The sequence below is a fragment of the Anabas testudineus genome, chromosome 16, assembly GCF_900324465.2.
Source record: "Anabas testudineus chromosome 16, fAnaTes1.2, whole genome shotgun sequence".
NCBI classification, from domain to species: Eukaryota; Metazoa; Chordata; class Actinopteri; order Anabantiformes; family Anabantidae; genus Anabas; species Anabas testudineus.
Genome location: NC_046625.1, coordinates 14952198 through 15096376, shown reverse-complemented (window position 1 = coordinate 15096376; position 144179 = coordinate 14952198). Strand labels below are relative to the sequence as shown.

Here is a 144179-nt window from a genome sequence, read left to right as displayed (position 1 = left end):
TGACTGAACAATTACCACGACTGGTCACTAATCCTAGGCTAAAAGAGCACCTTGAAGTGTCTCATTTGAGGTGAGGTTTTCATCAATCCCCTTTAGAAGATATTGTTTTAACAGACTATGTTTTGACACATCCTCAGGGCCCAAACACTTCCAAAAGAGAATGCCTCACATCCTGGGGGGCTTGGAAGGGGTGCTATGCCAAATGGCTGCCTCGCATGTGTACGGGGAATCACAGGCTTCCATGATGGTCGTCTGCTTAAGGTGTTAAGGAGACTCAAGCAGGCTGGTGTCACATTAAAAAGAGAGAAATCTGAATATGGATTCTTATAATGTTTTGAACAATTCCTTCCAGATAATTGATTCTAAAGTAGTCAGACAAATGGAAAGTATTCACGTATTCAAGTCATGAAGTTCAAGGATCTCTCTGTAGACCTCCTCAGTAACATTTTTATGGTGAGGGATAGATTGAGGACATGGTCAAAAACAAAGCATTGAGTGTTTCCAGGAGCACAATGACCTGAACAAATGTGAAATGTAACAAATATGAAATTGCCAGGAGTCATTTAAGTCCTAGTTGGCCACATGGCCAACCTGAGAAAGCAGAGCAGAAGGACCTTTCTCAGGGAGGAAACCAAGGACCAGAGAAAGAGATGCTCATTTGGAATGAATGTTGTTTGCATTCGTACAAGTTTTCTTTTAATGGTACTTCCACTAGAGACATCTCAGATCAAAGCAAAGACAAAAGAAGACGTACAACACACTTAGACTTTAATACGAAAAAAAAGATGAATATGAATATACTGGATACTACTTCAAAAGTGAAAGTAGATGGCAAAGAAACAGTACGTATTTAAAAAAGTTATTAAAATAAAAATGCAAATCCTTATTACTGGTTTGGTAATTATTAAAATGTACATGCACATCTTAAAGCAAGGCAGAAGGCAGCAGCACATCATGACATACAAATCATGTATGGCATCTTGCATACAAGTCTGAATTTCTACTTGAGTCATGATGATGCAGGTACTTCCCTTCCTCCTCCTCTTCTCTTGCTCTTTGGGAACTCACAGATGAAAAACATGGCCACTTCACACTCCACATGACCCCATATTCCAGTGCTGAGCAGCTCCGCACAGCTGGAGTTTGTGGTGGAAGATATTGTGGAATTTAGTTCCTCCTCTTGACTCCAGGCTGCGAATCCCCGAAGAGGGTTCGAGTCCGCATACACATAACTGCGCGTTCCATCCTGATGACAACAACAGCAGAAAAGAGAGAAAAATAATATTATTTGGCCTCAGATGCTTGTTCTCCTTTAGAAAACACCGGAAAGAGAACATTTTCCTCACTATTTTAACTCCTAAAACAGGCCACATGAATTCAGTGGGAGCTGTAGTTTGCAATATGATCGCAAGCTATGTGTTTCTACATCCCCAGAGGAATATTTTAGGAATATTTTATTGCTCAAACCTTGCTCTTCAGATTTTCATTACATTCTCATTTTGTGAATGTAATGAATTGGGAAGTATAATAGTGTTTACATAGAACCACACTTTGTTCTTTAGCTCTGGAATTTATTTTCTTCCCCTAAAGAGAAATAAGGAGCCATTTACATTGTGTCTTCCATACATCTCCTGTGAATTTTTGAAAACACATCAGAAACAGAAACATAACAGACAAAGTAGAAACTGAAACCAATCACAACTTTGTCTCTAAGCATTAGAAGAACAGTAAAGTTCTCCTTTGGGTTAGGACTGACGCTCCACCCTGCATTGTCTTCAGAATGAAACCACTTACTGTTTCCTTGCTGCCAGTCTGCACTCCTATATAAACCCTAGTCAGTCCTGCCTGACTGACATAATCTGCCATTAGATGGTTGATGTCGCTGGTTTTTGGCATGGCCAGAATTCCTCCTCGTAGTTTGCAATTCATTGAAGCCTCTCTGTACCTCTTAGCCTCCTTCACTAGCAGGTAGTACCTCTCTTCTGTTTCCTTCAGCCCTAGAATGACTGCATTGGATAGAGTTAAAGGGTAAAGGTCAAAGGGAGTTAGTTTCTTGCATGACAATTTTCTTAGCTTTTTTTTTTTTTCGATCAAATTAGCTTTCAGTTGCACATAGTGTGACTTCAAACCTTTTGTAGACCTAAACCCTACATCAAGTTCTGTGTCATGATCTTTAATGTATATACAATAGTTAACAATTTCCCTATCCTTGTGTGACATAACAGGAAAACATCATGGAATGTCGAGAGAAAATATGTGTCTTGCTTTCTGCCAACATCAAATTACATGCGTGGAGTAGGCGCCTGATCATCCTGAAAGCATTTGTTTATCTTTAGAGATGCACATTATTGCTTACTGCCACTTTAACTACATACACTACTGTGTATCTTTAAGGACTCACCATTTTTCACAAACCTAACAGCGCTCCTCAGCTTGCCTGTATTGATTTCCAGCTGTCCAACCACCTTCCTGTACCTGCCACAGTCACATGTGGAGCCTGCAAGCATAAGCACAGGATCTGACAGGATGGAATCAACTTCCTGCACTGGTAACAAATCTATTACCAAAAGATATACGTAAAGCTAAAAGCCAATCACTTAAACCTCATGTTCAGAAGATGTTGTATTGTATTTATGGCAGCAAGTTACTTGAATCCAGGCAGTTTAAGCACAATGGGCACTGTGAGTTTACCCACCTGGTTTTCCTTTTAGACCAGAGGGCCCGTCCACGCCTGCGTCACCTTTGTCACCTAAAACAAACAGATATCACAAAAAAGTTCACGATTGATTAAAAAAATCAGTTTTTGCATTGTGTTTCTTCTGTTTTGAAGGTTATGGTGCTGCAGTTACAAATGAATACAGCTAGATGGCTGCATCTTACCTAAAACATTCTTAATGTGGCTGCACACATGTTGGGATTTACCAAGGTTAAAGTTTAACCTACAGTGACCTGGATTTAATGAGGAGAGCATATTCTGAAATGTAGAAACTGAGTAAATAGTAGCTTTTGTGTATAGATGTAGATGAGCTGGAGCTCAGTCTTAGCTGTTTTGTGTAAAGTAACCTAGCTGGCAGTTACAAATTTTGGGGAAGTGGGCTGCAGTACAAACATGACAATAGGCTTGTGTTGTTGGTATATGAGGAAGAGACACACCAGTGTCATGCTGTACTTGCACAATCTGACCAGTCTGAGGGGTTTCTGTGATTACTTACACTTTGAGCAACCTGACACAAATGTGAAATTGTGAAAAGCAAACATTTCTGGCTTAACAACACTTGTTTTTCCAGTATTGTAGCTTCACAGTCACTGAATAAAGTGTGTTCAGATATAGAAACAATAAGAATCAGCGAGCATGAACCTGCTGTAGTTGGTTGGTTGTTTTTCCATGTAGACTCACTAATTAGACATATTCACTCTTTGGTTTTGTATGGTTCTTTTTCCCCAAATAAAAGCTCTGATCGATAATAACAAGCACACCCATAGTTATAGAACAAATGTCTGCTTGTGTATCAGAGTAATCTTATGGATTTTGTTTGCTATTATCCTGAAGCCAATATTAACCTGGAAACAAGCTTTTTCCAGGTGTTTTATGAGCTACAGGCTCCCAGGATCAAGGAAAATCCAAACCTGTGACTTCACTCCTTAGCCCGAGATGGATGATGCACAGTCATTTTCCTGTAAGTGTATTAAACCTAATGAATACTGAGAAAAGCGAATGCCTAGAAAGGCAAGGGAACAAAACTGCTCATAAAAATAAAAGCAAAGATAGAAATTATTTCAGCCACCCTGGGCAAAGCAACCCTATGACATCATGGTGTAGGATTATGTTTTCTTCTATCTTTGGATGTGATAACTTAAAACATGAAAGAAATTGGAAAATACTGACTCGTTAATAAAACCACAATTAGCTTGAAGCAATTCCTCCTCGTGCGTAGTAGTCTTGGGACTAATTAACTTTATTGATTTACGTAGAAACGAAACCTCACAGCGACATTTTGGGTTGAAAACAGTTCCTGGCACCGAAAGAAAGACAAACATATTCACATGACAGTTATAAAGTCTATAAATCTTTCTGGCTTTGTGGAAAAAAATGTTTTAACAGGACACTGAGGACTGAAAGTCTTCCTCTTGATGCCCTTTCTCATTTGGTTATACAGTGACAAGAAAAACTATGTGAACCTTTAGGAATTTCATGGCTTTCTGTATTAATTTGTCTTAAAATCTAATCTGATCTTTATTTAAGTCAAATGTAGTAGTATAACAAGTATAATATATAACACACAAAGAAATCCGATCTTTCATGTCTTTATGAGAAGAACCATAAAAACCTCACAGTGCGAGTGCAGAAAGTATGTGGACCCTTTAAAAAAAACAAATTGGAGTCAGGTGTTAAGACAATTAGTTTGGAAGTGTAGACTTGAGCTACTTTGACTGACAAAAAACACTCTAACCACTCCGCACAAGAAGAATGACATCTGTGTTCATAAGTCTACAGTAGGTAAAACATTGAACAAGCAGGGTGTCTATGGCAGGACACCATGAAGGAAGTTGCTGCTTGCTAAAAAGAACATTGCTGGTCACTGCATATCGTCATAAAAATCATCCCAAGGTGGAGGAAACATCATGATTTGGGCCTGTTTTGCTGCATCAGGGCCTGGCCAGCTTACAGTGATTGAGGGGAAGGTGAATTCTCGAGTGGATCAAAACATCCTTCAGGATGACAACTTGAAGAGAGCCACACATGAGCTGTCCAAAGAGCATGACAGAGCTAAAACAGCTCTGCAGTAAGAATGGGCTAAAATTCCTCCTGAACAACGTACAGGTCTGAGCCACAGCTACAGAAAGCACCTAGTTGACAAGAGGGGGTCAACCAGTTATTAATTTTAAGGGTTCACATACCACTACCACTATGAGGTTTTTATGGTTGTTCTCAATAAAGACATGAACCGATCTGAAAATGAAACATGATCTGAAATGTTTGTGTTATTACTTCAGGTACATTATATTTATTAATACTCTTGACTTAGATGAAGATCAGATCAGATTTAAGACAAATTAATGCAGAAGATCATGACATTCTTTCACATACTTACACACGATAGTATAGAGTTATTTAGATAGAAAGGGACAAATATTATGCAGACATGAGGACAGAAAAGGAAAACTACATACAGAATCATAGACTTAACATTAAAATGACATGCTTTGTTGTACCTTTGTCCCCAGCAGGGCCCATCTTTCCTGTGTGGCCCATCTCTCCTTTAAGCCCTGTTTCTCCTGCCACCCCTGGGGAAGAAGAGAACACAATAAAGGAGCAAAGAGTATTTGAGACATGGTAAAGAAATCGTCTCATCTAATTTTTCATCTAGTCTTTCAGTTCTGTTTTTCATGGCTTTCGTCATTTTATTTTCAATTACTTTGTTGTTTTCAAGATTAATCAGTGTAATTGCATCCCATCTCATCTTTTAGCAATTATCTCTGTGTGCCCAGAGCCTCTACATAGTTTGGTTTTCTAACTGATGCTGTGACTGTTATGATTACAGTATTATGCCTGTAAATAAATGCAGATTTATTGTGAGCATTGACTGAATTCATTTGTATCGAGATGCTTTTTGTGCACCAAACTGTGATCAGTACATTATTCTGTTCCGCCACACCAAGCACCACTTGAGGAGTTGTTCTTCTGTTTAATGTACTGATCTACTGTATATCTCCCTATTTGATCAGATTTTTGTATTACAAGTTGTATATTATGATGAAAGTAACTGATTGCAGCCCACCCCTGTAATCTAATCATTGATTACTCTCTGGCTGCTTTAGGTCAGCGCTAGAATAGCTGAATTAAGGAGAAGCCATGTAAGTATTGATGTTACGTTTGAAAAGTGTAGGATGGAGAATATCAGAGCGAGCGAGAGGGAGATTGTGTGTGTCTCTGTGTGAGTGTGTGTATGGGAAAACTACAGAGCAGACTGCGGCCGTCTGCCAGCACTTGAATGAGTGTTTCCTCAGGAAACTATTCAACTGGATATTGATGGCATTTGAAATACTAAGTGACGCAGTGAAGAGGCCTATTGCTATTAGAGGGATTTGCCACATACACACACAGCCAGCTATTTGCTACTATTTCCCATTTCTCCCTTTCTCCCGTTGATTTTCTACTTGATTCTACTTGGCAGACGGTGTGAGGTCTTATGGATTGTGTGAGGTCTAGTAGACTCTGCAAAGCTCTGGCCTGTGGGAAATTCCAGTATTTCACTATAATAATCTGCATGCAATTTTTGCATAATATTCTGTATAAATGTCTAAGAAGCACAATCACAAAGTAAATATTTTGTCACTACCAACCTGAGACCTTCTCATGAATAGTGATTATATCTGCCTCGTGAAGACCTTTATTCTGGTGGGGTTTTGCTACTCCTTCTGTGCCTATAAAAGTTGATTAATGTTGTTTTCTCAGTGCTTATGCTTGCCAGTTAAACCGTCTACCTAAACGTCCAGATAACAGTCCTTCCTATCACTGCAGTCAGTCTTTATAATAGCCAACCCCACCAACTGGTTTAACGTCTGGATTCTCCAGCAGCTGGAGGATAAAGGAGGTGAAGGCCACCTTTTAGCTTTAAGCTCGGGGGCTAAAGCCACACTTTAAAAAACCTTAAGGCAACTTCAAAAATGTTTGCACTGGCTTCAGTGGCCTACATGTTTTCAGTGCTTACTAAAACACAAACCGTTAAAATGCTAAGAAGGCCTTCAGTTGTTTGCTCAATAATAAAGAGCATAGGGAATGGTAGGAGGAGAGTTGGGTCACATGAAATAAAGCCCTAGAGCTATTTGTTTTGCATATTATCATTATTATATCATTGCAAGCTGTCCCACTAGATTTAATAACATAACATAAACCCTACTCTGTATAACAAACTGAAAACCTCACCTGAACAACAGTATAAGGTAGAGGCGCGATAAACAGTTGTAAAAATCTGTTCAGCTGTTTGTTGACACTAATGAGTTTGGAGCAACAAACCGTTTTTGTTTCCCACTCCGGCTCTAACACTCATGTATTCCCTTTTAACATTCCAAAATTAAGAAACTTTCCTGTAAAACAGCCTAAATGAAGAGGCGACGGGGAATATATGCGTCATCTGTTGAGCTCCCCACTGCATTCACGCAGGAAGCAGTGCTCCCAAAGCATCCTGCCATTTGTCCCTCACTCAGTCAGGTGAGAGAAGTGGGTGCAGTGGTTGTTGCCACATGTGTGCACATTATGTGTTCACGTGTGTGTGTGTGAGACAGATCCTCTGTGTGAAGTCTGCATCTGCAGATGAGAAGAGGGCAGCCAGAAACCACTGGTAACAGACATACACGTGTCTGTTCCTGCAGTTATGTTTTGAGCGCTTTTATATAAGTGTACATGTCAGATCTGCTTCCTGCGTCTATATGCTTGCATGCTTGTGCACGCAAAGTACATTGTACTGTATGTTTACCTCATTATGTGAGTATCTATGTGTATGTGTAGACATATGTGCATACTGCTCAGTTGGTTGGCCAGCTAGTCTGCCAGGCCGATTGAAGCACATATGGTGAAGTGGGACACCACTGCGTTCCTCAGAGGAAATTAACATGTCTCTTCCCTTCATAGACATACCACAGTGCAAAACTGCCTGTCTGTCAGTCACAGACCAAAACAGGCCTCTGTATACACTGCTCAGTAAAGGAAAGCCAATTGTCTAAAGCAGGGAAAAGCTAAAGCTGCTGCCAGAGCAAAAATCATGCAAGATGTCCAAATAGGGACTTGATTTGTCTGTGTTGCACCGGCAATGCAAATAATATTTTAGAATCAGAGAGGGATGAAGTGAGATTTTACATTTCTGTGTGAATATAAAGATGTATTCCCGCTCATCAGTTCCCCCTCCAGTTGTCTTGAGGCCTTGGTGGAAACATGCTAATGAAGAGAACAAGTGTGGGGATTTCTGTGTTACGTTTGCATTTATTCAAAATGAAATGCTTTTTAAACTGGGAAGTGATTTGCAAGAGCTATTTCTGTAGTATGTACATGTACAGCAGTGTTGTGGAAAAGAGCCTAAAAAGGTGCAACCAAAAAAATTGCCCCTCCCCATGTGACTGGTTATAAATATATATACAGTTACATTTAAAATGTTTTAAAAAAAGATCATGTACATTTTTTAAAAGTTGTGTGACTCTGATTCTACAATTCCCACCAATAAACTGTATACACATGGATGGATGCTCGATACCTGGAAGTCCTGGTGGTCCATTCTTCCCCATTTTCCCCTGATCTCCCTCCTCTCCAATCTGCCCTAGATCTCCTGGATTAAAAAGGAAACACAAAAATATTATTTTAAAATGGAATTCGTCCAAATCTGTGATGTTATGCAAAATGTTTTCTTGTCATGTTTTGCGCACAGCTCAGAGTACGTCAGAGCATGTGCAGCAGTTTGTTGTCTGTGCTTGTGTTCCCAGTTTGGCAGTGGTTGAATCTGCATGTTCCCATGGAATATTAAAACCATCAGTTGGCCATCTACTTCGTAGAGTAGCTGTGTATGCGTTCCAGCGAAGGTGAGGTTGTATTACTGTGTCATTTTTAAAAGCACCAGCTCAACAGAAGTAGCACTGCGCATACTTTAAAAGCACAATTGAGGTGTTTGAGAAATATCTCTGGCGTGTCCAAAAAGCTCTTGGCAAGAAGTCTTCAGAGGTTTCTTAGTGTCTCTTAGAATTCTAATTTTCCTCGGCTGTTGATGCCAACAGCACTTTATAACTTTTAAAGTGGGGTTTGAAACGGGGAATTATAACAAACTCTCTTCAATAGCCTCGAAGAGTACTTTAGGAAAATTGATTATTCAGTTTTGCAGGCTGACATTTAGTCTATTTTCCAAATACAAGTGTTTACAGAGCTAATTCGAACTTTACTGGCATCAAATATTTCTTAAACAAATGGAAGCAAATTGGGCCACATTCTTACAGGTTCTCCTCCAAAAAAAAAGAGAAAAAGACAAAGAAAAAATGCTGGTAAATCTCTGAAAAAACGCTGAAGTCAAAGTACCAGTAAATGCAGTAAAAGAATGTTTGTTTAAAATGTTGGGTGGACATTTTCTTTCGGCGTATGAAACCGAAAAATGCACTTCAGACACCCACTCAGATACCCGAGAATACAAACACTCTGACTCTGACTGACTCTACGGTCAGTAATATCTAGGATGAGTACAAATAATCATTTCAGTTTAGTGGCAGCTGTATAAACATGCCCTGTCACAATGGGACATTGTATTGTACTCATACAGAAAGTTCAGTGAAAAGCTAAAGCTGAATCTCCAAATGGTTCAGACACATACTCACTTCCTAGTGAGCGTTAGTGTGGACGTTTCTTTGAACATCCTACTCACATCACAATGGACTTCACATCTCTGTAACTACTGTTGTAAAATATTTGTTCTAGAGAGACAAATGAACATACACCAAATCTTTCTTTATAGAATCATCACAGAACTGCATGTCATCTATCAACTATCCCTAAAGCCAGAAGTAGAAGCCATGCTTTTCAGCTGGAAGAATGGAGCTGAAACAACGGAGCTTGACTGTGCATTTTATTAGGGCTGTCTGAATCAGCAGGGGAACAAGCTACTGAATGTCGTAAAATACTCAACACACACAAAGAGGCATCCCCTCCAAAGGACTATGGGATAGCAGACTGCCAGCTAATGAACTACAGGATATTAAATGTACGTGCTTGGTACCTTTATCATCAGCTCTGTAAACCCTGATGGGGTCTCCCCACGATTTTCGAAGAAGTCTCTTTTGTTTGACACAAACACAGACTTTCACATAGTAGGGATATATCTATAGCACCCATATAGTTTTATGCTAAGGTCACAACCTTACAGGTTTTAACAATATGAACAAACAACAAAAATTGCTGCAGTACCGAAGAAAGTATAGGCAGATGTACTGTAATATATATGCACACATTATACATTATAAGTCCTTGTTGCATACAAACATAACTTTTGATCATTGTATCATATAGGGAACTGTGTTACCTTTAGCTCCGGGCAGTAGGGAGTTGGTGCAGACCTCTGGAGAAGCAAAGATGTAGTTGACCACGGTCATAAATACACAGAGCTCAAACAGTCCTGTACTGTATTGTCTTCCCATCATCTCTCAGTCATCACAGAACAGTGAAGAAGATCCTAACGCAGGGGCCGTGCATCTCGTGCTGTAGCTGCGGATCAGTGCTGCACTAATGAGCAGACATACCGAGTAGACTGTGCTGTGTTGATAGAACACACACACACACACACACACACACACACACACACACACACACACACACACACACACACACACACACACACACACACACACACACACACACACACACACTTGTTTACTGAGACTTATCAGTTACTTGTCATAATGTCAAACAACACTTGGCAGAGTGCTGCATTCCTCTAGATGTCTTGCACTTTGGAATTTCACTTCATCATTTTAGTTACATGGAAACACATAGATACGTTATTGGGAGACAGAAGGAAGGAACGACGTGGCCTAATCTTTATTTTGAATTATGCCACGATGATGGCAGTGACTGTCCCGTTCTACCTTTGTACGTGCAACTTACACAAATTAACAATTTCAGATAAATCTCCTGAAAAATAGAATCAATATTTGGGCTAAATGGACCTCTAACACGTCTGAGTCAGAAGAGTCCTTTCTTATCAACAACAAGGGAGTAGCACCTCGGAGCCTGCAAACGTTTTCTTCTGCTCTCGTCCTCATGTTGTTTACAGTTCTTCCCTGACTGCAAATCATTTGAAGGGAGAGGTTTATTTCTGCACACACACACACACACAGGCACATGCACAGACAGTTACATTATGACATGCACAAAAGTCAAAAAGGACATGCCCACAAAGACACAAAAAATGTTTATGCACGCGAACAAAAATGTTCTGCGCACACAGATTCTTGCACAAATGCAACCTCTGGTTTGTCACTATGTTAGGAAAACATACAGGGGTTAGAGGGTTTGGAGGCCTCGAAGGGACACAGAGAAAGAGAGGAGGGAGAATGGGTGGCGAGAGATAATGGGGAAATGAGAAATGATTAGAGAAGAAGACATATGAAGACATAGAGATAGAGCGAGGAGCAAGGAAAATAACAAGCAAGGAAAAAAGCGTGGCCAGTGCTGCATGTTTTGGCAAAAAGAGGGATTTCCTTAATCAAGAGTTACACTTCCTTGGACGTCTTAAGCTGTCCATCAGTAAGGCAAGTCATCAGGGACATTAGTGTGCTCTGCTCTTTGAAGTACAGGGAGGGGCTGATGTTATTCAGAGACTAATAACTGAAAAGACAAAAGAGGGTGATTCTTAATCAGACGTGTGGGACTGAGTCGGCCAGTCATCACTTTGAAAAGCAGACATTTTGAGGAGACAATTTAAATGTTTTGTTGCTATAATTGTAGCTGGCTTGTTGTATTTACAGACAGAAGTATTTCAAATACACCCAGATTGGCTGGGAAATTACAGAACATTCTTCAGCTTACAGCTTACAAGTTGCAAATTATTTCAACTGGGGCAATAACAGTTGCTCTTCAAAGAAATAATAATACAGGCCTGTCGCGGCACGGTCATTAATCAGTTCTTGTTGCTGGTTGTAATGTTTGTTTCTTTTGGGCTGCTTTTGAAAAGCATTTTCAATCACACAACACAGGCTTTAAATGTATTTCAGGCCTCACATTCGATATCAGTGACAGATGCTTTGGCTTCTCGCACTGTGCGCTTTAAGCTTCAAAGTCTACATCGGCCCTGCTAAGGAATTTGTTGAAGTCGAGAGCTGTAGATTTTAGTGCGAGAGCATTGTTAGGACTCTGGCTTTTGGTGGTGCTGACAGTAACTGGCTAGCTGTTGTGGCTTGTTCTGTGAAAGTATAAAAAAAACAACAACCAGACATTTGTGCGGCCATCATTGTAAATATAATTCATATGTGCTGGCTAGCTGTGACAAGCGCAGCCATTAACACATACGGGATCTGATGTAACACAGAAAAGAGGAGAAATGCTGTACCCTGAATGACTTTGAACTTTTCACTGCTCATCAGCGTTGCCGTTGAAAATAACGTTTCTGGTTATTTGTTAGTGTATGGTTATCTATTTGCACGTCCAGTAGATAAAGGTTTTGGACAGAACTAAAGCATTCATTTTTAAATTCCCATGTCAGATGATGGTTAACACAAATGCAACATAATGGTTAACGGCACTGCAATAATATGAAGGGCTCGTACGTACAGTAGTAGAAAGTGTTTATTACGTTTGTGTGTGTACCATTTGTTACTCGTCATCCTTTTAATTTTCCAGACTTTCGCTGTTTGAGTCTGTAAAAGTGCAGCATTCCTGCTCTGATTGTGCACCACACACACACACACATACACACACACACACACACACACACACGTACGTAGAGACAACCCCTGAACCCTGAAGGCTAATTGTTTACATGTGGTTTACATTATGTTCTCTCATTAAGAATGTGATTCACACTCCTGGATTGAGGGTTGACTCCACAGCGGTGACTACACCACAAAACAGCCTCATTCTCTCGGCTGTTTTAAAACCTATTCACAACACTGCAAGTACCATTCAGATTTTAAAATAGGAGAAGTAACATAAACTGCCCACATGTGGGTCAATGACAAATCCATCAACAGCAACTTCAGCATATAAAATATTTACTTAACTTCTGCCCTGAACCACATTCATTTACTGAGCTTGAGTGTCATAATTGCTGCAGTAACCGTTGTGGAAGTGGCTGCGCTGCCTGTGTTTCCTGCTATTTACTGGAGATTCGGGTACACACAAAGCTCTTTCCTGGGAAAGCAGTGAGGCACATAACAACCAGTGGCCAGACCCTATGTGATGTTTCACTTTGTTTTCACGATTTCGATTTTCAGTGGAAGTGAGTCACTATCAGTGAATGATCATCACCAGGAATCAATTAAAGCCCTGTTTCAGTTCTTAATCTGCTGACTTCCAAAGTGTTCAACCATGAGCACTGGTGGTCTTGGTAATCAGTTGTGCTGCCTCTGAAAAGCCTCAAATGAGAAGTTTAAATGAAGTTCTGTCATTCCTGTCTCTTTTTTTAAGCTGACAAGTACATTGACAGGCAAAATACTTGGCTAGTACTGGAAATTGATTTGTGGGTAACTGTTGACTCAACATGGTACTCATTTTTTTCCTGACAAGCGGTGGCCCCGCTGCATGCAAAGAGCGGTTTCTTACTTACTTTATTATGTGTCTTTGCATTTGAATGTTTAACCAGACACCAACAGGGAGTCAAGATTAACAAGGATAGACTCATCTGTAGCCTCTTTTACACAGACCATTCAAGGCAGGTTCACTGTAACAACATGACGTCTTACAGTTCTGTTTGAAAGGTACCGTAATGTTGTGGGGGGGTCCATGTTGACTCTCCTCCTCGCCTCCAGGCGAACAGTCAGAGGCAGGGTGGTTTTACTGCAGCATTTGTGTAAAATACTTAAGGCAGCGTCAGATTTTGGAGAAAAGGGCTGATGTTGTACACGTTGTCATGTTTTGAGTCCAATTCTCAATGTCTCAAATGTGCAAAACAAGCAAAAGGAACATTACGTAATGTGCTAAAGAGATGTATATCTGACGGTGTGTTATATGTCACGTTGAACGACACGTGGCTAATACTCTGCCGGGTGCTGATACCTTTGTAAAAGGAGAACTGAGTGCGTCTATGGCATCTTTTAAGTTCAGTCCAAGTAGTCAAGGGCCTTTTAAAGAAGAGGTCATCGTCTCACCAATGGCGGGGTTTCTGTGTAAAGAGGGCTTGTGGTTTGTAAAGTATTACTGATGTAATGTAAGATGGATTTTTCCCTAAAATGAATTTATAGCATCCTATGACATTCTGTGTGCCAGAATTTAAGACGCTTTTGCTTCCAAGCATCTGTATAAATCACATTTCAAACAGATACGGAAAATAATCTTAGAGGCAAGGGTAATAGTCTTCCAAGATACAGTGTGTAGCTGTAGCCCCATAACTAGGCCTTGGGCCAGACTGCCACGCTGGCCTCTTCTACTAACCAATGGTGGAAAGACCATATCAATGTGGTCAACAACACATTCACTTCCCACCTTCCATCACAGTGAAAAGTCATATCTTTGTATTTTCCCATGAAGCACTCCTCCCACAGGATGATTTAACCTTTTTACTCATGGTGATCGCACACACCATCTGTAAAATGAGCCAATGCACAGATTATTTGTTGTTGCTGACACCAGTGGAACTGCATGCCTGGGCTGGTGCGAACCGCATCGCTGACACATACGTCCAAACCAAATCTTAATTCCTTTCTATAGTTGGGCACTTTGCAGCCCTACAATTTAACAGGCCACCACTTGTAAATATACAACTGCTTCCTTCTTTCATTTCAACCCTACTATAAGAAACTATTGTAGAAGGACAAAAGCCATGTATGCAGGGCCCTGCACATTATTTGCAAACTGTGTAGTCCTGCATTCCTGCTTGACGTGAAGGGTTAAATCACAAAGAAGCACGCTGGCATGAAAGAGAAAGATCTTAGCTTTTACCAGAGACACTGGACATTAGCATGATGTCCATCCTGTGTAATAGTTTTAGTTGATTATGGACGCATAGAGCAAAGCGGTCTTATTCTGCATACACATGAAAAGATCAGTATCGCACCAGTGGCTGTACATGAATGTAGTGCTGTGTTGCCTGACAGAAAGTCATTTTGGCAAGACTGCTGCAGAGACAATGTTCCAACAATTCGTTTCACTTGTTTGGCTTTTCTAAAAAACAAAAACAAAATCATAATGAGATAGGGATTTTAAAACTATCTCTTCTACAAATCATTGACTGACAAGTCCATGCCACCCAGAAAGCAACTGTGTGGAGCAACTTAATGAGATAAAGTTAGAAATGATCTTCAGCGGTAAAAGTAAGCATGACTGACAGAATACGTTCCTCGTGTTGCATACTTACAATTGTGCACTAATTGCAAATCTTTTTGGCCTTCTGTGGGACTGGGACAATTTGTGCAACCATCCAAAACCAACAGTCTCACATTCACTGCCGGTCAGCTGTGTAGAGTTGAGAAAACAGCCGGGGTTTGAACTTTTTGCTCTCTACCTTAAATCTGACGTGTAAAAGTTGTTGTTTAAATAAATGGTGGAGCTGCTCATGTACGTCTTCTACTATGTTTCACTGTTAATGGTGCAATTTTGAAAACAGTTACACTTTTCATGTTCAACAATTTCAGAGACAAATGTCATCAAAAACAAATCTAGGTTTCCGTTCCACTAAGATACACAGGTAACGACTCCGTACAACCGCAGATGTCTGAAATTTCACTTTGACACAGATTCTGAACTATACAGTGTTGGTCTAGGCTCTCGTATCATTTATTCAGCATTGGTGCAAAATGAGCTGGGTCCTCTGAAATTATCTTTTAAAAACTGTGTGGTACCTGCATGAAAGCTAAGAGACACATTTCTCATCCCCGTGAAAAGATAATATTTCTTCAACAAAATCAGCCCTTTGTTTAACATGGAAACAGTACAATAGAAAGTAATGGTGCTGTGGTTGTGGTGATGGATGGCTGTTTACATCTGCCCTCAACCCTGCTGAGTTTGATTCAACATACTGCTCTTCCAGGAAGTATTTTACTTAGAGGACGTCACATCTTTAGGCGTTAAAACGTTAAAGCTGCAAAACTTTACTACTTCATCCGTTTCTTTACCTTAACAGGTTAACACTGTTCCACCTGTGTGTCATCTGCAGTACGTGATACTCAAGGGAAGGATTCTGTCTTGTAATCGGCACGTTCACAGTTCACATGCTTATGCTGTGAAATTTAATGGGACTGTGTCGAACAGACTCTCTTCAGTTGATCAAATGTCAGTTTTGTTGTCATAGTGGTAAAATGTTAACCAGCTAGTCAAATAAGGGGGGGGGAGAAAAAGTCAGAAGCATTTTGCTCTTATTATGAGTTCAAAAAATAAAGCATTTGCACTAAATAAACCACTGAAACTCAATACTGATTATTTTCTAACTCTTAAGAAATACTCTTTTTTTTTCTCAGCAGCTTGTCCTAGATTTAAAAAGAAAATCTGTCGCAGCCACAAAACAAGCTTTGTTTGCTTAACAAAGCTTTTATATCCATCGTACTGTCTGCATTTCTCTTCAGCCTTTTTCTCCGTGGCACTTGATCAAACCAAGGTCCTGGACGCAGTTTTACCCACTGGACAAAACATTTACACTCGAGGAAAAGTACAAGCAGCAGCAAAACTGGTGATTTGTCATGTCTAGAAAAACAGCTTTTATTTAATTGTGTGTGCATGTCATGCTACTACTTATATCCTTACAGTGCAACACAGCATTTTCTCACTTCTACCATGATGCCAGGTGGATTTGAGCCTTAATACTGTTTGGTTGCACCATCCAAGACATGCAGCTGGTACTCCTGTGTGCCAGAAACAGTAAATGTAAATATAAAGTTAAATATGTGCCCTGTGTGTACTTATGTTAGTGTCTCGCTCTGCATCTATTCGTGCAAATGCTGTTAATGTATGTAGCATACTGCGCTGATGTGAGGCCTGATTTGCTGTCATTTGCATCGTTTGAGCCACAGCTTCCCGGAGAAAGTCCCCAGGGAAAGTTTGATCAGCTTCCCTTAACCCTATAAATGGCTGCAAAGTAATTTATTGTGTTTTTTTTTTTGAGAATTTAAAAGTACCATCCAGTTTTAGTAGGGAGTGGGCACGCACCAGTCTCACTCTTTTTTTTTCTGTCAAGAGAAGAGGTTATTATGAGTCAGATTGCACATTTATGGTAGGCAGACAGACACAGACTGGAAAGCAATCAGACATTCAGGTAGACAGATAAATATGTTGGAGACAGTCATTCGCGGGAGAAGATTAACACACTCAGCGTCTAGAAGGAGTTAGGGAGCACGTGCGGTACTGAATGCTAAAGTAAATCTTCATTATTATCTTGGAGCGATTAGACTTGGCAGTGATATCACCGGTGTTTGCACTATAACTGATTTAAAACCAACCTTTTCGGGAATATTTAGACAATTACTTTGATCTAACACCTAACTTCAGACTGTTGGATATTTGTTGAGAAACGTCCTGAGGTCTCCTTTTAATGCTAAAAATAACCAAATACCACAAATGAACCCATAATTGTTTTGAGGAATATTAATATTGGAGGTACAGTGAAGGCACGGCCAGCATAAGAACCTATTCCAGTAACAAATAAAAGATATCAAAGATCATTTTCTCCTCCTTGACAACAAACAGTGTGGCAACTCTGTCTGATGCTATCACCACACACAGACACTGCCACATTTATCCCTCTAAGAAATGTAGAAATCTTTTAATCAAATCAGATATCACAGAGATTACAAAGCCTTCATAATGTAACCTCGAAGGCTTTAAGGCGCTATTTTGATTGTGCAAACGCCTTTATCTCACTCTCGATTAAATGTTGCATTAGATAGGGAGGCTGTAAGCCGCAAATTGTCGCGTGCAAGAAGCTGGTAATATTAAATAATGTGAGTCAGATGGGTGTTGAGAAAACCACCTCTAGAGTACTCACCGGTTCTCACGACTCCACCTTACAGCTTTGGATGTCACACTGTTTTCATAGTATACTCTCATCCAGACCTGTGGTTATACTTCAATATTAAAAATCTTTCCTTTTCTCAATGATTGACGGGAGCCTAAATTCCTCTCTCTCTCTGTGTGTGTGTGTGTGTGTGTGTGTTTCTGTCTGTCAGCTACACCTAAAAGTTCATATCTGCAGAAAAACAACAAAACACAACCCATTGTAATACTTAATAGATATAAATGACCAGAATAAACAAACTACTTTACAATACAATTACAAATGCTTTATTTTCCTGTGAGGTCTACAGCATGTGCTTGAATGTGGACATTGTGTATTGCTAACCACTGGTGTTTACTTAACATGTTTTACACACCAGACAAACGACGCTGCCAGAGACACAGACAGATTTAGGTGCTAATCCACTTCTCAATTGCCAGATTAGGTGATTAAATGAACAAACTGTGTCTTTCCTCCTAGTCAGATTGTCTTGTGCAGGCATGTGTTTAGCATCTTTGTGGTGTGTTGCTATAGCAATATAGTATTTTATATAATAAATATATGTATATCTACTCATTCACTGTATTTGTATCCAGTTTGTTGTTTAGAAAATCTCTTCATTGTTTGATTCAGTCAATTAGTCATGCCCACAGACATGCAATGGGTTCAACAGAAAATAAAATGATGGAAAAGCTTTAATGGTACTACCATGTCACTGTGGACAAATTAGTCTTTTGTAGAATTCCCCTTGCTCCCTTGAGCACATTGTAAAAGTGGTTTGGTTGCAGTTTAAAAGTTTCTCGGACTTCTACATCAGTGTCTTGGCAGCATGGCCTGTTTGTCTCATGTTGAGTGTTTTGGAGGGTGACTGAATGACTGACATCAATGTCTCACACATACACACACACACACACACACACACACACACACACACACACACACACACACACACACACACACACGTACAGTAAATATAAATATATAAACAGTTCTCACAGTTATACTGCAAGATGACCTCAGTTCACCCTGAGATTTTATGTACATGTATTCTGTGTGTTGCCAGAGAAAAGTAAAATATGTTTTCATTTTGTAAAAGTTACAGTCAGTACGTCAGTACATTGAGATACAGTGGCAAGAAAAAGTATGTATGTACCTTTTGGAATTGCATGGTTTTCTGAAATCTGAACTGATCTTTACTCAGTCAAGAGTATTGACAACAAATTGTGTGCCTAAAACAACATGTTTCATGTCTTTATTGAGAACAATTATGAAAACCTCACAGTGCAAGTGGTAATAGTATGTGAACCATTTGAATTAATGACCTCAAAAAAGCTAACTGAAGTCAGGTGTTAGCACACTCAAAATCTTGTTAGGAAAAATAGTTTGGAGGTGTGGACTAGAGCTACTTTGACAAAAACTACTACTAGAAGAATACCCTTATGTGAGCCATAAGTTAGGCAAACAACCCCAAGAGCACAACAAACACACATCATTGAGGTAAAGAAACAACCCAGAGAGATAGCGAAAGAATTGAAGGCATCATTGGAAGTGGCTAATCTGTGTTCATAAGTGTACAGTAGGTAAAACATTGAACAAGCAGGGTGTCGATGGCAGGACACCACAAAGGAAGCAGCTACTTACTCAAAAGAACATTGCTGCACGCCTGAAGTTTGCCAAAGAGCACATTGACACTCCACAGCGGTATTGGCACAATGTTTTGTGGACTGACAAAACTAAGATTGAACTATTTGAAAGGAGCCCACAACACTACATCTGGCATAAAAAGCGCACTGCTTATCATCATGAATTATCACAATTGTGAAGTATAGTGGAGGAAACATCATGATTTGGGCCTGTTTTGCTGCATCAGGGCCTGGCCAGCTTGCAGTGATTGAGGGGAAAATGAAATACCACGTGTATCAAAAAATTATTCAGCATAATGTAAGAATGTCTGTACATCAGCTGAAACAGGACAATGACCCAAAACACACAACAGAATGACTACAGAAAAACAAAATTGACCTTTTGGAGAGAGCCCAGACCTCAAACCAATAGAGATGCTATGGAATGACTTGGAGAGAGTCACACAGATGAGACATGACAGAGCTAAACCAACCATTTATTAATCCACGGGTTCACACACTTTCTCTACGAGCACTATGATGTTTTTATGGTTGTTTTCAATAAAGACATGAAAGATCAGAATTTTTGTTATATGTTTATATATATTATTTTAATCACATTATATTTGTTAATACTCTTGACTTATTTGAAGATCAGATCACATTTTATGACAAATTAATGCAGAAAACCATGCAATTCCAAAAGGTTCACATACTTTTTCTTGCTCTTAGCATGCCACACAATCACAGTGTATTCCTACTCAGAACAGTTGCTGACATTTTGAGCTATAACGCTGGATTTTGTATTTTTCTTTCCTTTCAATGTTGTTGGTGATGTTTTTATAACATGATTAATGAGGTTCTACCTTGCTTGCTTGTCCCCACTAGACATGACTATAAAGGTCATAACTATCAAAATGATAGCTATGATCCAGATAAAAAAAACAAAAATTCAATTCAAATTCAATAATTTAAAAAGGTAACATAGGAGGAAAACACTAACTAACTACTAGCTGTTTTAAAAACAACAACAACTTTATAATAAACTACAAGTGGTTGTACTAAGACAAAGATTTCTATTTTTGATGGCTTTTTTCTTCACAGCATAAATCAAAGCCACAGAAAATTTAATTTGTGATGGATGACAACAGAAGACTGGGGCGGATTTTGAAGTCTGAGCCACTACTGTTGCTTTAGGCACAACTAGTCCTGTGTGTGTGTGTTTTTTTTTTCTGGTAAAATGTGTGTATGTGTACATTTAGTGAGGATTTGATATTCTCTGTCTGGATTCAGAGTCACAGTCGCAGCCGTCACTGTTTTCATCCACACAGTGCAGATTGGTTGACCTCGCTCAATGATCACAATAATAAACAATTTAACACAACTTCCTGGGGACTGACTGCAGCATCAGTTTTCTGTAGCACAATGAGCTGCAGTATATCTGCACGGGCCCGGCACGCAGTAGACTGCGTTACCGTTTGTGCTGCGATGTGTGGGCTGAGATCATGATGTGTGGTTTGAAAAGGCTGCTTGAAATACGAGCCCATGTTGGTGACAGTTTGTGAGAGAGCCCCCGTCTACGCTTTGCTCTAACATTCACCTTATAAATCTTAGCCACGGTTGAATAGTTAAACTGTAACAAGCGGAGGGGTGGAGAGGCATATTTTTGACAGTGTGTAGCTGCAACTGATTAATTCCACTTTAGTTTTTTTCTATTTTAAAGACATTGATTCAAGTGACACAGACACACACCAGCTTTGTTAAATAGTGATGAATACAAGTTTCTCTAAAGGGCTAAAAGTTGCAATGTTGTTTGTCACTTCTTGTGATTAAAAAAAGGTACATACACACGGCACACACTGCTGTGAGGTTGGTAAAACTAGTTTTCGTTTTAGATTGTTTTTACGTGATAGTCTTGATAAACATAGCATTTTTCTTCTTAAATTATTAGGAAACCTAGATTTATTTGAATAACTATTTGAATAATTATTTGACTTTTCAAATCATCTGTCTTTAGACATTTTATTTTGGGAACAGTTTTGCGTGTGTGTGTGTGTGTGTGTGTGTGTGTGTGCATTTTTCCATGACCATGATTTTCGACCACGATTGCCATAAAGCCTTTTAAAAACCGTTAAGATTTAGAGATTACGTCGTAAAAAAAAAATTTTATTTCTCCAAAAGAAAATAACTCTCTCAAACTCGCATGAAAAAAAAAAAAACATTAAGAAACGTTAATTTTGTTTTCTTTTTGGTTTGGACGACTTTCTGTCCATTACATTTAAGGCTCAGTAAATCTATGTCTGCTTCTATTCTGGACAACAGAGAGATTTTTTTTAAAGACTTTCACTTTAAATTCTCTTTGATTAATCCTTTCTTTTCTTTTCTTCACGTGCCAGCGTGAGCGCCACAACAGACACGTACGGATGTGATTGTGCACACGCTATTTATGCACGTTTATTTGTTTGTTTGTTTGTTTTTTACTCCTAAGATTAGCTCACATTTGTTAGATCTACCACTCTGAATGAACCTTTCTCAAAATAGCTTCACTCATATTTAAAACACAGCTTGCTTTGAAGTTGCAGTTCCTTTAAGAACTTGACAAAACCAATCACAGGCAAAATCATCTGCGCCCATCATGTGATGAGCATCCAGTGAACGCATCATGTTTTCCAGTGCTCCTTTGCTCTTCTTTTGCCACTGTTTCCGATTACTGGTCTGGTAAAATTTCACAAAATGAGCCTGTTGACAAAAAATTCAAATCCACGCTTTATTCACAGGAAGTGAGAAATTAAAAAAAAAATTCCAGACACTCAAGGACACTTAAGGATTATGTGAAACTGACACAACTGGAAGCAGCTGTAGTTTCGAATGATGCGATGGAAAGTACTTTAAGTGTGTGCGCATGAATTAACCTCTGTCGGTTCAGTGTCAACTCTGTGTCCAGGCTAAGGACAGTCTTTTTTTTACTCTGAATACGTGTAGTTTTCCTTTATTAGGAGTGTTATTTGGACATGAAAATGAAAATTTCATGTGAAACCTTCACCGTTTTCTTTTATTTTCTGCAATAACCATCTTTTTGTCATAAAGAAAGTTTGCTGTCTCTAGCTGCGACCACCACAACAGTGGTTTTGACTTTCTGTTAAACACCGCACTACACTCTGTCTCTGTGCCTCCATGAGCTCCCTGCCCCAGCGCTTCATCTGACAGTGTCTCTCTGTTGTTCCAATTCCCTGGCTCAGGGTTATGGTGGTGAATTAACTCTTCTCCGAAGAATTACTGGGCTTGGTAGGTCATCACAAACTGCTTGGGTAATTATCGTGATGTGCTCATCACATCTGTGTTCTTTGCTGTCTTCTTTCCATCACTTCGCTGGCTCACAGCTCAGATTCCCACTCCTGGCTTTGCCTTCAGTGCCTTCAAATGTGTCACAGTAACACTCCGAAGGCCAGCTCATTCCATGAGGCCACAGCACCCACCCACCAATACCTAAAACCACCAGAAGTAATTCAACTCGCAGAACGTCTTCTGTTCATAGTTATTTACCAATTAAAGGAACTCATTGTATGTGATAAGTAGTGATTAAATTGTACATTCAAGGAAAATATCACCCTAAATTAGCTGTCACACAAACTCTATAGCTGTACCATATCATTACCTGCCTATTCCACCCTCGATGTGTTTCCCACCATAGAAACAGATGTGATATCTAAGACTACATCTTCATCTTTCTGTCCTCCTTATTCGCTCCCTCTCCCTCCACCCAAACGGTGATGACAGCATGTCACTTACGGATGAAAGTTTGCGTATATTCTCTCTCCCCAGGGAATATGCTGGAACATATGATATGCTGAATAGGAGGAAGGGAGGGGTAAGACAGGAAAGACAAAAAGTGCACTCAGATGGATGATTGATTTTATGGAACATTGGAGCTACAATATAAATGTTCATTCATGCTGTCAGATCTGGGGTTGGGATTATACCGCTGTCTTTTAGGATCCTGGGCCATTTTTCACTCCTGGAATAGTTACTGTTTCTCTGAAACGATCATTAAAAACAGGATCCTGGTCACCAGCTTTCCTTATTTTCCTTGGCGCTTTTTACGTGGAAATCAAAACTTGGGTGGGAGAAAATGTTCTCGAAATCTGTTTTATTATCACTATCGTGAAGAATATTTCTAATTGATGGATAAAAAGTGCACGGAGCTGCAGAGATTTTATATCCTCAAATGGATGTGTTATATTTTATACATAGGCGTGTGCTGTTTGGAATAGAAACCTCTTGTGGTATTTCTTGCCACTATATTTGGTATTGTGACTTTTGTATATAAAATTTCATCACATGCTGCGCTGAAGGTTCTCATCACTGGTCCAGGTTTAAAAGCAAAGCCAAGCCTGATTTTGGCTCCACGTCTTAGAAAATATTCCACATGACTGATCTTTGCAGAGATTGAATTTACATTAGATTACATGATACTGTTTAACAGCTGGCTTCTCTTTGTTCCCCAGAGTTTAATTGTGGATGTTTTGAAATTTTGATAAAAGTCAAAGCTGGAAAAGAACGTTCACTGAACATGAACATCTATTGTGAATCTATGCTCCAGTTCATTTTACAGCCCAATTTACTCATCATGAAATTTGAATACTCAATTTATGGTAATGTTTTCTTCACTTCTTCAGGAGCAGCAAGTTTTCCTCCATTTGTTATTTCTTTCTCTTCAGTCGTACCATCTCCCCACTTTCTTCCTGTACCACACGGGCACTTATTTTCATTTCTCCTGCCAGTCAGTCTCTCTTCTTGTCTGATGGGCTAAATATGTCAGTGCCCTGTTTGAGAAATAAACAGAGCGCCAAAGTAAAAGCGGGAGGACAGAGAGCGACTGTGTTCTGGTCTCACTGGTTCTGATGAGAGGAGCAGACAGAGCTCTGGCAACACTACAGTGAGGCTGTCTGGGAGAAAGGGGCCCTTAGGAAGAAAACATTACGTTGTCAAAGCAGACCAAAAAGGTCACTCAAGATGCACCCGTAGTGCTGCAGGGACAAACACAGCCTTGCTCCAATGAAATGACACGCAGAAGGGTTTGAAAGTTCTCCACGTCCGATCAACTAGTTGCGGATCAATTGTTCAGTGGAGCGGAGTTGTCCATCCAAGACTCGTGCTAACTCGAAACTTTAATTGTGCAGCCTTTGTTTTTGAGCAAGGAAACTCAGTTGCTTTGATAAAAATTCTCCACGCCACCCACAAAACAACTTCAAATGTTAGCGGTGATTCCCATCAGGCATTATATTTCATACGTGTGATTTAAAGTCCAGCTGGGTTATTGTCTCTCTCTGTCTTCCATGGAAGCATTTGTTGAATACATTTAGTGCAATGGCAGAATTTGCAGTACTGTTGCAAAGACAAATCCCTGACTATTACCAGTATCTGGCTAATGGAGTGATTTTATAAACAAATCTAGGGAGACGGTTTGCCGAACGATTTCATGTATTTAGTTCCAGCAGATTGATAAATTCTGGTGACACTACTGGAACAAATAAAGTCATGGATTGCAACAACTGAACCAGGTTTTGGTCATTAGTGGTAGGATCAAAGCCTGTCCAGATTCATGGTCTTTATTTAGAAGAAGCACCATCCCTTCGAGGCAGAAGTCACAGTGGTAATATTTAGCCGCAATACATCATATTTGACTGGGGTTTAAGGGTTTCTGCCTGTCTTAGCATGTTAATCTGGGTAGCCACAGTAGCCTGGAAGCCTGCTGATTTTTAGTCACGGTCGTGTGTCTGGAGGTTGAGGAGATTGCCACTTGTCGGTGGGTGTGAGTCACCAAATGGACCGTAGGTTGATGATGTTCTGGGTCAGAAATGATCCATGGCATGAGAGTGGGGACATCTGGCAGGGGGAACGACAAGCTCTTGTGAATCACGCAGCTTATATGAAATGAGTGTTTATATTGTATTAGTGCAACATCCTGGGGGGAGAGAGCATGGCGCGTTGCACACGGCGTGTGTTTGTTGGACGGCGCAGTTGCGAGAGAAAGGATCAAAATACTCTCTACCTGGTAAAACATATTTTGCATCAAAGAGAAATAGAGGGCACACATGTTCGAGGTGACCGCACATGCACACATTTTCGGACACACAGTGACCCATTCATCAGGGTCTGTGGAGTCTGGAAACTCCCCTGTCACAGCCAAACACACAGACTGAGACACAGACGCCGAAACACTGTAGAAACACAAACAGTTTCAGTGCTGGACCCATGTGTCACATTTTATATACTTAAAGAAATTGGCGACTTCAATAAATCTATTTGGTTGAAGTTGTCTGACATGTCACGCTTCATATAACATCATGGTTTGTTTTCACGCCATTTAAATCACTGCGGCCTGGGATTGCTTTGACTAATTGTTATGTTGTATGTTTCTGTATTTTTGGCTGAATTTGATTTATTCATGGGTGTGGTAGGCTTTTGCACTTAGCGAACACTATGTAAAGGAAAGCTAAGCACATGCCATGAACCCTCAATGGAAATATACAAATCATCCATCACGACTACATAGGTAGATTTTTAATTATAGGTCCGTTTGTGCTCAGAAGTGTGTGTTAATTTTGTTTTGTTTCATATTAGCTGAAAAGCCGCATTTAGTTTTGGCCTCAAATGTGCTGCTAAAGTTTCAGTGTTGGGAAGTTGGAAGGAAAACAGCAATGACAGCGAGAATATCCAGCCTCTGTGCATATTTCTATTTAGCCCTTAATAAGAGGTCTTTTTTTTTTTTTTTTTGCTTACCATCTGTCTATTCTGCTGTCCAAAGCAGCAAGAATGACATAAATTAAACCCAGCACTGATAAAATAAACATAAGTTACCATAAATAGAAAAAGAATACGTATGCTGCATTCAACTATACAGTGAGCAGTGAATAGGCTCTTATATTGTGCTTCAAGCAGTTTTGTTGCACAAAACCACAGACGTACAAAGGAAATAGCAGCAGATCATTATCACCATCATATCATCATTATCGTCATCGTAGAAAATCTAAACCTCCGATATCTGCCTCAGTTTCCCCCAATTTTATTTCTTTTTCATTCTAGATTCTTAAATCAATTTTCACTCCCGCTGTGGGCTGGTAGGTTAGTCATCTACAAACCTCAGGGTTGGTTGTTATGTTCCCAATTTCCTGGCCACATGTCAAAGTGGACAAGACACTGAACCCCAAACTCTTGGCTCTTTAAACATCTGCCTATCGACAAGAATTCCTATCAAATAATTATATAAAGTAAAGAATAAAGTAGCAATAATTATTATTAAGACAATTTATCATCTTACTTATGAGCATGTTCTTGGGCAGTACCTTTCTACTGTGTGTTACTGCAGTTCTGCCTTTACATACGGTAAATGCCAGTTCTCGTACAGCCCGAACTTTCCCTGAAATGATTTGAGCAAAACAACTCCGCTTCTCTTCCAAGTTACCCAATGAAACTGGACTTGTTGTATGATTAGTGATTTGACTTCGGACATCTAATTTGGTGGCTCCTTGATGTGATGGCAGAATAAATACTGTGAGAGAAAAGAAAAGGAGAGGAGAGCAAAAAAAGTGAAGAGGAGGAAATTGGAACATTGTGTGACCACAGAAAGACCGTAGACAGTTATATGCCCCACTAAAAAGAAGGGGAAAGCCAGAAAAACAAAAGGGGTTTTCGGCAGTGCCTCTTTCGTAAGCAACCTGGCCAGCTGCTCAGGCAGGGTGCAGGGTGGGTGTGGTGTGTCACACACATGGAGGCTGCAGGAATGTGATTTCCCGCTCGCTTTCTGCTTTCCTCCTTTGCCATCAACTTTCACTCTCCAAGTCTCGGGATCTGTTTCTCATGTTATCGAATCATGAGCGCCTCTCCTGAGGAATTCAAAGAATGACTATTGTTGCATTTTTAAAATTGTCTCCACTATCTTATTACGACTTTACAGCGATCACAAGCAGGACGTTCAGTTTCACAGTTCACCTATCCAGGACACCATCAGCCTACAGTCATAAATAAAAGCTGAACTGTTGCTCCACGCTGAAGGAAAATGCTTCGAAAATGCGAACATGTGAGCTGTAATGAGGTGGTAGCGCTAATGTGGTGACTGCTTAATGTGCCCAATTTGTCCCAAAGCTATATGGTCTGGTTACTACAGTGACATATTAAAAAGCCATGACGGATCAGAAAACCACTTCAACCATATTAACTTCCGAGAGCATAAATATTTTTCTCTTTTCTTAAGCTATTTTGGACATATGACTCTGCCTTGGAGGTATAGAGTAAATGACTTAAACAGAGACTTGGAAAGAAACTACCAAGTGGCAGGAATCAGGGACATCTAAAGCTTAATTTTAGGAGGGACGGGGATCTACTGGAAAGCAGATACCCAAACACACAGTAGCCTACATACATGCAGACATACAGAAACACACATGGAGACCATGACATCTGCAGAAAATCCCAATATATAAACACACATGGTGCTCACATGACATGAACATGGGAACACATTTACTGAACACATGGGAATGTGCATGTACAGGCACTGGCATGTTCCGGGACGTGTGGCTCCTACGTTTACCAGAAACTGTATTAACATTAAGGAGTCCAACGAGATGATTATACGATTATTACTGTCTTGGCCAGAGAGAGAGTTTAAATTGAAGAAAGCGCAGTGGTGGTCAGAAGGAGAATAACATGAAAGGCTCAGGGAGGAGTTCTGGATGACCTTGAAGGGTTTTTCAAATTATCTTTAAATTTCAAGGATTTTTTTTTTTTTTGATCTTTAAAGACAGGCTTGAAATTATACAAGAGACACAGACTAGTATCAGCCAGTGTTTACTGGTAATGTCCCCATCATAAAAGCAGGCTTCTTTTTTTTTTGAATACTGTGGAATATGTGCTTTTGGTGACCCCGGTTCAAACACAGCTCCCGACTTAAAAGTCTTCCTTTCTCTGTTTTCTGTTGAAACCATGAAAATAGAAAATACCTCTTAAAAATAAAAGTCTTCATTTCTATTATCTTGCCTTTCTTTTCTCTTATAGTAGTCGTAGAAACTCATTGTTTCATTGTTTCATTCACAACACAAGAACTGATAGAAGATTTAAGGGCATCATTGAGTATTTGAACCCATGTACAAATGCAGACCCACTTTCCAGATGGTCATTGATAAACTATGGACCCAATCTGACCAATCCACTCATGCTGGACCACAATACTCAGCCATCTGAATAGGAGCTTTATGGAGTGGCCTTCTCCCCAAACCTCACCGCTGCTTTGAACCTCCTGAAGGTTTTGAGTGAGACTTAGGAGCTCAGCTCATAATATGGTTACTGGTTAGCCACTTGTGACCACACTTTACTCTCTGATGTTGCCTTCAGAGGCCCAGTGCAGCTGGCTGATGGTCGAGGCTTGGCTCAGCAGAGCTCTTTGTAGTGTGGCAGGTTGCAGAAAAGCAGGGAATGCCCCTTCGTTGGATTCCTGCCCACATAAAGCTTGTTTCTTATCAAGAAGTGGAAACAATTGTAACTTTAAACAAAGGAACCGTGACTCACCAAGTTAGACTGTTTTCTCAGAAAAAAAAAAAAAACGTTTCAGAGGTTTCTGAAATGTCAAATGGTCACTCAAGGTGGATCATAGGTTGAAGACTTCTCTGGTCCTACTTCACTTGTGCAATAACAATGTAAAGTATTGGAAGTGATTTTGCTTAAACTCTTGCATACAGCTTTTAGCAAGAAATACATCCAAGTGTTTCTGTGGAAACTCGTGTTTGAAATATAGATATGGAAATGGAAATAGATAATAAAAATATCAGCTAGTTAACAACAAGTCAAGTTTTAATATGCTGTTATCAACTTCCAACAACAGAATGTATTGTAATTTTCTAAACAATGGGGTAAAACCAAGTAGACCTTAAGAGACTGGAGTCTACCTGCACAACGCCACGCTGGAGATAAAAGACAAAAGCAAAGGATTTTTTTTATAAGTGTGTGTCATAATCCGTTGCATTGCAGTTTGAAACTGAACACTGCTTTTACATACCGTCCACCACATTGGTATGTTAACACTTTAAATTGCCCATATGTGTTAATGTATTTTCCGGTTAATGTAGTGACAGACTGGGAAACTGTCCAGGGTGTTTTCCTGCTTGGCCTCTCACTGACCACCTAAATTGATGACCTTTGTAATGTGGTGTGGAATACATCTATTCACTTGTTTTTTACAGACACTGAAATGAGACGTCAACACCACTTTTATGTCTGTGAATTAAGCATGACGGCAGAGCCATGAGGCTGTAAGCCACGAGGGGAAGATGGGGGATACAGCACATACTATTTTAAAATATTTGCATTAAAATAGTACAACGTAGTAAAGTCGATTTAGTAAACTCTAGTCACAGTTATTCATCTGTACGTGGTGCCCCTGTAGATGGACAGCGCCCCATTTGTATTTGCGTACATATCCTATGCCCAGGGCTTTAGAGATGCTGGCTGACAGGTTTCTGAACAGCAGATCACCTGATGCTCCTCTTTTTCCAGCCATCAAACTAAGCTAGGCTAAGAGTCCCCATTCATCTTTATTTCACATTTCGACATGACTCTTGTATTAGCCTTGTCATGTCACTGAGAAATAAACCACACATTTCCCAAAATGTCAAAGTGTTTGTTTTAATGAGATTGGTAGACCCTAAATGAGCTGAAGAAATGTTGTGAAATTGTGCTGTGCTAAAGAAAACTAAAAATAACAAAATCTAAATGAGCTGGGCTCAGTTGGATTTTGGGTCTGGGCCTGGGAAATACAACGAGACCAGGGATCAATTAACATCAAAGTGTGAATCGGCTCAGTCACAGCAAAAACCATGAATCAGACAATAAATATGTGGCTTGGTCTAGTCACACACCAGTGACATCCTGCTTGGTCTGATTAGACAGAACAAGACACTTTCACATAAGTGGGTTTTGTGTCCATGAATCATGCCACTTAGTTAGCTTGTGCTTTCACACCCTGACCCACACCCTAACACATCCCGAAAGCTTTTCTGAACTGTATTACTATGCTCATTTTGGGTTCTGTAGACAGACTTACCACTCCCTTTGATTTCATAACCTTCAGAAAATATTTCAGTGGTGAGTCTTGTGTTTGTCACAGCAGAGATGTTCTTGTTAAAGCTTGACAAGATATAAATACACTTCGTGGGGCATTCCTCATGGTGCTGTTTCCTTTTAGGCTACAGAGATGTGAGTTCTCCCACCTCAGTGAAAGCAGACTGCTGCTACTCACTCTGTTTCTCCGTGGCGCTATACTATCCACACCTGCTCTGACTTTTGCATACTATACATAATAAGAATGGTTTTCAGGCACTCAGGAACAGTAGGCATAATGAGGGGGTTGATAAGCACAGCTTCAGTGTGTAGACTACCACGTGCAATTTGGCAAGTGTTTACAGAAAAATACTAGTGATGTAACTTTATTAATAAATTAGCCGAGTTGAGTCAGATCTCATGTCTTGGGGCTGTCAAGTCTGCAAGTCATTGGGAAGAGACACGTGTGTTTCAGGACACCACATAGACAGCGTGTCACATCCATTAGAAGCCAATTTTCAGATTCCATAATAAAAAACTAAATACTTAAGTTCCTCTGCTAAAGGCTTTTGATGTAGTGCTTTTGTCAGGTATAAAAAAAAAGCATGTTTGTTCTTTTTTGTTCAACATGAAAGTCATACAAGATGTACAATAGTGTTACTTCAAATAGAGCCAATTTTGCTTGGGTGTTCAAAAGGTACAGGAGAAGGATGAAATCCACTCAATCTGTAGGCTTGAGTTTTAGTAGTGTCTTCTGGAATCAGCACCCCTATGACAACAGGTGTCCTGAACCTTCATCATTACGGTAACCAAAATAAACATTAGCAAAGTACCAGCGGTGGCTTACTGGATATGAGTCGTTACGATTACTGTAATAAACATAATGATGCACGTTGGCTATGGTTATGGAACGGTTAGGTTAGGTTACATTTAGGCACAAAAACAACGTGGTTATGTTTAGAGAAAGGTCGTGGCTTGGCTTTGAATAAATACTTTATTAAACTACAACAAACTGAAACTGTATGTGCTAGATCTACATATGTGTACACTGTATACTGGGGCTTCCCCAAATTCAGGATTTTCAGGTCAACTCGCTGTCTGCACTTTTAACGATGCACTGACTGATTGAAGTTTTTTCTTATGTACATATTTTCCTTTTTATAAACACAACAACATTACTGCCGCTGTCTTTTATTCAGTACCTCTTGTAAATAAATATGATAAATGTATTTTTTGTCTCCTCTGACCAGTTAGTGCTGACTCATTTCACCTAGTAAATTTCTGTATCAGCCTACACAAGTGTCATGTTTTACCTGTAAGACCCACATTTAATGCCTACATCACCTATGATGTGAAAACATCATATTTCCACACAGTCAGAGAAATTTAGTCTCTCCCACTGGACTACTGGCAATGTTGTTGTTGTGTTATTAGCACTTGTGATGTTCATGAGAAAGGATGTGTTAAGAGTATTTGCAGTAGATAGTAATTAGACCATCACCTGTGAATGGCATAATTTCATGGTTTTCTGCATTAATTTGTCATAAAATGTGATCTGATCCTCATCTAAGTCAAGAGTATTAACAAATATAATGTGCCGAAAATCTTTATTGGGAACAACTATAGAAACCTTACAGTGCGAGTCCATACTTTAGGATTAACATGATGTTTTCATGATGATATGCAGTGCCCTTTTCACACCAGATGTAGTGCTGTGTGTTCTTTCCAAATAGTTCAATCTTAGTTTCAGGCCACAAAACATTTTGCCAAACCCCGCTGTGGAGGGTCAAGGTGTTTATTATGCTCTTGGGGTCATTTTAACTGGCCTCCCACTTCTTGGTAGAGTAGCCACAGACCCAAAGTGTCTCCATTTGTAGATTGTTTGCCTGACTGTAGACTGGTGAATTTCTAAAGACATCACTTTGTAAACCTTTCCTGCTTTATGTAAATCAACAATTGTTGATCGTCAATTCTCTGATAAACTCCTATTTGTGAGGCATGTCACATTCTTCTTTTGCTAGTCAAATTAGTCCACACCTCCAAACTAACTGTCTTAACTTATGCTGAACTTAATAAAATGTGTTAATACTCTTGACTTAGATGAAGATCAGATCACATTTTATGACTAATTATTGCAGAAAAACATGAAATACCAAAAGGTTGACATACTTTTTCTTGCCTCTACAGTTCTGCAGCTAACAGCGTTATTTCCTACATTCAGCAATTGATTAAGCTCTTGGCTTACTAGTACACACAATTGCTCAATTCCATGATACCACATGATCATATTTGACAGTCAATGCATTTTGTTGTGAATGACAAACTTAAAGTAGGTATAAATTCAGACTAATACCTTAAATGAAAGGCTGCACTATACTATGCATCATCTCTGCCTTGGTATTTGGGCTGTTGTGGTGTGAGTCAGGCTTCCCTTGGCCGGAGGTAAACCGTAGAGGGATCTTATGTGTGACAGTATCCAACGTCTTCGTAAAACTAAGTGGGAACAGTAACTGTGTTTGCTGGAATTAGCAGCATAAACACATCTCGCCTGTTAAAATTAGCAAAACTCACCCAGCCATGTTTACGACAGAGCATGGAAAATTCTGATGGTTTCCTAAACCAGAGCCTAAAATCATGCAGTATACAAACATGACAATAACTGAAATAGTATGAAATAAAAATCCAGTGACTCAAATTGTGAAGCTTTACAGAGCAGGACTGTGTGTGGGAAAAGGACGCATATGCTTGGTAGGAGAGAGAAGTAGTATAAGCAGGGTATTGCATGAGACCATGATATGGCCACATACTTAATCATTTATCAAAGATTTCATAAGAGCCAGCCACTCCAGAGGATGGCACATAAGAATATTATGCACACTGACTGCATTTAGCTATAAATTAACTAGAAATCCAGTAACTATACTGAAGAGCACATTGAAGAAGTGAAAGATAAGCTTGTAACTGCTCTATGCTGATCTAAAAGACATGTGGAAATAGAGTTCAACTCATCTCACTGTACAGCAACATACTTTCCAACTGTATGTAGAGAAAAAAAAACTTTCCTGGGAGAATAATTTTCCTTAAACAAACCCTAACCTTTTTTTAAAGGCACAGGTTTTATCATTTGAACTCCTGTCACTTTTGATAACATTCTGCAATTCGCTGCCTCTCCTGACGATGAAATTTGAATAATACCAATATTTCACACCAGGCCTCTATTTAACTTACAGTACACACCATTTTACAGCATTGAAGTGCTTCATAACTCACATAGTGTTGGTTACTGCTGGAGGCTTAGGCGTCTCGGTCGAAAGCAGTTTGACGTTGGTTCTTCAGGGACAGAGACATTTGTTAATTTAGCTTTCCCACCCAGATTTTTTTGCCTTGTACTGAGATTAGATCTGTTAGCAGTACAGTCACCACCCTGTTGTCTACGCCAAAAACTGGTCTCCATCTGTTGCATCTGTTCACCATGAGTCTAATTTTGCAGAGACCATCCTCGGCTTAATCAAGCACGCCGTGCTCTGGAAAATGTCTTGAAAGAACAGCAAAAACTCTTGAAAACTTCAAGATTTAGTCAAAGGAATTGTTTTAAAGGGCTTTTCCTAGGAAACTACACCTTCAGTTTCTGCCAGTATACAAATTAGTGTTCTGCGGTGTATTTTATTGGTTTGCAGCACTGCATGACACATGAAGCAGCCATTATTCAGGCCATACATCTCTGCCAGCTTTTACAGTAGGAAACTCACCCATTACACCAGATAACTACCACTGTTAATGTAAGTTATACCAGTTATCATGCCCACAGAGTGGACACCAACTGGCTTAAATAGCTTATTATTACGTGTAGTGTAGCTGTTCATTTAGGTCTCATAGGCTATTATTTTACTTGAAATTATAATGTGCTATGGCTGTATATTTAAAAATGCCTGTTCTGCCTCAGTAACCTCTGTCAGGTATGTCTTGCTTAAAAAATAGAGAAAGAATATTTCAGGTGAAACAGGGACAAAGATACTGCTTTGCTAAGCACGTTCTGAGGTTGCTGGTAAGCATGGTAGGACTTTGAGCTAATGTCAAACTACAAATAACTAATGTCAGTTCACACTTATCTCTTGAGCACCTAGCAAATATAACAACAACCCAATAATAACCATAATATGTGAAAATTACACTACAATAACTATATTTGAAACGACAGGTATGAATATATTGTAATTACACTGAGATACTGACTTAACACACAGGGAGTCATGTTGTCATCAATGAACCAGAGCAGGCAGCTACTGTTACGGTGAGAGTCAGTTAACGTGGCACACCATGCCAAAAGTTGCCTCTTTGCACTAGAATTAGACATTTCTGGCCAAATGTTGGGCCATAAAAGAATTAATAGCCACTTACTGTGGTTATTCACTTCTCAGTCTTACACACTGGATGATGCATTACAGCTAATAAAGGTGATTCCAACTGGGGTAACGTCTGCCAACCATTACAACAGAAGACCTTACTGTTTATTCACCCCTAACACATTACGAGCTCTCCGCCACTCCACCACCTATTGCTATTAGCATTACCAGCAGAGGCAGTGGTTGGCCCACACACACAATTCAGCACCAGTCTTTTCTCCTGGCTGGCCCACACTGGCTTCCCAGCACTGAGCCACTGTGTGATTCCACTGGGGAACATTCATTTATGTTTCCTATTGCCTTTGAATGTGGAAATAAATAGTTTCTGACCATGCAGCAATCACTGGTTTAAGAAGTGTCATCAGAGCATTGCTGATTATGGACTGACACAGGAGCACAGCATAGCACAGACATATAATAAATCCTGATGGAAAGTTCTTCATGGGCCTCGTCTGGGCATCATTTGTGAGCAACAAAGAGGAAAAAACTAATGTGCTTTATTACAAATCTATCCATACAGTCTAACGCATACAGTAAATTCATGACATGAGTGAAAAGGAATGTCATAACTAGATCATGTAGCACTTACATTTGTGATAGTATGTATTTTCCCCACATCATCCTTATTCTTTGTGCTGTTCCGGGAGATGAAAAGTAAAATGATGAAACAATAAGTTTACACTGAATATCGCAATAGGAATGCAACCTCAAACTGTCCCTGGATTCTATAAAGTGTCCGACTGTATGTTGAGTAAGGATGGAGTTTTTCTGGAGCACAAAGTTTAACTGGTCATACTTGGTCAGACCAAAAAAGCAAATTTAGGGAAATACCCACAATTAATGTTTGTAGTGCAAGGTCTTTTTAATCATTCCAACCTGGAGAGAGAAGAGAACTGTTGTTTGATTGGGGTGGAGAAACCCAGATACAAAACTTTTAAAAAATAAAATAAAACAACACCTGTGAATTAAATTTTAGATACATAGTTGATTTAGAACAACAAGGACATACAGGATGACATATAAGCACTGGATGGATTCAAATATAAACACAATGGTATCTTCAGGATACAGTATGGACATGTTTTACTTTCACAACCAAACAAAAGAAACTATAGCAAGAAGAACAATTAAACTAGATCTAATTAAAACCATGATATCTAGATAAGCCTAAGTGTTGGCAGAATAAATATTTCTGACAGCGAAGCCTTTAGGTTTGTTGATGCACAATGCAAAATGCATATTTTGGGGGTATTTTGAGGATTAGTTTTTATTTGGGCACATGGTTTTGATTCAGTCATAGCCACTTTCTTGACAGAAATCATTTAATTTATTAGTTGTACTCACATTTGAGACATTTGTTTATTTTCAGTCAACAAAAACTAAGGACACTAAGTTTCACTTAATGAACGCAGTTCTCTTTTATTACCGTGCTTTTCAAACATTCTTTCAGTGTGACAGTAATCCAGCATGCCATGCACAGTGGCCCTGAAACTGGAGGCTCTAAATAGCTAGTTTCATCAGTTTTTCCTAGTGTGATATGTCATAATGTCTGAAAAAATGGTTAATACAGTTGGTTTATGACGGCACAGCAGGTAAATGTATGTTTACCCGGTTGTTTAGTATTGATAGAGGAGTGATTATTGAGAGTCAGTGCTGTAAGACTACAGTGCCTTCATTCATTTCACACATGCATTTCAAATTACCTCTAGTATTAAGCATGTGACAAATAATCTGAAACACATGTTCTAAAATAAATGATGCATTCAAGTCTGTCTGGAAGTTTTGAAACAAACAACACTGAAAATATTGCTTTGACTAAACGAAAATAAATGACACTGCTCTTCAGTTTAAAACACAACTGAACCACATTTACAACAGTAATGACTCTTGTTTGTCACAAAATCAAAGACCGGTTCACCATTCATAACCTGCTCCAAGATGACCATTTCAGACATCTAAAGGAATGTGAGATATCAAGTCTGACTTCATCCAGTCATATGCTCGAAGGAAAACATTTGGTACTGTGTCACGGGGTAGAAATAGTCTACCTGATTTTGTCCGGATATTAATACAGGTTGATGTGAGTCATTCCTTTGTGCCTCCTTCCAAAAGATCCACACGAAAGCAGGTGGAGTGCACATGTGAGAGCCATTAAGCTCATTAATAAGAGAACGCAAAATCATTTGAGTAAATAACAGCAATCAGACATGCAACTGACACATTTTCAACCCGGACACGAGGTCACGAGGACATCTTCTTTCTTTTTCTTCCTCCCTCGCTTTCACACATGTACGCACGGTGGTGATACTATTCCTGGCAGGCAGCTGTTCTGGTGATGATTCCCATCCCACCTTTTCCTGCTGCCGTCATTTGTCCGCTCAGGTTTTGTGTATGCGTGTGTGTGTGTGTGTGTTAGTGTAAATGTTTCCTGCCTGCCTGCCTGCCCTGCATGCGCACATGCCTCACACAGATCCTCCTCGTCTTTTAACAGTACGATATGGTATTCCCTCATCCCACTTCATGTGGTTGTGATGACGCTTCCAAGAAAGTCGAGCGGCTCGAGAGTTTGGCCGCAGCGTGACCGTCAGCAGACCACTGCTGTGGTCAGAGGGGGAGACCTTGTTGAAAAGAAAACCTCCCGTGGATGAATGGGGATGAAGGTTAACATAATTCTCCTCCTGACAGGCTCTGTTAAACAAATACAGCACGATGTGGTGAAAGCCCAAAGGAACACATTCATTAATATTTATATACTCCCTGTCTCCACTGATCTCTTTTTCTGTATTTGTCATCTTTGAATTGAGATCTATAGATCAGATTAACCTTTCTTGTATTTATTTTCCTCCTCTAATTTCTCTACTATCTCCTTTTTCCCCTTTCTCTCGAGCTCATTTTGTGGCATTTTTCTATCGGTGCACCTATCAATTTCTCCCCCCCTGAAGGATTCGACTGTTTCCTCGGTGCCATTTCCAGTCAGTCAGACCCCAGCTCAGACAAATATAGTTTTGAACCCTTCGTTTACTGGCAGTGAACCCATCAGTGGATTTAGCGCTTACTCCTTGCTGACTGGTAATTTAACATGTACAAAAAAGTGTCTGTGACTACGTTTCAGTATAATGTAGCAGTCAAGTACATCTTGTTACAAAAGCAAACAAGTATAATTGGTTGTAATTGAAGGAGAAAAGTTGACTGGAAGTGCTGTGTCTTCCCCTGGGCCTCCTACAGTACATGCTGGTATGAATAAGGACGTGAAATCAGGACGGCCACATCATTTTTTACGACCTGGGTTTTGATAATTCTTTACTCACCAACTTAACTGCTGAGATTTGGGGGAAGGTGACGACATTGCTGGAAGATACAAGCGCCACGGGCAGTCAGACAATGAAACAGGCTGAATACAACCCCTCTGTTGTGCTTACTTTGGAGGGAAAAGCAAAGTCAGTTTATTTCCCAAATTGGCCATTGTAAACCAGGCTATTATTCGTTGTCGATTGCGGTCGTCACAAAAGATCCATCTCATCTCCACCATGCCAACTTTCTTCCTCCTATTTCTTTCTCTCTTCTGGTGGTTTGGTAATAACATGTATAGTCATGCATTTTGACCAACAAAGGCATTTATCAAGAGTCAGGTGATTCCTACTGTATGAAGTCAACAGAATTACTTCAAAGTGGTTTAATTTTCCACAGTTTTTTTTTTATTGGCGTGTGACTCATAATAATGAAACTGTGCATGTATTGTGTTGCTTGTTGGAATTCCTGTTGCAATATCTGACACCTAATTTTTCCATGAAATGTCTCGTGTTATTAGCTCAGAAAAGGCTGACTCTGTTGCCAAGAATCAGTTGAAGTTTCTTCCATTTATGTTGTTGCCTTCTTCAGTAAAGCATAATCGATGCTTTTTTTTTTTTAGTAGTAGTGTGTTTCTGGTTGCCAAAAGAAATTCCTGATTTGTATCCTGCATACTTTTGCATTCATAGTAATAGTGATTATAAGAATATTAAACCTGGGACTGCTGTCAGCATTATGCTGTAATGTTTATACAGGGATTATAAAAAAATCTGTCTAAATGCAGAAATATGTGCTCAGTGACTCAGACCAGTATGTTAACGTATGATGTATCTGACAGTAAAATGGGAAGAAATACTGGGCAAAAGCTAAATATCTTCATGAATATTTACACAAAATGTTCCCTGGTCCTACTCCAAACACACTATCACTGTGCATCCACACACTCACCTTCTGTAGTAATTGTTTTAATAGCCGCTCGCCCACTGATGTCATGCACACCACTTACGCCCACCCACACACTCCTCGACACACACTTGAATGCAGACAAGCAGGCACACCATTTCTTTTTTTTTTTTTTTTGAGTTGAGCATAAGTGCTCGATGCTGGGAAAGCCTGGTGGCCTGCATGCCAGCGGCATCCCGGGGAGAGAGCAGGAAAACATGCTGTTATTTCAGAGGCTACTTGCTCTTTGTCATCTTTTCCAAGGTAACCAGACACTGCAGGAGACAGAAAATACCCACAGAGATAATGATGGAAAAAGACATCTGCAAGTCAAGTGGAAACCCCATTGACAATTCCTGATTATGCAATTACTGAATGAACATACTTTGCATTATATGTAAAAAAAAAAAAGCAAGTTACAGAATTGGATTTAAATTACACGAGTTACATGAATATTAATATACAGGTATTTGTGTTTGTAGGATTTGCCAGTATGTGAACATGGTATTGTTTTAACCATGTTTATCCCTCCACTTGATTGTTGTTTTGAATGCTTGCTGCTTTCACTTCAGCGCCTCGTAATCTTGTTAGGAAATGTGTTACTGTACCAGATCTTGTCACTTAGTTGATCATCCTGTACAAACTCTGTGATTTCTTGTCTGCCCTGGGGAAAATCTGTTCTTGGTTGTGGGGAGTAATAAATATTTCTTAATGAAACAGACATATTCCAAAATTATGTGTGAGATTGGAGGATTGCAGCCAAAATCGACTTCCTCTTTGCTTATGGCATGTGTTTTATTTTTACTCTGGTTGCTTTATAGAGGTGTTACTGAGGTCACCAGGGTTGAGGCCTTGTGCTGTACAGTGTAAAGTACAGTAGCTGCACAGTAAATCCATCTTTACTTTGGGTGTGCGCCACTGTATATTGTGGCTGGTGACTAAGAACTTTGCCTTTGCCATGTGCTCATTTTGGACAGTAAACATTAGACACAAATACACACATTCAGAGCTTCTCACATGAAACGAATTGGACAAACAGGGAAGCAGGCTGTTGCCTCTTGTCTGTTGACTTTCCCTGACCCTCACTTTTCCCCCGCTGGTGGCAAAATTATTAAAAAACTGTAAAATACATCCTTGTAGTAGCAACTGAGAGTTTCTTTTACAGTGTCCAGCAGTTTCCCAGCAAAGAATTGTCAGTGAAAAAGCTCCTCTCTACCGTACACCTGACTGTATGGAGCTCAGAAATATCACTACTTCTAACCTGAATCTAAATTCCTATCTGTGCATAATCCACGGTCTGGTTCACAGGAATGTTTTAATGACCAGTAGCTACAATAGCACCATGATTTAAAAAGCATATTGCAGTGACAACCAACTCCTTCTGCTTTATGAAACAATTTCATTCTCTCTATCTGAAGTTTTGCTTTACAAAACTTGGCATTCAAATTGTTTAATCAATTCCAATGCCAGTTATTAGCTTGCCAACCAGGGGCAGGAAGGTGAAGTAGTTCATATTTTGTACGCTGGTGCTTCACTAAGGAAGTTCAAGGTCAAGTAAAAATTGTGGACATGGTCATATCATATACTATAACAATACAATACTCGCCTTGATATAAATCTGACAAACACATTACAACAACTCCTGGACATTTGATACGAGGACGCAGCATTGCAGTTCACTCTTAATAATGGAGATGGGACCTATTATTATGTGACTTCTTTCTGCAGAATGGATGAATGAAATCCAAGAACTACACCAACGTGCTGTCACACAACCTTCCATGCCAAGTGAAATACTCATATATCTCATATACTACTGACATATTCAACAGAAAATACTTAGATAAACCTCACAATAGACTAGAGTTATATCAATTACTAATTAAATGGATCCTGAGAGTACTCTGAAAACTCTCCCTGCAAACATCTCCTGAGAATGAACCTTGCTGCATGCGTCACTCTCAACACCACGCAGTTCATAAGCCTAGAAGAGTTTCCCTTAAATCATTTTCAGAAACCTCACCAGAGAAAACAAGGTGACCACATCAGCTGCCGTGGAAGTCCAGGGATCCCTCTGCTGTTATTTCTTCACTCAAGGTCACAAGTGACTCACTGCTTTGACTGGCAAGACTTCCAACACTGGGCGCAAGGTCTGCTAGAACCCTCATCCTTTTTTCAAGCCTTGCCCACCGTTTCTCTGTTCTACTGCCTCCCTGGATAGTCCACACAGTCTCTCACTGAATTACTCAGGCCTTCATCACATCCTCTCATCCTCACTTCCCTTTTCTTCTACACCTTCATTCTAATCTGCCTCACCCCTCCATGTGTCCATGTTTTCTCTATATCTTTGCCCCACAGTCGTCATTTCATTATCCTGTTGAGGCTTTTTTCATCAGTTAGTAAAATAAAGACTTGTCCACTGTGATTTCCATCTGAGGGGCCCGAGCAGTGAAAAATATCCTGAAACAAGAACTCTGAGGTGGACCGCAGGAAGGCGGAGAGGCGAATATGAGAAGGTCAAGAACCCTAACAAGGCAACATGCTTCTTCTACATCTGTACAACACAGATTAAAGTGGTGTGGCCTGGGTTTCCTGAAAACGTTTTGCACTAAGGTCACCTTACTTCACAGACTTACAGTAGAACTATTAAAATAATGAAGTACTGGCCTTTGAGATAATTAGGCACAGTACAGATTCAATTACATTTAGTTTACCTATTTTTGTCGGTGAAGATTCTCAGTCATCCAGGTGAGGTTAACTAGAAGTTGCGTCATGGCAATTGGACTTCTTTGTTGTTAGGTCACATTTCACTACTCATCCAAATAGTTCTTTCAGTATGAGGAAAGTTGTCAGGTGATGTCAAATTAATACTCTAGGCCTGGTCTGAAAGCACAACTGGAGCAATATCTGATACATGATTTAATACAGTGAGGAGTTTTCAGAAGTCTATATTGGAGAAGCTGAACAGCCATTGAACAGAAGGACAGCCCAAAACACAGGAGGGGGCCACACCTCTGGATCAGAATCAGGTATGTACCTTTATTTGAGGCACAAAGGATTTGATGACAACGACGTGCACATTTTGGAAAGAGAAGATAGGTGATAGAAAAAATGATGCTGCCCTTTGATCCATCCACAGAAAATCAAGACCACTTCACCCATCCACCAGGAAGGCCACAGTTAACTACCCAAGCTAATGGGGGTAAGAGAGCTTGTGTGAATATTGCATCTACTCACACACCCCTTTCATTTTTCCACATAACAAGCCTTTTCAGGCCAAGTGGAACCAACAACTGGTGTTGTTGTTTGTTGTGTGTTGTAAGAGATAAATAATGTCAGCCATCACATCAATATAAGGATGGACTGTACTGAACAGTAGCAGTAGAACAGCTGGTAATGTTACGAACGGACCAACGGGTACCAACAAAAGTATATTTATTAACAAGAGGGCAGGGGACACAGGGAACCAACACACACCAACAAAGTATCAAAAAAAAGAGACCCGAAAACACGGTGGTGAAGTACAAACAAAACCCTAAACAAACATACAAAGTGACAACTGAAAACTACGTACTGACGTGGACAAGAACTATCAGACAAACTAGATGAACAAAGTAACAAACAAAATTCACTGCTGAAGGCAGGCGATGCGGGAACAAACAGACAAAGCTAACAAGACAAAGTGACAACGGAAAATGCACTGCAAAAGGCAGACAACATACAAACTCACAAACAAAAACAATGTCCAACAAACTGAAGTGTAGTCCAGGGGGATCCGAAAAAGCTGAGTGACAAACTGACAAAGGAGTGGCGTGGAAGTTTTCAGCACGAGTGAGCAATGAATGAATGTCAATGAGCATGAATGAAGCAACAAACCAGCACTGACCTGAGGACTGAGGGGTTCTTATAAAATGGAGCGATGTACAGGTGAACTGAATGAGTCAATTAGTCCAATGTGTTGAGAGTGGGGGAAGAGGAAGTCCATATGTGGGTGTGTGGCAGGAGGATGAGACACAGAACAAAACAAAACATAACAAACAGACAGGGCCAGAGGGAGGAATTGTAACAGATAAGGTGGGAGACAGACAGCCTGACTGACAATGTTTGCATTGTCTAACCACAGAAAGAGAAATTATGTACATGAGAACAGCTATAAAATCTGCTGTATTTATACACAACATAAGTGACGACAGAGAGCAGGAGGAAACTGAACTGAGATTTATGATGATATCACTTGATCAAAGCTGACTGCATGTGCACTGTAAATGTATTCTGATGTACAATGATGGGAACATGAAATAATGATGCTGTGATACAGTTTCGTTGTTTGGAAATTTGTAGTCTTTTTACTAGACGGAGTAGATGCAAATATTCCCATGTTTTGAAATTTTATTTTAGTTTAATGTAGATGTGCCTTAACATATCCACTTAGACAAGAGTGAAATCTAATTTAGTTTAGTTTTCGAGGATATTTATAGGACAATATATTAAAAATATTTTTAAAAACATAACATACTGTATCTTTAATCAAACAAGGCACGCAGAGCATGGTACCTGAATCAGAAATACTCAAATGTGCATTACAGGGTTTTTATGGGTTCTTTTTCTGTTTGTAACATTATGGGTTCTTTGTCTCTTTGAAAATGACCTACAAGTGTGCCTTATTTGCATAAATGAGTAGAAGCCTTTGTTCAAAAAGTTCAAAAACACATCTCTGTGTCTTTCAACTTTCAGAGTCTGTGGTTACCATCAACACAACAGTTATCAGTTCCCTTTTCCATTCATTCATTTATGATTTCTGTTATGGAAATGAGTGGATCTCATGGATATGATACTGGTTAACACACACACACATACTGGTAATACGCTAAGTGCTTGCACATGCAACCTTGGTTACCATGCAAGCAGACAAAAACCAGTGTACACACACATATAGAAGACTCACACGGATCTGAAAAGGCGGTGACAGTGAGAAATCTGCTATTTGCCTGCATGCAAAAAAGATGGCAAAGGCGCTACTACACACTACTAATCTCAGCATTTTTTCGTTGATTTTACATCAGGAATTGTTTATCTCCCTTTTTATGCTTACCTTCGGCGTCACGTTACGGTGACCAGGTCAAATTCATGTCGTCAGTGGAATATTGTGCTTAGACTGAGACGACACAACTTAAAGACATTTTGACAGGGTGCTCAAATTAAATCAGAATTTAGCACAACTGCTGACAGACCAAAACCAGCCAATGATTTATGGACATAAGTCAGCCAGTTGCTTTATATTGATTTAAATGCTTGCTTCTGTGTGTTTGTGTGTGTGTGTGTGTTTCTGTCTGTGTGTGTGTGTGAAGGAGAGAGGGGTGGGGGTCATACTGTTGCCGTATTTGGTTCACCACCTAACACCCACGTTCACCCAGCTGTACACTACAGACCTCACCACCGACACGTCAGGTAGCCTTGTCGTGAGTGTGTGTTTCACGTGTTACTTTTTGTGCGTTTGAGCGGGTAGATGTCCAGCTTTCATCCCACCATTGTTGTGGTGTATTCTGACCTCGATGCTAAAAGGATCTGTGTGTGCGCGTGTGTATTCTTCCGTACTTTTGTATTTGCGCCTGTGTGTGTGTATTCAGTCATCCTGTGGTGAACTGTGACCTCACCACTACGATTTCTATTGTATGCCCCAGAGACTTGTAGGTGGAGTGAGTGTGTATTTTCTCTGATTACGCGGAGACCTTTTTCTTCTACGTCATGTCTCTCTATGAGCTGGACAGTGAGCAACTGTTTATAGGACCGTTGACATCAGAGATCTTGTATCCACACCATACATGGACATCACACTGTAGAAGTGTCGTTTTGAGTTAACTCTGAGTTTTCCAGTACCCATTATGCATATTGACCTCTACGTAGGAGTTCTCTTTTTGGATGAAACCTCAATTAAATAATTTAAGTATTTTGGATAGTACATAAGTCATTGAAATGTTTTTCAAACTGTTATAATTAAGATGCAAAACAGATGACTTGAGAGAAAGAAGTTTGGACAAGCTTCAGATCCAATATGTCACTGTTAAATGTCACTTTATTGGTCCATTGGCCTTTAGTAAGCATAAATCAGTGTGTGCTTTTTTTTTACAGAAACTGGAAAATTTTATTTTGATTGACTTGTTGATACCCAGAGTGCCCATATTTTTTCAATTTGTTCGGCTAATATTTGAGAAATTCCCTGGAACAAGGAAACATTTGTGAAATTGATGTTTTTCTAAACCTCTCAACAAGAACAATGAGTGTGAAAGTTCATTCTTGATCGGAGGAAAAAAAATAACAACACGTAAGCGCCCTATTTCTGGAGTTTTGAACCACATCTCACAGTCTTCATTACAGAGGGAACTTGTTTTGGAACGTTGGTCATACAATAACAAAAACAGAAATAAAATGCTAGTATGTAGTTAAGAAGTTATAAATTAAAAACCTGATGAAAACAGGCAATGAATCAGTTGGTGACATGTGCAACAAGGAAACATGCAGTAGCATCTGTGGTGAAATATTGTAAAAATCATCTGGAGTCTACAGAGCAAATACTTGAATAGAAATAGATTCAATTCAGTTCATTTATCCAGCATTTTATCAAGGTATTTAACATTGTTAGGTTTAAGATCTGACAGGATTACATGGCAAACATATGCAAGAACATAGAATTACATAGGAAAAACACAACCCCCCCCTTGTGAAAGCAGTAGGTGAAACTGTAAAAATCACGGGCAGAATCAGGTTCAGGGTGGACGGGCATCTGCCACCACTGGTCAGGGTGAGTGGAGGAGCAGAGAAAAGAAGAAGACCAATAAGATGCAGCAAACAGGTTGGCGGCGCCAATCACAGAAGATCAAATCTGCAGGAGATTGAATCAACTACACTTGCAGATCATCTAACAACTTTATTAATAATAATAATAATAATAATAATAATAATAATAATAGTCACATAGTTGTTGATGAAGACCTTGGTAGTAGGTGAAGATGTGCCAGGAATAAAAAAAAAAATAAGGAAAATCTATGCCTGGAAAGTGGGGCTGGATTTGCACAAGCCATTCCTCCACAATGAGCCATTCTCATTAGGACATTTTAAGGCAATATAGCTTTAAAAGGTCGAGTCTACCCAAATCTTTTTATGAATGAATCCACAAGGATTTTATCCTTGGATGCTGCTTTACAGACCGACTTTTGTTTCCCTTTGATGTTGTCCACACCAGCACAGCAACAGACAGAGAGAAAAGTGGGTGGGATCTCTCTCGCTGTATAAGAACACATTTGTGATGGAGACACACAGCAGTGATCTTTTACGCAGTGGAGATGAGCGCTCGGATAGCGAAATCCAACCCGGCCATGAAACTGATAGTGGTGAGTAACCAGCGTGTTTGCAGCCGCTGCGCTCCTCTTGGGCTCAGTGGCACCTCTTAGTGAAGAAATAACGATTTATATACTTGTTTTTTTTTTACTTTTCGGTGGAATTAGTGCACGACACGGGATATTAGTGGCTAAACTGCAGTCAATAATGATCTAGAAACGGATTTCATTATTGGCGTTTCAAAAAAAAAAAAAAAAAAAAAAAAGGGAACATCTTGATCCCTCTTCTTAGTCCATGAAGCGCAGAATAGAAAAGGCACAGTGCTCAATGCTGAAGTGGACAACATGCAGGTATATTTATGATGAGCCAATAATGATGTCCTCTGAAATGTTGCCAGCTTTGGAGATGTGAAGCTTCACAGACAGCTGACATCAGGATCGTTTTAGGTCTAGACTGGTTTTGAGCCTAGAAAAGAAAGAGCCCTTATAGGTTTAGACCTGCTGGATAATACTAGTGTGGTTCATAGTACCTGTTGCATCCACATAGAACTTGTGTCACATTCAAAAGGTCATAAAAAAAAATCCTCCACTATATTAAGCTACAGCATTTGTATAGTGTATTTGCATGGTGTTTTTTCATTATAGCTGCTCAGTAGGGTGGATTTCCTGTTGTGAAATGCCAGCAGGTAGCGGAGGGCAAATACACCTAAACTTAAATAATCATCATGAACAGGGTGTGGGCAAAATAACAGACACACATGACGATATCGTGGTCAGGAGCTTGAACTGTACAGGTCAAGTGTTTGTCGAGGTTTGTTTCGTGATTGTAGTAGTTTTTACATGAAGCTGTAAAATATATAACGTGTTTGTTTCCAGCTTTTACTGTACAAATTACAGCAAACACAGGGTAGTCCCGTAACTTAGATTTTTTTTTTTTTTGCAGGAATATCCAAGAAAGCGATACTGTCTTTGGACGTAAATTCTACTTTGTTTATACTGGACATTGTTTGTCTTTGATGATGAATGGAGCTCTTGCTTTGCCCACCTTTTTTTTTTTATTCACAGCTGTGAATACTCACTGTCCACAGCGTGGACCAAAACAAGACGTGTAATTTTAATCAATGAATGAAAGTTTACACTGGGTTACATTTCATTACTTTTACTATAATGAATAAAACATATTGCTCTCAGTATAGTCATGTGGTGTGTGGCCGGCAGGTAGGTAGTGTTCTCTGTCTGACTAATTTGTTCTACAGCGTTTCTTAAGGGGATTTAAATCTATGACTGCCGGCTAAGAGTAGTCTCTGGTGCGTTTTGCATGCTGTGCTGCGTTGGGACCTTTGCAGGTTTTGCATATGTCCATGTACAGATGTGTATCAGGGGCAAAAACAGATCATATATTGTCGCTGCAAAACACTGGATGCTCTATTGTGGGCTGCAATGGTGTTTGTGTACATGAAAGGGAGAGACACTCCTCTGTGCTGTTATGTGTAGTTAGTAATTGTGGATGTGTACTTAAGGCCTCCATTTAATGTGATATCATCCATACAGAGTATTTCCTCTACCTCAGTGGAGTCAGCGCTCTACAATTGACCTAAAATAGGCAAATACTTTGCTTTAACAATGTCTGATGTGGTGTTTACCCATCATTCAGTTATTCAGCTAGTCATTTAGACCTTAGTCCAAGCAGACGAATATCTATTTAGCGAGCTAATGAGTCAGTCTTCCAACCATTCAGTCAGTCTAGACTGTCAACATCCAGCCAGCAAGCAAATGTGCACCCCTGCGGATTTCCGATACCTTTCTGTCTGCACATCTGCTCAACAAACAACCGGCCCCGTGGTCTGTTTGTAATCCTACGTCAAAGACAGGCCTCTGTGTTGAGGGATGCACCGTTTGTCCAAAACGTTGTTTGGATTCAGGAGTCCAGCGAAAAATGCACCCCCTAATGCTGTGCGCTCTTCCTGTTCCCCTGCATGCTCCTTACGTGCGTGGTAGTGTTCCATCTCCTGAAAAACACTCACTTTTTGTTGGGTCGCTGCCCGAGATGATGTCAGTGGAACAGACCTCTAAACTGGAGTTAATGATGTCTGTTGTTGTGTTTTCGTGAAGACATGCTTCACGTGATTTTTTTTTTTTTAAATGTGAAACAAAGAGGTTCTGTGGAGCTTGTGTTTTGTATTTGTCTGCTTATCTCAGCCAATCAAACCGTTATAGCTAGAGCCTGCGTGTCTTACTGTATAATCCAGCCACTAATCCCCTGTACACCTCCCGACCCCCGACCCCACCCAACCATTATTATCTGGGCTCTCTTTATCTTTACACCTCCTCTCTTTTGCGCTCTGTTGTGGCCGTTGACATTAGCCACTTACTTCCCTAAACTCAGCAGCAGGCTCACACGCAGACAGCGGTCAACATGATTTCTTTTTCTTTTTTTTTTTTTTTAGACAAACACTGGAGAAAAGGTAGGGAAGTGAGGGAGACATGTAGTGGGTGTGTAAAGTTACAGGATCAAAATGTTCTAAACAAACAAACACAAACGTTTCAGAAAGCAACGATTACCTCTGGAAGTTGCTTCTCTACACCTAACTTCCCTTTTTCCATCAACAGTAGTACTGATAGCAGAAGTCTGTGTGGGTGTGTATGTGTGTTATTAATCCAGAGTGTGTGTGTGGGGCTGCACGGGTCACAATGACCAGTAGGCAAAAGAGATGCAGCTGTTGCAGTGATGTCATGGTCACACTCAGGCTTTCATCTTTGTTTTATCTTACTACTGTGCGAGTCATATTAAAAACAGTATGACCGATGTGATGCAAATTTCTGCAGCAAAAGTTTTAATATGGGTAGAACATGAAGAGTTTGATTCATCTCGATTCATCATCAATGTGTAATGTCCTCAAATGAAATGAAGCTATTTGTATTTCCATATTCATATCAGGAGTTCTATCAGCTTTAAGATGTTGTGCTGTACATGGTAGTGGAAGAATTACACAGCACCTTATGTAAAAGTAATAATATTCCATTAGTCCTGCAGCGGGGTTGTAGCGTCTGTAAAATACTTTACCTAGAGTGTTTATTAGAGCAGCCGTTCCCAAACTAGGGGTTTGAACCGTTGCCAGCAGGTCCCAAGATAAATGTGAACGGATGTGATTGATTCATTCTGTCACAGCAATTCATGTTCAATTTTGGACATCTGTGCACTTTATCAATCTAAATTTAACCATTTAAGATGTTTAAATAACAAAATCACTCGTTGGCTGAGCTGGTGAAACTCAGTGATGTCTGGGCCGCAACGAAACAGTGTTTCATTGTAAGAGAACTCAAGTGTATTAATAAGCTTATTTTTAAAGCAACTAGTCAAACACACTAGTTGTCAAATGAATATAGTGGGTGGGAAAGTGCAACATCTTCCTGTGCTGTGTAGTGAATGAAAAACTAATAATTCAATGAGCTTCAACTATCAGCATTATTGATTACTGATCTGGAGTTAACAATCTTCTGGTTAGTTACTTAATCTAGTCTTAATTATTTACTGACCAGTTTCTTCAGCTCTGCATTTTGTGACATATGCATTCATAGATCTTGCTTAGTTTACAGTCAGTGCAACAGCAAACATGTACTCACACACACACACACACACACACACACCTCTGCTGTTAGGTGGTGGGTAGTGAATGCATCACTTGCATCGAAGAAATTGTGAATTCTATCAAAGATTATGACTAACAGAGTGATGATAACAGCGTGTCCCAATGCCACTGAATGAGACCGTATTCACATAAACCAACACACACACACACACACACACACACACACACCACTTCCAAGAGCTGGAATCCCCCCTCAGACCACCTGCGTTCTACAGTTAACTGAAGCCATGTGCCTGGTGGATAAGCTGGTGTAGTGTTTGGTCCCTTTGTGCCATGGCTCTTGAATGTCTCCTTGTGAATTTAAAGCTGACCTGGGGCTGACCTCCTTCTCCTCTTTCTTTACATTTCAGCTTGCTCCACATTTAATGTAACCATTAACTCAGTTGAGAGTTAGTTAAATAGTGTGGCCAATTCGTCATGGAGCATTTAGATATTTCCACTAACATTACTAAACAAACAAGGGAGGTTTGCTGTTTCAAAATGTTATAGTCATTTAATGAATCACAAGAACTTGGTCTTTTGTTGGCCTTTTATTTTGTAAATGCAGCTTTTACATATGTAAAGAGCATCACACATGTATGATCTAGTTGCTTAGCCTATGCCTTGTTGCACAGTGTTTAGTCACTGCACTTGAACTCCCATTTACATGTATTAGTTTATTCAACTGTGTTGTTTTTTTACCCATGTGTATAATTAATAAGCCCATCACTGCATATATTTAGATGTCTCTCTCTCTTACAAGCTCATCTGGCAAGCATGTGTGATAATGTTAAGGCTGTTTCTGTCAGGTGTTTGAACTCTGTAGTTATGCTGCTACAGCCCATCTGTCATGCATTGCTCAAATGTAGTTGATCCTGTTTCACCAAAGTCATATGTCATCTTTATACATTACTTTGCATATTATTTTGACAACAGACAAGTGCTAGAAGAAACAAAAAAAAAAACCCTTTAAGCTTATAAAACCTACCCAGCAGTGGAGAGGGATTTTATGGTTAATAGATTTATTGAAAAAATCCAGAAAATGAAATATGACGCTGGTCATTTAGGTAATGATAGCTGCACAGTCAGTACAACGTCTCGCTGCCAGTAAACATCTGACTGGATTTCTTGTGTTGCCTCTTGTGGGAAGCGTGAGAATCACCACACTTACAGACTGCAATACACTTGTGTCATTCAAAAGGATGTAATCTGTTAAATCCCAAATGCTTTCTGTTGAATTGAATTGGTGAGGATTGTTTTTGCTCTGCATAAACATAAGGTTTTCTCTGAGCTCGGTTCAAATGGGATTTACGGGCATAGGCGACGTAAGCAAACACTGTATCAGACGAAGCCAATTTAGGCCGAAGTATAAATTTGTAGTGTTTCTCTCCAACAAAAGGTTTGCTACAAATCTGGAGCTTCGCCTTTGCCAACAAGCAGCTTCAGATACTGTCATCAGTTACAGTCATTACACAGCAGCAGCCCTGTCTTGCTCAAGGGCATCCACGGTAGTTGCTTAAGAAAGGTTGAACATTGTCATTACTTTCATCCACCCTTTCCTCTCAGCTGGCTGTGCTCTTGCTGAGCTTCACTCTGATGATGCTTACAGTATAATTATGGCTGTCAGTATCCCCTGGCTCCTGTGTAATTTGGGTTTCGAGCACTCGTCCATGATGTCGTCAGATTGTGGCTTCTAAGGTGACAAGGAGGGTGAAAAGTTCAATATCTCTCTCAGCTGCTGATAGATGGTCTCACACACACCACAGGGCCTTGTCCCAATATGTTAATTCTTAAAAGCTTCTTCATTTCTTCAGAAGCAGAAAGCTACTGTACTGGCCGATGTGGAATAGTGTGGACCTGCCAAAATGACATGTATGTCATAAAGTCTTAGATGTAAAACCAGCCTGACTTGTCTTTAACTCAGTGACCCAGTGTGGACAGCAGATCAGACACTATAAGACAGAGCCACTTGCTTGTCTTTTCTAGAAATGGCTTGTTACTCACTACATCATGTCCGTTGAACGTGTACAATAAAAGGAGCTTATTAATGCCAGATACTATGCTACTATTGTATTCAGTGAATTTGTGAACAACACTGCGTTTCAGTAGTGACAACCAATATTAGTTACATTTCTTTTTAGTAGTTCACCACATTTGCTTCGTTGGTACAGGTGGAATGGCAAGAGTACAGGAAAGGCTGTGCACTGGAAGTACAATGTGTGAGTGTGTGTTAAACTATTGAGCCATTATGTGTTTTTAATGGTTTCAAAGGGATTTCTTAGACTGTGAACATGTACTACGCGTGTTCATGATTTTGATTTGCCTAATTCATTACTGTACTGTATTTTGGAGCTGGAGCCAACTATTGTGGTGTATGAAGGATTTTTAAAACAGTACGCGCCCGACCACTTCCACATGTGCTCAGACATTGACTCTGATGACAGAGGATAGTCCAGTTCTGCCAGTAAACTCATTCTGACTCAAACCCAAGATTAAACTTGAGGCAACAAGTGTAACCATGCCCAGATTGCAAAAACCCAGGTGACCTTCTGTCCGTCCCTTAATACACTCCACCCTGCTGCTGTTTCTAAATTGATTGGATGTAGTCTTATGGCTTAATATGTGTATATACACTTCTTAATTTGAAGAGCAAGACTATGATTATGGGTTTGATTCCCTCTGGGGCCACCCATGGTACAAACAAACACATGCAGTCATGGTAATGCTCAGCAAGTCGCTGTGGATGAAAGCCTTACAGTGAATGTCGTCCTCAGAGGTTGATAGGTTTTGCCCGGAAAACCGCTGCGCTCCCAACGCTGTTTGAAGCTTGGGTTTTTATTATGGTGTGTAAAACCATTTCATCTATTTATACTATTCTTTCAATGAACTCTATTGCAAAACTGGACAGAAATAGACACGCGTGAAGTAAACCTACACATTTTTTTTCTCTTCTGTGTAATGCATCATTTCATGTTGGTGACTCCTCAGAAATGAACAATAATAAATATACAGTGTAATCACAAAGACACCACATGACAGTGACAGACATACATGAATAATAGATAATATGGCAAATGGTGAAGGCATAATTGTACTTCACACTACAGAAGACACCCCCCACCAACAAAATTCAGCACACTGGCAAATATTTCAGAGTAAATGTAAGGTTCACAAGCTCACATGCAGCATGCATGCACACACACAAGCCTACACTCAAAACAACACTGTTGTTCAGATGCATTATTTCTCTTTTATTTTAAACTCTTATACACATAGTGTAGTAAATAGTGTTTTATAGTTGCAAGTCATGTATTAAATTTAATGGGATAAGCACAAATACACACAATCAGGAAGGAAATCAATGGTGTGCAGCAAGTAAACTGTAGAACAGAGTGGGTTAGTGTTTTGTATTCTGGTGGTGAATGGGGAAAGCCCAGTAACCTCCAACAGTTCCCTTTATGAACAGCAGTCAGGAGAGGACACCGCAGAGCACACAGACCAACACTGGCGACGATAATAACAAACACGCACACACTCAGGCAGCAAGACACTCATTGCTGCGTGTGTGTGCACGTCTGCACGCGAATCCACGAATACTTTGTAGTTTGCTGTACGAATTCATTCATTTCTGAACAGGCACACAACAAACGTGGTGGAAAGCAGAAAAGCCACATTCTGTAATACACACACACACACAACACAATGCAAGGACAGCCTATTGTTAGTTTGTCCAAGCAGTGAGGATGTATTCTGGCCAACGGGAAAGTCCACAGAGCCAATGGTTGAGGGCCTATTGGGGCAGAAGGAGGCTGTTGTGTGACATCTGGTCTGCATGTGGCCCCAACCAGCTGCATAGCTGCATGTCAAACAAGCTCCTCAACTGATATCTTGGATTTTAGGTTTGGCTGAAGCGTTTCAGTTTCTCGCACACACGATGATACATGGGCTTGTTTTTGAGGCAGTCTAGATATGTCTGTGTCAGAGGCAAACACCAGCTTTACATGTGTTCATAAGGACGGGTTGCTTTAAGGGGGGCAATAGATGTATGGGTGTGGTGTGCTCTCACCCTAGAGCATTATTAAATAGTTGTAGATCTCCCCAAATCACATTACATCAATGCTTTTCAGCTACAAAGTAGCCTATCTTGCACATCTGCTGACATGAGGAGATCTCTTGTGAGGTCAGAGATGACAGGACTTGACTATTAATGTCAACTGCTGTTCTCATTATCTTAATGTAACATGTACACAATGCTGCCTTGAATTAAATATCTGGATTTATTTAAAAGCTACAGTGTTGAAAACAGTTGCAATGTTTGGAAAAGATGCCAGATGCTCACAGCATTTAGCAAAAATAATGACCATGATGTAAGGCGATATAAAGGGACCACATTGCCTCCTGCAAACACGCAGAGATTGAAATCGTGCTGTCACAGTTTGAAAAGTAGTCCCCGAGCTGCAATCTTCTGTATGTGCATGAATTTTCGACTCCCTCTACATCACTCTGTAAAGCATCATTTAAAGACTGCATGTCCACCAGGAGCTTCAACTTTACAGCTGTGACCTTTTTTTCAACTCTTACTTACTGGAAGCTTTGGCTTGGCAAGTACTCCAATATACAAAAATATTTCAACCTTTAGCCAAAGAGGAGCTGTGCATGAGATGGGTTTCATTAGAGACCTTGTCACTGCTGTTGACTCAGAACTAAACCTACTTTCCTTTTCTTGCAGCTCTTTACAGCTTCTCTTTCCTGGGCCTTCCAGCAGCAGGCTGAACCACCAAAGTACCAATATCGCGACCCTGTGACAGCTGACCTCCTACTGTGTGACCAGTGCCCTCCTGGCACAGCCGTAAAACGACACTGCACCGCCAACATGCCTACTGAATGCCAGCCCTGTCCTGAGAGGCATTTTGCTGAGAACTGGCACTGGGGGGATACATGTCAATACTGCACCTCGGTATGTACGAGCTCAAAATGTCAATATTTCTTAGTCTTTGCTGTTTCCATTCATAAGAAACACCCATTTTTGTATGTACAGCAAGAAATATGTCCTTTGTCTAAATCATCCAAAGCTGAATTTACAGTTCACTATATCCTAGTGAGGATTTCTGCTTCGGTTCGATAGCCTTTTAATGTTTTTACCCTACGGCCTGTCCTTTATGTTACTCTTTCGTGGTTTTCCTGGTGTCTTTTCCGTAGATGCATGACCATACTGTTTGTTTACATTCTGGCACAGAATCTGTCATTTCTTGAAACCAGTGTTTCCACTTCAGTTGTTGTTACTAAAAATGAAAGTCTGGCTGCGCTCATTGTGGTAGAATGATCTTCCCCCAGAGTTTAGATGTTTTCCTCTTTCCCACTCTGGATAAATTATGTAATGTGACCAGTGGCAGGCTTTATATAGTGTTTTGTTCCCATTGAGGTGTTTCCATATTGCTATAGTTGTGTGTTTTATGTTGTATTTTTATTTCATATTTTCAAAGGTAAGTTAAGAGACAGAGTTTATGGATAAACACAATACTCATCATGACCTCCTTTTGTTTTGTTTTTACAAATCACCTGTATATTTATGATAATATTGTGATGTGCTTTATGTTATTGTGTGCATAAAGCAACATCCTTCGCTGCCTCAATATGTCTGTAGTGTGTTACGGTGCTCATGTGTTCGTTATGTTTAGGTGTGCAAGGAGAGACAGCTTGTGAAGCAGCAGTGTAACAGCACTCACGACCAGTTGTGTGAGTGTGCTCCAGGTTTCCACCTAGTGGTGGAGTTCTGCATCACACACAGTACCTGTAAACCTGGCCATGGAGTGACATCTTTAGGTAAGACACAGATTTACATGAGTATTTAGACAAGAGGTGCCTATCCTACAGGAGAAAATGAGAAATTCACTCAGATGTTTGTTTATGTGGAAGTGTGTGTATGAATGTTTGTTACTATGTGAACATGAGTATTCAGTTCAGTATGCATGTGTTTTCAGTGGTTTGAGTAGAAACCCATTGCTATATATTTTATCTTTCCTTTTATTATTTTTATGTCTGCTGTACTCATCCACTGTGCTTCCAAATATGCTGTACTGGCATGTTAACAGGGAACACTTACGCTGCCAAAGCAAAGACAAACATTAGTTACAGATGTCCTGTCCCTTGTATCACTGGAAGCCCTTCAGTCTTATTCATCTCCCACTAATTTTGTGAATCAGACCTGATTCATTCGCAGAACCAACTGGCTCTTTCTTGTAGGAGTTTGTCACACATACCGGCTCTGTGCAGATCGAGGTTTTACAGATCATGCTTTTAGACTTTTTGGAAAAAAGACAAATGTCAAATCCAATAGTTCAAATTATTATTTTTTGCCCTCTTCACATCACATCCAACATTCTGCATTTACAGGCAGACCAATGATGCATGGATACATGTGACAAACATGCAGGCTTGCTTTGTTGCATTTCCACACCTGGCCTTCTTTGCCATGGGCCAGTGTTGCTTCAAACATCAGAACGTGACATGATCAGTGTTTTCAAGTTCTACACAAGTACTTCAGGCATGTAGTAATGAAGTACCCACTGTCTGTATAGAAAACTGAAGTACAGCTGATAGATATCTCTCTGTTTTTTAATATCCAGTCATCCAACTCATTGCTTGACTTGTAATACTATGTTTTTATGTTGGATGTATCTGCATAAACTTAGTTGTTGCAATGCAGTATCACCTAATTCCACTGACGTAGATACTCCACTGCTGTATCAACCATGTGATAGGTATCCATCAGAGATGATTCACTGTCTTGTAATGCATTCTGTCATAGCCCCTCACACTGACGGTGTACCTGCTGACGTCACATAGGATTAATATTTCATTTATCTTATCTGTGCGTAATGTGTGTCAAACCAAACGGAAGAACTGTCTCTATTGTTCCTTTATTCCAAGCCTTACTTCCTCATAGGACTGAATGTACGTGGGCTTGCCCGTCAGTTTAATTTTCATTGAATCATCTTGTGTTTAATTTAGGATGTGTGGGCAGTCAATGTATCTGAGTAGAGGAAACTGTCTTACTCATTAGTTTTGTTTTTAATGGGAGCTTTACATAATCTTCAAGGTATTAGTAGTGAGAGTTTCATTCACAAATTTGTGTTCAAATGTAAAAATGTTTTGGTATAAGTTAACCTTATCTTTAAACGTCAAGCTCAGTTTCGTTGAACTCTCGGGTTTGTGTCAGAAGTGGTATGATTCATTTCCATTTTATGTATGGCAAATACATTTTATTTGGCTGTAATGCCATATATATAGAAGCAGTAAATTACCTTTCCCCTGCATTCCTGAAGCTGTACTTGCTCATAGATTTCATACATTGTCTAGTATGAAGATTGGGTTGTTGATATGTGATGGCTAAAGTGCTGCTGATAGAGTCTTTGAAAAGGACAAAGATAGAAACAGTGACAAGAAAAACAAACCACTTTAAGAATACCTGGGTTTCTGTATTCATTTCTCAATGAAAGTCATCGGATTCTTCGAGACAGTCACACAGTGCAAAGTTCAAACACACCCAATAATTGCATTTTGTGTTTTTACTCAAGTAAGATCAAATGTCTCCTGAGGTCATTTCATAGAATCTCTGTAGGTTTTAAGTTTTGGCTCATTGTCTTTCTGCATCATCCAACGTCTACTAAACTTCAGATTCAGCCTCCCAGACTTTATCTAAAGACACCTTTAGAGACTCTGGGATTCCTTTTCCACTTGATGATGACAGCCTGTCCAGGCCGAGAGGCCACAAAGCAGCTCCAGATCAGGTTCCCCTCAAGCCATACAGTGGGATGATTCAGGCTTTCACACTGGCATGCCGTGCTGTTTTTACACCACACGTTCTGCATGTTCTGTCTAAACACGTTCATCAGTCTGATTTAGTTTCAAGCCTTTAGCTTTTATTCTGGGCATCGAGCTCTGCCTTTGGAGTCATATTAAGTGGAAGTGTATTTGAGAGCAACCACAGTACTAATACTTGTCCATTTATAGACACTTTGTCAGTGACTGATGAATATCTAAAATCTCAGAGATTAGTGCAAATCAACAACTCTTCTGAAATCTCTATTTTGTAAGGCATTGGTTCACAGCAGATGTCAAAGAGACAAGGAAGGGCTCTGGAATCACAGTCTCCCAAACCTTTTGTTGAAACACGGTATTAAATGCAATAATGGCTTGAGCCAGATACAAATAATATCTGTTATGATTATACCATTATCATACTGGATATCTGATCTGATGTTCTTCACCATTACTGATTGTGGGCAATATAAAGAGAGACCATTGTTAAATTCCAGTAGAGACCTGATATTTCTACTGAAAACCACAGAACAAACTGGCACCACACTTCTCATGACTTCATCTTAGACCATGAATGAGTTGCTGCATACTTGAAACAATATGTTTCCATGGATTATGGTTACATTTTGACCCCTGCAGTGCTGACACTGCTAAAAAATTCCTCTAACATGGATGGATACAATCCAACTTGATAGGCTAATGAAACTCAGACATGAGGCAGCAATTCATGGGATTCCCCTCCCTGAGAGTGAAGGACTTATTATGTAATGTCTTGAGTTGTGGTTTAGACCTTCAAACCACAGGATGTTAGAAAATCCATGGTTCACTCTCCCAACAACACATTGTTTCTCCTTTGATCTCCTGATTGGTCTGTTTCTAATTATGTTCTGTCTCCGTCTGTGGTTTACAAAATACTATCAATTTTATTTCATTCTGTTCATTTTATTCTAGTTGAACTAGAAAATACACATTGACACACATAACATAAAAAAAACAACAACAAGTTAATCAATTAAAAAATACAAGTAGGTAGCATATCTTTGTGATGGGGCTGCAAATATTATTTTCATTCCAATATATTATAAACTCAGGGCAGGTACTGATAGGTAATTTGCTCAATGAATGCATCGATCCAAACATATTTTATTTATTGGCATTTATTTAGGTGAGTAAGTTCCAAAAGGTTGAAAAAGGTTGTTTTGCAGGGAGGCCTGATCAAGATGGCAGCATCAAAAGTTGCAGACAACAGTTAAGTTAGGTTAAAAACACATTATACTACAAAAATAAGTTTGATTTACTTACAGCAAAGAGAAGCTGAAACTAAGGGATTTTTTTATGTTATTTTGCTTCAAGCAGTTATTACTCAACTCCATCAACCGGATGTACAGCTCTTCTTTAACATTATGATCAATTGTATACATATAGTTTAGTTATTTATACTGTATGTCTTATTGTGTGGACTGCAGAGAAGGTATTTCTGCTTTAAATCTAGAGCGGGTCTTTATAGTAAAGCATTAGCTTTCTGACAGGAAATCCCAGAAAGAAAGATAGAAAAAATCTAAAATGTCAGCATATGAAACCACATTACAGGTAAGCTGACAAATTCACAGGCCTATGCTGTAAAAGTTTTGTCATCAGTCATTCAGGAAACAGCACTTTGATGTTTTCACATATGCTGGTGGTGTCATATTTTTATGCTAAATGGTAAAAAAAAAGTACTCAGTGTGCCATGTTTGCAGGATTAAAGGTCAAATCAGATAAAAGCATGGCACGTCCTCCCACATGCTTTCACTTCTACACTATAGACATTAAAATAAAATGAGGATGTGATTACAGCAATAGTTCCACTACATGGGTCAATTTGTCATGTGTGCTGCCGAATGTGTACGAGAAGCTGTAGTTATGGTAACCACTATATCATGTTGTAATTTGTGGAGACGTCATGTAGTATCGCTGCTAATATGTAACTGGGTTGAGCCAGATTATTGCTGTACATAAAAGTCATCAGAAGGGCAACATTTTCTAGAGAGGAAATAATAACACGAACAATCCTGAGACTATAACATTTTCATAGCACTTAACTTGTTCCACATTTTGTTATGTTACAGCCTTATTGCAAAATGGATTGAATTTATTACTTTCCTCAAAATTCTACCAACACTACCCCATGATGACACGGTGAAAGACGTTTGTCTGAAAGCAAATTTTTTAATATTAAAAAATGAAAAGAATCACATTATATAAGTATTCACAGCTTTTGCCATGACACTCAAAATTGAGTTTTGGTGCATCCTGTTTCTACAACGTATTTCGAGTCCACCTGTGGGAAATTCAGTTGATTGGACATGATTTGAAAAGACGTACACCTGTCTATATAAGGTCTCACAGTTAACAGTGCAGGTCAGAGCAGAAACCAAACCATGTAGTCCAAGGAATTATCTGTAGACCTCCGAGACAAGAGAGGCACAGATTTGTGGAAGGGTACAGAAAAACTTCTGCAGTATTAATGATCCTAATGAGCCTCTATCATCCGTAAATAAAAGAAGTTTGGAACCAGGCACAGGTGATGAGTAATCAGTAGTGAGGCAGGGAGGGGAAAAACCAGAAACAGACAGGAGTACGCTGGAATCATGATAACAAAGGAGTGCAAATCACATGTGCACCGACGATCACCATCCAACCTGATGGAGCTTGAGAGGTGCTGCAAAGAAGAACGAGAGAAACTGCTCAAAAACAGGTGCCGAGCTCGTAGCATCATACTCAAAAAGACTTGAGGCTGTAATTTATTGAGCAAAGACTGTGAATACTTACGTACATTAGATTTGTTTCTATTAAAATGTTTAATAAATTTACTAAAATAAAATAAAAATCCCTTACATTATTACATTATGGAATATTATATTGAGGAAAATGATGAATTAAATTCATTTTAAAATAAAGCTGAAACATAACAAAATGTGGAAAAAGTTGAGTGCTGTAAAAACGTTCTGGATGCACTGTATACATATATATGTCATTATATTGTGGTGATGTGATGCCGATTATTTACAGTAAGATGTTTTAATTAATTAAATGTCCATTGAACAATAAGTTAAAACATTTAGTCATTTTATTTTTCATAATGTTTCATAAAGTGAATACAATGAACAGTGTTCAGAAAGTGAAAGTGTCTGATAATGTAGTATTTTTTATATTAGTACATAATAATAGAGCTAATACCCTCAGATGTGATAACACCTCTATTCCTTTTAAAAAGAAACTTATTGAAAACATCTCTTTTTTTTTTCTTTTTTTTTTAATTCTGAGTTGATTTTCCCGTCAGTCAATTGGAGAAATCAACCGACAAACTAACTTCCCATGTGGTTTAAATCGCATGCTGTCATAGTAATAAAACTTATCTGGTGTTCTACATCAAGAAGGTTAGATGGTTTCAAATCATGATATACAGTAGAAACTAAGGCGGTGTTGTAGTGAGTAAGACTAATGTGACTCATTCTGAGACTCACACAGTCATCTGTCGTCCTGATGGGTTGTCACATGTCACTGTGGTTTGAGTTCTTGGAATCCCTACAGCTACACTGTACAGGTCATGTTTGCACACTGAGAGCGGCTTAGATGTATAAGATGATGATGATGTATTATTGTGCATGTAACACATGTGATAAAAATCTGTATGGTTAGATGTTCTGTAATAGTTTAACATTTGACACACAGTGGATTTTACTGTACATTACTAAACCGTCTCATCCTGTGTGTGTCTCTCTTACAGGAACACCTGTGAGCGACACTGTGTGTGAGCGCTGTCCTGCTGGTCATTTCTCCGCGGGCGGCTCGTCCACTGAGCCGTGTCAGCGCCACAGAAACTGCTCCGATTCGGGCCTGAAGACGCTGCGATGGGGCACGTCCACTACAGACAGCCTCTGCGGCACTCAGGACAAGGCGGCAGCGGCGGAGTGCTCTCCGCATCACACTTTGTGCCACACGGGTGAGAACAGGCGCCGTACTGTGCAAGACACTAATACAGTAGGACCCATATGGAAGGTTTCAGAGTGGAACTCATTTGTACAGCATATACACAACACACACCCATGTGATAATGTTTTTGTATAAACCTCAATTGTCAACAACTTAAAACTCAGTCAGAACTGAATTATTTCAGACATGTGGCCATTTTCATTCCTGAAGGCAGGGGATTTCCTCGGTCAGGTCCTTTTTCCAGAATCCATTCTTTTCCAAATTCTTGCGTGCCTGAAAACCAACACAAGAGAGAAAAGCAAAGGCTCGAAAGGGATGTTTGTAGCACCGCTGTCATAATGACCCATGATGGATCAATTACTCCTTTAGCTGTCACATCCTCAAACTACAATAACAGAGGAAACCGAGTCAAAGAGAAATGAGAGAAGAGGCGAACTGGTTAGTCTTTGTTACTCAGACGTTAACTATGACAGATGCTCACAATTAATGTTAGAGGAGAGACCTCAAATATGACACTGAATTCCCAGAGCCTGAGAAACCGCAGTAACTGAAGAACACACACGTTCAGATGTATGTGCTGCAGAGACCCTGGCACACTCATGCACACTGTGCCACAAGATTCATTCACAAATTGCCTTCCTGTGGACTACACAACCACAGATTGTCTGCAGCAAATCCTGGAACAGTGGAGCAAATTTTTTAACAAACATGTGAAATTGAAAGCAGTTGGGATTCCCAAAGTTGCTCCATTATTTGAAGAAACCACTCGGATGTCAGTGTCAATTACGGAGAAATCCACTCTCACAGCATTCAGACGTTATCGAAAAAAAAACTACAAACTAATGGTGAAGACGATTTAACTAAGCTTTTTTTTGTATTTAACATTTACTTATGTGACGTGTGTGTGTAAGCAGTGTGGCTCAACAGAAAAAGTGCGGCATGTATCGGCACAGCACATTTCGAGTTGCTTCAGTTCAACGCGCAGCTCTGAACACTTGCAAATTGCAAAGAAACGCAGATGCACTCAGTCTGGTTTGGCTAGTAAGACTGATCATGTCAATAGTGGTTCTGTGCTGTCAATGGGGAACAGAAAGAGAGAAACCCCTTGTTTCTGCTGTGGTCACATTACAAGCTCTGAATACACACACGAACACATGCACAACACATCCAGACATGTCCTACACTGATGGCCACACTACAAAACATCACCTACATCCCATGATTCACACCTGAGTGAAGGATACACTATGATCTACTCTAATTGGTCCGACAGCATAATGAGCCCGGGGCTATTATTATTCTCAAGCTTACACTAGCTGGAAGATACAGCAAAAGCTTGTTTACATTTTCCTCCGTGCCTCCCACTCATCCTCGTGTACTTACAGACCACAGTCAGAAATGTTCAGAATACGCAGCTTTTTCTGTACAGCAGTCACTGTGGCCACAAGTGACAAATGCTGGATAGTGGTGAAGTGAAAGTGACTCAGTATTGTCAGCTTCAAAGCAATATTTATTTAAAGTTTGATATTGTTAGCTAACATTCGCCACCGCAGGCTACTGGTCGCACCACACCGAGTAAGGCTGGTGCCGTAAAACCGCTGAACTTGCTGAGCCGACCCAGGAATGCGTGCTACTGCTTTGAATTTCACTTTTCATTTCGAAGAGAACAAAATGTTATTGGTTCCTCTTTTGAGCTGTCAGGTGTTCACCTTGACATAGTTTCAACCTTTTAATGTAATTAAATAAATACTTTTTCTTGTGCTTTCTGTTTTTGATTTCCAGATGTGACCCTTTGTGAGGAGGCAATCTTCCAGTCTCTAGCCTCGCTGCCTCTGGAGCGGCTGTTGGATACTCTTCCAGGGCGGAGGGTGGATCGTAAGAGCATGGAGAGACTGAAGAAGACCTGTTCTCCTCAGCAGCAGGTCCTTCAGCTGCTGCGACTGTGGAGGGAGCAGAACAAGGACCAGGACAAGTTGTATGGCATCATACAAGGTACCACAAGACATGTACTGGTACTGCAGCGTCATCCAGTTCATATTCAAGACCTGCATTTGGCTAATGATCTTATCCGTCCAGGTGTGAACCACTGTGAGAGGAAGGTCTCCCGATGCAACGTCCTGAAGAATGTGACACTAGATGACCTCCTGATGGTCACCGACAGTCTGCCGGGAGTCAAAGTTCGGCAGGAGGATATCCAGGCTGTGGTCTCTACCTGTCTGCCCAGGCAGTACATCCTGCAGCTCCTCCACCTCTGGAAGACGGCGAACTACAACCGGGATTTAGCCAAGGGTCTGTCCCACAGCCTGCGGGTGCTGCGAAGCCAGGGCGCACCGCGCTATCTGCTGAAGGGCCTGAAGAAGATCAGCCGCATCATAGGAACCGTTTCCACACACAAGATGTATGAGAAAATATTTGTCACTATGCTTGAGGATGAGTCATGTTTTAAGGCCCATAAGCCACTAAATGAATAAGAACATGGGCGGTACAAAAGGGAAAATCTACAGTTAACATTAACATATTGACCAACAGGGAACATAAAAACAAAACAGAAAGAAACACAATTGGGAGGGAGGGGGAGCGTGACCATAACAGACGAGGGTCACATGATGATGACAGCATCACCAAATGAAATCAAGCTATGCACATACAGTAGAGGTGCTTTGTCATAGGGGCAAGATGGGAAGGTAAAGTCTTCTGTCTTTCATTTTCTATTCCAAAATGAAGAGGTTTTGGTTAAATATGGGGCAACAAGGGAGCTACTAACTTCGCAGTATCTGTCTGCAGTAGTAAGTCTTTACAAAGTACACATGTCGATGTACTCCAGTACTCCAGGCAGATCGGAATAAGAGGATTATACGAAATTCCCTGGGAACATTTTGACCGAAGCCTGTGAAAAAACGAGAAAAATATTTAAGATGTAAATATATGGGCTGGCAGATGTTTTATTGTTGCTTTTTCTCGCTGTTTGAGAGGAAGGATTTGTTTTCATAATGAAATATTTGTATTTTCTACAGTTTTCCTTTGTTTGTTGGTTTGTTCTGGACTGCTGGCAAGTAAAGCTCAACTTTTTTTTTATTTTTATTTTTAATTGTCAGCTTTATGAATGTACAAAGGAGTGCAATTGTTTTCTATTTAAAAACAATTTTACTTTCTGAATATGTAAAGGCTTGTTTTTATTACTTTATCAGAAATACTGGATTTTTAAATGCTGCAAGTTCATGAAGTGATATTTGTGTTATATTTTGTTTTATCACTTTTATATTATTAAATGTATGATCCTTATTGTATATATGCCTGACTGTTCCTCTTTAGGTTTGTGTAACTTGTGAACACTAATGTTAAATGATATGATTAAAAACAGATTGTAAAAATACATTTTCTTCATAAATAAGCAACAGGAGGATGAATGGTTGACTTGGGTTTGTCATACTGTGATTCCAGATGGGTTGTGATATGAAAATATGATGTGAAAACTCCACGTTTTAAAGTAAGGCACTTCTGTTTTTTATGAATATTTAACCACACAGGTTTCTATTTGCCTTCAACCTCTGACACATAATACAAATACTTTCTAATCCATTTAAGCCAGTATTCTGTTTCTCAATATTTACTGGAAAAACGGTCTCTCTAAAGTGACAGCTGAGACATCCAGGTTTTTCCCTGTCATCATCCGGTCTTCGCTCTGACCCACTTTCAACGATACCACTTTATCAGAATTTCAGTGTATCATCCTTTTACACATAATTGTGATGAATCACTCCCAGGCTCATAAGCCACAGTTCTGTAACTGGTGCTGTCAAAGCAGAAGTTCGTTCTCGACCTAGTGCAGCACATTTCGATGGAAATTTGACCGTGCTTTTACTCACCACATATGATACACCCATTTTTACGCCCTCGTGCACAAGCGTAACGTTAGCAGAAGCAACTCATTCAGCAGCTTACAAGTATGAGTACAGCAAATATCCATGTGAATGAGAAACACGCAGACGTGACTTTATTATACATATTGTGAAAAACCAATAGTAGATGACTGACACATAATGTAGATAATTGTCTGTCTCATCAGTTATTCAACTACCCAAGCTCATTTTGCTTTATCAGCAAACTGTCATACTTACTCAAAGGGGAAACGTCGTAGGAAAAAAATCTGCACGCTGACGCATATTTTAGGCTTAAGAGGGGGAAATCTTCAAAAACCATACTTTGGGCTTTACTCATATATAAAAGATTGTAACATGACGTCACATACAAATTTAAATGTCAGTAAAAAAAAGGGGTTCGGTGGGAAATTTTAGAATGAGATGTTTTTCAGTTGTGTGCTGTTGTGCAAAAACAGATTTTTTGCTAAAATACATTTTTTGCACAGTTTCAAAAGTTCAGCCATGACTTCTAATACATTACTGCAGGTTTGAAATATGGCTCTACATTACGTTAAAACCTCTTCACCAGAAGAAAACTGATCAACGTGAGCACATTGATGATTTTAGCTCACATATCTTCTTAAGTATTTTGTAGGGGAATTTTTAATTTTCATTTCCTTAGTGGAATATGGTGGAAAATATCAGGAATATCTGCAAAGGTGAGGACATGTGATGCAGGTTATCTTCACAGTACACCAGGACAGTTGTGTGTCAGATTTGATGTGCTCACAATTATATTCCAGTAAATGACTACTAGTTCTTGTGGACTGGAAATATGAGTTTCTTTTCAGTGATAAGAAACAAATGGAACCAGATTACCTCATTCTTTGAATCCAGGAAGCTGATTTGTTACTTTTCAGCTTCCGTATGCAGAAGTTGGAAGTAGTCTGACCTTTAACAGATAAGTTTGACAAGTCACTATACACAACCACACACACCCACACAAAAAATGGTTCCGTTTTGATGGCTATAAAAATGAACCTGGTCCATTTGACAAACCCTCTTCAATTGATGAGAGGAAATGCACATCATCACAATGGTAAGTGTAACAATATTATGTTGACAGAGAAAGAGATTTAGTGATGCTGTAGATAATTGATAACAAAATAATATATATATATATATATATAAATGGGGAATTAGCTATATTCTAATCAAATTAAAGATCTGTCATTCAGTTTTATTTTTTATCAAGGTTGACATTTTTAATAAATCTAACTTAAGGTCAGCATGTTGTTCACTATAAGAAAATAGTTAAAGAATATGGTTTAAAAATTAACTATATTAACTATATTTATACTATAGAAAATAGAATATGTGGCTTTATATTTGAAAACTGCTGTGTTTTTAAAGTATTTTACAATCATTCAGGTTCATCACTGCACAGCCATTGTAGGAGTAAGAAACCATGTGGCAGACAAACATTTAAAAGCTGCTGTCAAATTCTGTATGTAGCGTGTATTGAGGTAATCTATTACAGTGGTGGAGAAAGTAAAGACTTTTCTAGGTCACTGATTATGTATTTGAATTTTATTACTGTGACTAGTGAAAAGTGAAAATAAAAAAAACAACAACACTACAGCATAAGACGTTGTGGTACTCACTGTAGCTGTTTTGATTGTTGTGGTAACAGTAACCTGGTTTCTGTCCTCAGCTCTTCGTACCGGTGCTGTTCCTGCTCTCTGGTGTCCTCTGTGCTTCCTTGGTGGTTGACTCCGTTCCCACATATGAGCACACGAACCGGATCACCGGACAGGTCCTCACCTGCGACATGTGTCCGCCAGGTACGCACATGACCGCGCACTGCACCGCCACTACGCCCACCCAGTGCGCGCCGTGCAGAAGAGACCACTACACCGAGCTGTGGAACTACCTGCCCAGGTGTCTGTACTGCAGCACCTTCTGCACGGAAAACCAGGAGGTGGTGAAAGAGTGCTCAGCAGTCAGCGAAAGAGTCTGTCAGTGCAAAGAGGGCTTTTACTGGAACGACGATTTCTGTGCCAGGCACTCCGAGTGCGGGCCCGGACACGGTGTCCAAAAGAAAGGTATCAGGAAAGATCATTTCTTATTGTGCTTATTATAATGTTTCTAAAAGAGTGATCATTTATTTTTCTCACTGATTAAATGTTTTTATTTTGATGTAGGAATATTGTTTACATTTACGTTTTTGGATTTAAGGCTAAATCCAAAAACTCCACTCTGGATGTCAGTGGTCATTTAAAAACTCTGTAATAACCCCGATTGCTTTTCTGTCTCGTCTTAGGGACTTCGCAAACGAACACGGTTTGTGAAAAGTGCCCCGATGGTTTCTTCTCCAACTCATCTTCTGCGCTGGAACCGTGCGTAAAACACCAGGAATGCGCTGCTGTAGCAGGATGCACCTGCAAACAGACTGAGCTCCTCCCAGGCTCAGTTTACCACGACACGGTGTGTGGCTCCTGTGAGGATCTTGCAAAAGGAGGTGAGTACTCAGCAAAGTAGATTTTAACCTAACGCTCAATAACATCAATTAGCACATTTGAATTTTGAAGGTTTTTCAAACTCACACGTTTTAACTTTGTTCTTCAGGTGAGACTCTCAGGACTTTCCTCTCTGGCTTCTTCAGCATGCACAGGATGCGTGTGACAAAAATGAAGAAATTCGTCACCAGGTGAGCCTACACTCTGTGATTCCCTCTGTGATTCCTCCGAAAGTCGCTCCCTCATTAGTTCTCTGCTTCCTTCTTTCTTTTACCTATTTTCTATTCCTTCATACTGCAACACACAGTAACCAACCTTCTCCATCCCACAGGTACATACATAAGTCAGTTCCCAAACAGAGAGGCCCTCTCATGGATGAGATCAGAGATTGGCTGGCCCAGGCTCCAGAGGAGGAGCTGTGGAAAGTGCCAGAGATGCTGAAGGCTTCAACTCTCAGCTCCATGGCTGAAAAACTAGAGAAGAGATTCAACGAGATTCAGGAGCAGAGCACCAACTGTAGCTTCAATGTGTGATGTACTCTGAAAGATTGACTGAGATCATTGGCCTACATGTAGGAGAAGAACATACCTCTTGCTAGATATATTTTTTATGTGGTACAGCAACAATTGTTTTAAAGGATATTTGCCAATTTGAAGTATTTTTCCTATTCACCTCTTATTGAGTGTGTGCACTGCCTCACATGTTGACCTGGTGACATTTAAAAATTATAAGTTTATTTTTTACTAATGTGTAGAAGTAGTAAAATGTTATAGGAGAGACACAAGCACCACGATGATGGACAGTTTCCTTTAAGCAGGAATAAGTCAAGAACTGAAATATACAAATGAATTTAATACAAAAGAACAATTTGTCCATCTTATAAACTGACACTCTCTGTTACCTCTGTGTTATTTGCATATATTGGACTTTGGTTTAAGACTTAAAATAAATGTTATTTTAAAAATGTACCAAGTTCTGTGACGTTGTGTGATGTCAAACTGAAAACTTGCACCTGTCATGTAAAGCAGTAAAAGTAAAGTAACGTAAAGTAACGTGATCTGACAACGATAAGAAAACAAGTGGAGGGGACTCGAGCTTGGCTGTCATATAACCAAGTCACCACAAGGTGTCGCCATCCTTCTGAGTCACCATTAGACTTCTTTTAATAAACACTTTTCTAGCCCTTCTGTTATGTTCGGGTCAAATCTGACCGATTTACAAATTTAAACTCTCATAAATATTGTGTTTTACATCTGGTTGTCACAAGGCCTTATGATATCCTCCACACTATGCGCTGGAACATATAAAAGTGATGATCACCTCTGTTCCCAGTTTTACCCTGAGCCCAATAAGTAGCCGATTGACCAAGCAGTTCTCTGACAAAGGTTTTCCGACATGATGAAGAGGGCACTGAAATTGTACCAAAGATAGAGGAGGACGTCTCGGAAGTGGAAGACAACACAGATTTTGATCCAGAAGTTGAGGAGACTGACCAGTCAACAGGTGGAGAGAGAGAGGGATCTGAAGAACAGGCACCTGAGGAGACATTCCAGTCCAAGAGTGGACACTTGCGCTGGTCTTAATCCCCCCAGGACAGAGGAAGTAAAGCGAGAGTTGAAAACATCATCAAGATGATGCCAGGGCCGACACGGTATGCAACATCTCGTGTGGATGACATCAAGTCCAGCTTCCAACTCTTTTTACCAGAGTCCATTGAGGGAAATATACTGGAGATGAAGAAACCTGGAGGGGAAGTGTGTGTTTGGGGACACCTGGAGGGAAATGGACCTGGTAGACCCCCAAGCCTACATAGGTCTGTTGATTTTAGCAGGAGTACGTACTGTATATCACTCAAACAATGAGGCTACAAAAAGTCTGTGGGATACAGAGTCTGGCCGGCCTATATTCCGAGCAACAGTGTTTTTTTTCAACAGTTTCATGATGAGTGCCTGGTTCCTGTCAGAGGTCGCTGTTCCTTCAAGGTGTACATTCCCAGCAAAGCAGGGAAATATGGAATAAAGATCTGGGCAGCATGTGACAACAGGAGCAGCCATGCTTGGAATATGTAGGTATACATGGGGAAACCCAGGACTGGAAGGGCCGAAAAAAACCAGGGCATGCGTGTTGTGCTGGACATGACAACCGGTCTCCAAGGGCATAATATCACACGTGACAACTTTACATCATATGCTTTGGGTCAGGAGCTGCTAAAAACAAAGCTCGCCATGGTAGGGACAGTGGGGAAGAACAAGCCTAAACTTCCCCCTGCACTGGTATCGACCAGAAGAAGAGTCATGACTCATCAAAATTTGCTTTCACTGACACACACACTCGTGTGTCATATATTCCCAAGAAGAATAGAAATGTCATCCTGATGGCATGCTTGTTGAGTTTGGTCTTTGGTTGTCCATTTATTTTTAACATTACATTTTCGGTGCCTATTTGTATTTTGATTGCAGTTATTTTATGTCTAATTCTATAAATTCATGTTAAACACTACTTCGAGACATTGTTCACAGCTAAAGAATGTTGAATAAAAATTTGGTTGTGAAAAATGCTTTTTGTGCTAATTTAAGAGCAGTTAAAACAGACCGGTCAATTTTAACCGGGAACACTAAAGTAAGGGGCGGGAGATGAACACGACCAGAGGGCTAGTGAACAGTGAAGTGTGTTTGTGGGCAGTTGGCACAGTTATCATCAATTATTCATATCGTACGTTGTGACTATATTATATCCACTGAGCACCTCTTGGCAGTGACTTTGGACACATACTGCCTTCTCCATAATAAGCTTATCGCTATAAAAACTAACCTGGTCCTTTTGACAAACCCTCTTCAATTGATGAGACGAAACGCACATCATCACGATGGTAAGTGTTACAGCACATGACAGCATCCCACTGTTATGTGCTGGATTGTTTCAGGGGCATCTTTGCACAGCCTGCACCTGGGGTCCTGCCTGGTATGGTAGATCTATCGATCTTCTATCCAGAGCCTGCTCCTGTGCTGCTAGGATTAGTGCCTCTGTGCTGTCTTTCAGTCCAGCTTTGTCTACCCACTGGTAAAATTTGTCGACGTTGTACATACCGTGCAAGGGTTTGTCCTTCCATGAGGGTTCCTCCTCTTCCTTCCCTTGCTCCTCTGGAACCTGCTGCCTGAGGTATTCACTAAGCACGCCATCAGTTGGGGCCGTCTTCATGGAGCTTAGTTGTTTCATCCTGGATAGCATACAGCATACAGTCTCACCTTGATGATGGGTGTCGAAGTATCCATAGTTCCCACATCCTCTTCATGTAGGGTTACTTGTGTAGTGGCATTCCAATAGTTCCCTGTTCTCATCTCTTGTCCATGAATGTCTTATTCTTGTTCCAGTAGCCCACTTCTCATCAGGTTGCCCGGGTTCCCTAACACCTGACGTGGACCTTGTTAACCCAGGCGACGTCCGAGCCAGTTTGACTGTTGTGTTTGTAACTCTCATTATATACATTATATATGTATATATATATATATATATATATATATATATATATATATATATATATATATATACTCTTATTATACGAGGTGGACAGGTAGCATTAAGGGCCTTGTCTAAGGGTCCACACTGGATATTGTCCTAACCAGGAATTGAACCCGCCCCCTACCGGGGGCACCCCCTACCGTAAGACTTCAAATAAATGTTATTTTAAAAAATGTACCAAGTTCGTAACGTAAAGTAGTAATATGACAATGATAAGAAAACAAGTGGAGGGGACTCGAGCCTGGCTGTAATACAACCAAGTCACCACAAGGTGTCGCCATCCTTCTGAGTCACCATTAAACGTCTTTCAATAAACCCTCTTCTAGTGAACAGTGAAGTGTGTTTGTGATCAGTTGTCACAACTATCATAAATTATTCATATCTGTGACTATATTATCCACACGTTAATAACGCTATACTCACTCATCAGTTTGGATGAAACATCTGCTATCCGCCGCCTGTCCCAATGTCAGGTGGGAATCACTTGTTACAACCTTGTGACCCAGAACCCATCTCCTACCCATGTCCTGTCTATGAACCCTTGTTCTGTTTAGTATCTCTTATCATCTTTCATACTGAAGTTGCACTTTTCTCCTACTTGGGAAAGTCCACAGAGTCAATGGTTTAGGGCCTTTTGGGGCGGAAGGAGGCTGTTGTGTGACATCTGGTCTGCATGTGGTTCCCAACCAGCTCTTCAACTGAGCATTATTAAATAGTTGTAGATCTCCCCAAATCACATTACATCAATGCTTTTCAGCTACAAAGTAGCCTATCTTGCACATCTGCTGACATGAGGAGATCTCTTGTGAGGTCAGAGATGACAGGACTTGACTATTAATGTCAACCGCTGTTCTCATTATCTTAATATAACATGTACACAATGCTGCCTTGAATTAAATATCTGGATTTATTTAAAAGCTAAAGTGTTGAAAACAGTTGCAATGTTTGGAAAAGATGCCAGACGCTCACAGCATTTAGCAAAAAAAATGACCATGATGTAAGGCGATATAAAGGGACCACATTGCCTCCTGCAAACACGCAAAGATTGAAATCGTGCTGTCACAGTTTGAAAAGTAGTCCCCGAGCTGCAATCTTCTGTATGTGCATGAATTCCTACTTTACTTTACTTTTTTCAACTCTTACTTACTGGAAGCTTTGGCTTGTCAAGTACTCCAATATATAAAAATGTTTATATGCACGCTTGTATGGTTGTTTAGACAGTTTGCCTTCCACACATGCCTCACAGAAAGAAAGTCCACTTCGTTCACCAGATCTTTCAGTTCTTTTAGCTTGGTAGTGTGACCCAGCCGCTGGTACCATAAGCTGGTTGCTACTGATGCACTATGACAAACAGGTAAGTAAGTCCTTTTTTACATCCAGCTGATGAAGTTCATCAGCTCTCTGTGTTCCCATTCCTTGAAGGGTTCGATATTTTCCAAGTATGTAACAGTGAGACTTTCTGAACTGCACTGTTTTGCCTTTCTTGATAGCTGCTGGCACTGAAAATAAATTCTTTGGAACATACAGCAAATCATACATTGTGGCATTTTTCACATCACTAATTTTGAAAGTCATCTTTAAGTTGACGTTTCCCATTCCTGTGATAGAGTCTTTGAAAAGGACAAAGATAGATACAGTGACAAGAAAAATAATAAAAACAAACCACTTTCAGAATACCTGGGGTCTGTATTCATTTCTCAATGAAAGTCATCGGATTCTTCGAGACAGTCACACAGTGCAAAGTTCAAACACACAAATATAAAAACACAAGCAAATCCAATTATCGCATTTTGTGTTTTTACTCAAGTAAGATGTGAAAATGTCTCTTGAGGTCATTTGATAGAATCCCTGTAGGTTTAACGTTTTGGCTCACTGTATCATCCAGCGTCTACTAAACGTCAGATTCAGCCTCTCAGACCTTATCTAAAGACACCTTTTGAGACTCTGGGATTCATTTTCCACTTGATGATGACAGCCTGTCCAGGCCAAGAGGCCACAAAGCAGCTCCAGATCAGGTTCCCCTCAAGCCATACAGTGGGATGATTCAGGCTTTCACACTGGCATGCCGTGCTGTTTTTACACCACACGTTCTGCATGTTCTTTCTAAACACGTTCATCAGTCTGATTTAGTTTTAAGCCTTTAGCTTTTATTCTGGGCATCGAGCTCTGCCTTTGGAGTCATATTAAGTGGAAGTCTATTTGAGAGCAACCACAGTACTAATACTTCTCCATTTATAGACACTTTGCCAGTGACTGATGAATAAAAGTAGCAACAATTTTTAAATAAGGGTGTAACAACAAAATGTGGAAATAATTAAGGGCTATGAAAACTTTCCAGACACACATATATAATAATATAGGTAATGATTTAATAATGTGACAAACACTAAAACAATTGAGATGAATTTTCTGTAATATCTGTAATTTTATATTCTCAGGATTGCTTGTGTTATTAAATGTTGCCCTTCTGATGACTTTTATGTACAGTAATAATCTGGCTTATTCAAATCAGTTACATTTTACCAGCGATATTACATGACGTCTCCACAAAGTACAACATGATATACCGTGGTAAGAAAAAGTATGTAAACCCTTCGGGATTACGTTTTTTTACGAGTTTTGCATGAATTGGTCATAAAACGCCAGTCACAACAATATAAAAACACAGTCTGCTTAAAATAATACCACACAAACATATGTTTTCATGTTTTTATTGAACATAACATGTAAACATTCACAGTGCAGGATGGAAAATGTATGTGAACCTACTGTTGGGATTCTAGTTAGATGAAGATCGGAGCATTTTATGACCAATTCATGCAAAACTCCACTTAATCCCAAAGGATTCACATACCTTTTCTTGCCACTGTAGTGGTTACCATAACGACAGCTTCTCGTACACATTCGGCAGCATACATGACAATTTGACCCATGTAGTGGAACTACTGCTGTAATCACATCCTCATTTTATTTTAATGTCTATAGTGTAGAAGTGAAAGCATGTGGAAGGACGTGCCATGCTTTTATGTGACCTTTAATGCTGCAAACATGGCACACTGAGTACTTTTCTACTTCTACTTCATCTACAATAGTAGATGACTGACACATAATGTAGATACTTGTCTGTCTCATCAGTTATTCAACTACCCAAGCTCATTTTGCTTTATCAGCAAACTGTCATGCTTACTCAAAGGGGAAACGTCGTAGGAAAAAAAATCTGCACACTGACGCATATTTTAGGCTCAAGAGGGGGAAATCTTCAAAAACCATACTTTGGGCTTTACACAAATATAAAAGATTGTAACATGACGTCACATACAAATGCAAATGTCAGTAAAAAAGGGGTTCAGTGAGAAATGTTAGAATGAGATGTTTTTCAGTTGTGTGCTCTTGTGCAAATACAGATTTTTTGCTAAAATACATTTTTTGCACAGTTTCAAAAGTTCAGCCATGACTTCTAATACATTACTGCAGGTTTGAAATACTGTACAGGTCTATGTTACTTTAAAACCTCACATGGTGGAAAAGTACTAACAAAACCATAAACAGAACAAAGTAACAACTGAAAACGCTGCAGTAATGCAGGCAAAAAATGAATAAACTAAACACACAAAGAACCAACTAACTTAACAAAAGGAGTATACGTCACAAACTACTAACCTACAGAATAAGAAAGACGAAGTAGCAAACAAAAATCACTGCCGATGGCAGGCAAAACATGAACAAAGACACAAACAAAACAATACAAAGTAACATTGGAAAACCACTGCAGTCGAAGGCAAAATAAAAAATCCAACAGTCCAACACACAAACTCGAAGAGACTTGACAGACAGATGAACCAAAGTCATGTAGGCGCACAACAAACATGTGGCGGGCACAACACATCACAATACAATGAACCACTGAACAGAGGACTGAGGGGAGCTGAAATGAGTCAGTCAATTAGGAGTCCAGTGAGTGGAGACTGAAGGAAAACACCAGGGGGAGACAAAAAAACATCAACAGAACAGGGATGAGGCCAGAACCATGACAAGATTACCTCATTCTTTGAATCCGGGAAGCTGATTTGTTGCTTTTCAGCTTCCGTATGCAGAAGTTGGAAGTAGTCTGACCTTTAACAGATAAGTTTGACAAGTCACTATAAACAACCACATACACCCAAACAAAGAAAACAGTTCCGTTTTGATGGCTATAAAAATGAACCTGGTCCCTTTGACAAACCCTCTTCAATTGATGTGAGGAAATGCACATCATCACAATGGTAAGTGTAACAATATTATGTTGACTTTTAACAAAGACAGTGTTAGAGAATCAGTGATGCTGTAGATACCTGATAACAAAATAAAAAATATATATATAAATGGGGAAATAGCTATATTCTAATCTAATTAATTAATAAATTCAAGATCTGCCATTTTATTTTTTATCAGAGTTTCAATTTTAACATTTATTAACAAATCAAACTTAAGATCACCACGTTGTTCACTGTAAGAAAATAATTAAAGAATATGTTGCTTTATATTTCAAAATTGCTGTGTTGGGAAATTAAATGACAACTTTGTTATACTAATGAGTGTGTTTTTAAAATATTATGGTGGGGGGGGTGGGCGGCATTAGACATTGCGGTATTCAATGGTAGCTGTTTTGATTGTTGTGGTAACAGTAACCTGGTTTCTGTCCTCAGCTCTTCGTACCGGTGCTGTTCCTGCTCTCTGGTGTCCTCTGTGCTTCCTTGGTGGTTGACTCCGTTCCCACATATGAGCACACGAACCGGGTCACCGGACAGGTTCTCACCTGCGACATGTGTCCGCCAGGTACGATATTTTGATGTAGGAATATTGTTTATTTTTGTTTTTGGATTTAAGGCTAAATCCAAAAACTCCACTCTGGATGTCAGGAGCCACAGTGGTCATTTAAAAACTCTGTAATAACCCCGATTGCTTTTCTGTCTCGTCTTAGGGACTTCGCAAACGAACACGGTTTGTGAAAAGTGTCTCGATGGTTTCTTCTCCAACTCATCTTCTGCGCTGGAACCGTGCGTAAAACACCAGGAATGTGCTGCTGTAGCAGGATGCACCTGCAAACAGACTGAGCTCCTCCCAGGCTCAGTTTACCACGACACAGTGTGTGGCTCCTGTGAGGATCTTGCAAAAGGAGGTGAAAGTCGCTCCCACTTTAGTTCTCTGCTTCCTTCTTTCTTTTACATATTTATTTACCAATTCCTTTATTCACATGTCAACTCATTTAACAAATACAGCGACACACAGTAACCAACCTTCTCCATCCCACAGGTACATACATAAGTCAGTTCCCAAACAGAGAGGTCCTCTCATGGATGAGATCAGAGATTGGCTGGCCCAGGCTCCAGAGGAGGAGCTGTGGAAAGTAGAAGTAGAAGATTCTCAGTCATCCAAGTAGAGTTATCTGGAAGTTGAGTCATGGCAACTGGACTTCCTTTAGTTAGTTGAAACGTTTCGCTACTCATCAATGTAGCTGCTTCAGTCTGAAGATAGTTGGTTGGAGGCCACACATTTATGCTCCAGGACTGGTTTAACTCCACCCCTTGGCCTCGTCAGGTGAAACAAAGGATTGGGGGGGGGTGTGAAGGATGTAATGGTCACACCTCTGCCCACCCCCTCTTATCACCTAAATGGGTCTATTATTATTAAGTCTAAGACTATTTCTAAATGAGTCGTTAAGTGTGTCCAACCTGGTGCAGGTGTGAACTGGTTCTGGCCTTTTTAGGGATAGATGAAAGGGCAGCATGATAAATAGAAGACTATTATATAATAGAAGACTACTTCTATTTATCATGCTGCCCTTTCATCTATCCCTAAAAAGGCCAGAACCAGTTCACACCTGCACCAGGTTGGACACACTTAACAACTCATTTAGAAATAGTCTTAGACTTAATAATAATAGACCCATTTAGGTGATAAGAGGGGGTGGGCAGAGGTGTGACCATTACATCCTTCACACCCCCCCAATCCTTTGTTTCACCTGACGAGGCCAAGGGGTGGAGTTAAACCAGTCCTGGAGAATAAATTCATGGCCTCCAACCAACTATCTTCAGACTGAAGAAGCTACATGGATGAGTAGTGAAATGTTTCAACTAACTAAAGGAAGTCCAGTTGCCATGACTCAACTTCCAGAGAGAGAAGACATTCAAGGAGATTCAGGAGCAGAGCACCAACTGTAGCTTCAATGTGTGATGTACTCTGAAAGATCGACTGAGATCATTGGCCTACATGTAGGAGAAGAACATACCTCTTGCTAGATATATTTTTTATGTGGTACAGCAACAATTGTTTTAAAGGATATTTGGCAATTTGAAGTATTTTTCCTATTCACCTCTTATTGAGTGTGTGCACTGCCTCACATCTTGACCCGGTGACGTTTAAAAAATATAAGTTTATTTTTTGCTAATGCTTAGAAGCAGTAAAATGTTATAGGAGAGACACAAGCACCACGATGATGGACAGTTTCCTTTAAGCAGGAATAAGTCAAGAACTGAAATATACAAATGAATTCAATACAAAAGAACAATTTGTCCATCTTATAAACTGACACTCTCTGTTACCGCTGTGTTATTTGCATATATTGGACTTTGGTTTAAGACTTAAAATAAATGTTATTTTAAAAATGTACCAAGTTCTGTGACGTTGTGTGATGTCAAACTGAAAACTTGCACCTGTCATGTAAAGCAGTAAAAGTAAAGTAACGTAAAGTAACGTAAAGTAGTAATATGACAATGATAAGAAAACAAGTGGAGGGGACTCGAGCCTGGCTGTAATATAACCAAGTCACCACAAGGTGTCGCCATCCTTCTGAGTCACCATTAGACTTCTTTCAATAAACCCTCTTCTAGTGAACAGTGAAGTGTGTTTGTGATCAGTTGTCACAGTTATCATAAATTATTCATATCGTACGTTGTGACTATATATTATCCACTGGGAGACCTCTTGGCAGTGACTTAAGGATCATACTGCCTTCTCCATAATAACGCGTAAACCCCCTCATGGACCGCTAGAGGCCCCCAGCTCCCTGCAGCCTGCTCATTGACATCACCAGCAGCATCACCGCCCCCTCCAGCGTCGTACCGGCTCCCCGGCTGTCGCATCACCGAGCGGGGGCCGTCCCCGGTTTCCACTACTGGCTGCTACTGTACTAGTAGCAGCTTTACGGTAGCGCGGCGCACACAGAGGGACGTGCGTGCGTGCGTGAGCGGTGGTCCTTTTTTTTTTTTTTCTACTTCTTAATCCCTGAAGCGCAGGGTCTGTTGTGGTTTCAGCATGATGGTGAGGAGACCGTAGCGGATTTATCCTTCAGCATACAACCCAGGAACCCCGGTGCTGGTTAAACCGAGAAGAGATGCGCGCGGATCAACGTGGATACATTGTCCGGACAACGCGAGAGGAGGAGAGGAGCATGTAACCGGGAGACGCACACCGGCGGCGGCGGCACCACCTGACACTTCCCTCCTCTCTGTCTGTCGTTTCCTCGGTATTGAAGGTTCATCCATGCGTTGACTGAATTGTTCTCTTTGGGTTTGGATACTACCTTCAGCAAAATGAGCGAGGACGTGTCAGAGGTGTCCAAAGAGCTTCTAGGTAAGAAGGATCACTTGCAGCCACGCATCCAGAGCAGAACAATCCTCCTCCTCTAATCTCTCGCCCCGTGCATGCGCTCCTCTGTAAGTTTCCAGTAACCATGTTGGATTCGCGTGAGATTTTCTAGATTTACACACACACACACACACACACACACACACACACACGCACAGACGCGCGTCGTTTGCTCACATGCAGCCATCTGGCTTGATGTCTGCGTCGCGTCGACCGCAGCAGACCTCTCCACCGAGGCTGTGTCAAAGTGCAGTCCGTGCCATGTCCGTGTAACGTGGACTGCAGCTGCGTGTGTTGGGGAGGAAAAGCTGAGTAGTTTGGATGTCAGTGGTCAGTCTGTCATCCCTGTGCGCAGAATTTACAGCATTATATTCCCCACAGAAACCTTGGTCCTCAGCCACATCAACTAAACGGTGTCCTGTAGCCTGATCTGTTGGATCAAGTGCCACATTTCTCTTGATCTGATCTGAGTTGATGTGGATTTGATCTAACCCAGACCTCCCAGTCCTGCACAGTGTTTGGCTGCAGCTCAGAGTATCTTTGTTTGACAAAGCAGCCCAGTCTTTGACACCTCTGTGTAATGTTGGACAAGCACAAACTCCTTTGATTTCCAGCATCTGTCACATACAAACGTGAATGTTATGTGGCCTCTGTCTCCTTCTCCTTAGACACATTAAGACATACCTGTGGGGAAAATGCTGCTTGGTCATGCTCTCTCTCGGTCAGACATGTCTCACTTACTAACTCACTGAGTCACAGAACATTTGAGGCAGTAAGCTGCTTATTTGACTCACACATTAATTCCTCACCTCCTGCCGTTCAGTTTTTGTTCAATTTTCAAAGTGTAAGAAGATTGAAATTATATTATTCTGCTATATTTAATACCATCACTATAATTTAACTGTATTTTCTGTAGCTTGGTCCAGTTCTTCCTTAATCAAGTGTAATGGATGCGCACATCGGATAGCTTTGTACTGATCCTCCAGGTAGTGGAGAGGAAATATTCAGCTCTGAGCGTCTCTGTCTTCAGGAATGTCCCTCTCTCTAGCAGACCAATTTGCTCGACAGTGCATACTTTGCATAGGTTAGTTTGGTTAGGCATGATCCCATAGTCATGTGGTGTTGTCTGGATGAGTATGTAACCAGCCACTGTGTGTGTGTGAAACTTTGTGCTGGTGATTCACCAGCATGCAACATCATTTTTAGTTACATGGTGATTTTCCTGGTGCTGCAGAGAATTAATTTTCTGTTCTCTTTGTCTTGTAATTAATGATCAAACACAAACAAGGGAGTTTACTGAAATATAGTCAAACACATAATGTATATGTTTTAAGTGTTTGAGTTCACCAAGCATGCAGTCGTGTTACCTAAGATATCAACTAATTTGTATCTCTGGGAGGAAATGTGTTTAAATTAGGGGGCAAATGGATCAAATTGATGTGTTCCTGTCAGGAACATTATCTCCGAGTCGCCTTGCTCATTAAAACACACTAAGTCTAATGTTTTTTTAAAGAGACCCACTGGAGACAGCTCTGTGATTTCCTCTATGTGCTGAATTCTAGCAGCAGAAAGTGCTGCACATTCTCGCTGCAGTTTATTCAGCGAGCTCAAGGCCGGCAGATGAACCACTTCATTATTAGCTTCACTTTGATCTGATGATGGTTTGAGGAAGCCTGTAGGCGAGGACACACGCATGCATGCCAGCACAGATGTATGCACACAGACTCCCTCGCTGTCTTACACACGTGCACGCACACTTTATCGGCTGCTGTGTGGTGTGGTGGGCGGGCGGGTGAGTGAGCTGCGAGGGAGAGGTGACTGACCCAGTTCTGCTCTTTAAGCCGGTTCCCTGGCTGTGAGCTTTGGCTGGTTGTGAATAATCAATGTGAAGCATAAAGCTGTGTGTTCGGATATTAAAATCAACTGTTTATTAGATTTAAACATGAATTTAATGGCAATCCATGCAATGGTTTTTGAGATATGAGACAACATATAAGCCTAATGTGCTCAAATGTCTTCAAATGATGAACATTTTGGAACAGTACATAACCCAAATATACACAGTGTCTTAGTTTTTATTGAAACATCATCATTATCATGAACAGAGGGTTTAGTGCAGTCACATTAGACTGCATTCGTTTTAGCTGCCACCTGGGTCTATATTTAATTTGTAGTCATAAATATTAAGCAAAGCAAATAATCCTCACATCTGGAAGATGATGGAACCAGCAAATGTTTCTTTATTTCCTTTCCTAGTGTGAGCAAGTGCTTGGGTATAGTTTAGTTTTTGTTAACAAGAAGAAACCCAAATCTCACAGAGAGAAGCCCTCAGAAGAGAGATTCAGGCCGCGTAAATGGAAGGAAAGCACGTGTTTAAACTCAGTCAATCAACCAAATACATGTTATTTCTAATCAGCAGAAACAGGGAGTCCCCCCCCCTCTGTGGGAGAAGTGCTCTGTGTTCTGCTGATGGAGTCAGTTTGAGTTCTTGGTCTAGATCACGTCTGTTTAGACTTTGTTGTAGAGAGCCTACAAAGTGAAGAGATTTAGATTTAGTGGTGCACGATTACTGTAAAACTTCCTCTTTTTTTTTTTTTTTAAATTAAACCACTGTCAAAATGCTCTTCATGTCAGATGTTCCGTATTTTATCTCAATCTCTTCATGGTGTCTCCTCTGCGTGTAGAGAGCGTGAGGGATGCGGTGGGGAGGAAGGTGAAGCTGTCGCTGAGGAAACGAGTCAAACTGGAGATCAAAGGAGACAAGACGGAGAACAGAGTCTTGGTGAGTCACCTCATGCTGCTTTCGAGCTACTTCTTCATTAAGGGGAGTCGAATCTGTCTCTTCTCTTCTCTGCCCCATTTTCCCTTTTCTTTTAAAGTGTACAGTTTCCACTTTTGAACATCAAACCTCTGGTTTTCTCTCTCTTCTCTTCAGTACATTCATTTTTAAACCTGGCATTGAACATCACTGTACTGTGTTGCCTCCCTTTTGATGTTGGGGAGAGTTCCTGTAAATCGCAGGTGCCGAGATGGTCCTGTGTTGTTTTGAAGGACTTGGGAAGAGGTTCTTCCAGCACTTGAATCTTTTCTCATTTGTATGAAGGTATTTATGAGTGACTGGCGGTAATGTATGTCGCTCCATGTGGATCATGGGATTTTTCTCTTTAGTGTGTCGGAGTACATCGTGGTTTGGACGTGGAAACACACTGACTCGGTATTGAGGTCATTTATCCATCCAGTGGCACCTCGACCTCTGTGTATCCACATCTTCTTACAGTGTTTCTATTGGCCAAATGGAAATCCTCAATAATTAATATCTGGAAGATCATTAAAATGCATATATGCTCTTTCTGTTAAGTTTGATGGTTGAATCAGAAAGTTCTCAGTCACTGGGATTGAATCAGTTTAATATGTGTGACTGTGGGAGGAAATGGCAGAAGTTATACAGCTCTCAGTGAAATGAGGAGCTTTTAGTTATACAGCTCTGCGTGGAATAGACAGAGAAGTTAGGATAATAGGCCTTCACAGCCCACTTGTCTGCTTTAAGATGTGAAATGTTCTCACGTACTCAGCTGACAGTCAGGTCCTCTGGGCGAGATATCTGTGAAATGCCATATATGTGATTTTTAAACTTTAGTAACCCCACACTTGACACTCTTTACTGCGGTTTCCATAGTCTGCTGGTCATCTAGTCAGAAAGGAAGGTGAGAGACAGAAATGTGAATTCACTTTCACATTTACTGCAGTTGCTAAATGATCTGGGACCATGCTGAAGGGGGGAAGCAGCAGCACACTGTGTCTGTGCGGGAAAAATGTCACTTTATTTCATGTAATAATTCATCAGAGGCACCTCATCACTGCTGGAAAGGTATTCCTCTGTCATCTATTCCAGCGCAGCCAATGCCTGATTTTGACTATGTCCACAACAACAATGCCATCATGTGGGAGCTGGACACAGAGGCTAGTAGTCTGAAAACAATGGAAAGAAGTGGGAGTCAGTGCTGGGAAGTGAGGAATTCCAGCAGAGCGGTTCTGGTATTTCATCCCAGGCGCAGAGCATGAGAATGACTGAGTGAGTTTGTATCAACGCTGTGCATGACCGGACTGAACAAATAAACCACTGTTTGTTGTTCTGGGGAAAAACGGAGTTATTGTGGATTATGGAGGAAGTGGCTCAGAGAGAAAATAAATCTATCGTGGAACTGTAGTGTGTGAGTGTTGCAGCATTTAATGTTAGACATGATAAAAAAAACAACATATTTACAGCTTGTTTTGAGATCAGGTTGTTGCAATCAAATTAGATGTCAATTAAAAGTGTTTCTTAATTTTTATTTTTTTAACTCTTGTATATAAAACGCATCAGGAGGAAAAGATAAAAGAACCTCAATGAAATGTCAGTGATAAATCCAGTAATATCAGGGTCAGCAATGGGGGAACAAGACACTTAAAATGAAAGGAGAAATGAAAATGAAAACATTTCCATTAAAAGTCACTGCACAGAAAGTGAAATTACACTTTAGTGTGGTTGAGTAGCAGTGTGTTGTGCAACATGTACAGTACATGAGTAGAGACATGGGAAGTGTCAGATGATGATGATGATGATGCAGGTTACAGTGTGCAGTGTTGCATGAAGCACTGGGCCTCGTACAAATATTGTCCTATAATGATACTGTAGGGTTTTTTTCTTCATTCATAGTCTGTTTTATATTATACTGTACAATAAGTATGGTCTTTCAATTCATGTCATTCTGTTATACTCCATGAGAGAGAGTGTTATTTTAAAGTCAATATAAAAAATAATGTTAAACATTTTAATACAGAACATTTAAGCTACCTGCATACTGGATAAGCTACTGTCCTGAAGCTCACTTCAAGAGTCACTTTAAGCACACAAGCTTGTTTATCTTTATTGAAACCTTCAGTCCCGATTTGCTGATGTTTTTTAATTGATATTTGCAGCCACCCACAGTACAGAGCTTGATTTACTTCACAATGCAGGACATCTATCTACAGTGTAAAGTACACAGATAATGAAGGGAGGGATATGGTCAAATACACACAAGCCTTTCACCCTTTTTCCTGCTGAGCTTTGCTCAGAATGGGAGTGGAGCACTACAGTGCTTAAGGCATCTCTTAAGTACACTAAAGCTTGATAGATACAGTCATCTCCCTCCTTTGAAGACGCTAGAGATAATAACATCAGTCCATCAAACATACCCCGGGGAAGGGAAGAGAAGAGGAGGGAAGGTGGGAGCAGAAAAGCGAGTAAAATGGCCAGTGAGGTGGACTGGATGGGGCAGTGGGGAGGGAGGCGGGGAAAAGAGGATGACAAGGAAGATCAGCTGGAAACTGTTGCAGCCTGACAGACAGAAATCACCAGTGACGGGGTAAAACTGGAAAATACAGTGGCTTCAGAAAGTATGCAGACATATGTGTTGGTTTTGCCTAAACTCCACCAAGCACACTATAGCTGAGATGTAGGTGTGTGTTGTAAAATTTTGCTGCTTTATGATTGAACCTAATCCAGAGTTTTATGAAAGCCCGGAGTATAATCTATTAGTCATGTAGCATCGTCAGTCATTCACAAATTCACACCCTTCTTTTGAAACGACTCTATCACAGGCTTGGTGTAATGTCCAATTTCCTCTTCTCCTTGTGTAAATAAAGTGGGAGACTGTCACCATTAGTCAGCTGCTTTATTGCGTCTCACAGTTTGCTTCGTAAAGTATGTGGGAGTGACACTACTGCAGCTGTGACACCTCAACACAATCAAATGTGGAGTAACACAACCCTTAATCTTACTGTACTTGTGTTGTCTTGAGTCTACAGATCTGTATACTCCTTCATTAATGTATTTGTCTCTGTAGAGAATAATCTACATGTCAGTGTGTGTTTAATATGCACCATTTTAAGGAAGTATACATTTTTTTATAACGTGAGGTCATTTTAAAACCTAGATCCTGTCCCTATTTGTCTTTCCCGCCATCCTCCTCTGCTTCTTTGTAACTCTAAGGTCTGTCATTATGGCCAGTGAGGAAATGGACGTGACCCAACTCACATTTTGTGCATGATGACCTGTAATGACCCCTCATGTCAACCTAGAGTCCTCGTGTAACTATTGTTAGAGGTACTAGAACCTGTTGTTTACAGGATGCAGAGGATCTTCCACATTTTAAATTCCCTTTGATATGGTTTCCTATGTCTGCTGTGGGCTGTTGGGCTTTGTTAATACTGTAGTGTGTTTACTTCCTATTAAAATTAATTGTGAATATAGAGCTACTTTTACTTTGTAGGTGCCTGCTTGCTGCACTAAATATCTTCCTCCTACTGTTTCTGCTGTTTCTTGTCCTGCATCACGTGACCTGCCGTTTGCAGTGGTAAATTAGTTATGCCGCAGTTATTTGGTCACTTAACCTTTATGTTTCCTTTGTCCTACTCTGCCCTTTAGTAACTGTTTCACTCAAGATAAATGCTGTTCTCTGGCCTTTTGCCTGGGTTTGACCTGGGTTCAAGCTTTCCTTGAAGACCCTTCTCTGTGTCGTGTTGTAATTCAGTTAACCAGGCAGGAACTCAATGTGTCATGAGTGTACCACAGCCACTATATAATCCACTATAGCGTTGTCTGTGATCTGCGTTTGTTTGGCTGAAGTAGATCAGCCTCCTCCAATTAAACTAATGACAGCACATGGCAATTCAGGCTGTGATGCTGAGGAGGGTTAAGTGGAAAAGAGAAATTAATTAGTTTTTGTTGTTATCAGCAAGAAGACAGTCGAGTTGGGAGACATCAGTGGTGACTCAGCTCCTCTTTCACATACATATACTGTAGATATATTTAAACAATTGTTGTTCCCAGTGCGTTGAAATGCTTCTTTAATTCTCCTTAAACAGATAAATCTCATCCGTTGATATAGTAGTATGGAAGAACCGAATACATACTTCAGTGATTCCTCTCAACGCGAAGCTCATTTGCTGTCATACTGCAGCTGATTCAGCCAGAGTCGCCTTTCAGAGCAGGCTAGATGTCTAATGTTAGTGCACCGTGCATCCTCTCAAAGTGCTATTTTAACCTCTTTCTGAGTTTGGCTTCTGTAAAGTGCTGGAACAGACTCCGCTGAGTAAACTGGTTAATTAGAAGAGTGCATGTGTGTGATGTAGTGGACAAGGACCACGGCAATTTATTACAAGTCACCACAATAGCATAACCTCTCTAGAATTTATAGAGATCTATTCTAAATTAATGTTTTCTGAGCTTTACCGGCAAAAACCCAGAATAATTTAATAATTTAATTTAAGATGAATAGAAAAATAAAAATAATTTTTAATAAATGAATAACCTGCATCTGTTTCTGTGTTGTGTTATTCCCCACAAACCTGCATGGATATTTAGTTATAGTAACAGCCGACAACACTCAACGCTCCTGGAGAGATAGTAAACAGCCATTCAAATCCGGCCGACAGTCATTCATTTTCATTATCTCACAGGTCAGGGCCATTGTCACTCAGATGTTCTTACTAATATAATTGACCCTGCCTGGGGTCATTGGGTTGATAGGTTTGGTTTTATAATCTCGCGCTATTGACTTCCAATATGTCCGATGTCTGGTTTCAGTTTTCCAATGAGGTCCTTTTACTTTATGGAGCGTTTATTTCCCATTTTCTTCTTTTTATGTCAGCATTCAGCTCTTGATCTGAGTTTCATTTAGTTTTTGTCTCGTTTTGCTGAATACGAACCCGTGAACTGGTCAGAACCTGCTCATCTTAAGTTCTGGTTGATCAGACTGCAGGAAGAGTGGTTGGCTTTTTTTTTTTATTGGACTGGCCTGGTTGATAATGTGTCACTGTGCTCTTATTGGACGTTACTGAATCAGGTTTGTAGGTCACAGTCAGTCAGCATTGATAGGCTGTTATTGACATTTGTGCACCATGTCAAACCAAACCAATAAAACAAATAAGTCTGATCAATCTGATGTTTCTGTCAAAACACTGAAGCCTGAGTGTTTAAGAAATGTTCAACACACCGGAAGTATCTGTATAGTTGCCAGTTGGGTCCGTCTGCCTCCACTGACTCCTTCACCAAGATTTCCTGGCACATGTGCATCTATTCTCTACCAGTGCTGTTGTACCGTTTGCTTTTGATGCATAGGTTGTTTTTCTGGTGTCCTTGCAGTTTTGTGTCTTGCATTTCCGTCTTTATCAGAGCCTTCGGCAAAGTGCTAACCCTCTTATAGTACCTTCATCCTCTGTTTGATTCCTTATTTATTTGTATTATTGTTTCATACAGAACAGTTTACAAGTCTGCACATAGACATGGGAGACTTTATAAAGTGGACACTGCTTTGCCTGGGCATGGTGTCCATTTTGTGCAATCACGTGTGTCCATGTGCTCATAATGAAAGTCGATTTTGATACATCAGCAGCTTGTTGTGCTGGGAACTCTTACAGATAAAACACATTTTCACACCATGACACACATGTCTGTAGCTTTACACACCGCTGGGTTCAAAAGTATTTGAACGGTGACGCATCACATGACTTTGCCGCAGTGAATTTGAAATGAAACCGTCAAATTGTGCTGAAAGTGTAGACTGTCACAAGATGCTGGGCCTCTTCTCTTTTCGATGCTCTGACAGGCCGTTACAGCAGCTCTCTTGTCAGCTTCTGTCCCCCAGAGTTATCCCCTCAGTTTTGCTTTTGGCATGTAAGATACACTTTTAACTGAACTTAGCCACTGCAGAACATTGAACTGTTTCTGCCTAATGCTGCTTCTTTACCAACAGCTCTTTGGACTGTGTTTGCAAATGCAACACTTAAAATCAACTCTGGAGCTGTGATCTGTAAAAGAGCAACTAGCAACAAATATTTAATAATATTCATTTGAGTGTTTAGATATTTATATATTATTCTTTTATCTATTTTATTGGGGGTACTTTTGCAATGTGTTCCTATGAGGTCATTTTCGTTTAATAACATAAAACTAACCTTGAGATGCTTTTTGCTTAATTGCAAGGCAATATTATTCATGACCTAAGTCCCAGTAAGAGTGTTCCTATCATTTCAATCAGTGTTCAGCCCTGTACGTGTTGGTAGCGCTGACTGATGTTATCTACCCACTCCAGAGGGAAGCTGTGGGTAATGCCATCATCAGCCCACAACATAATCCCCCACCCTACTCCCTCCTCCCTTCTCTTTGCGTTTGCCTTTGTCTCTGCCAGTCCTTTCTTCTTTCTCTTTCTTTCAGTCATACCTGTGTGTGTGTGTGTGTGTGTGTGTGTGTGTGTGTGTGTGTGTGTGTGTGTGTGTGTGTGTGTGTGTGTGTGTGTGTGTGTGTGTGTGTGTGTGTGTGTGTGTGTACTCCAGATTGAGGAAACTTTCTTTGTTAAATTGTAGAAAGACAGGCTCTCCTCGCGTGCCCTATTTCTCTCTGGTTTTCTCCGTCTTCCTCTTTCATCCTTGTGGTGTGCAGCAATATCCTATTTACCAGAAACCTTGGCTCGCCATCACAAAACTACACACGCACACACAAACACAGAGAAACAGAGCAAGAGAGAGAGGGAAACCTCCTCCCATTGTGTCTGGCTGGCATGCTGATGAATGAGTGAACCCTTGTGATTATTCTTTATCTCTGTAACCTAAACACACACGGGGTTCTTAGAGGACACCCTGCAGGCTGACACGGTTCTAAGGAGAACCCCCTCTACCGAACCTCTAGCTTTTCCCAACCTAGGCTGTAATCCTAATCTGAAAGCACATATCATTTAATCCCTGTGCCCTGGCCGTTTGGATTCTGGGTGTAATTTGGGAGGTTTATTGAAAATTTTAAGCTTGTTAGTGAGGCAATGACAGACAGACAGCGTGCAGAGATTATGTAAATGGTTTATTGTAGCCAATATAATAAATATTGGCTTTAGCTTTTAGTTCAAAACAGATTGTCAGCCACTATACAATTTCCATATTGCATTGTATGTGTCTTATTTATTATTTAACACATTTGCTGACACTTTGCAACCTGACTGGAATTAAAAGCAGCAATAAAAACAACAACAAAAAAAAAAACTGAACCACCAAATGTAACATGTTCAGACGCCACATTTATTCACGTCTCAGCTTGCTGCAGCTGTGGTCTGACAAGCCCAGCCAATCGAATGCGTTTAGGAAGTACCTCTGTCAGCTGCCTTTGTTCCTCAGCGTGCACGTCTCCTCAGCAGTAAAACACGTAATGATGTGCAGGGCAGTGATAAAAGAAAATTGATGTGTCTCTCTTAATGCTTTTTTCTCGAGTCCCGGCGCAGTGTGGTGTGGAAATGCACTGCAGGGAATGGTTTGATCCAGAATTTGGAGAGAAGTGGAAGGTATCATGACCAAATGTCTGAGGACACATTCATGGAAAAATTAGCATTTCAAATTTTAAAGTGTTGCCTAACCAATATGTGTTTATTTCTTGTGGTGTGGTTTATTTATTTTTTAATTGAATAAGCCGTGTTGTGGGATCTTTCTATATTATTATACAGTATGTCTGGTTGCTGTTATGCTGGATTATGTGATACTATAGTTGAGGTTTTGCATAAGGCTCCAAGCCATTGTTACATGCCCTTTATCTTCTCTGAGACTGCAGAGCGTACACGTGTTAGCTGCTTTATCACAAAAACCGTGCTGTGCAATGAAGGAGCTCGACATACATTGCGCTGTAGTTTTGGCACAGTGTGAGTATTGGCAGTAGAGAATGAATTTATTATAAACCAAATGAGTTCCCTGAAGTCGTTTAGTGTGGTTAGGAGGAATCGGAGTAAGTTCAAGTTGGCATTAAGGTCTGATCCAACCATGGTGAACAGATAAGTGGTTATCTTTGGCTTCGGAGCCCATTTCCACTGCAGGCGTGAAAACAGAGGAGGCTGCTTCCTCTGCAGTGGAGGGGATTAATCAGGTTTAAATTATGTGCTCAAGGTTGTTCTCAGACTTGGTGGCATCATCAGGTTTAAACTAGAGCTAGTTTATGTACAAAACCAAACAGTAGAAAAAACTGAAGGTGTTTGTTTCACATATTGAACCAACGATAAAAAATATTCTGTAAAACAGACAGAACATAAGGAACATAATGGTAATATCACAAATTCTAGCATATATTTTATTAATAAACCACTTCCTATTGTGATAATAATGACACTGAATACACTTGGATCCCTTTGGGTACAATCACATATTAGATAACTTGATTTGCACGTGTTCACCCTAGAATGATGGCAAAAACTCAAACCCAGATTGAGTTTAGTTTGGGATTTGCACACGTGGAGACCTTCACCACTGCAGACAATACTACACAGTGGATTAAAACTAATTGCTCCTGCTTATTGAACAGCAGCTTGGAGAGTCTTTCCTCTTTATTACACCATGTTGCACCATCCTGGAAAACAGTAGAGCAGTGGAGTGATGCCGACACATAGTATTTTGTTTCCGTTCATTCACCCACACATCACACACACACAAAACATACATATACATATTCATATGCACAAACAAGAAAACGGAAACAAAAATGGTAGAAGACAGAAGAAATGGTCCACCAGGAACCTAATTTCAGATAAGGAAGACAATAGCACAAGTACAAAGTGGATGGAAGGATGGATTGATTTTAGTGTAATAAAAGCTAAGGTGGGGTCATTCCAGCAGCACTGGCTTTGACAGAGATGAAATGGCTTTTAAACACTTCCCTTCACTGAATATCTTTCCCTCTGATTGGATTTAAATCTTGGCTCCTTATCAGCAAAACAGCACTTAGAATCTATTAAGTCATTTCACTTGCTTTGCCCTTCTGCCGTCTCACTGGTGTCCACTCAGCTTGTCTCACTGACTGATCTGTCTCTCTCTCTCTCTCTCTGTCTTTCTGCATAGTCCTAAAAATAGTTGTATTTCCACTGTGCTGCGTTGACAGTTTTAGTTTGCAGCCAGCACATCATGACTTATTAATGTTCTACACAGACACACGTGCATGCAGGTATTAGTTATGCAATAGTCTGTGTCAGCAGTGGCGTGGCCATGAATGTGAGGGTGGTTGGTTTTCACTGTTCTATCCACAAACAACTGCTGTTCTCTTTGTCTTCATAATACAATTGTAAACCAAATGATCGTTTGTTGATTGAGAAAGAAGTCAGCATTTTGTAGTTGGCATTTTGTGATTATGTCCATTGGTTACATCCGTTTTTAAAGACACTTCTGTTGCCCAAGCGAAATTATGCTGGATTCAAGTGAGTATAGACGCACCCCAAGACATGATGGATGAATAAAAGCATTTTTGGTGGGGGTAGGTTTCCTGTGGCTGAGTGCTGCCACAACTGAATGACTACAGATGAAACGTTGCTTTTGTATTGCTTTGGTTCCTACAGAGATCCAGTAATTGTAGGCCAGTTTGAATGTTGTTTGAGGGGATGAAAACTCATTGACATTCCCAGGCAAGGTTTGGCACTGCTGCGATCTGCTTTCATGTGACTGTGTCTGTCTGTCAGTGTGTGTGTGTGTGTGTGTGTGTGTGTGTGTGTGTGTGTGTGTGTGTGTGTGTGTGTATGTATTCACAAGTCTGTGTCTGCAGTATGTGCTAAGCGTTGCCATAGTAACTGTGTGCGTGTGTGTGTTCACATGTGGGGTGTGTAAATGGGAGGAGGCTTGACACTTTGACAGGAAAAAAGATAATCTGGGAATTGTAATACTGTGAATGGACGACACATCTGACACACGGACACATACACCTCACTGATATGTGAATCTGTTGCTGACCTTTAAATGGGGTTCAAGACCTCCTCAACTTTTCCCCATGCTGGTAGTGTGTGGGTGTGTGTGTGTGTGTGTGTGTGTGTATACTATCTGCTGTTAGATTACTATTAAACATGATATTGTTTATTCATATGAAATAACAAACAAACAATGTATCAACAGAGTCTGTGTCAAATTATTCTATATATGTGTGTGTGTGTGTCGCGTGTTGCAGGCCAAGGAGACAATTGATGCCTTGGAGCTTGTGCCAGTTATGTTGTATGAGAGACACCAGTTTCTGTGTCTGTGTGTATTACAGACAGAGAGTGTGTAGTAGCAGATGCTCTCTATGGTCCTGTAGACATGCTCCAGTGCTGCTGCCATCTGGTTGGCTGAGTAGGGCTAAAGGCGGGATGCTGGTCAACCTGATCCCATTGGCTGTTCGGAGGCTCAAGGCTTTAAGGCCAATTTAGACACAGAGCAAGAAGAGGGAGAGACCGAGTGGAGGGCGGTGACGGAGACGAGGGGGGTTCATGAAACAGGGTGTGTTATGGCTTTGTCCACTCAAAAGGGCAGATGGACAGAGTGCTGCACAGGGAAAGTGCAGACTGGCTTTTACAAGAGGAGGATGTGTGGATAAAAAAACTCCAACAGGAACAGAATATGTTTAAAAGTAGTTTGTGATAATGAGCAGCTACAGAAGTGGATTTCAAGTATCTGGCTACTGTCAACTGCTTCCTTTAATGCTTAATTCATTTTCTGCCCTCTCCTCTAGAAAAGATAAATCCTCAGTAGGCAGCTGGTCCTTCCCTCCACTCAGCATGTTCTTGGTCGTTGCTGGTGGCAGATATTCAGCTTCTCTAAATCCACGGCTACTTTATGTGCCACTATTTCTTTTGAAATGGTGGTGTTTTTTATTCACTGTCAAGAGCTAAAATCAGGAATTAGTGCTGATAAATAAGACTTTTTTTTCTGTGGGGGAGAAACAACATTAATTCAACATTTGTCCAAACTGTTCATTGTGTACATCCATCATGGTTCACAGATTTATATTCTAGTCATCATGGTCTACACGTAGTTTTTCTATACAGTGATTATTGCTAATTGAGTGCTCATATAAAAAAAAAAAAACTCACGTCACCTACCACACAACATGCATTTGGATTTTAATATAGAACAGAATAACTGAAAGGGAGCGATCAGTGTAGCAGTGGTGACTGGTGCTCTTTAGGAGAGGTTATCTTTGGCCGTACAGGCCTGCCTGTCTCTCTCCATCACATCAAACCACACAGAAACAGCCTGTGGAGCTGGGCCACAGAGGGCTGGGAGATACCGTCATCCTTTCTACCCTCGTCTCTCATCCCTCTGATTTTGTGACAGCTTTCCTTAATCACGTCTTGTTGCGATTGCTCTTCACCTCCTCTCCTGCATACTTCCCCTGTCATTGGTTGTTTTGGAGTTGAGTATGCTGCTCTCTCCTCTTCGAACTTTTTTATTTTCCCCTCTGTTTTTCTGTTTTCTCCAGTTTTCTGTTGCGTCACCTCAGTCTTTCTGTTCTCGCTCATCTCTCTGTCATTTTTTTTTTTTTTTGTTGCCCTTACATGCTACGTTACACATGATTCATCTCCTCTAAACCCAGCTTCTGTTCTTTATTTAGTTAATAATTGCAAAGCTATGAGTTGAGTCCCGTGTCACTACAGTTGTATGTCATGCAGAGAAACAAGAGACTCAATATGTTCTCTGCTCTAATATTTGCAGCTCTTACATTGTCAGGGTTAACTCATTTTCAAGTACATGACGTGTGCAAGTCATTGCTGTAACAATATCTCATTGTGCAACTGTGTAAATCTCAATAAACCAAATGACCTTTCAAGGCCACTTGTGTGTAGAGGAATGTCAAGTGGATGGGTTCCAGCGATGCCCCCTCAAACCTCGACTTTTTTTTTCTGCAGCTCAGCAACAAAAGCAAATTCAGTCTTCACCGTGTGCTCTAATAAACTGTGGCAGCTGGTGTCCAGTTTGCTCAGCAGGCAGAGCGGCGGAAACAAGAAATCAAGAAATACACTCTGACCTCTGAAGGCCTCATGCAGATAGGGACTGTTCCAATAGAAACAAAGTCTTGGCTGCATGCAGCGCAGTAATCATCTCAGTGTGCTGTGCCGGTTAAGGCCAGGCACTTGTGTAATTGCTTTCTGAATTATTGTCTATTGTCTACTATTTATGTGTTTATTTACAAGAGAGAAATCCTCTATGACATTCCTGTTTTTTCCAATCTTCCATGTTTTAAAATGTTTCAGAGTCACAGGCCTTTTCATCTTGATGAGTCAACAGGAGAGCTCTCGGTGTTCTTTGTCATTTCCTTGTCACTCACAGTATATATTTACAACAACCTACTCATTATTCCCTCTATTCTGTCTCTGTCTCTTTCAGGCTCTCGCGTCTCATCGTGTCTACCTATTGACTGCACGCATTCCCACCAAGGTAGGAGCAACGATTTGTTTCCTTCTATGAACTAAAGTGAAAACCAGCGTGTCTCTGCACTGTGGATACAGTGGTAGATGTATGTGCCTAATCCTACAATGAGTGGATAATACTATATAATAATTCATAGTGCATTTATACAGCTGGTTAGAAAAACTGTGTGTGTGTGTGTATTTTATTTTTCCTAATGTGAAACAGCAGTGTCATAATGCAGTACAGATGGCATCTCTTAGTACCATCCCCAGCAATGAAACATCTGTCATCATCTGTACCAGCATCTTCACCACTGCCACATAAAAACCAGCGGCGTAGTAACACAATGCAGATGTTCACTTGAACTTCCAACTATTAATACCTCCACTCAATATTAAACGTCCCCAAGTGTACAAATCACTTCAGCCTCACATCAATTCAGTAGATTAGTAGTTCTGTTTTTCATCAGCATGTGCTTTTTTTTGCCTAACTGTGATAAAATCGCAGATGTTCACATTTTAGTTTTGTCTTAAAAATTAAAAGCTGAGTTTTAAAGTTTATTCTTGACCTTAAAAAAACACTCACGTCGTGGTTGATGGCGGTTTTAGTTGTTCCGTCATATTGAACTTTAAAACAACAGCTGTAAAGCCAACACTGGAGAGAGGGCTTCAAGATACACAAACTGAAAATCTGCTCAGTCACATGGAGCAAACTGCGTCTGCTGATGATCATGTGATACGTTAGAAAACAAACGTAATTTATGGAAACACGCTGTAAAACAAAGCACAACTCTTAACATAATTTTCCTGAAGTCCCGAGTTCACGTGGCATCACCTCTATGAACACGTCCAGAAAGTAATTAACATTTTCCCCTCATATCGATGCTTTTCAGTCAATTTCAGTCCAGGAACTGTTCATGATCATTTATTGGTTTCACATGACGTCACGTGTTTCCAGTGTAAGGAGCTGTTTATTTAGCCGGCTTTGCATCTGATTTCTATGTGTGTACTCTCTCCTGACCTGGGTGGATTAGACACCTATTTTAACTAACCCATCTATTTTACTGTATGGACACGTATTAACTTGTTGTATCTGCCTCCTTTATTTTCTTGCATTCATCCTTCTAGGCTTCTCTGGATGCTACTGATATATCTCTAGTTATAACTGAGATCAGCACTGGAAACGTTTCTTGATGATTAGTTCTGGGACTTTCTGAAGGTTTGAATCCTTACAGGAGCCAGGTGGTCTTGTGAGCTCTGTTATTCTGTCTATCTTTCTTGTTGTTTTCCACACAGGAAGTGCGGTGCCTCCTCTGTTGGCAGTCAGACTTTTCTATTGCAGCAAATCTCTGTCCTCTTCTCCTCGGTCTTTTCTCAGCCAGATTACAGCCACAAGTCAACTTTTCCCTTCCTCTTTCCTAAGCCATGTTTTCATCTCCTTGTTTTCCTCCCCCAGTCAACACTGTGCCCGAGGTCAACAAGGATAATGTCGACTTAAATCCAATTGTATTTAGTGTTGTTGTTGTTTTTGCTTTTCCCGCTGCGACTAAAGATCATCAATACATTCTAGAGCTCCCGATCTGAAGGGTTGAATTGTTTAATTACAGGTCAAATATCGAAACGTATTAATGTCAGTTATCTTCTTTTACTATATTTATTCTAGTAATTCTTCCTGTATTGTGTTTTATCTCTTGTACTTTGGCGATGACTCAACTACTAATAAGCATTAGCCTCTGCTCACTGTTCCAACACGCGAGCTATTCACCTGCTTTCTGCTGGAATCAGTTTTTTGATGAATCGAAGCCAAGATGGGTTTTATTAATGCTTCTGGCCGTCTGCATGCATTGAAGACAATGTATTTGATCCCAGTGTTTGTTTAAGTTGGAATTTCAGAGATGCATCCAAAACAGGTGGAGCCTGAGGCAGCAGCAGTAAAACCTGAGTTAAACATTCACTCTGAATTTCTCTTGTCTCAGTAGAAGCTGAAATTTCTTTCCAGCACTCTCGTGCACAGGGGATTTGTGTGTGTGTGTGTGTGTGTGTGTGTGTGTGTGTGTGTGTGTGTGTGTGTGTGTGTGTGTCTCCCCAGTTGATGCTTTGGCTGCAGGGCCTTGCAGTCAGTCACTCCCCCCAAACATTACACATATTGTACTTTTCATTCATGTGTTTCTCCTTTGTTTGGTTTGTTTGTGTAGCCTCCTGCTCTTCATCTCCCTTTTGTCTCTGTTTAATGTGGAAAGTAAGATCACACTGAGCGTACCTTTCATAGCTAAGATACCCAATACACACGTAACATAATTCTAACCATCTCACAGAAACTTGTAAAAACACGCAGTGGTCTAACTTTGTGTGTCACTAACAGACAAATGTCTACTTCACTTTTAGAATCACATCCTAACGTTCACAACTAAACAAACTCCTGTGCTTGAAATCACCCTCTTTATAAGATTAAAAGTCACATTTTTCATTCAAATAAAACAAAACAAAAAAAAAAGAGGTTGAGGGTGCAGAGAGTGACAGACGGATAGTGAACGAATGAGTGAATGATTCAATTTGGTTTCTCCCCACACCTCCCAGCATGACGCATGCCACTGGCAAGAGCTCCTAACTGTTTGTGCTCACTTGTCTGTGGCTGGGATTTCATTCTACTTACTGGATGTATGATCGACCCGTTTCAGATGGGTTTGGATAGAGTTCTCTGCAACATACAGAGGATAGTTTGCAATATATAAATCAGCAAATCCGCTGTATACGACTGTATATATGGTATATATTATATATAAGACGCTGCTGCGGGTCACTCTGCACATATCATATGTAACTTTTAGTGAACAGTAGCCATCAAACATGTTAATAATAGTGAATGGAAAATGTACTGTAGTGTACGTAAAGCATGGTCATAAGGTCAGTTACTTATTAACTCATGTCAGTTATATAGTAACGTTAAAATGTACATAAAGTTATTAATATAATAATGTATTATTGACTATCATGTGTCATGCCAGCTTTCATCTCTAAGAGGAAGATTGTATTATTCGTTTTTTAATAATTTGTTAGGAATAGTTGTCGATGGCAGTACTTGCATAGCTCTCTTACTGTCGTGCTCCGTTTCTTAGATTATTTTACAATAAGTCGTTAATTCAGCTTTGATTTCTTCTTCACTATGTTATTAACTTTATTAAAAAAAGTGATCTATTAAATATATTTTAAAATGGAAATGTAATTTGGGTTCAGACTGCGCTGTTATTTTGTTATCTGGGATTTACGATATTAGGCATTAGGCTGAACATGTGAGCAACCACAGGCAGTGCTGACATAAACACACGCATACACACAGGCTGCAGACTGTAGTCAGACAGTAGACAGTCTGCTTATCCTCTCCCTCAACTCATCTCTGTGCCAAGCCTGAGGAACACAGCGCCCACCTGGAATAGTCTGGCCTCGCTCCCTGGCCTGCCCTCGGGCTCTGTACCGTGTGTGTGTGTGTGTGTGTGAGAGAGAGAGAGAGACAGTGTAGAAAAACGGTGTGCTGTGTGTAGAGTAGAGTAGAGTTTGTATTCAAGGTTTCTCACATAAGAGAATCTCTTTTTCTGTCCTTTTTAGGAGTGGAAAGCCCGGCTGGTGCTTCTCTTTGTTTTCTTTGTCTAAAAATGCTCTCTTGAAATAGAAATAGAAAATGTGGAAGTACATTTCCTGCTTGTCATTAGCCTGACTTGCTTTTAAAAGCATGCATATGTCTTTTGGCCATGAACAGAGTCATGCACTTGATTCAGTTTACTGTAAAAGCTTTTATCCTGCATGTAGTTACAGCTGAAATCTCTTCATTTTTTTTTTGTCAAACAAAATGCTGTATGCATGTTGCATTTACATGAATTCAGCCAGAGATTAAATACAGGCATAAGTGGGATGAAGGAGTTGATTAGGTTCAACAGTTAAGTGTCTCGTGTTATTTTTCCTTTGAACTTACAAATGTGTTTAATGCCGCTTTACAATTCATAGAAGTGTGAGTCTCCTAGGAGTGTTACTGCATAGTTGGTGTCCTGTTCTTGTCTTGTCCTTCCTGATGTGATATTTATTTAGTTTTTGTGTGTGATCTTTTTCAGGTGGAACACTCCTTTAATTATCTGGAGATCCAGGGGATTTCTTGTAACAAGCCCACGCAGGTACAGTGCAGGACGTTGTACCAACTTAAAAATATTAAAGAAATATTTAGAGACTTTCTTGAGAGTTCGAGAAATAACAAAGAATTTGCTGTGATGGGCAATTGAGCCCATGTCCATAAAGCCAATGTGAGCTTAGAGCCTACAATCATAACGGATGCTTTCGTGAGCAGGAGACACAGAACTGAGAGGACGACACGCAAAAGATCTTTAATGCTGCTATAATCTTGAAAACTCATCAATGTATGAGACATCAAAATCTGTTCTAAGGCTCAGACGTTGGAGCTGTGCGTTGGATATTTCCATCTGGAGAGAGCTTCCATTTGGCTTTTTGACCACAGCTGGCTTGCTGTCAGTCAGCAGGATCTACCTTCAAAATATGATAATCCAGCGCTAACCACTGCAGCTGAACCTCTCTCCCACTCATCTTGAGAGAAGCCAGCGCTCTTAATATCTTGACAGATGGTCTTCTGTGCTTAATGAGAACCAGGAGAGATTATTTAAATTTTGCCCTGTGGAGGAGACATGTATGACTGCTTGTACAAAAGATTGTGGTGAACGCTGAAATGGTTCTGCCCATTCATAATAAATGTCATTACATTTGTTACTAGTGCCTAATACAAAGATCTGGGATGTGGTTGACTGGATGGATGGCCATATTTAATTATTGTTATTCATATTCCTGCTGTGTAGCCTTAGTGAATATAAACATGGAGCAAAATGTGGAATGACATGAGGAACACATGATGATGATGATGATGATGATAAACCTTATACAAGAGATTTAACTTATAAAAGTAGATTAAGCAGAGGAATAAAATGAAGCTCATTTCTAGCTTATTACCTGTGTTTGAAGCAGGTGTAGGTAGAAGCATGTGTACTGGTGTTGTCTCTAATCAGTGCTGTGTCTTTTCAGTTGCTGATTGAGTACGAGCGCAGCTCCTTCTCTTTGAAGCTGCTCAGCACAGAGGAGGTAAATGAGGTAGTCGCTCACATAGGAAACTGTTTGCTGAGGATATGTCCTGGTCTGCCACCTAGGTGAGTTCAGTGTGTGTGTGTGTGTGTGTGTGTGTAAAACAATGCACACTCTTTTTTTTGGATTTATTATTCAGTAAATGTACCAGTCGTGAACCAGTCTTCATGAATTTTTTATTGGGATGGTGCATGTCATGCAGTGGATATCCCTGATCTCAACATGTCACTTTGGTTGAGGATTAGAGCTACTGTATGCTGTTGACATGCGGTGTAGTGCGGATGTGAATCTAATTAATTTTTTTAATTTAGAACAAGAAGCGTAAATAGAAACGCACAAATTATTTGCACATATTCAGTAACTTTGTTCAGAAGGTGTTTATCCATCTTCTCTTCTCAGTAAAGTGATGAAGAAGCTCTGCATGGAGCCTCCAGACAGGCTCACCTCTCTGCAGACTCTGTGGGAGAACAACAAACCTGCTGAGCCTGGACCGTGTGGTAGGAGCCTATGACTCTGATTACTGATTATCATTGCTGTAATCACGTGAGACGTGTGTGCACAGTCCGTCACGTCAAGTGATTTATTTATTAAAATGATCGTATTATTAAACTCTATTCAGACGTGTACACTGCAAATCTCACAGCCTTCATTTCAAAATGAGCAGCTTGAGCCAAGGTTTTTGTGTAATTTACATGTTGTCTCTCTTGTGTAGGTGGGTTTTCTCAGATGTACAGATGTGTTTGTGACTGGCTGGGGCTGCCTTACAGAGAAGAAGTGCAGTGGGTTCGTATTTTTACATTCTTTGTTGCAGTTGCACAGCTCCAGGCTCAGTGCTGTTGACTTTATAAAGCCTTTCGGTAAATTATAGATACAATATCCCTGAACCCATACTGTATCTCCATATTTCTCAAGATCTTCTCCATACTTCTTTTTGTTCAAAGTGGAATCACTCTGTCTTTGCTGTTTGCATTTCATCTCCTCTGTGCTTTTCTCCTTTTTTTTACCTATGAGACTTATCCAGTAATAGCAGATACCTTTTTTTTTTAAACATTTGTTAACATCCGCTTTGATTACTTCATTCATTTTTCTTTTTTAATTCATCCAGGATGTGGACACTATCTATTTGACACAAGACAGCAGAGAACTCAACCTGCAGGACTTCAGCCATTTGGAAAACAGGTACACGTTGACACAGGAACAGTACAAATACTTCTAAAGCCCACTGCAGTAATGTAAAAATTCAAATGAAGGCCTTGTGGCACGAAACAAAAGAATGCTGTTGTAGGTGTGAGGTGATTTATTTTGCGAAGTAAAACTGCTGAAGTCACCATGTAGTCTAAGTTAATAAATATTTAATCACAGCTGTGACATTTTCCCTCATCCTCAGGGATCTGGTGGCCATAATAGCAGTTCTTGAGTTTAACCAGTGGTTCACCAAGCTCTCCACCAAGGACTACAAACTGGTCAGTTACCATTTGCACTATCACTTCTTGCACTGTCTCTGTCATTTTAACCTAAACGGACATTTTTTGTCTGACCTCAGACTTAAATATTTTATTTAGTATATGTTCGTCCCTGTCTGTGAGTTTCTTCTTTGTTCCTGCTTCTCAGTTCCTCAGGGCACCAGTACTGTACTGGTGCATCTGCTGTGGTGATTTCTGCTTTGTCTGTTAGTTACAGTGTTAGTTTCATCAATAATGACTTTGACTGGGCTGCATGTCTGTCTGTAGCCATATGCCAGTAATAGGTTACCACAGGCATCACCTGAGACATGCTTGTATAAACGCTGCAGCTGTTGCACCCCGTGTCATCGAAAGGCAAATATTCTTGATATAAAGGTATTTTCTTCTCCTCTAATGTCCTCCCTCCTTTCTCCATCTCCCCTCCTGTTTGTTGACCGAGGATCAGTCCACTGTTCTCATGTGATAAAACTCTTAATCCTCATGAAACAAAGGGGCTCCATGTCTCAGGCTGTTGGCCTCCTACAGCTATATATTATCAGCTCTCTGTCTCAAAGCTTCTCTCAGTCTTACCAATTACCACACGCAGCTTTCCCCCCAGTTATCTCATGGCTCTGTCACAGAATATTTCTGTTTCTGTCCCTTCACCGTGAGTATGTTTAGTTACAAATACACATACAGCAATAAAATCTATCTTAGGGTCTTGTAGTGTGTACTACAAGAATCTTAGACTTTAGTTTTGGAAAGATTTAAAATTTCCAGAGTGTTTTATTGTGCATTAACGCCCCCTGATCCCTGGGGATGTTTAGCCACATGTACTACGTCTTGTGTTTTGACATTGGTTACGTTGTGTGCGTTTTGGAAAGGGGCAGATTTTATGTGCTTATCTGGCAACTGCTTCATGCAGCTGAACTAGTTTGGATGTTTTTAACATTAGTGTAGCTCTTTTCTTTTCCATTTTCCTCCCGTGTGTTTGGACGGTGATAATAGAGAATGATCCTGTGCCAGTGGAAATGATAACACGTTAGGAGACTGGGAGAGAGTGATGATAGGAAACACCGCTTTGAGACAGAGATGCCTGATAAATGAGGAAATGAGTCAAAAAAGTATCAGGGAAGAGTCACCAGGTTGAGACAAAGAAGCCAGAGTGAGAGAGAGATAGAGATAGAAGAGGAACCTCACATGTCCAGCTTGGGAAACTAAACTAAGTTGAACTTTCCACAACCAGCTGTAAGCCAGTTCCTGTCAACTTTAAAGACAAAAGTTCAACTCGAGGGCAACGCTGACAACCAGCCTGCACCACTGCATGTGTGCTGGTGAACTATATGATTGCATTAGGAATAATAAGAAAATAACTGTATCACAAAGAAGAAAGGAAAAATAAAACGAGTGAGTGCGAAGGAGACGTCACACATTAAAAGCACGAGCCTCAGGCTTAAATTACAGTTTCAACAACAACCTCTACAAACAGATAAAGAATATCCGCATGATGTGGACTGGATAATATCACACACACACACACACACACACACACACACACACACACACACACACACACACACACACACAGCCGGCTATCACTGCGAGGGGATTATGCTGCTCATCCTCAGTTCAATCAGGCTTTTTGTCTCGTGGCCTAATCACAATGCTGAGCTGGAAACGAGGAAGGAGGAGAAGAAGAGGAGAGGACGGCTGTGATAAGAGGACTTTAGATTATCTCATCACTGCACAGTATGGATGCGCGCGCGTGCAAGTGTGTGATACTTCAGCAGGATGCGGGGTCGGAGCTGCACAGCATGACAAGGCTGTTATTTAATGAGTGGTAAACGGTGCGTCACACATGCCAACAGTGCCAGTGCACCGTGTCTCCCACTGTTGTTGTGACTCTCGTGGAAAATACAGGCCTCTTTGTGTGCCCCCCTGCCTCCTTGTAATGCTCCACTCATATCTCCTTTACTCTATTTAATCCTCCACTACTGTCATATCTGTGTTTTTCTTTCCTGTGTATCATTGTTCACTGCTTTGCCATTATTCTTATGCCTCTTCTCACAGTAAACATGTGAACAACAGCCCCTTTCTTCCATCTCTCCCTCCTGTTGTGTCACTCTCGCTCCATTATCCCTCTCTCTCTCTCGTTTTCTGATCTCTTTCTCACCCCCTCGCTGTAGATAACAGTGTCGTCAGTGTTTCGGCCGCACTGAGGCTGCAGGCTCAGAGAAACGGTCCATTGTGGCAGAATAGAATAACAATAATACAATAGTGCAGTGAAGTCCTGGAAATGTTTGGAAATGTTTGTGTTTTGAATCAGTGCAAATAATTAGAGATCCACTGTACAAGTGTAGCAGCTTAAACTGAATGTGTTTATGTATAGGAGTATGACACAGCACACAGTGAACTGGGTCAGTGAACATCTAGGTAGGGCATGGACATCCAACTGTTGAATTTTTCATTTGTTCTAAATATATGCGTTCGCTCCCCCGTCTCCTGTGGTGTTCAGACCACAGAGGAGAGACAACTTTCTCCCTCTTAAGTGTCCAAAGTCTGCCTAGTCTCCCCAGCCTCTCCTTGTTATGCATAAATGGTCTGTAAGTGGGAGAGAAAGGATTCACTGGTGTGCTGCTTTTTCACGTTCTGCAGCACAGCTTTAATTGGCAGAAATGAAAAACATTCCACCGTGGTTTTGTACAGGAGGAACACTTGTGGGAATCACGTGCGTCCCATACGTAAAGTTCTGTGTTATTCCCATGACCTTGAATGTTTCAGCACAAGCTCTCCTGTTCGTTTTAAAATACCACTTTAAGCCTCAGAGCTGACTGAGTTAATTAGTATGTTCTTCATGCCTTTGATTAAAAAGCTTTTATGGATCAGTGAGATAAGATCTACTGCACCTCCGCGTAGGTGAGACATTGTTACAATACATCGTACTCAGCTTTCATATTACTATCAACACTAACACAAAACTGTAGTACATTGAGAGAATGTGTTGCTGTGATAAGTTTCCATGTTGGTAAATTACCGTGCCTGTAAATAATATCAATTACACAAGTTTTAACCTACGTGTGTGTGTGTGTGTGTGTGTGTGTGTGTGTGTGTGTGTGTGTGTGTGTGTGTGTGTGTGTGTGTGTGTACAGTCTGCAGATGTGTGTGAGCAGATACTTCGGGTGGTGTCTCGATCCAGTCGACTAGAAGAGCTGGTTCTGGACAATGCAGGACTCAAAACGTAAGGTTATATAAACTGTTAAAGGAGTAAACATGCTAATTTTCAGCCCTGCTTGTTGTTATGGGCAGGTAAGCCAAAGCATTTTGATAAATGGCATCCAAACATCGGTCATCCACGCATAATGTGTGCACCCTTTTACACTCTACAGTGACTTTGCCCAGAAGCTAGCTGCTGCCCTGGCTCACAACCCCAGCTCAGGACTCACCACCATCAATCTTGCCAACAACCCACTGGAGGACAGAGGTACGATATCTGCTTCTTCACATCAGGTGTGAAAGTGAAATACTGAGTATTCAGAGTCAGAGTTCATCTACCAGATATTAAATGTAAAATAGTATTTTCATTTTGCACTGTGTATAATACAATATACTGCACATGACAACAGCCAGGCTTCACATATGTTAAAGTATTGATATTTAACGTTACAGAAGACTGAGTATAATTATTTGTGTAATCTCAGTCTATCTAGGACACATGAATTAAGGATGAATTCCACCAAATATTCAATATTCATGTAAACACACAACATATTACTGGGCTTCACCAATTATTCATTGTTTGTTGAATGTCCTTTTAGTAAAAAAACAAAAAAAAACAAAACAATGCTATATTCCAGATTTGCATGTTTGCATTGATCAGGATTTATACACTAGTCTTAATAGTATTTTTATTTTTTTCCAGTTTACTAGTTATGGTCATTAATTACTACAGATTTTTGATTAAGGGAAATAAGACTCTTTTCCCAGTTACAGCCACACCTGTTTACCTCTGAGCTGCTTATAGTACTGTTTTTATAATTGTAGCAGGGTTTATTAATGTTGAATATACTGTGTGCTGTTTGCTTAGTTTGTTTTCTCTCTCTTGCTGCAGGAATCTCCTCTCTAGGTGCTCAGTTTGCCAAACTTAATATGGGGCTCAAGCATTTAAACTTCTCCAAAACCTCATTATCACCCAAAGGTTCGTGCTATCTTCCAACGTTATACGTAAACAGTTGCTATAATAGGTCTATGATAAACGGAAACATTTGCAATTACACTGACCGGCCAAAGAAAAGTCATACGCTATGATTGCAGCACACACACTCTCAGTGGCATCATTTAATAGCGTTATGCAATGTCATCACATTTATTTCTATCCAGGGTTGCATTCATTTCTCACCCAGATTTTGTATTAATGATGGGATAACACTGCTGTGTGAAGTCTTGAAGATTTAGCTCCCCACTGATTTTATTACAAATCTTATTTTCATTTGCATAAATGCTGCTCTACAAACCACTTTCCCTCAGTCACCAGGGCCGTAACATTTTTGGCACGATGTGAAATGTTACTGTAATGACCTTTAATGAAATGCTGTGAAAAGGCTGATTATGGATGTTTTGCTCTTCTGAGCAAAATCATTTTTAAAAAAACCCTTGAGAATTTGATTTGTAATTATTCTTGTCATAATTATATATTAAATGTTTATCTAGTGAACAACCGCTTGCAGGTAAAATTTCGTCGTATCCAGAGAAAACACCGTCTGCGGGGACACAGCTTGAACATGCTGTGCTCTCACCCAGGCAATCAATAAAGAGGTATCATATACCATGTTGTAGGGTTAGTGAGATGACTGTGCTGCTTAAACTGAGCCCTGATCATCCAGATAAAGGCCCAGTCCACAATCCAAACCCCAAAAGCTCTCAATACCCAGAGCTCAAGTGAAGGATTGAGAGCTTTGTTTTATGGATTTAGTTGATATAGCTTGTACAGTAATTTAACAGATCACCTGATCTATTTATTTATTTATTTATTTTTCTCCTTTATCACGTTCTTTTTCATCTGTCTTCAACTTTGTGGATTTGTCATATCAGACACATGACAGTCGTGCTTTGACTTACTGGCAGTCAGAGTCAGGATGTGTTCAGTGTGTCATTTGTGTGATGGACAGGTCAGTGGTGCAGCCTTCCTGCAGACAAAAAGACATTGTTTCATTCATTGATTCATTGCAGCTTTTTGTGAAGTTAAAGGATTGTTGTGAGGTGAAAATTATCAGTTTGACGGTGCCACAAATGTAGAATTATATTTACAAAACTACGAGAAGGTACCGTGACCTCGCCATTTTCACTTTCCATGCATTCACTCTACATTCTGGTCATGTTCTCTCCTGTCTTCTCCCACTTCTCATTTCCTCTGCTATTTCCTTCAGTATGCTGTCAAAACTTCAAGTGGAGATTTGAGGGTTGTGATAATGCTGACACAGAGTGTGCTTGTGTGTGTGTGTGTGTGTGTGTGTGTGTGTGTGTGTGTGTGTGTGTGTGTGTGTGTGTGTGTGTGTGTGTGTGTGTGTGTGTGTGTGTGTGTGTGTGTTGCAGGGGTGAACAGCCTTTGCCAGTCACTGAGTGCCAACCCGTCCATCCCCAGCAGCCTCGTCCATCTGGACCTCTCAGGGAATATCCTCCGAGGAGACGACATGCAGGTGCAAACGCACACAGTTTCTCTTCCATCGCAGAGCTCGTATCAGTAACACTTAATTGATTCAAACAGTTTAGTGCTGCGGTCAAGTAGCTTTTTCAGACCGTTATAAATCAGTTGGCAAGTCACTCTTTAGTAGAGTATTGATGCTTGGAGGTTCGACATCTGGTCAGAGCAAAGATACGGACATGTAGGGTACAATAGTTTATTAACATCTAACAACTGATTGGACAGATGCAGCATGGTGACATGAAATTTGTGAAAGATCAGGGGTGAGGACTCTAGCTGAATAAATAAACATAAAAGAGAAAAATTGAATTGAAGTTTATAAATACAGTCTATACAGTCTGTAGGCGTCTAAATTGCTAGATGAGTAAGTCAGAAAAATAGAAATTATCAGATTATGAACATGTCTGCAGAATAATGAACAAATCTCTTTCCACCGACAATGCCTTATCATCTTCTGTTTTATACTTTGTTTGAAGCATTTCTACAACTTCCTTAGTCAACCCAACCGCCTGACAACCCTCGACCTCTCAAACGCTGACTGCTCTTTGGACCAGGTGAGTTGTGGGGGTGCTGTACTAATATAATATCCTATCTCACTACTCAGTATCTTTTAATTTACAGAACAGACTCTACACAATCTGAGAATTACTTTCTTTAACCAAACAACATACAATTAGAGGTGTTCCTTATTTCGCAGCATTACAAGATGAAGTGCTTCCCGATGTAATCCCTCCATTATACAACCACTCAATCTGTGTTGTTGTCCACTGCTTGTGTAGCACTTTGAATAGTGCATTTAATATATTGATGTGGGTCTGGGAGCCAAATACAGCTTATTGATTAGGCTGACATGTTGCCAACTGCCAAGCTGTCGCTGAACATATTGATTAGCTCCTACATCATATTCTGTCTCTTTTACGCACAGGCAAACATAAATATCTAAAGCCAGAGCAGAACTAGAAGCTGCAAAGAATAAACAACAACGTTTCAAAGTGTAATATAAAAAGCAACAAATCAACGAGTAGCTGGGACTTTATGGTGACGTATGTGTGTCTGTTCCAGGTTTGCTCCGCTCTGCTGCGAGGCTCGGTCCAACATCTCTCTGTTCTCAATGTGTCAAAGAGCATCTTGCCTCACAGGTAAGACCCTAAGATCTCCCCAAATATCTCTGAAGGCCGTGGTCATGCTGCGAATAAAGACTCAATATTAGATTAACAATAAAAATAATAGTCACGTATTTCAACAAAACAACAGAAGAAGAGGAGGAGAAACGGTTAACAGTAAGAACTGGTTGAACTCAGTGTTCAGGATGCTCTTCATGTAGTAATGTAGTTGTGTGTGTGTGTGTGTGTGTGTGTGTGTGTGTGTGTGTGTGTGTGTGTGTGTGTGTGTGTGTGATGTTATGTCTCACAACATCTCCTTTTACTGAGTCAGTAGTTCCCTTTAGATTCAGTCTGTATCTGTGTGTGTGACATCTGCTGGTGATCAGGAGTCATTACAGAAGTACAGGATGAAGTGTGTGTGGGTACAAATGTGTGCGTAGATGCGCGCGTTTTATGTTGTGTTTGGCTTTGAGTACGTGTGTGTTTGTGTGTGTTTCTGTGTCCGCGCAAGCGTGATGATCTTGTGTGTAACAGATGGGTGAGGGGTGGAGTTTTCTTCCCATTATTATCTCTCTTTCCAGTTTGTCTCTTGGGAGTTGAGGACTTCATCAAGGGAATAGGGGAGATGGGATGGGGGGGTGGGGGATTGTGCAGGAGGTGAGCAAATGGCTGAGGTGGGAGACAGGCTTCCTGTATATCCAGTGCTTTAATTCTGCCTTTTTCAACCCACCTTTATCCTTTGTTTTGTGGCGTTGGTTTCTCAACCTGTGGATAAAATGGGTCACAGGCTTTTGGGACATGGCAAGAGTACTAAAATCTTCATGTCGGCCTGAATCTCAGATCAGCTTCAGGGAGCTACACCCCTGGCATTTTAAAGCGCCCGGTCAAAAAGCTTATGACATGTCGGATATCATTGCTGTATCTTTCTGACGTTATTTTATTTACTTACTGTAGGAAAGGCAAAGACGTGACTCCATCTTTCAAGCACTTTTTCAGCAGCGCCGAGTCTCTCAGCTCCATCAACGTGTCGGGAACCAAGCTGCCACCAGAAGCCCTCAAGTGAGAAAACTACTCATTCATGTTTAATGAGTCAGAGGAACAACTCCACCTGTCCTACAATCTCAGTGACTTTACACTTTATCCTTGTTCCTTATCTTCTAGTTTATACTCATATATTTGTTTAAAGCTGTTTCATATATTTTTGTTTTCATTGTATTTTGACTTTCATGATATTGACAGTGGGAAAAAAAGTATATGGTCACAAAGTCGAATTGCACAAGCAACATATTACCGAGGCAGGAAAACCTGGTTCACAAAAACGAAGCACAGTTGACATGGATTGAAAACTCAGAATTATTACTGAAATTGTATTGATTGTATTATTACATGTGAAAACGTTTTAGAGCGCTCCTGCTCGGCCTGGCCAGTAACCCAGCTCTGAAGGATGTGTCTCTAGACCTCAGCTGCTGTGAAGTAAGTTTAAAATTAAGATATCTGTTTTCACACATGTATCTGTCTGGTTAGGTACAGTTTAGTCAATCTTCTATTATTTATTATAGTTATTATTATTGTTACACTAATGTTAATTAGAGATAATTCAATCTCTTCCAAACACAGTCGTCACAACAGTTTTTTTTCTTTGCTGCTCTATCCTTGCTATGTCTGGTATTGGTAGCATTTGTTAAAGTACCCTTGTCAGATAAAGTTTGGTGAGTGTGGCTTTTAATATATTGAATGTAATACTCATCCAGTGCAGTCTGCTTTTTAGGATCCACTCCAAACCCTTTCACAGGCCAGCGACACTCTTAAGAGACTGTATAATGGAATACTTGGCAGAAAGCAGGCGTGGGCGGAGGGGGAGAGATGTAGCAAGGGGGTGGGATGGGGTGGGGGGGTCAGTTGCCCTCTCTAATTGTTTCATCACAACTCTCACCCTCACACCCACGTCTCCTCCCGTGCGCGTACAGATAAAGACAGCTTGCTGCAGATTCAATGGGATTTCTAAAGATAACGCATGAATACAAATTACACAGGAAATCCAATTCCAGATTCCTATAGAAATCTTCCCAAGCTAAAGCCGTGGTGGGGAAATGATGCGTTCTGTTATTTCATGAAGCCTTAATGAACTGTTTGGTGGAGGCAACGCAGAGCTGTGCTTTGAGTGGGCTGACAGCGTGCAAAATAAGAACTGTGTGTCACTGGGATGTGTGCGCTTGCAGAAGTATGATCATTAAGCATCTGTGCGTTGTAATTGTTGCCTTGGCTCTGACATGCTGTTCTCTCCTCCTAATGCCTCGGTAAGCTTGGCCATTGTGTAAGTACCAATGTGCTCGCTCGTAATTAACATCTCATTTTTATTTGCATGTCTGTTTTGGCAGGTGCTTTATTTTCAAATCCTAATGTCCTCGGCGTCTTTGTCCAAGCAACGTTTAATGAGAAGTGAAAAGATTAAAATAGCAAAGCAGCATCCAGCAGAATGATCACTGTGATTTTAAATCATTTGTAATTTTCCATTACGCCATAAGTTAATAATTTATAAACCACAGTGTGCTAGAATCTTTTGTATCTTTTAGTCTTTCAGCTGCCTCCTGCTTGGTTATCTTTACCGGAGCACAGGATCAGTTATTTGTATTGTGCATTAACAAACATCATGTGTATTTCCGTGCAGTTGTGTGTTTACAGTTTGCTCCCCTGTGTTACAGCTCCGCTCTGGAGGCTCTCAGATCCTCGAAGGTTGTATTGCTGAGATCCCCAATATCTCCAGCCTCGACATCTCTGACAATGGTGAGCTGACATCATTTAGCAGACTTTTCAAACCTGAGCCAAACTACTGGTCCAGCTACAACCTGTGTAGTAGACTGGAGATCGCTCAGTCTTAATTCATAATTTATTCAAACCTCTAATCCTCTTCCCTCAGGCCTGGACTCAGACCTGTCTACTCTGCTGGTTTGGCTAGCCAAGAACCGCTCCATCAGACATCTGTCTCTGGGCAAGAACTTCAACAACATCAAGTCCAAGTAAGAATACAGAGCCACAAGACGAGACGCACAGCGGACATACGTATACCACGTGGGCCAGAAAGAGTAGAGAATAGTTTTCATTTCTCTTTAGAGGAACTTCTTTTTCAGGAGGGCCCCAAACCTGCTCATCAGATTCATTATTATTATCAGGTTTAAAAGGCCGTGCAGTGCAGTTTTATCATTTTCCTCATTTATTGTATGTATTTTTTCTTAATGATCTGTTTGTCTTCCTTTCTTCTACCTGATTAAGAAACCTTGCTCCAGTGTTGGATAGCCTGGTCCATATGATTCAGGAAGAAGAGTCGGTAAGTTATGAATTGAATTTTCTGTCTGGCTTTGAAGGGACGGTAGCTAAATAATGACCTAGAATGTCTTTCAGACAGATGCCTCTGGTTCAAATGCTTTATCAGCAAGCAACCAACTATCTGAGGTTAATCACAGAATATGCACCAGCTCAAACTGTTTTGAAATAGTTGGATATTATATAGACATTAATATGCTGTGTAAGATTTTCTTTTTCTTCAGTAACCTTTCAGACAACCTGCAGTGAGTGAAACAAAGTGATCACCCCCAGCTTCTAGTGATCTCTCTCCTTTCCTGTCCCTTAATCCATCTCACTCATTTTATCTCGCTCTGCATCATGGGACGTGTAACTAATTTTGCCCCAGTGCCTGCCCTGCTCTGTCTCCCACAGCCATGGATGTGCTAGATTGATTGTTATATTGAGCGCTGCTCTGTGCTGGATTGGTCTCTTGGTACTTTATAGTATAAGTGTGTGTGTGTGTGTGTGTGTGTGTGTGTGTGTGTTATGTGTATGAGCTGTTTATCTGGCTGTGCAGGTGGAATACAAAAAATGAGGGAGAAATGATCGATGGCTGGGTACTGAAAAAGAGATGGGGGGGAAAGGTTAAAAGTGATAGGTCAAATAGGAAGTGAAAGATTAGGTTGGGAAAAAAAAGGTGGAAGAAAATAAGTTAGTAACATACAAAGGATAGCTGATCTCAAAATGGCTGGTGGAACCTGAGTGCAGACTGGGGGAATCGTGATACTATCCATAAGGTGTACAGATAAGTGAAGATCTGTACAAATGATTTTGTTCTCAGAGGTACATTTCCTTTTTGGCATGTGTAACCTGATGGATACACACATACTTGCATAAAGAGAGTGGGACACTGCTGCTGGCAGCATATTTAGCCTGTTGTATTTATCTATCCAGGCATGAGTCCAGGCAGTTAGACCACAGATAAACTGTATAATGTGTCTTATTGGTGAGACGATAAACTCGAAACGAAAAACTTTACAGCATCGATTTAAAAAAAAAAAAAAAGTTTTCAGAAATTTTGTAATGGTGTAATGGATGTGAGCCATGACAGACATAATCAGCTGCTCTGTGGACGTGCCAGAGATCATAGAGTGAGTTAAAGAAACAAAGACAGCATTAAGCCAAAGACATAGAAGCCCCCCCCCACCAGACCAAACACCCAGTGACAGTGAAGACATTTGACAGGAAAAGCTTAAACAAATATTAATGCTGTCAGTGACATAAATAACAATAGCTGGTGTTAAACTTGGCAGTCCCATACAACAAGTGCCAAGAAAGCCTCTTTTGAATGTCTGCTGGTGAATGAACTCGAACAGCTTGAGGGCAGCTCATCAATTCTGACTCTGTTGAATAGCCTGCAGGTGGCAAACAAACAGACTCAAAGACCGTCCTGCTGTCCTATAATATTGTCACAGACGGACACAGCAGATGATAATGTGTATTCCACGCTTTCTCACTTAAACACATTTTTTTCCTGCTCCATCCCTGAATCCTTCCCTCTCCAGCCCCTCACCTCGCTGTCTCTAGCAGACTCCAGACTTAAAAGTGATCTGAGCATTGTTCTAAATGCTCTCGGCAGTAACTCCTCGCTCACCAGACTAGACATCAGCGGGAACGCAATGGGGGACATGGGAGCCAAGATGCTGGCCAAGGCACTACAAATCAACTCCAAACTTAGGTGAGTATACAGAGATACTGAGATTTTTTGGGAGGAAACATGACACAACTCACAATTGTTTTTATGTGTGCAGAACTGTGATCTGGGATAAGAACAACACCAGTCCTCAGGGTCTTCAGGATGTAGCAGCCGCTCTGGAGAAGTATGTATCACTGTCCCCACGTTTGTATGTGTGTATGTTAGTGATTGTCTGTGTATTTCAGTTCACTGTTATTAAATTGTAAATATAATATAGATACATCCTCATTTAGGTATTTGCTTATGTGCGTAACATGCTAAAAGAATCGATGTGTAGCAGGTGTCTCAGCCCAAATGTGCTCTGTCTGTGTGCTGAGCAGGCGGAAAGCTTGAGGTGTGATCAGACAGGAAGAGGAGAGAGGAAGGAAGGAAAGTGGCGAACATAGGGCATAGAACAACAAAGAGACAACGGCAAGAGAAAAGATGCTGAGGAAGAGGAAAAGAAGGGAGAGCAGAACAGATTAAAAATAATAGCATCAGTGGAGACAGAATAAATCAGATTTTTATCTACTGAATCCTTTGTGGATTTCAGTGTTCAATCATCTGTGTGCGAGTGTAACATGACATGGTTGCCTCTAACTAAATTTGCAGCTGGAACACATCTGCACATGCACCTCTCTTCTTCTTCTTCAGTTTTCTCTTGTCTCCTGTTCTTTTTGTCAGAAAATCTTTCATGATGCTTGTAATGTTTGTTTTCATCTTAAAACATTATTAAAGGCTAATCTGTATCAGTGTTTGCACCATGTTGCCATGTGCATCTCCTCCATCACAGTACTATTAACACCGTGTGTTGACCTTTTTCGAGACCGCTATCCTGCAATAGATCTGTAGTAGACCAGTTTGAGAGCAGCTGTATCTATCAAGTGGTCCTTGAAAAAAACATGAGAAGGATAACGTCCTCTGGCTGTGTGTCCATTAGGAACTTCACCATTCGTTTCATGCCCATCCCCATCATTGATGCCTCCCAGGCTCTGAAGGCAAGCCCAGAGAAAACAGAGGATGCTTTGCTAAAGGTACATTCATTTCCTCTAGTCTCTGCATGACTATAACAATTTGTAGTGTAGGACATATACTGTGCCGTATCACTCTACAGCTGAATCAATACTCTCACCACTATTCTTGTGATAACAGTGTCTTTGCACTTCCCTCCCCCAAGATTGAGAATTATCTGTACAGGAACCATGAAACCAGAAAATATCTACAGGAGCAGGCCTATCGACTTCAGCAGGGCATCGTGACCACAACTACGCAGCAGGTGTGTACACAAAATAAAGGTGTTTACACACTGAGATTTCAGCCTTCTGCAAGCCACACTGTGTGACATGGTTTGAATAAACTCGAATATTTGCTCTAAAGCATATATCGTCTTGATTTACAAGCTGTTTTTTATGTTATAGGTCTAATAGCAATTTGAGTTAGGAAAGTCACTAAAACTTTATTGTACTTGAAGACAACTTATGTCCTCCTTTTTTTTTTTTTGTCTTGCAGATGATTGACAGGATTTGTGTGAAGGTGCAGGACCACCTGAACTCTCTGAGAAACTCTGAGACAGATGCCATCTTGGAGGATGTCAGATCAGCAGAGAACCTCATCAAAGACGCTAGGAACTCTAAAACGGTGAGGAGACACCACAGATGGGACCTGTGCATATAAAATCGATTGGACATTAGTATGCTTACATACTGTATTTATGGTAGATGTGGTTTTACTACTACAGGAACATGCTCTGTACAGTATATTGACTATAATTGTTTCCTTGTTCTGTGTGTCTGCCCAGCTGCTCCCTAACCTCTACCACCTTGGATCAGCTTCCAGAGAGGAGGTAAACAGCTCGTCAGTGGGACCAATCCAGGAGAAACTGGAGTCTATGGCTGGGGAGGTCACTAATGTCATGGACCAACAACTACAGGTAAGGTTTTGACTTGCACTAAAAGTCAGCCAAAGGTCTATCATCTAATACTTGAAGGGCTTAGAGTTGTGACTGCCAGTGTGGAGAAAATGTTTGGAGAAGAAGCCGAGGCAAAATCAATTTACAAACTCACAATATAGTAGTGTAAGTGTATAATAGTAATAATAATAATAATAATAGTATCCAGATTTCTCAACCTTTCATAGAACTACCTTTTGCAGTTTAGCACTCACTTGTGCCCTTTCTCTCCTTTCAGACTCTGTTGGTGTCTATGGTGGATACGGCAGAGTCTCTGTGTCCCCATGTGTTGAAGAGAAGTAATCTGCGTACAGAGCTGATGAAGGCAAGCTCAGCCAAAATGGTCGTACCCAAGAGCTTTGTCACTAAAACCCTCCTGGAGCAGTCTGGGGTGGATATTATCAACAAAATCAGGTGTGTTTGTACGCAGATGCTGAATGTGAGATTTCCTGAAACCACTGGGATCTCTGTCTTCAGTCTCATCTTTCTCCACCTATCACAATCTTTTTATTACCCACTGACCGTCATTGTCTTTTTCTCTCCGTCAGTGAGGTGAAGCTGAGTCTGGCATCCTTCCTGTCTGATCGCATAGTTGATGAGATTTTGGAGGCTCTTTCCACTTCACAACACACACTGGTAGGTTTCAATTGCTCTCTCAACAACGTACTTGCACCAATTCAGTCAGTTAATTTCTAGGAATTTTAAAAACAGTTCATATTAGCTGTTTAAACATAGCAATTAGCAAATGCTTATATAAAGTTTTACCAACAGTCAGATGACAAAGCGGCAAATCACAATGTTGATTCAGGATTATGTTGTCTTCTGTTTATGTCATTGTCCATCATTTTCTCTCTGTTCACCTCACCTCACTTCTCTCTCATCCTCTTTCAGGCTCACCATCTGGTATGTCGAGGTCGCCCTCTCGTGCAGCAGGACTCTGTGGATCTGGACGTCCCAGAGGAGAAGATTCCCAAACGGGCGTCTGCTGAGATACTGGAGGCTGAGAGGCTCGATGATCTGGAGACATGCATGGTAGGTTTGAGTTTTAACTGTCTGGGATTTTTTGCTCTATTATATATCTTAACTAGTCAACATGTTCAGTTTGTGTTGCCACAAAGTTAAAAACCAAATTACATTTAAAAAAATTACATTATTATATAGAAGCCCTTGCACCTGTCTTAAAATTTGCCCCTTTAGGAAAAAAATAAACCTCAACAACTCTAAATTCAAGCACAAAAGAAAGCAATTCAACAGCTGTAAAGGCAGGTTGCAGCCAGTGGCAGGCTGCATGTTGTATTTCTGTCTATTTGTTTGGTCTCTTGCTTAAATACACCTGCTGTTCCCTCTTTTCATCTCCTGATCCCTTTGTTCAGTCAACCTCTACTTTCTCCTGTTACAAGGCTGCCTATTACAGTCTGTAGCTGTGTTGGCCGCCTTTTCCCTTTTGGTCTTCAGCCTTACTCTGTGTTGTCTTTCTCTCTCTTCAATCTTTTCCTCTGTTCCCCTTTTCTTTGACTACTTTTGCTCCATGGAGACTCTGTGCTGCACCAGTGTAAGTAACTCTGAACTGTCCCTCTATACTTTCCTTTCTATCTACTTTCTCCCCCCCCCTTCCTCTATTTTCCCCTTTCTGCGTCTTCACCTGCTGTAGTGTCCTCTGTGCTATTGCTTTTCTATAGCACAGAGGACTTCCTGTATTTGTTCAGTTACAGTACAGTATACAGTACAGCAGGATAAACGTATCACGTCTTCACTCACTCTCCAAATTCTTCACACTGTTGAATTCTTATAATTGATTTTTTCCTAATGCATTTAGCCACACTGCACTGTTTGTCATCATCACCTTGTAAAGTGGACCACCACTCTGTGCAATATATAATATGCAGCAAAACACAAGATGTGTAAGGGTGCTGCTGTGTTTAGGGTGTTCCTATGTAGCAATTTACCGTAATTAATGAAGGCAAATCAGCATCATCTCACCTCCAGTGGCTTTAGAAAGTATTCAGACCCCTTCACTTTTGCCCACTTGTATAATTATATAGTTTTCCATCTTGACCATCAGTTTACACTCAATAACCCACTATGACAAAGTCAACATGGATGTTTTTTTCCCCCATATTCAACCAAAAACTGTGTAATTTACAAAAACATTCAGACTTTGAACTGTACTTGTTCTTTTGTTTCCAACTTTTCCTCTTGTATACTGTATGCACTCATTTACCTTGATAATCAGGTTATCCACTAATCACTTACAGAAATGCCAGTATCAATCATTTGTTTACAGTTACCTAACAACCTGATGATCTCTTTATTTCTGCAGATGACTCCTAAATCCAAAAGGAAAAGCATCCACAGCAGAATGCTTCGACCAGTTTCCCGTGCCTTTGGTAAGCAATCTGCTGCTTCATACTGTTAAAAATTGTGTGCACACACACTAAGGTGGCTGTTTTTAATCATTCAATACTACTACCAGAAAGTTTACACAGCACCTAACTTTTTCCATATTTTGTTATGTTACGGCCTTATACCAAAATAGATTAAATTCATTATTTTCCTCAAATTCCACCCAAAAATATCCCCCTTAATGTCAAAGTGATTTTTTTTTTTTTTTTTTTTTTTTTTTTTGCAATTTCATTAAAAATACAAAAAAAAATCACATGTACATAAGTATTCACAGCCTGTGCCATGACACTCAAAATTGAGCTCTGGTACATCCTGTTTCCACAATGTATTTGGATTCTACCTGTTGGAAATTCAGTTGATTGGACATGATTTGAAAAGACGTACACCTGTCTATATAAGGTCTCACAGTTAACAGTGCAGGTCAGAGCAGAAACCAAACCATGTAGTCCAAGGAATTAACTGTAGATCTGCGAGACAGGATTGTATCGAGGTACAGATCTGTGGAAGGGTACAGAAACATTTCTGCAGTATTAAAGATCATAATGAGCCTCCATCATCCGTAAATGGAAGAAGTTTAGAACCACCAGGACTCTTCCTAGAGGGGGCTGCCTGGCCAAACTGAGCAATCCTGCCAAGCAATCCAGTGTGTAGGTCATACAACTCAGCACCTGCCAATACCATCCCTATAGTGAAGCATGGTGGTGGCAGCATCATGCTCTGGGAGACTAGTCAGAATTGAAGGAAAGATGAATGCAGGAATGTGCAGAGACATCCTTGATGAAAACCTGTCCCAGGGCGCTCTGGACCTCAGACTGGGGCGACGGTGCATCTTTCAACGGGACGATGACACTAAGCACATAGCCAAGATAACAAAGGAGTGGCTACAGGACAACTCCGTGAATGTTCTTAGGTGGACCAGGAAGAGCCCAGACTTGACCCTGATTGAACATCTGTGAAATGATCTGAATGACATGTGCACCGATGATCACCATCCAACCTGATGGAGATTGAGAGGTACTGCAAAGAAGAGGTGCCGAACTTGTAGCATCATACTCAAAAAGACTTGAGGCTGTAATTGGTGCTAAATGTAGTTTTAACGGCCGTGGCTGTGAATACTTACTTATGTACAAAAATCAGTTTGACATTATGGGCTGATTTTTTTGGAATTTTGAGGAAAATAATAAATTTAATCCATTTTGAAATATGTCTGTAAGATAAGAAAATGTGAAAAAAGTTGAGCACTGTGAAAACTATTGATGCAGTGTATATTTGGTCTTTCAAAAAAAGTCCTTAATATTGATGCAGTTTAACTGTAAATAAAAATGTTGTATATAGTTGGGTCCAAAAATAATGGAATTATGTTTTGCAAAGAGGTTTTTTTGTTGGTTCATTTGTTTGGCCTCTGTACACCACCACATTGAATTTGAAATGAAAGACTCAAAATGTGAGCAAAGTCAGGACTTCCTGCTTTAATTCAAGGACTTTGACATTCATACATGCTCATTTTTAGATGACAGTACAGTTGAATATTTAACACAAATTTAACATACAAATCTACAGAAATGGAGTTTGACCTCGATAAGGCCCTGGAGGATGTGCCTATCCATGTGGAGGACACTACATCTCAAACTCCAACAACACCATCTCAGGTCCTGCCCAAACTGGAGCAACGAGGAGCAATTGTGGAGCTGCCATCTGAAGAGGAGAAAAAGTTGCAGCACTTCACCAAACTACGACCCAGAAGAAACAAAAAAACACATTCCAGCAAAGTTCCTGTGAGTAAAGCTGAGTGGCAAAGCAAGTTTAAAAAATAATTTCAAGTTCTATGGCATTGAACAAATGAATTGCATTCATTCAGGAATTGATTTGGTCTCTACTCAAGGTCTGAAAATTGAGATGACGGTACACTACAATTTCACTCATGGAAGATTTATCAGTATTTGTAGATTTATGTCAAATGGTCAAACTGTTTCTTTTTTATTTCTTTCAGCAAATCAACAATACTCCACCTCAGGATGGGGAACAGAATGGCCTCATGGGAAGGGTGGATGAGGGTGTAGATGAGTTTTTCTCTAAAAAAGTCACCAAAATGGATTCCAAGTGAGGATTGTGCTACATTTGTTTTTCTCATTAAGGACTGTTCTGCATTTATTCTGTTCTTTACAGAAAAAAGTATTAAAGAGTTATTTAGACCATTAATAAGTTATTGTGCCCACCTCTTATGTTTATATACATATGCATATATACATTGGATGTTTAAATTCCTTTGTCCTACTGTCATCATCTCAGACGTTCCCTGAAGAGTTCAGAATCTCAGGATGGAGAGAAGAAGAAGAGTAAAGGAGGATTCCTCAACCTCATCAAACGCTCCTCCAAATCCGATAAATCTGACAAATCAGAGAAGAACCAGGTGACCCCTCTATCTTCCAGTACATCCTCTGCCCCTGTAGTCTCAGCGCCAGCTTCAACCATCCCTGAGGAGCCCTCCTCACCAAAGGTGGCAGTAAAGAGCCCTGCACTCGAGCCAAAATCCCGGTATAGACATGAAACAGAATAATTGTTTATCCATTAGTCAAGTCAGTCTCCATGTACCAGTCTGCTGCATTTTACAGATATTTTCTGTCTGCTCTGCAGGGATGCGTCCACTCGCTCTCAGCCCACAGACTACAGCAGCAGCTCAGACCGGTCAGAGGAGCTCAGGACCCCGGATTCCATGGATGAGCCCTGGGAGGGTTCAGACGGCAGAGGCAGTCCCCAAGGCGGCAGGCGATACCCAGGGTTACAGATGATGGGCACTGGACTACTAGCAGAGATGAAGGCAAAGCAGGAGAGAAGAGCACACAAGGTGAGATGAACAAAAAAAGGAGGTATAGCAACAAATAGTAACACAGCTAAATGTATCTACAAGAGGCAATAATTTAATGAAGTTGACTCACTGCATTAGACTCAATACAGTTCATCCTACACCAAAATATCTTTGCTTTATCCTGTTTTGCATAGAGGTTGACTGGTCTAGGAACTAAGAAAAAATGAGAAGACCTAACCACAGCTGCCTAAATTGTCAAAATAGGGTTTTACAGTCTTTAGAAGAGCTATACTATAGAAAGGTGCGTGCTTAGGATACATTACATTTGGAGACGAAGTGCTGTAGATGTCTCCACTTGTCAGGGTTGTTTTGTTTGACAGAATGTGGCTTCCATCTGGGGGGAATACATAAAATGAGAAAAGAATGAAAAGGAGGGAGGGAGAGAAATGCAGATTGGAAAATGTTGAATAATAAAAAAAGGCAGAATGACTGTGATGCAAGCTATGTCTTGATTCATAACTGGATAAATATCCTAAAAATTTGAATTTTCTTATGTAAATTTCCAAATTCACAGTTTTTATCACCTGCGTTCTCTTATTTTCCCAAAAGCCAAATAAAATTAAAAGGGAATCCTAGTGAGAGTCAACAGATTCAGTGAAGATTTGGTGTTGCCACCTATGAGTGAGTGTGTGCTGACATTAGATGCATAATTTGTCCCCAACAAGCCACTGAACTGAGTGTTTGTGTGTGATCATGTGTGTATATTAGGAGGTTAATAATTTTTTAGTTGTTTTTCTTCTGACCTTGTATTTTTTTTTTTACCCCTGCCATCTGTTTGTTCGGGCTGGCTTCCAGGTGTGTTTGAGTGTGTGCCTTTGTGTATGCACGTGTATTAAAATGAGCTTGGGTGTGTGAGCCATATCTTTAGAATTTCTAACACAAAGGCTCCCCCCTCTGGGAAAATGTGGCTCGACATTGTTTTATTCAATTTCACAGCATCAAATCATTGCTTGATACTAAAATTACATAAAATTAACAATGGTGGTGGTGATGGTCTTAGCATTATGTAAAGTTGTTCCTATGTAAAGTGGAAATCACTGATCACCCCTCTATAATCATGCCAGTAGTGAACCAGTGCTTATGTTTCTTTCAGTCTTCAAGCCCCGACAGACCTGACAGCAATGCAACAGGTGAGCTTTTCGCCCAAATTAAATACAGATTCAATGCTGGTCTTATTCTTTGGATTAAAATTTTGGAAAAAATCAGTTTTTGTGCCAGGGTTTATATTGATGTAAAAATTATTTTTATTATATATTGTTTTCTTTATGTGTGTCCCCAGCCAAGCCTCAGCCCACAGCTGCAGAAAGCCGGTCTCCCAGTGGTTCCAATAATAAACCAGATCCTAGTTTTCCAGAGAAGACATTGTCACGTGGTGAGACCAAGCCTGAACCAGTCTCTCGTCTCAGAGCTACATCCTCCTCTAGTTCCCCTGGGGGACCAGGAAGTCCAAAACCTCCAGTGCCACAGGGAGCAAAGCCAGCCCTGGCTGCCCGACCCACCATCCCACAAAAGCCAAGGACCGTCAGTAGCAGCAGGAGCATAGGTACTGACAGAGCCCTGGATGTGAACATTTTCCCCACCAGGGCATTTTAAAGTTAATTTTATATGTAATGTGTGACACCTAACGTAACATAACTTCCGTATTTAGTCCCGTGTTGATAAAATCTTTGGATAAAGCTCATTTTCCTGTTGATCTTTCTGTCAGATGAGAACCCCGAGTCCCCCAGCAGTGGCGGTGTGTCTACTAAGGTTACAGTTCTCGCGCCCACGCTGAAGAGGGCACTGTCAGAAAAAGACAAGGAAGGCCAGACCAGTCTGCAGTCTGGAGTCTCTGCCAGCAAAACTACTCAGGAAGGTAAATCCCCAAGCTGGTCTTTCTACGCTAGAGTCTTGACCATCGTTATGTAAAAGAACGGATGGAGCCAAATTCAGCTCCTTGATGCATAGTCCAGCAAAAAAAGCCCATGTGCTCTTTGCCCTAATGCATTTTTAGCCAAGAGAACATATACGCTAGTGCTACAGTACGTTGGCTAGCATCATGTTGGCTTTTTTTTTCTTCAAGTTTACACCACTTTATTACATTACATTTGTACATCACTGCCAAATTAGCAACAGCAATCAAAGAAATTATTCTCACTTGGTGCAAGTAAGTGCAATATACTACTAATATATTTAAGTGTGCAGTCATGCAAAACATGAATTAATTTTAGCCATACCATTCCACCTCTCACAAAGGTTTTAGGAGTCTCCTGCATATAAATGGCATATTATGTACAATAGCCCAGGAAAAACTATCATTTGCATGATTTTCAACTAAAGTGAATCATTGGGTTTTTATCTCCTTCATCTAAAAACTGAAGATAGAGCCAATTTTCCAATGTTACTGTCAGCATTTGACAGTGTACTGGCTTTCCCCATCATCTTACGTGTATTTGCATTGTTTCCACTGAAGTTGACTGGTGTCTACATTAATTGTATGACAGACATCAAACTGATAGATTCAGGTCACGCTGACCTGAATCAGTCTCTCAGTCAGTCCCAATGCTTTTCATCTATAATGTATTTTTTTTTCCTGTCTGTCTTAGCTTCTTTCTCTGTGAAGTTTTTTTTCCTTGTGTCATGTTCCGTCTACTCTTCACCTTTTTTGGACGGCCAGTGTATATATGAGAATTGGCCAAGAAAACAATAATAACAAATAAAATAAATAATATTGTCTCCTTCTTCCTCACTTACCTTAAGAATCTTTGCCCGTCTCTCATTTTCTCCCATGCTTCAATTATTTTCACCCCCTCTCTCTTGTTTTCAGTGAGGGTGGCACCAGACTCTCAGCGACCCAGCCCTCTCCGCACCAACTCTAAGGATCACAGCCCCTTCCAGGGCAAGGACCAACCTTCAAACGCAGACAAGGACAAGGCAGTAGGCAAGAAGTCATCAAACTCTGGGGAGGAGGCAGAAAAAGACTTAATTTTAACATGAGCCATTCATGTTCTCTAACCGAAGGGGAATAAATTCAAAATGTTTTCATTTATGTCCTGTCGGCAAAAAAAATAATAATCATGTTTTGGAAGGTTTGCTGCAGCATCAGGTAAAATACAGTTTACAGTTCCAGTTAATTATCTATGAATTTTGGTCAACATCTTGGAGAATATCCACAATATTTTTTCAGTAACAACAATATGTCTACTAGTAAACCAAACAGTGCTAAATCTCCTAAGAGCTTCCTTCTCACAAACAGCCTTTCCTTGAGTAATTATTTATGGAATGAATAATAAATTCTGAAGTTTTGAGTATAAAATAAAACCATTAAAAAAGTCAAACCACTAAAAACTGTGCTTTCAGGACTTTTGTGAGAGTTTACTTTCATTAGCAAATCTTGTTTCTGTTTGTTACAGTAGCTTGTCTGCCAGGGACCACACACAATAACAAAACTTCCACTGTACTGTACTTGAATAGGACCCCAGTGGCTTTTTGTAATCACTATATTTTAATACATGTTTGTAGATGCTGTTTTTCTGGACTGCAGAGTTGACTGAATCCATTATGCAATTTCTTCTTCTTTTTTTTTTTTTTTTTTTACAGGAAAATACAGGTTCAGCTGAGATTCTCAGCACCAACATAAATTAGAAATACACATTTAATGCAGCTTGTCTAACAGTAAAACTACAAGTTACTCAGAGGGGACTAAAATTACTCACTTCACTGAATGACTAATGACTGAACATTGCTATAGACGATATCAAACCCCCCAACTGAACTGATGTTTGTCTCTTACTGCAGCAGAATCACATGAAGCATTGAAAGGACTGCAGTACACTTGACTTCAGTAACCAGTCAAAATGGCTTCAGCACTGTTAACTAACACTAAACACTGTGGAAGAAACTCATTCATATTTGTACTGCTACTCTGTATATGCCATTTTCAGGGCCTGAATGTTAAACAATGACAACAAAGCAGGTCTCAGGATGTTTTTCTCATTTAACAAAATGTGCACTCTTCACACTGTCACAGTCTGCAACCAATTGTTTGATATTGAATCTTCGAACGTCACCTTCATCAACAACCTGTAGCGTGTACTCTCATGTAGAATCAAGCAGTTCTACAATAGTGAAAAGACATGTCAGCATTATGTATGGTACACAAATTAAATTAGATTATTTGAAACTCAATTATATTATTTTGGCCAACGTTCCTCTGCTACTTATATTTTTGCACATTTATGGCAGATGTGCAACCAACCCAAAAAAGAAAAAACTCTTGACATGCAATCACTGTGTAAGAGGCACAACTTGCATTTTACTGTACTGTAAAAAAAGTCTAATTCAAGTCGGGGCCAAAGGTCTTACTGATGCACCTTTTCCTATGTCGTCTATCGATATCTTGTGCAGTTGTAATTAGGTTTTGCTTGTTTGTCACTAACCACAGCTCAGAAATAATACTGTTCTTGCTGTATATAGTCTGTACCTGATGTCAATGACTGTTTTAATTTTCAGTGCCAGGGAACTGAAAACACACATTTAAAGCAAACGTATCTGTCTGTTGGGGTTTTTACGAATTTTCCTGATGCAAGGAAATTATCAGGACACTTTGACCTCTGTTTTTTGCTTCCTGTGTGGGATTTTAGAAGCAGCTGGCTGTGTTTCTGTCAAGTTGTGTGAAAGACTGACAATGACTTCCTGTTGAATTCTGAAAATTAAGCAACCAACTTTGTTTTTGTGCGTGCACAGAGTGGAGAAAGTGAAAATAACCAGTAGCATTAAATCCAGATTGAGTCTTGAATCTACATGTTTGTATGACTGCATGATGTGACTGTGAGTTGTTTGTATATATATGTTTTCATACATGTAGGTGTATGCACATAATAAACACACTGTGGTATATTCATACACCTATTGTATGTCAATACACAAATCCTATATTGTTTTCGTACACTATACTAGGAGTTTGTAACTTATTTGGAATAAAAAAAAGTGGCTGTTGATGTCTTGATCTTTTGTTGTTTTTCCCCTCACCTGTATATTTTGTTCATAAATGTAGAAATTAATTCTTGGTATGTATTAATTTGTTATTACATGTAATCAATTTAATGTTACTTTTGTCACAATTTAGAAAAGTAATGATGCAAAATAATGACTTTCTTGAGCTGGAAAAAATAAATACATATGAGATGCTCATTTTATCAGTCTTGATACATTTTTTTTGGTCGAGGACCAACATTTAAGTCATTCTACTGGTGTAGGACATTTCGTCATGCAAATATTAGAGCAATTTTACAGACGTCTCCAATAAATCTGTAGTTTAACAATACAGCCACCAGATGGCAAATACAAAGCAACACAGCAGTCTCTCTCTCTTTTTCTCTCCCTCTCACACACACTCACAGAGGAGGTGTGGCTTTTTTTTTTTTTCACTAAGTCAGAGAGAGCATATGTCAACCAAGCCAGCTACTGAACCGTTTGTCACCTCTCTCTGTGTAAAAAGTTGACAGTTTGCCTTTCTTAAAAATGGACTGCGCTTTTGAAAACCTGGATGCAGCTGGTTTCCTGGAAATATGGCAACACTTCGATGCTGATGGTAAGGACAGTTAATGACATGTTCAATTACAGGTTGTGCAGTACTCAATCATTTGTCTTCTGGTTTAATGACAAGGATTCGTAATACTTGTTTTGATGTGGACAGATAATGGCTACATTGAGGGCAAAGAGCTTGATGACTTTTTCCAACACATGATGAAGCGACTGGGTCCACAGGTAAGTCAACTTTTGTTTGGATTAATTAATCTGTAAGTAGTACATGTCATGGGCAGCTGAATGGGCATTGAATGCAACATTTCTATTTGGTAATAGTAAATGCAATACAACACTGTGTACCCAGCTATACACCACACTGTATAACATTACAGGAAGAGGTAACAGAAATACTCTTTCGACAATAAAATAATGAAAATTAAACCTGAACAAACTAAAGCTGAAACTTTAAGCTTATAATATTGTTTATCATTATTTTAGTCTGTAGTGAATGTACCGGAGAACAGAGTCTAAAGAATAAATTGTATAGTCTGCTGTCAAAATACTGATTACATTTAGAGTAATGGGTTTGTGAGATAGAATATGTCAAAAGCCTAAAACATTTTTTAAGTAATATAATTGGTTTGCATCTTGCCTGTGTGGGCAGCTGAACCCATCTGGATGGGTGGGGTGACTGTAAGGATGTTATGCACAATTAAAGAGCTCTGGTCACTATCAAAGAAAAAACCCTTGACTTGGTTACAATTTGACCTAAGGGAAAAAAAATGCATTTATGTGTTTTTGTGTGGGTGTATGCACTAATTACACATTATGTTTACTGTTCAGTGTTACATACTGTTGTCATACTAAAGTTTGAGCCCTCCCTCTGACCAGTTATAATGGAAAAGCAAATGAGTGGTAATGCTTGTGTAAGTGAGTGAGTGAGTGAGTGAGTGAGAGAGTAAGAGAGAGAGAGAGAGACAACTGGACTAGTAATGGGTTGGTAGCAAACAAACAGGTCACTAGCCACATGTCACTTTGTCTATCTAATGTTTGCTTTCTAACATTAATGGCCTCAGAAGGTACTGTCTGTGTGTGTGTACATGCATAATGGTGTATTTCTCAAGAGCTACAGAAAAAGTAATTCTGCTATTTTATATTCAGCTGTTAAAGTACTAAGTAACATCAACATCATGATGACTTTCTATTTGTCCAGTTTCCTCTCCATCATAACCACAAATTATGCTGTTTTCCCCTACATGAACTATTACATTTTCACTCATTTGCTCCTATGCGGCTGAATGAATTGTCATTTGATTCTGTTTCAAGTGTAACACTATGTATTAGCAAAATCTAGACAATTCAAACAGTTATTATATAGGAAGGTAAACAATCACTCAAATTAAGTCTGATGTTCGCTTTAAAAATTGCTAAAGATTGCTTTAAAAACAGGAAATTGCTGGAGCCAAACATAAGTGCAAAATAGATAGCAATACTGAAGACAAACACTTGCTTTTCTGTAATGATCAAGGGCCTGGCACCTTCTAGTCTGGAGACTGTGTGCGCCGCATAGAATGAAACCATGATTCAGACCTTAGCACCATAGATTAGCAAGTTTCTATAGTTACAGTACAGTGACAGAGGGGTTTGCCACGAGACACTGAAGATTAGTTACTGAATATATTCTAAAATAAACAGTTGAAAATACTCTTGTCTGTCAGTGGCTCATACTTTTGAAACCCTGGTGTACTCAGAAAACATGTTCTTTAACTCATAAGCACATGCAGCAGAGTCTTTCGTTTTATCTTGTTATTTATATTTGGTTATAATCTTCTTAAATATGTTCTTGTCATCCTTATATGCACCATATTTCATAATTATAGTAGTTGATTGTTCATTATCTACTGCACAGTGGTCTAAATGGGCTACACACAACAGTTTAGATGGATTTCATTCATCAGTCTGAGGCATTTGCAGTAAACTGCCTGCTGAAGTAAGATGTACAAACATTGACTGTGACTGTGGATACATAGTATAGTAATACTATTTTCAGTTTCTCCTCTTCGACACTCATGGATAGTTGAGGTCTATACCATCATACTTTCTGATCTGTGTATTACAAAGACTTAGTAGGCCAAGGTAATTCGAAGTGAACTACATAAACACTTCATGAAAACTGAGCCTTTGGTTTTAGAGAAAACAGACCTTGAGAGAAGTGGAAGACCATACAAGTATCCATGGTGACATTTCTTAAAATAACTGTGACTCAGCCAGTGAAGCGTTTGTCTTTCTATAACATCCTTTTATATGATTTTCAAATACATTACATACATGTACTTGCTTTAAAGGAATTACCCTTACTTACAGCAAATAGTTTTTATTGCACTTTACAAATACATATTATATAGAATATTTATTTTTAATAACCCACTCTTTTATCATAATCATTGTATCTGTCCAGTTTAAACCTAATGGGCTTCTAACAGTAAATGGTTAATGGTCTGCACTTTTCTACCCAACTGGCATTCAAAGTGCTTTTACACTGCTTCTCGTTCACCCATTCACGCACACACTCACTGCCATGCAGCGGTCTAGACTCATCGAGGGCAACTTGGGCTTCAGTATCTTGCCCAAGAACACTTCAATATGTGACAGGAGGAGCTGGTAATCTAACCACCCATCTCAAGATTGGGAGTCGACTGCACTATCACTTGGGGTTTGTAAATCTATAATGCTTTTCTAATCCCTTGCATCTTTACAGGAAAAGGTGACTGAAGAGAGAGTTCAGAGACTAAAGCAGAGGTTCATGTCTGCCTATGATGTCACTGCTGATGGAAAACTACAGATTCAGGAGGTACAACTACATTTCTACTGCTCACTGTCATCTACTGGTCAACTAGTATCCCCCCAAAATATATAAATTCCCCCATTGTGAAGTGACGAATTCCCCCTCATTGTAGAAAAAGAATTTCAAGCCATTAAATCATCTATCCACATATTCCTTTTCTGTCAGTCAGTCGCATTCCTGAATATGGAATGAAAATTAGATGCTATCAAATTGAGCTAGTTAATGAATGCACAAAGTCAGTGGTGTCAAAAATGGGGAGTGGTGAAACTCAGCGTACTCTGCTCAGAGTTTACCTGGTGATTTGACTTTGAAGCCCAGAAATGCAGATTTGAACTGCTCAGTAATCCATTTGCAGTTGACGTGGAAAGCGCAACAACCAACCTCTAAATGGAGCTGATTAAACTCTATTGTAGTGACACGCTCAAGTTAAAGTATGAATCTGGGGTGCTGCACAGTTTTCATGTTTTCCCCCCGACACACTGCCCCAACTCCGTGCCGAAGCTGCTCAAATGCTCTCTATGTTCGGCAGCACGTATCAATGTTGATGAAGATGAACAAAACACCACTCGGGAGTCGTCTCACTGATAAACACTGTCACTCAATCTTGAGGATTTCCTCAGCTCAGAGCGTAACCCCAGAAGTTGATGCACTTGCATCTAAGAAGAGATGCCAGGTATCTGGCTTGAACCAATGTGCATCAGAGTAAATCAGAGTGTAGCAATTTGATGCTGTCTTCATGAACTTTTTCTACTCCAAGGCTTGAACTGTTAATAGTTGAAAGATTGCCTTTTCAGTAAATGATTACTATTTTTGGTTGTTTTGTTGTTGACTTGTGAAAAAAGGAACTCGAAAGACTACAATTTTTCATTTTTTTTATAATATTGAGCTTTGCTTGCTCCAGATTCAAAGTTTGTTTGTTTCCATATGATAAGGTTCAACATTACATATCTGGAGAGATAGGAAAACATGCACAATTGCAGTTAATTTTTCAATAAAGATTGAGTTTGAGTCCCAGTTATTAATTTTAGGCCACTATGAATTTGAGTTTGACACCGCTGCACTAAGTGTTTCATTCTCACGCTCTCAGGCTTATTGACATTAGAGCTTCCATAGTTGGTTCACATAGTGAAACATCAAGTTTGAAAAAGAAGGACACTGACAAAGTATGCTGTATTTAGTATGGTCGATATCCAGTGATTCAGGTTAGTGCAGCCTTAAGGCCAATAGTAGCATTAATAATAATAATAGTAATTTGTACGTTATTAATGCCCTCCTGGATCCACTTAAGGCGTCAAAGGTTCGGGGGTAAGTGTCCAGGGACACTTTGACATGTGGCCTGCAAACTGGAACCAGGAGCTGAACCGTCAATACTATGGTTCATGGATGACTGCCCTACCAACTGATCTACTGTCACCCCAAAGCAATACTAATACAAACCTTTTGTATTAGACTGCATCAGTTTAAGCCAAGTGTGTCTACTAAATTGGCCACTGGCTATATGTGCCCAATATGTTTCTGGACATTTTTTTGTGCTGTATTAATAGTTTCTTATGCTATTTCCCTTTACACTGTTGCTTCTGCTCGACGAATGGCATAAGTACAGAAGTTAACAAAGCCACAATATCCTGTGTGATAGCGCTATGAAGTGCTCTTAGTTTCGTATCACATGGCTGATCTCTTAGCTACAGCATTCACTTCCTATCAGACAGCAAATGCATGTCAATATTTTAAAATGCTAAATACTAGTTTTGCACTATTTGCACTATGCATATGTTGTTCTTTTAGCATAACTATCAGTGATGATGCCCATTGGGAAGAATTGTCTCCTAAAACGTTTTAAACATGGCAGAAAAAAAAAATCTTTAGGTTTTGTACTTTTTGTAAAAAACAATGACTGGCTACATTTGAAATACAAAATAATTTTAAAACATTCAGATGTATCTTAGATAATAAATTAGCCCAACCTCTAACCATCTGCCAACCTCTAACCATCTGCCTACCAAGTTATAACTAAGTCATGTCTGAAAATAGTCAACCATAGTAACACTCGTGTGGCTTATTTCTGAATGCCTGCATCTGCAGTTGGTTTCACTGTTGGAGCACTGTGCTTTGTCTTACAGTGGGCCAAATTTCCGCTAGTTGGCTGCAGTATCACATTCTCTTCTAATTGGACTAGGGAAATAACACAAATGAATGGAATTTAAAAAACTGTATTTGTAAAACCCAAGAGCAAAGTTTACAGACACAATGTCAAGTTATTTCACATAACACACATACCTCACTGTCCAGAGTTTTGTGTGATCAATTTCCAAAACATGATCCATAATCTAATAAAGGCATCATGGTCAGACCAGATTAGACTGAAATGTTCTGGTGTTTGTATCACTGAAGTAAACATGGTCATTACTGTTATTCTCTCTGTAAGCCTCAACATTATCCAATAACTGCTCTCTACCCTGCTCCATCTGTCCTGTTTTCCAGTTAGCCAATATGATCCTTCCTGAAGATGAGAACTTCTTGTTAATTTTTCGCAGAGAAGCTCCTTTGGACAACAGCGTTGACTTCATGAAGGTAAGATCACAGCTCAAAATCCTTTTCAGCTATCTCAATAGAAATATTCAATTAGCCACTTCATTAACTTGATGAGCATCTGTCACATAGCAATCATACAAAGGTTCATCCAAACAATAACAGTTAATTGGCAGGTTATTCCAGTTACCAAGTTGCCAGCTTACGTACAACTTACTCTATTTGAGATCAAGTCACTTATTAATATGTTGTATTTTTGTTCAAAATGTTGTTTTTACATTTATTCTGATATGTAATCTAAAAAGCTTCAGTTTAAACAGTTCAGTTCATTCAGTTTGAGATGCTCTGTAACAGCACTTAGGCCTATGTCTTTCTATATCAAATAATAAAAATTCCCAGGTTAATGTTGTGGCTGGTGTATATCTCATATAGTCTCATCATAAATGTGATTATAAAAAAAATCATATCAGTCTTTTTGTTTTACTGCTTCGTATGTAGTTAGACACATTCCAACTAATTCACCTCTTCTGCCTATTGTAGATATGGAGGAACTATGATGTGGATTGCAGTGGCTACATATCAGCTCAGGAGCTCAAGGTAAGGTTGTCAACACCAAAACAAATGTACACACCCTCTGACAAAACTTTTTTCATTAAAGTTTTTGCAGGGCTGGAGTCTTTCGAAACATTAATAAAACTGAAACCTGCTAAAGTTTACCGCAGACAGAGTGTTAATTTTCACATAAACCATAAAGCCACTTTACCATAAAACCTGCTAATAAAAGCGATAAGATAACAAGAAATAACAGGGCTATTGCACCAAGTTTAGGGAGTACTTATATACAGCATTGGCTACAGTGGCACAGTTCTGGGAGATGTAACTGTGACACAAGACAGCAGACAAGAGTGTCAATTTTTGCCATCTGGTTATATGTGCTCAAATTATCTTTTAGGCTTTTTTGAAAGACCTGTTCCAGCAGCACCACAAGGAAGTATCATCAGACAAGCTGGAGGACTACACTGACACAATGGTGAAAATACAATTCACACACAAGCACACAGGCAGAATTTCTGGCATGCTTAATCACATGTCACAATGATTTAATCTGCAATTAAAGGTTTGATTAAACATTTTCTAGTGCAGCTGCCAAAAGACACAGACGACAGTCTTCCTGAATTTGTTACTGTGCAAAGCTCAAGTCTCAGACAGCATTCCTATTGTGTTATAGAGTTCAATTATGGAAACACTCATTCATGCTGAAAATCAAATTGAATGAGTTTGCTTTAGTGTCACGGATGGTTTAGGAGATAACCAGCAGCAGAACAGAGAGATTCACATTACATCCTCTTTTTCTTGCAGATGAAAATATTTGACAAAAACAAGGATGGCCGTTTGGATTTGAATGACTTGGCCAGGTATTTTTTCAAAAAGCAGAGATGACGTGCAAATTACTTCAACCTATGATTGCATCACCTTATGGAATTATTCACCATTACATTGGATTCTCACTGACAAACTCTGACTGCTATAGATGTATTTTATATACAGAGAGAAAAAACAGCAGAAAGGAAGAAAATGTACAAATTTTAAATAAATATATATGTAAACATGGCTGTACATGAGTGTCTTATCTTTTGAAGTGAAAAGGTAACGGAGGTGACAGTTCCATCAAGACAAATATTTTTATATTTGCTCATTTAAGTGCTTGTAGTAAAATATGCATTCTTTTCCTAATTAGGATCTTAGCTTTGGAGGAGAATTTTCTGCTCCAATTCCGAATGGACGTAAGTATATTGTTTGTAACATATTGGTAAATAAAAACGTGAGGTTAATCACATTCCTAATAAGTTATGTTTTGTTATTTCTATCCATTTTCTTTTATGCTACATCTCTTCTTTTTTCCAAGGCCTGTAGTAAAGAGGAGAGGAAGAGAGACTTTGAGAAAATCTTTGCCCATTATGATGTTGTAAGTACAGTAATGCACTGGAACCAGATGACGACTGCTGCTTCATGATTTCATTGTATTGTATCTAAACTAATTATTGGCATGGGAAGCCCTGCGGGAAAATGTGAGAATGTGCTGGAAGGATTTTGGTTAAGAAAAACAAGCTATGAAAAATTACCACATTTCTGTTTCTAGCTAGTTTGTTGCACTTCTATAATACGTTACTTGATGCTTTTTGAATAGCGTTGGTGATTTAGTCTTAAAAAAATTTAACTAGAATTGAGACCAAAAGGTTACAGTTTGCCATATCTCAAAACAATCTTTTTTCACTTCGTTTATTAAAATCTCCTCTGTGTACAGACAGAACTCATTTGAGATCACAAGGGGAGTACTTCTTGGCACCACACCAGAGATAAAATCTTACCAGCCAAGGAAATATTTAGATCCACTAACAACTTCAGTCTGAGTCAATAAAACTGTCATGCATAATTTTAAAAACATACAGCAGTGTGCATAAAAGGGCTAAGAGCAGCAACAGTGAATCCAATTAGCTCCTCTTTTCCATAGTGAAATCATTTACTTTACCATTACTTTTTCCTCTCATTTGCCCTCTCACAGCGCTCGATAACGCTTGATAACAACTCATATGTTATATATATACACAAGTTAAATATATCTTAATGAAGGCCAAGCTCTGAAATAGGCATCAGTTCGGTGACATTTCCATTACTCAGTTAATATATGAATTTTGTTCCAGTGCTGTTTGTGCTGCATCCATGCTCACATCAAGTTGAAGTGGCCAAGTCAGAGTTAAGACAAAGGTGTTCACATACTTTATAAAATAGCCCAGATCCTCGTCTGTCTTCAAGCAGACGGATTTGCATTTCCATAGTGTGCCCCTGCTCTGGTTGGCCGGCCCAAGTCAATGACAACATAATGAATTTTGCATACTTTTTTAAGCTGTGGCTGCAGCTATGTTATGGCAGCTACTGGATATGTAATTGGAGAACTAAGTAGGAGAAGGAGGAACCTTTTCTTGTTTTGCTTTGTTTTTCTCCAAATGTGACTACAGGCACCTGGCTTAGCTTAGCGCAGATTTACTGTATTACTTCAGCTAAGAAATGAATTTAATGCCTGTTCCAATTTTAGTAATTGGGTAATTAACCTCCTGACTTACTCCTCCTCAGCTGCAATGGAAATTCAGTTTACAGATAAAGTATTCTCTGTACCACTCTGTTTGCCCTCAGAATAGCAGCTGGGGAGGGATGCGCTTATTCTTGTGTATCTGATTTCATCTTTAGTTTGACATCACCAAAGGGGCAGCTTTAACACTGCGTGCTCTGCAGGTGGGGGATTTAAAACTGTAAATAACAGGGACAAGACAATATGCCATAGTAATCACCTTAATCCACCCCAATGCTCTTTTTTGTCTTCCATCATACAAGCTCTTTAAATAAATAGTTGAGGTTTTTAAATTTGGTCTTAAAACAGTACTAAGGTCCTTATACTGTGATTATAGCAGCTCTTGTTTGCAGTACTAGGGAAATTGACAGTTAAATATTGTCATTTAATCTTTAAAAAAAAGTTTTTTGTGTATTTTTTTAATTGTTTGTTTAGAGTAAGACAGGAGCACTGGAGGGTCCTGAGGTGGATGGCTTTGTCAAAGACATGATGGGCCTGGTCAGGGTAAGAGTCTTTGTTACTGTCCTATGTTCCAGCTGTGTTTCATAATGACATGGCCTTTTCTTTTTTTTGCACATCTGGGTTTTTTATATACAAGTTTGTGGTGTATTCTACTGCCAGGAGTAAGTAAGAAAGTATTTTAATCGATATTTCTCACACATCCAATTTTTCCAACATCCTACAAGCCAAGTTTTCAATTTTTACAATGGCTGTAGTTGTCTTTTTAGTCTGTCTGTCTGAAATCATGTATGTATACATGGCTTTCGAGTATCCTGGTTAATAAGTGCATGTAATCGCAGTAAACAGGTAACTTTTAACATTTTTAATGTAATTAAAAAAAAATTTTGTTTAATGCGTCCATCTATAAAACACCTATTATTTTGCAGCATAAACCGTAAAATAAGAGTAGAGAGAGACACAGCTGAAACAAGTGCAAACTGTCTGAACAAAAAAAAGAAATCCACCTGGGAAAACTTATTCAGATTTATATGAGGCAATATGTTTTTTTTTTCCAGTCTGACGTTAGGTAGACTTTGATTTAAAAATGAAGCAGCATTACTCCGTTTTGATCTCTCCCTCGTTCACCCTTCTTCCGCTCTTGCTCTAGATATTAGGTTTGTGTGGCTGTTCTGTGCACTAGAGAACATAAATAAAACATAATACAGCATTGCATCGCTGTCTGATATCACAAAATAACCCTTAAGTCAAATGTATACAGGTTATCGTGGACAAATACTTTATATATACAAACACAACATTTACAGTACACTGCCTTCTGTTTCCCTTTTTCTCCTCTGCAGCCCAATATCACAGGTCCTGACCTGGACAAGCTGCGAGCTGTTCTGTTGCGCCACTGTGACGTCAACAAAGACGGAAAGATCCAGAGAAATGAGCTAGCTCTGTGTCTGGGAGTCAAGACTAAACCTTAAGGATTCATATTATGGTACTGAATAATTGTTGTATAGTCAGTGATTTAAGAATGTTACTGTCTGATTGCTAGATTATGTTATGGTAAAGTGTTATATAAAGTGTTATTTAACTCTGAATATAACATTAACACAATTCAATACTGTGGGATTATAATAAATACACACGTAAATAAATGCCTGTATATCTCCTGTGAGTTCAAATATTGTTTTTTGTGCATGTTGTCCAGCTGAAACAAAATAATGAGATGTAAGTGCTCTTCAATATTTATCACTGTAATATAAAGCTCCGTTATTTTAGTTTGGCCTTGACCAAAACTTTTGGCCACTTCTATGTTTCGCTGCCTAAAACAGATGCCGTACAGTATAGAGTCATTGTACTTTTGATATAATCAGCTGTCAACTGAGATAATACAACAATGACAACAAGTAATGAGAATAATTTTTCTATTCATGTAATTTTTACTTCTAAAATTTAATGTATTTCAAGATTCAAGATTCAATTCAAGATTCAAAAAACTTTATTAATCCCAGAGGGAAATTGTTTTGCCTCATTACAGTTGTTCTCAACACAGACAGAAAGAAAGAGAACCACAACCAGGAAAGATCTAACACCAACATAAATACACATAACCAATAACATCAACACAGAAAAACTCAATATAAATACAGAATATGTAAAATAGATGAATGAAATTGGGTCAATGTTATAGCCTATTGTGTATTGACAGCAAGTATATGACACAACTAACATTTCCCCCCAACCCTTACAGAGGGGGGAGGGATAGTACAGATTGATGGCCACAGGTAGATAGGACCTCCTGTGGCTCTCTGTGGAGCATTTAATGTTAATAAGTCTTTGGCTGAACGTGCTCCTCTGTCCAGCCAACACATTGTGCAGTGGGTGGGAGGGATGGTCCAGGATTGAGAGGAGTTTGGACAGTATCCTCCTCTCAGCCACGACATGTAGAGGGTCCAGCTCGACCCCCAGAACAGAGCCAGCCCTCCTAATCAGTTTGTTTAGTCTCTTAGTATCTGCCACCTTCATGTTGCTGCCCCAGCAGACCACAGCATAAAAGATGATACTGGCCACCACAGACTCATAAAACATCCTCAGCATGGTGCTGCAGACATTGAAAGACCTGAGTCTCCTCAGAAAGTTTGTTGTCCAAGTACACTCCCAGGTATTTGTACTCGGATATGACCTCCACCTCCTCTCCTTGTATACAGAGAGGGATGACAGGACTCCCAGTCCATCACCAGCTCCCTTGTTTTATTGATGTTGAGTTGTAGATGGTTGAGTCCACACCAGTCAACAAAACTGTCCACCACCCCACGGTACTCTGTGACATCTCCACCCTTAATACATCCTACAACTGCAGAGTTATCAGAGAACTTCTGAATATGACAGGAGTCTGAGTTGTACCTGAGGTCTGAGGTGTACAGGGTGAAGAGGAATGGAGACAGAACTGTCCCCTGTGGAGCACCTGTGCTACAGACCAAAGTGTCTGAGACACAGTTCTGCAGGCGGACGTACTGTGGCCGGTTAGTGAGGTAGTCCATGATCCAGGAAATCAGGGGAGTGATAACCTGCATGGTTTTTAATTTTTCTCCCAGCAGTGCAGGCCGGATGGTGTTGACTGCACTGGAGAAATCAAAAAAGATCCTCACTAAGCCCCCAGGCTTGTCCAGGTGGGTGTAGGTGCGATGGAGCAAGTGTATGATGGCGTCATCCACTCCAATATGGGGTTGATAAGCAAACTGGAGGGGGTCAAGAGAGGGTTTGACCAGAGGTCGGAGGGACTCTAGGATTAGCCTCTCAAAAGCCTTCATAATGTGTGACGTCAGAGCCACTGGTCTGAAGTCATTGAGGACTCTGGGACGTGGCGTCTTATTCACGGAAACCAGGCACGACTTTTTCCACCCAAGAGGAACTCTCTCCAGGTGCAGGCTGAGATTGAAAATGTGCTGGAGAACCCCACATAGCTGAGGAGCACAGGCTTTCAGCACCCTTGGGCTGACCCCATCAGGGTACAGCTTTTGTGGGGTGAAGCCTGTGCAGCTCTCTCTTTAACAACTTTCCAAATACAATATTTAGAATTTCAACTAACATTAATTATATGTACTTACTTTACTTACTGAAGGAAGTAATATTTTCATCTGATGATGACGTGTGGTAGAGTCATTATTATATCATTTATAAATCTTTAAAATAAGCTCTAATTATGAAGCTGCATTGACAAGCTGTTGCATTTGGTATTTATTACAGTGCAGAACTAGTGCAGAAATCTGAAATAATTCAGTAACTGACTCATCACTACAAACTACATAGCCATCTTTGATGAATCATTCATAGCCTCTTGAATGCTTTTTAAAAATCCATTCATTCACTCACTGTTATCAGAATGATTATAAAATGAAGTATTCAATTCATTATTAAGACTTTGGATGTTACATATCCATGTTATAATTGACTAAGCATCCCCCTCGAACCATTTATAGAGGAATTATTTCAAGAAACAAGTCAACTTAACTGAACATCTTCATTTCCACCACATACACAGAAACACAGGACAATGATCCTTCTCTTGTAAGACGCACAAAGCTGACAGGGCGAGTCCTTGTTTACATAGACACAGAATGAAAATCAACATGCTTAAGTAGATGAAAACCCCTCTGGCCACTAAAAGGCAGCTAATGGCGCAGATCTAAAAGCTTTATTCTGTCTCAGCCCACCAGAGTGCCTCACAAAGCTGTGATGACTTATTTGAGCTTTTCTGTCTGTATGTGTGCATCAGTTCATTAAACAGAAGATCGCAACTACAAACATAAAAAAGGAGACCTGATGTGTTTATACGCAGGACACTGGATACACTGTGGGTGTGGGGATGTGTATACTGTGATGTAGAGTTAAGGGCTTATGACTGTGTGTGTGTGTGTGTGTGTGTGTGTGTGTGTGTGTGTGTGTGTGTGTGTGTGTGTGTGTGTGTGTTTATGTGCTCAGAGCAGCTGCTGCAAAACAAACAGTTTCCCATTTATGCTGAAAGCTTTGACCTCCACTGTACTGGGGCATCATTTACACTTGATATTTAACTTTCATTGTGGTGCAGTAACAGGGAGTTTCAGTAATGTACCATCTCATCATCATTAATTGTTAATAGGTTGAACCACTATAATGGACACAGAAAAAATAATGTTCTTTTTTCAAATGCTAAATACAAATAGCAAGGCAAGTTGACGTGCTTTCTCTGATTTTATTTTGTTTAAGCAAACAGGTTTTCCAGTCTCTAGAGAAACTGATCTATGATTCTTTTTTATTTCCCATTATGATCCATTTTAAGTGAATAACTGTGCTTCAGGCTAAACCTGGACTATGTTAATTTAATATACTTGTAGACACTGTTATTTGATTGTCAGGATCATGAAAAAAATATATTCAGCCACAAACAGGAAGCCTGATGTTTGAGTCCTTTAGCTCTGCTGTAAAAGTAAAAAATAAATAAATATATATAAATAAATAAATAGATAGATAGATAGATAGATAGATAGATAGATAGATAGATAGATAGATAGATAGATAGATAGATAGACAGATAGAAATAAACAAAATGTTTTTCTCATTCATGTTTAGATGAAATCATTTTCACCGTTCAAATGTTCCATTTGTTCCACAGTGATGTAGCTTTTTGTGAACCACTGCCTCACAGCCCTAAACCAACATTGCTCTGGGCTCCCACACAGGTTATCAATGAGTTAGATGTAACTTAATTTTGAAGTAATGACCTTGTAGGATGCATTTATTTATTGATGTGTTCATTTGCTGTCACATTACCAAGTACCTGGGGCTGTCTAGCGCTAGTGTGTGATCTGTACATGATGTCAGCAACACAACAATGACGAAGATGCTAAACTAAGGTTAAAGAGGAAGTAATCTGTCCCTACCTTCCCCGTTAACTGCACTATATAATATTTTGAACCAAATGCACATTATACATCCATCAATATAGAAAATGTTCTTCATTTCATGCTCACTAGCAGCTACCTTGTTAAGCAGCATTTGGAACATACCTTTTAAAGTATGGATTATTTGACTGAATAAATTTGCCTCTGTTTATACTGTGACTTGATTTGAGTTATTCAGATTAAAAATAATTATAATAAAAAGCAGCCCAATGAGCTACTAAAACATTTTAGATGCTGGATGTAAGCCGGGTTAGGGTTTGTCACCAGGATTTTTTAGGTCAAAACTAGAACAATCAGGCCCAAATTTTACCAGTACTACATTTCATGAATTTTATTTTTTGTTTTTCTGAGTGAGAGAGTGAGCAGGTGAGCATAGAAAACCATCCCCTCCATGTTCATGGAGGGGATGGGGGATGAGACTTCACTTGAGACTTCACTTGAGATTCACATTGTTTCACATCTCCCTCTAGTGGTCGGACTAAATTGTTGCAGGCTTTGAATTAAATATTTAATTAGAAAAATGCATAATCTTGTGAGAACACAAGTAAAAACAAGCAACAACTGTTAACTCTTATGCAAATTTAAAATTTAAAAAATGAACTGCTGTGTGAATTTCAGGACCATATATAACCTGTTGAAAATGTTATTTAGTGAAATCAGTTTTCTTAAGTTGTACTCCAACATCTCCCAATCACAGTTCAATAATAATTAAAACAAACCGTATGCCACAAGCAAAAGGTCAAATCTTTGTAAATATCAGCTTAGAGTTTTTACCAACCTGTAAAGATTTCTAAAAATATATTGACACTTATATTGACATTATAGCTTATTGCATGTAAATTTAAGACATATATGGCAATTCTTACAAATAAATCAACAACATAATAAAACTATATTGAAACTATATTATAATATTTTAAAAAGACAAGGAGTCAGAATACTTTCTGAAGCTGTGCAAAGCAGTGGCACTGGGCTCTTTAAGGGACAGACTAATGACCCCTGATTTCTTTTTCATGTCTTTCCTCTCTTTGCTTCTTTTTTTTCCTGCCACCAGAGGTTGCTGACTAAGTAAACAACAAATAAGAAAGGTGCTGTAAATTGTAAACCCTAAAAGTCTGCCTCTGCCCTTCTTTAAGGTTGCGTTTCTGTCCCTCTCCTAGGTGAAACCCAACATTCCCATTCCTAAAAATGCCAGTGCTACATGTAGTTCACAGGAACTATAAGCTGAATTGTCCACATAATTCACAATGTATGGATCTGCCAGGTCACTGGTTGCCATGGTTTCAGCAAAGCTCCTCAATTACCTTTACACCAGAAGGTCAGCCAAGCAAAAAATATGTTTTGACAGACATGAAATTGAGAGAAAGATAATAATAGCACTCTACAGCCAAGTTTCTTCAAGAGATTTCTCTAAACCAATGCAATTATTAAGTTCACTGTGGAACTGACCTGAGACTGTTTTTACCTTATAAATTTAGAAACATCAGCAGATTACAGACATATGATGAAGTACTTCAGATGTTTTAGTTAATTAATTAAAGTAGCAATGTTGTTTGTAATTCCCTCTGAAAAAAAATTAAATAAAAATAAACCAAATAATAAGTCTGCATAAAAACCTACACTCCGCTCTGTGGGATCAACTAAAGAGGATGTTACTGTACTGTAACAGTTTCTTTTTACAGCGTTACTATTCCTGTAACAATCATAAAGTGCAAGTACGTCACACAGCACTTGGGACCGCACATAAAATGCATAAAAGGGACGAGTTTAAAATGAAGTAGAGTAAATAATGCAATGAGTTCGTTTCATTGTAAAGGTCTTTTGCGTCACTTTCTTTAAAACTTGAACAAACATAGTAGATTTACATCCACTGACGCAAACAATCAGGTAACAGCAGTGGAATTTGTGAATATGTGACTAGAACTTGAACCATCTAAGAGACTCAAACTGTCTTCATAGCAAAGTTCATTTCATGCTAACATTTCAAAACCTTATGACAACTAGACAATGTTAAATAAGATCGGTTGAAGGGAGCAATAACCATCAAACCTTTAAAAAATAACTCTAATAACAAATAACTGCTTTCTACTCATACATAGATCTGATTTAAACATATAAAGACCAAATCTAAGCCGTGATTAAGTATTGTGTTGTATCTTTCCATACAGACCTCCCTGGTTTTATTCTTTTTATGATTCTCTCTGCAAAGCTAAAAATAACAGTTCTAAAAATGTGACCATGTATTTGAATGTTTGTTTATTTCCATCTGAGACCTCCCCCAAGTGGCAGCCATGTGCCACACACAACCAAGAAAAAGTTAAAACAAACATCCCCATGGCACAGACACAATCCACCTGTGGCTGCACTAAACATTCAACAATGTCCTGTCTAAAATAAAGAGTAGATTGAGTGATGATAGGAGACAGTAGTAAGTGTGTTAAAGCAAAACTCTATATTTGATTATGTTAGATGTTACAGGTAGACTACAGCACAATGCCATGGGTAGACAGCACAACTGAAAATGCTCCACTGATATTAGTTTGTCATCTGCATATTACCACAACATACTGTATCCATCCACTGCCACCCACGATTCGACATAGCAGCCTCTGCACCAATGTTCCAACTCATGTCCAGTGGTGTACAACAAATAAACCCTGAGTGAGAGATTTGTGGTGGCCTCCCAAGCTGTTTTAAACCCACTGCCACTTGGCGAGGAAATTAAAATTATGAAAAGCAATGAACTTTACATGTAAAACTGTGGAGGAAATAATGTAAACTGACAACATGTGCGTGGGAGAGAAAAGAGAAATGGAGAAAGAGCTGAATTAAAAAAATAAAACTTACAGTAGAGAAAGTAAGTGAATGGAAGAGAGACAGTAGCATACAGTTTATTCTACCACACACACCTAGTCCAAGCATATATAGTATGTGGTCCTAAGCCTCTGGGGGCCACCAACTATTCACTGTGCCTTTCAGCCACTTCAGGACCTTTCAACTCTCTCTGAACCCAACCAGAGCCTGAGATGAACTCCCAGTGAAACACAATTTGTCTCCAAACAATCCCTGCAGCAACATCTGCAATGCTTTAACTCACTGGTTGTATAGCCCATTAAACTGACATTTCCATTTTGTGTCTAGTAACATGGACAGATCAACAGTGATTAAAATTCCTTTTAGTAAATGTCATGTGTAAAACAGACAAGTCTGCTTTAGAGTTATACGCATTAAGACTGGAAGCCAGTGTTTAATCATCTGAAAAACATGTATTTGGAGTAAAGGAAATGTTATGTTAGCCATGTGGAATTATTCAAGCTATTTGTCTGGGTTTCCTTTGGAAGAGCACTGATCAAACACAATCCAAAGCCTGACATTTCAACATTTTCTACTTATCCCACAAATTTTTTATGAAATATTAGGAGCATATGATGTCATGCAGGAATCATGTACACAGTATCAAATGCTTAGATTACATCATCGTTCTGCAGTAAAGTCTTCCTTATGGTACTTTACAAAGGAGTATTTTGTCATCCCAAACTATTACTGAAAATTACTAAAAATAAATAAATAATAAAATTTTTGGTCAAAATGACAACGAACAATGCAATGTGTTTATGCTTTCTCCCGTTTAGCTCTAACTGTAATATGTGAACGAAATATTTTAAGAGAGGGACAAAAAGATGCCAAATCCTTCACCTAATGCACCACACAGACTGTTTTTGTATGAGCTTCTGCAAAAACATTAATGATGCTGGTCTGTCTGTGTAAACGCTCAGTGAATCGTGGTGAGCTTTCCGAGGCGGGATTGACTGTGTGGCCTGACCACATGACAAAAGACTTGAAGCCCTACAGCAGAGTCCAACACCAACAGCTAGCCGGCTGACAGACCAACAGTTATAGGATTTTACTGTGGGATCCGTCTATGTTTGGAAAAGACTGTTGATCCTTAATTTAAAGCGATGCTGAAACATCTCCAACCACCGACCGATGAAGTGCATGTTAGATGATAAACAAAAGACGAGCGTGATAATAACACAAGTTGTAAATGTTAAAGAAATACCTGTGCTACACAGACCTCCACTAGACAAAGGATACAGACACATAGAGACAGGGAAGCAGGCACACAGAAAGAAACATCAACACAATCTTTCTGCCACACTGTCCACACTACAGTACGTCATATTTGTTCTATTTAAAAGTGCCAGCTTCCTCTCATTCCTCAGTCTCTATGCATGTGTCTTCTCCCATATGCTCTCTCCAGAGGTGAAATATTTCACAGATACCATGAATTTACGTGTGTAGATTTCCCACCTTATCTCATACTGTACCAGGCTGTCAGACAGTAAATAAGCCTATAAGTCTAGTGCTTTGACTAGATATAGATATTTGCACAGTTTACTCACGATTAACTTTCTGGCTGTCAGTTCAACATGATTTAGAATCGCATTCAAGTGAAAAATATGACAATAGCGCTTTTAGATCTTTTCCTGCCAGTGAGTGACTATAAATTTACACAATTACAGTGAAATATTTATTAAAAGAGTGAAACTGACTGAGATGATAACCCATGAAATGGTCTCTTTACTCACATGCCTGATTTTAGGTTAAGTATGTGGTTGCCTAGAGGAAGGAGTGGAGGTTTGCTGTCCCGACTCACCTGACAGAAATGCAGTGGGAC

General features: G+C 39.9%; 5 protein-coding genes and 1 long non-coding RNA gene across 11 annotated transcripts in view; 4 read left to right on the top strand and 2 right to left on the bottom strand.

The window, feature by feature from the left end:
- Positions 1–10261, bottom strand: part of colec10 (collectin sub-family member 10 (C-type lectin)) — a 13108-nt gene extending 2847 nt beyond the window's left edge. For all 4 annotated transcript variants that reach the window (XM_026369966.2, XM_026369967.2, XM_026369968.2 and 1 more), the window contains exons 1-7: positions 10053–10261; positions 8250–8321; positions 5215–5286; positions 2696–2749; positions 2402–2497; positions 1795–2006; positions 1–1246 (exon numbers count right to left, since the gene is read on the bottom strand). The exon at positions 1–1246 is cut by the window's left edge. In XM_026369966.2, coding sequence (XP_026225751.1) covers positions 1010–1246; positions 1795–2006; positions 2402–2497; positions 2696–2749; positions 5215–5286; positions 8250–8321; positions 10053–10170 — 861 coding nt within the window. In that variant the 5' untranslated portion in view covers positions 10171–10261 and the 3' untranslated portion in view covers positions 1–1009. The remainder of the gene's footprint in view (positions 1247–1794; positions 2007–2401; positions 2498–2695; positions 2750–5214; positions 5287–8249; positions 8322–10052) is intronic.
- Positions 10262–46325: 36064 nt separating this feature from the next.
- LOC113168922 (tumor necrosis factor receptor superfamily member 11B-like) lies at positions 46326–65250 on the top strand. The gene is made up of 6 exons (XM_026369996.1): positions 46326–46403; positions 54708–54935; positions 55657–55801; positions 61569–61784; positions 63557–63766; positions 63851–65250. Exons 1-6 carry the CDS (start codon positions 46356–46358, stop codon positions 64243–64245), a joined length of 1242 nt encoding a protein of 413 aa, XP_026225781.1. The 5' UTR covers positions 46326–46355; the 3' UTR covers positions 64246–65250.
- A 1382-nt stretch (positions 65251–66632) lies between these two features.
- Positions 66633–78301, top strand: LOC113169011 (tumor necrosis factor receptor superfamily member 11B-like). 3 transcript variants are annotated; one of them, XM_026370127.1, is made up of 6 exons: positions 66633–66733; positions 67349–67739; positions 67958–68155; positions 68263–68344; positions 68485–68637; positions 77837–78301. In XM_026370127.1, the coding sequence occupies exons 1-6, from the start codon at positions 66716–66718 to the stop codon at positions 77883–77885; spliced, it is 891 nt and encodes a 296-aa protein (XP_026225912.1). In that variant the 5' UTR covers positions 66633–66715; the 3' UTR covers positions 77886–78301. The 3 variants fall into 3 exon arrangements, with proteins under 3 accessions (XP_026225912.1, XP_026225911.1, XP_026225910.1); XM_026370126.1 differs by having other exon boundaries at positions 68485–68647; positions 77847–78301; XM_026370125.1 differs by lacking the exon at positions 77837–78301 and having other exon boundaries at positions 66634–66733; positions 68485–69121.
- Positions 78302–78805: 504 nt separating this feature from the next.
- On the top strand, positions 78806–125100 carry LOC113170045 (F-actin-uncapping protein LRRC16A). Its single transcript, XM_026371920.1, has 38 exons — positions 78806–79283; positions 81983–82080; positions 94470–94520; positions 98596–98655; positions 99569–99690; positions 100025–100122; positions 100338–100408; positions 100731–100804; positions 101013–101088; positions 104217–104305; positions 104454–104548; positions 105176–105262; positions 106657–106760; positions 107242–107319; positions 107828–107904; positions 108823–108927; positions 109272–109341; positions 110571–110652; positions 110786–110885; positions 111139–111193; positions 112716–112888; positions 112962–113030; positions 113826–113919; positions 114063–114161; positions 114395–114523; positions 114684–114815; positions 115072–115247; positions 115382–115469; positions 115725–115865; positions 117154–117220; positions 118797–119011; positions 119227–119336; positions 119526–119771; positions 119871–120081; positions 121196–121232; positions 121382–121645; positions 121808–121957; positions 122909–125100. The coding sequence occupies exons 1-38, from the start codon at positions 79244–79246 to the stop codon at positions 123076–123078; spliced, it is 4203 nt and encodes a 1400-aa protein (XP_026227705.1). The 5' UTR covers positions 78806–79243; the 3' UTR covers positions 123079–125100.
- On the bottom strand, positions 119913–122957 carry LOC113170046. Its single transcript, XR_003299615.1, has 3 exons — positions 122836–122957; positions 120366–120436; positions 119913–120039 (listed from the first exon to the last, which is right to left on the bottom strand). It is a non-coding gene; the product is annotated as an uncharacterized LOC113170046 (long non-coding RNA).
- A 431-nt stretch (positions 125101–125531) lies between the features above and the next one.
- LOC113170044 (secretagogin-like) lies at positions 125532–135730 on the top strand. The gene is made up of 11 exons (XM_026371919.1): positions 125532–125674; positions 125780–125850; positions 128369–128461; positions 130937–131026; positions 131525–131581; positions 131937–132014; positions 132344–132399; positions 132723–132768; positions 132891–132950; positions 134547–134615; positions 135413–135730. The coding sequence occupies exons 1-11, from the start codon at positions 125605–125607 to the stop codon at positions 135539–135541; spliced, it is 819 nt and encodes a 272-aa protein (XP_026227704.1). The 5' UTR covers positions 125532–125604; the 3' UTR covers positions 135542–135730.
- The last annotated feature ends 8449 nt before the right edge of the window (positions 135731–144179 follow it).

Coding starts and splice junctions, on each gene's coding strand:
- LOC113168922 (XM_026369996.1), top strand. CDS start 46,356: ATGAGCGCTCGGATAGCGAAATCCAACCCGGCCATGAAACTGATAGTG. Junction 46,404..54,707: donor CGGCCATGAAACTGATAGTG/GTGAGTAACCAG, acceptor CTTTTCTTGCAG/CTCTTTACAGCTTCTCTTTC. Junction 54,936..55,656: donor CATGTCAATACTGCACCTCG/GTATGTACGAGC, acceptor CGTTATGTTTAG/GTGTGCAAGGAGAGACAGCT.
- LOC113169011 (XM_026370127.1), top strand. Junction 67,740..67,957: donor ACACGGTGTCCAAAAGAAAG/GTATCAGGAAAG, acceptor GTCTCGTCTTAG/GGACTTCGCAAACGAACACG. Junction 68,638..77,836: donor GCTGAAAAACTAGAGAAGAG/ATTCAACGAGAT, acceptor GAGAGAGAAGAC/ATTCAAGGAGATTCAGGAGC.
- LOC113170045 (XM_026371920.1), top strand. CDS start 79,244: ATGAGCGAGGACGTGTCAGAGGTGTCCAAAGAGCTTCTAG. Junction 113,031..113,825: donor GTAGCAGCCGCTCTGGAGAA/GTATGTATCACT, acceptor TGTGTCCATTAG/GAACTTCACCATTCGTTTCA. Junction 121,233..121,381: donor ACCTGACAGCAATGCAACAG/GTGAGCTTTTCG, acceptor GTGTGTCCCCAG/CCAAGCCTCAGCCCACAGCT.
- LOC113170044 (XM_026371919.1), top strand. CDS start 125,605: ATGGACTGCGCTTTTGAAAACCTGGATGCAGCTGGTTTCCTGGAAATA. Junction 128,462..130,936: donor GAAAACTACAGATTCAGGAG/GTACAACTACAT, acceptor CCTGTTTTCCAG/TTAGCCAATATGATCCTTCC. Junction 132,400..132,722: donor GATTTGAATGACTTGGCCAG/GTATTTTTTCAA, acceptor TTTCCTAATTAG/GATCTTAGCTTTGGAGGAGA.